At 40.9% G+C, this 135,933-nt stretch overlaps 6 protein-coding genes across 21 annotated transcripts; 2 read left to right on the forward strand and 4 right to left on the reverse strand.

Annotated features, from left to right (window-relative positions):
- The first annotated feature begins 14,746 nt into the window (after positions 1–14,746).
- On the forward strand, positions 14,747–62,351 carry LOC308088179 (H-2 class II histocompatibility antigen, E-S beta chain-like). Of its 14 annotated transcripts, none has more exons than XM_080432567.1 (11): positions 15,163–15,331; positions 46,826–46,873; positions 48,345–48,427; positions 50,538–50,621; positions 51,441–51,695; positions 54,068–54,340; positions 56,235–56,454; positions 56,960–57,027; positions 59,678–59,791; positions 59,951–60,007; positions 60,535–62,351. In XM_080432567.1, the coding sequence occupies exons 4-10, from the start codon at positions 50,555–50,557 to the stop codon at positions 59,986–59,988; spliced, it is 1,035 nt and encodes a 344-aa protein (XP_080288693.1). In that variant the 5' UTR covers positions 15,163–15,331; positions 46,826–46,873; positions 48,345–48,427; positions 50,538–50,554; the 3' UTR covers positions 59,989–60,007; positions 60,535–62,351. The 14 variants fall into 14 exon arrangements, 12 of the variants coding, with proteins under 12 accessions (XP_080288700.1, XP_080288699.1, XP_080288698.1 ...); XM_080432568.1 differs by lacking the exon at positions 15,163–15,331 and adding an exon at positions 17,500–17,583; XM_080432573.1 differs by lacking the exons at positions 46,826–46,873; positions 48,345–48,427; positions 50,538–50,621; ... (5 more) ...; positions 59,951–60,007; positions 60,535–62,351 and adding exons at positions 17,324–17,422; positions 17,500–17,583; positions 18,482–18,739; ... (4 more) ...; positions 27,852–27,908; positions 28,443–29,382 and having other exon boundaries at positions 15,160–15,331.
- On the reverse strand, positions 34,175–44,376 carry LOC308088233 (endosomal/lysosomal proton channel TMEM175-like; the record flags this gene model as incomplete). The annotated part of the gene is made up of 10 exons (XM_080432639.1): positions 34,175–34,973; positions 35,200–35,335; positions 35,898–35,976; positions 39,689–39,853; positions 41,066–41,149; positions 41,534–41,569; positions 42,734–42,785; positions 42,905–43,002; positions 43,106–43,144; positions 44,170–44,376. The coding sequence occupies 10 exons, from the start codon at positions 44,374–44,376 to the stop codon at positions 34,295–34,297; spliced, it is 1,575 nt and encodes a 524-aa protein (XP_080288765.1). The 3' UTR covers positions 34,175–34,294.
- Positions 62,352–72,219: 9,868 nt separating the features above from the next.
- On the reverse strand, positions 72,220–91,483 carry LOC308089470 (uncharacterized protein). Its single transcript, XM_080434198.1, has 18 exons — positions 91,326–91,483; positions 89,555–89,733; positions 87,010–87,190; positions 86,837–86,912; positions 86,214–86,434; positions 85,490–85,580; positions 84,842–84,969; positions 83,749–83,889; positions 82,930–83,007; positions 82,544–82,648; positions 82,121–82,253; positions 80,851–81,020; positions 79,779–79,911; positions 78,849–79,092; positions 77,778–77,998; positions 76,501–76,655; positions 75,283–75,442; positions 72,220–73,849 (listed from the first exon to the last, which is right to left on the reverse strand). Exons 1-18 carry the CDS (start codon positions 91,332–91,334, stop codon positions 73,722–73,724), a joined length of 2,553 nt encoding a protein of 850 aa, XP_080290324.1. The 5' UTR covers positions 91,335–91,483; the 3' UTR covers positions 72,220–73,721.
- Positions 91,484–92,063: 580 nt separating this feature from the next.
- mfsd10 (major facilitator superfamily domain containing 10) lies at positions 92,064–105,914 on the reverse strand. Of its 2 annotated transcripts, none has more exons than XM_080433178.1 (13): positions 105,715–105,914; positions 105,000–105,168; positions 103,576–103,672; positions 103,263–103,366; positions 102,501–102,659; positions 101,866–102,060; positions 98,798–98,897; positions 98,558–98,669; positions 98,239–98,347; positions 97,177–97,267; positions 96,424–96,471; positions 96,211–96,300; positions 92,064–94,125 (listed from the first exon to the last, which is right to left on the reverse strand). In XM_080433178.1, exons 2-13 carry the CDS (start codon positions 105,147–105,149, stop codon positions 94,022–94,024), a joined length of 1,359 nt encoding a protein of 452 aa, XP_080289304.1. In that variant the 5' UTR covers positions 105,150–105,168; positions 105,715–105,914; the 3' UTR covers positions 92,064–94,021. The 2 variants fall into 2 exon arrangements, with proteins under 2 accessions (XP_080289304.1, XP_080289305.1); XM_080433179.1 differs by having other exon boundaries at positions 105,000–105,171.
- Positions 105,915–108,075: 2,161 nt separating this feature from the next.
- On the reverse strand, positions 108,076–117,687 carry LOC308088188 (zinc finger protein 462-like). The gene is made up of 10 exons (XM_080432586.1): positions 117,681–117,687; positions 115,531–117,023; positions 114,749–115,050; positions 113,564–113,682; positions 113,281–113,427; positions 111,936–112,185; positions 111,108–111,250; positions 110,311–110,534; positions 108,831–109,626; positions 108,076–108,604 (listed from the first exon to the last, which is right to left on the reverse strand). Exons 2-10 carry the CDS (start codon positions 116,920–116,922, stop codon positions 108,471–108,473), a joined length of 3,507 nt encoding a protein of 1,168 aa, XP_080288712.1. The 5' UTR covers positions 116,923–117,023; positions 117,681–117,687; the 3' UTR covers positions 108,076–108,470.
- Positions 117,688–126,535: 8,848 nt separating this feature from the next.
- On the forward strand, positions 126,536–133,418 carry LOC308088782 (4-hydroxybenzoate polyprenyltransferase, mitochondrial-like). 2 transcript variants are annotated; one of them, XM_080433361.1, is made up of 9 exons: positions 126,536–126,729; positions 127,390–127,574; positions 128,160–128,539; positions 128,674–128,840; positions 129,391–129,512; positions 130,555–130,640; positions 130,736–130,869; positions 131,505–131,693; positions 132,249–133,418. In XM_080433361.1, the coding sequence occupies exons 2-9, from the start codon at positions 127,564–127,566 to the stop codon at positions 132,396–132,398; spliced, it is 1,239 nt and encodes a 412-aa protein (XP_080289487.1). In that variant the 5' UTR covers positions 126,536–126,729; positions 127,390–127,563; the 3' UTR covers positions 132,399–133,418. The 2 variants fall into 2 exon arrangements, with proteins under 2 accessions (XP_080289487.1, XP_080289488.1); XM_080433362.1 differs by having other exon boundaries at positions 127,390–127,530.
- Positions 133,419–135,933: the final 2,515 nt, after the last annotated feature.

Below are 135,933 nucleotides of genomic sequence, written 5' to 3' on the forward strand. Positions count from 1 at the left end.
CTTCCCCCACCAGTCCCTAGAGAAGCCAATGAGGCAGAGGAGTCTGTATGTCTGCTATCAATTCGGAGAACCAGGACATGACGTGGTACATCACTGCCTAAACACGATGCCCTTGAATACACAGACTCAGGGGCATGTTTCAAGGGAATGTTTCCCATTCTCACTCTGGGGAAATATTGACTAATCCATGCTGAAGAGCTATACCTGGACTGAGAGCTGAATAACTCAAAGTGCAAGGCCCTTTATTGACATGGGTATACTTCTCTTTTCTTGGTCTGCCTAGGAACCCTGCTTGACGCTCTGTGTGACAGGGATGTCGGGCCCTTTCACAGGGCTTGAAAGTCATATGACAGGGCCTGACATCCCTGTAACAGGGCTGGTAACATGGTACCTTGGTAACATGAAAAGGCCTGTGACGGGGACATGACAGCCCTGTCATTCAGTGTTGTAACAGGCTTTTTTTCTCTCCCCGTGAAGTTGGCTAATGATTTATTATAATGATAATACCTTGAATTTATATAGCGCTTTTCTAAGTACCCAAAGTCAATTTACATGTGTGTGGGTGGGGGGAGGGTTAGATAAAAGCTTGTAATTTTCACTTTGAAGAGATGGTAATGTGTTTAAAAGGGCTCAAATTATGGTTGAAATCAAATCAACTGCTCACATGAATAGTTTGACTGGTTATTGGAATGATTATATCTATATAATACATTAACCTTGTTTCACAGGTTAATGTATTGGGTCTGATTGATTAATTATTACTATTATGATTGGGTTTTAGATTAGTTATTCTACTTAGAAAAGCCTCCTGTGGACAGGTGTTATCACTCGTGCTATAACACTAGTTCATCCAATGTGATTGTGATGTCCATGTCAAATCCAATAAACATACCGTAACATAATGATTGCTATGGGAATACATAGCTATTTAACACTTATTTAACCAAGAAAATATCACACTGATTTAAACTTTAAAATATAATTTGGTACAACCGGTTATACAATCATGACATTCCATTTCCTGATTCAACTCCAGACTGAATTGACCTGGATTGTAACTAGGGTCCAAGTGCCTGCCTTGTGTTCAACATAGAAAAGGCTAGCCTCACTCAGGCGCCACACAGGGCTCAAGCCCACTACTGGTAGTCTGTGTTGTATACAGATTGGACTGAATACTTGATTGAATACTTTATTAACACAATTATTAACAGTACAGGTAGTATAGTGAAAGGTTATGCTAAAAGGATAAGTAAAAGCCACAGGAGCTTGTTTACATTGTACTCAATTCATCAGAAATACATACTTTATTAAAAGTGCATGAGCAAACACAGCTTAACATAAGTTTCATGCTGTAATATTTATAGAAACGGTCAAATGTTTGTATGCTACCAATAGTGTAGGCTAGGCTTAATATACAGCAATTTTGTTGTTGGGACAGATCAGATGTCTCCTGTCAGAATTGAATGGAGACAATGATAGGTCTTTATTCCTGAGATGGGAAAACATGTTTTCTGGGAAGTTCAAAGTGTTTTAAGTGGTGCAATATCTAATAGGTTGCTTTATTTAACAAATAAATAACATATTGCACCCATCTTATGGAATGACCTGATTATATGGATACTGAAGTATTAACCTCCAGTCAGTGCCTTGGAATCAATGCAATTTGCCCAACACCATTAGGCGTAATGTGTGCAACACCGCCACCTCCTGTCCATAATAATTTACTACAATAATTAACTACCTGACTCTTGTGCACGAATTTCCAACATTAACACTATCCTAAAAGGTCAAGGGCGGGTGCCTCGACCCCGAAGGTTTAACAGTTTGCAAAAAGGTACAGTTATACTGTAGTTATACTGTACTTATTTAGACCTTCAGGAGGCTGCAATTCGAAAATGGCTCCTGTCTAAGTCTTAACCTACCGGAGACGCGCTGACTCAGCAGAGCTTGAGGCCGAGGAGGCGCGAGTGCCCGCGCTGACCGGCCGATGCTCTGATAGTCGACACAGCGCCGTCCGAGTTGTAAACCGATAGGGACAGAATAGTTCTTTTCATGGATCACTGTGTGTCTGTGTGTGTGTGTGTGTGTGTGTGTGTGTGTGTGTGTGTGTGTCTCAGGGAGAAACTAAAACAATGCGTGTGTGCGCGGGTGCGTGCATGCGCGCGCGCATGTGTGTGCATGCGTGCGCATGTGTGTGCATGCGTGCGCATGTGTGTGCATGCGTGCGCATGTGTGTGCATGCGTGTGCACGTGCGCACAAACGCGCACACGCACACACACACACACACACACACACACACACACACACACACACACACACACACACACACCCTCCCTCTAGTCTGGCTTGCATTGCCCTCTAGCGTTGGTTTTACAGAATTGCCTGAAAACAAGCGCTCCTTCTTCAATCGTCCTGGTTATTCAATCGTCCTGTAACATATATATATTTTTTTCTCTCTTCATACCAGTAACCTGAAAGCTGATTGTATGACATTCTGTATAGTAGTGTGTATATCTGTCTGTCTCTTATATGTCATCATGATTTGTGTGCATGGGGTTTGTAGGAGCCATTTCATTTGATTTCATATTTTTTGACTAAATGGTGCCCCCACTGGTCGCCTTGGAAAATGGCACCATGGTTCCCTATTAATCAGGCCACAGCTGTGTGTAGCAGGACGCCAGAGGAGAAACAGATTTTCAACCGCTCGCTCGTCACACACACACACAGCGTAGATTATGAATGAAAGACTTTGAACCGAATTATTTTGAGTTTATTTGAAACCTTATGCTGCGCCTGTTTGTTTTGAAACCATCTTAGTTTAGTCTGGAGCCTGTTCTTGTTTTCGTTGTTTGCCCCCCCCCCCCGCCCCCCTTATCATTTGAAACTTTTACACGACTCATTTCATACATCGACCTGTTCGAAATCAACCTGTTCAATCCACCAAGATGCAACAATCAACAAACATCAAACAGTGAGTAACAAGACGCCCAAGTCCAAGTGTGTGAGCGCGTTGAAAAGACGTATCCTGGCGTCGATAGGCATATTGGCCCTACAATCAAGTTGAAAATCTCTCTGATACGGACACAATGAATGGAATTGGATGGATCAAAAGGATCTAATGGATGTGTCACGCTATTGAAGTTAATGGAATGTGCGACGTCACATGGATAAATGAACGCGAAAATCGCGCATTTAATGAGGATTTGGATGAATATATGTCGCCATTAAATAAACCCTGTGCATTGATATAAGTTTGGCTTTGGACAATAAATGCTGCTTAACGATGTCTGCACATGATAAGGAGGAGTTAGGCCAACCTGAAGCTGTTAGTGAAGTGATAGTGACTGAAGTTACCACCGTTCACACTTCTGATAAAAGTGGTCAATTGCCTGTGGTTGAGGGAAAAAGACAAGTGAAGCCCACTCAAAGGGCACTTGAAGCTAATTATGCAAAGCAATGTAATGCAAGAAAAGCTAAACTTGGACAACTCACAAGCAAAATAAATGTGTTACAAGCACTTATGGTTGATTACAGAAATGTTGAAATTGTTAAACAAGAATACAATGAATTTAATTCTAAAACAAATGACTTCAAATTACTTCACAAATCAGTACAGCAGCTATTATCAGAAGAGGAAGCTTCAGAAGACCAGGATCAGTGGTACAGGCCTAAGTTCAAAACCATATGTGAATTTCATGACAAAGTTATAGAATGGATAAATAATGCCCCTGCAGCCATGGCACAAAAGCCAGCAGAAGTGGCACCAGAAATGACACAAGTGACACAAGCACTTAGTGTCAAATCATTTGGCAATGTTTCAGTTGGCATGATAAGTAGAAAGCAAATGAAAACCACTACAAGCACCGCAGCATTAAGACAGGCAGAGGCCGAAAGGGCAGCCCTACTTGCACGTGCTGCTGCTCTTAAGCAAAGGCAAGCATTTGAATTGGAGGAGGCACAGCTTAAAGCAAAAAGGGAAGCATTTGAATTGGAAGTGGAAATTGCAGCTGCTGATGCCAAGTTAAAAGTATTGGATGTCACTAAACATCTAGACACTAAGTCTGATATTAACCCCTTGCTCCACATCAATGAATATTTTGCCTCAATGCAATCCTTACCAGTGGACAGCCAGAAGGTTGATAATTATGGATTGGATGATGAAGAGGAGGATGATGAATATGAAGAGGATGAGGATGAAAGGGATGATGAGGATTATGATGATGATGACGGTGATGAAGATGATGAAGTTGAAGGAGCTGCTTCACGTCCACCACTGAGACAAAGGTCTCAGCATGCCCCTAGTGGCCAATTACGGCAGCCACAGAAACAAATGGCTCAGCAGCCTACAAGGTCACGAATGCCTGTTGCTCACCAACAACCCCAACAGCCTAACCCAAACCTGAGCTTGCAAGATGGTGCTCAGGTTAATGTTCAAACAGGCGGAGCCATGTTAGACATTTTGAGAAAACAAAATGAAATCACAGAAATGTTAATTCAAGAACAGAGGTTCTCACTCTTGCCTTCTAGAGAGATTCCTGTTTTTAAAGGTGATCCATTAAGTTATGTCTCTTTCATTAGTACATTTGAACATTGTGTAGAAAGTAAGACAAGTAACAGCAGAGATCGACTGCTCTTTCTAGAACAGTTTACAGATGGACAACCAAAGACACTTGTGAGAAGCTGCCTTCACATGGATTCCCAAAAAGGCTATGTGAAAGCAAAAAGGCTGCTACGCAAACATTTTGGAAATGAGGTTCTTATTGCTGCTACCTATCAGGAAAAAATTCTGAATTGGGATGCAATCCGATCAGAAGATGGCAAAGCCCTACATAAATACTCACTCTTCTTGAGAACATGCTGCAATGCTATGAGCAATAATGAAATTCTGCAAGACATGAACAATCCTACACACTTGAAATCTGTCTTATCAAAACTGCCTTTCAAGCACAGAGAGAGGTGGAGGACTGTATCGTATGATTATTATGAGCGTACACACAGAAGAGCTAAGTTCCCACAACTTGTAAATTTCATTGAAAGGCAAGCAAACATTGCTGTGGATCCCCTCTTTGGAGAAATACAAGACACAAAACCGAAAGACAAGAGGACAATCCCTTCTCCCCGAAATAGTAATTTGAAATCAGTACCAGTTTCATCATACACTAAAAGCAACTATAAAAGCAGTTTTGCCACAGTAACAGAATGTGTACCTGTGCAAGGAATTGGAAAGGAAAATGCACAAAGACAAAGTTGAGTTCTTTAAAGTAAATGGTTTATGTTTCGGTTGTGTGACTCTGGGTCACATGAGTAAGGACTGTAAAAGACGTATGACTTGTAAAATATGTACAAAGAAGCATCCTACTGTTTTGCACATTGAATTTAAAGATGCAAGTCAAACGACTCCAAACACCGACAGCATGTCAGTAGGCAGTGCATTAGTCACCATGAAAGGGCCTATCCATACTGGGGCCGGTGACCAACAAAAACTGTCAATTGTTCCTGTGCAAGTTAAATTGTCAAATTCCAATGAAGTACTTCAAACGTACGCTTTCCTTGATCCAGGAAGCACTGGAACCTTCTGTACTGAAGCTTTAAGGAAGCAACTGAATGCCAAAGCGACACCAACTCGAATCCTACTTCGTACTCTAGGACAAGAAAAGGTCATAAGTATTAACAGAATCAATGGGCTGGAAGTGTCAAGTCTTGAAGAAGATAATTTTCTAAAACTGCCACCACTCTATACTCAAACAGAAATTCCTGTAACCAAGGAGCAAATTCCCACTCAGGTTGATGTGCAAGAATGGAGCTACCTAAAAGAGGTTAAGTTGCCATATATTGATGCAGATATTGGACTCCTGATTGGTAATGATGCAGCTAAGTTTATGGAACCTTGGGCAGTAATTAATAGCAAGGGTAATGGGCCCTACGCTGTAAAGACGAGACTTGGATGGGTGGTTAATGGGCTTCTACACGAACCCACAATAAGCCATAAGCAGCCAACCCATATATTCGGCAATCGCATATCAATAATCAATTTGAATGACCTCATGATCCAACAATTCAATTATGATTTCCCAGAAAAGGGTTATGAGGAGAAGGCAGAAATGTCTATGGAAGACAAGAGATTCATGCAAATCATGTCTGACTCTACTGAAATGAAAGATGGTCACTACCAAATAAACCTTCCATTCAAGCAGACTGCTATAGCAATGCCTAACAACCGCCATCTGGCAGAGCAGCGTGTAATGTCACTTAAAAGGAAATTCAAGAAGGATCCGGAGTTTCACAAAGAGTACACTGACTTTCTTGAAAGTGTCATTCAAAAGGGACACGCTGAAGCTGTACCACGAGAGCAGTTAAATCCAGAGGAAGGAAGGACCTGGTACTTACCTCACCATGGAGTACGCCACCCAAAGAAACGCAAACTGCGTGTAGTCTTTGACTGTTCTGCATCATTCCAAGGAACTTCATTAAATGATGAGCTTATTCAAGGCCCAAACTTAACCAACACACTGCTGGGCGTCTTGATCCGGTTTAGACAAGAACCAGTAGCAATGATGGCAGACGTAGAAGGCATGTTCCATCAAGTGAAAGTCACACCAGCTGACAAAAACTTTCTTAGATTCTTGTGGTGGCCAAATGGTGACATCAGTCACAGCCTAGTAGAGTACAGAATGACAGTGCATTTATTTGGAGCGACATCTTCATCCAGTGTTGCTAGTTACGCCGTGAGAAGGACTGCTGAAGATAATAAGGATAAGTTCTCAGCAGTGGCAGTTAACACTGTTAAAGAAAACTTCTATGTTGATGATTGTCTTAAGTCTGTGCCAAGTGAGAAGGACTGCATAGCACTATCTAAAGAATTAAGAACCCTGTGTGCTCAAGGAGGTTTCCGCCTAACCAAATGGGTAAGCAACAGCCGCACAGTGCTGGCCTCTATTCCAGAGGAAGAGCGAGCCACAGAGGTAAAAGATATTGACTTAGATCAGAAGCACCTACCGGTAGAACGGGCCCTTGGAGTGCAGTGGAACGTGGAAGAGGATACATTCAGAATCCAAGTGAACATGAAAAATCAACCTTACACAAGAAGAGGAATCCTTTCCACTGTAAGTTCAGTGTACGACCCTCTGGGGTTCTTAGCTCCTTTCATATTCTCTGCAAAGCACATCTTGCAACAGTTATGTCAACAGAATTATGGATGGGACGACAGGATTCCAGAGGCTTTCTGTCGATCATGGCATAAATGGCTCACTGGACTACAGCAAATGGAAAACTTCAACATTCCAAGATGTATTAGATCTAAAGAATTTGGCAAGATCAAGTCAGCCCAACTTCATCACTTCTGTGATGCAAGTGAGACAGGATATGGTACTGTGACCTACCTTAAAATGACCAATACTGAAAACCAAATTCACACCTCTTTAATCATGGCAAAAGCAAGAGTCGCCCCCTTGAAACAGGTTACGATACCTAGAATGGAACTTACTGCCGCAGTACTAGCAGTGAAAGTAAACCGGATGCTGGAGACTGAGCTACACCTTCCACTCAGAAAAGCGGTATTTTGGACAGACAGTACATCAGTCTTGAAATACATTAGGAACAACACCAAGAGGTTTCAGACTTTCGTGGCTAATAGAGTCAGCACTATCAGAGAACACTCTTCTATTGAGCAGTGGAGATACTTGAACACCAAGATCAACCCTGCAGACCATGTGTCCCGAGGTCTTACAGCTGATGCATTTTTAAAGTGTGAAAACTGGAAGAAGGGACCGGACTTCCTACAGGAAAAGGAAGAGACATGGCCTAACTTACCTGCTGATCTCACCCCCATAACAGCCGACGATCCTGAAGTCAAAAGAGAGAAGGTTACAGTCAATACCATCCAGATGACAGATCAAGATCCCACTAGCACACTCATACACCACTACTCAAGTTTCTACAGATTGAAAAGAGCTGTGGCATGGATGCTGTATTTGAGAACTCACCTTTTACAGTTGAGTAGAAAAAGGAAAGATCTGATGCGAATTCAAGAATCAGACACAGACAAACAAGGACAGTCAATTGAAGTAGAGATGACAAAATTCAAAAACACTGTAAAGGTACACAACCTCTCTCTGGATGAACTGGACATAGCAGAGATGGCCGTTGTACAATTCTGTCAAAAACAAGGATTTCAAGAGGAAGTTGAAACATTACAGAAAGGAAGTTTGAACGTGCAGAAACACAGTTCAATCTACAAACTTGATCCCAAACTTGAAAACAAGGTATTAAGAGTGGGTGGGAGATTAAGCAGAGCAGCCATGCCGGAAGATGCAAAGCACCCTGCCATTCTCCCAAAAGACCATCATGTGTCAAAGCTCGTTCTTAGAAAGATCCATTAGGAAGTAGGACACAGTGGGAGAAACCACATGCTCTCCTTACTGAGACAAAAATATTGGATTCCATGTGCCAACTCATTGGCAAGAAAGATTATTTCTGAATGTGTGACATGTCGACGTCTCAATGTATCTGTTGGAGAACAGAAGATGGCAGACCTGCCAAGAGATAGAATAACACCTGACCTACCACCTTTCACTCAAGTAGGAGTAGACTATTTCGGACCTATTGAGGTGAAAAGAGGCCGTACCACAGTCAAAAGATATGGAGTAATTTTCACCTGCTTAATCAGTAGAGCAGTACACCTAGAAGTGGCCCATTCTTTAGATACAGACTCGTGCATTAATGCGCTCAGGCGTTTTATTGCTCGAAGAGGCCAAGTGATGGAAATACGGTCAGACAATGGGACTAACTTCATATCCACTGAAAGGGAACTGAAAGAATCTTTGAAGGAATGGAATTTGGACAAAATAGAAAGAACTCTACAGCAGAAAAGAGTCAAATGGATATTTAATCCACCCGCTGGTGCCCATCATGGTGGAGTATGGGAACGATTAATCCGTTTGCTCAAAAAGATCTTGCCATCAGTCACCAGGCAACAAACGCTGGACGATGAAAGTCTCCATACAGTTATGTGTGAAGTGGAAGCCATGCTCAACAGCCGCCCACTCACTACAGTTTCAAGTGACCCCAACGACCTGGAAGCATTAACACCGAATCACCTGTTATTACTTAAAAAGCAGCCGATCCTTCCACCAGGAGTGTTCCAGGCCGCTGATGTATATGCAAAGCGCCGTTGGAGACAAGTACAGTACCTGTCAGATCTATTTTGGACTAGATGGATAAAAGAATACCTACCTCTTATGAATGTACGTCAAAAATGGAACCGCATCCGCAGGAACTTTGAAAAGGAAGACATCGTGATCATAGCTGACACGAATGCACCAAGAGGATCCTGGATGCTGGCTAGAGTCCTGGAAACGATGCCAGACTCAAGAGGACTTGTGAGAAGTGTGCGTCTTCAGACAAAAACCAGCGTACTTGAAAGGCCCATCAGCAAGATTTGCCTGCTGGTGCCAAACTCAAATTAAGCACTGAAGATTCAGACAGGCCTATATACACCATGCCTGTTTCCCACCTCACAAGTGTTTATTTGATTTTGTTTTGAACAATTTTGTATGGCTCCAGTTTTGATTTTGTATTGTTATTACTAGAGCATGCCCATAACAATAGGGGCCGGTTATGTAGGAGCCATTTCATTTGATTTCATATTTTTTGACTAAATGGTGCCCCCACTGGTCGCCTTGGAAAATGGCACCATGGTTCCCTATTAATCAGGCCACAGCTGTGTGTAGCAGGACGCCAGAGGAGAAACAGATTTTCAACCGCTCGCTCGTCACACACACACACAGCGCAGATTATGAATGAAAGACTTTGAACCGAATTATTTTGAGTTTATTTGAAACCTTATGCTGCGCCTGTTTGTTTTGAAACCATCTTAGTTTAGTCTGGAGCCTGTTCTTGTTTTCGTTGTTTGCCCCCCCCCCCCGCCCCCCTTATCATTTGAAACTTTTACACGACTCATTTCATACATCGACCTGTTCGAAATCAACCTGTTCAATCCACCAAGATGCAACAATCAACAAACATCAAACAGTGAGTAACAAGACGCCCAAGTCCAAGTGTGTGAGCGCGTTGAAAAGACGTATCCTGGCGTCGATAGGCATATTGGCCCTACAGGGTTCTCATCTTAAACAAGCTGCGTGCTTAATGAGAGTTCCAGTTTAGTAGACCTTGTATTGTGAATTTGTACTTCCGTGTACTGTTATGTACTGTCATGTACTGTTCTCATGTCTTACTAAATAAACTACATCAATCAATCAATCAATACAATAAGCCCTGAGGGCTTGTTTCCATTGTGGTCCTATGTATTCAATTAATGAAGACATACAATGTCTGAGTTGTATACGGATTGGAATGATGCTTCTTTAAAAGTGCATGAGAAGATATTAAAACACGGTTTGAATTGCTTCAATATTACAACGACTATTTAGGCATTTAGCAGACGCTGTCGTCCAGAGCAACTTACAATAGGCAAGGTAAACACATACAAATGCAGAGACAGTAGTGCCTCAGTAAACTAGGATCACAGGTAAACCAAGATCCTAGCACCAGTCTAAAGTAGACAATAGTAACAAAAGCAATATCTGTACAATGAAACTATCCGATACTAGTTAAACAATGAACCTAGCATCTGTTTAAATAATCTGCTATCTAAATTACATTCAATACATTGTCAAAAAAACAAGCCTAAGTAACAAAAACATGAGAACATGAGAGAGTAAAGTGCTAGGGACCCCCTAGCCTAGAGTCTGAAGACTCCACCTCACTCCCATCTTTGGGAGCAACTTACAATAGGCAAGGTAAACACAAACAAATGTCATCTTTACTACATAACCACAGGTTCAAATACACTCCATCTACAGCAGGGGTTCCCAAAGTTGGGGTCGCGACCCCACTTGGGGTTGCGGGACACTGACGGTGAGGTAAATAGAAATTCAACAGAATGGATGAAATACAATCTAAAAATGATTACACATGGTACATTTGACCATTTTAATACATTACAAATGCGCACCGAACGTGCACGTTTATGTGCATAAATTACCTCCAGGGTTAGGTGGGGTCGCGAGTCAGTGGCCGCATTATTTTGGGGTCGCGGGCTGAAAAGTTTGGGAACCCATGATCTACAGTACACTCAATTGCTCCTCCAAAGTCATTGCACTTTCCCCACTGTTCTAACCCTCAATGTCCAGTGGGGGGGTTTGACTCTACACCAGACTGTGGCCAGGGGTCGATCACTCCCTGCTAATCTATGTCAAAGCCAAAAATGGAAGAATCCATCTCTAACTGCATTATCATTTCTCTACTGTTGAACTTTACCCTTCTACATCCAATTGGCACTTAAAAGTATTATGGCCATCCACAAGCAGCAAACTAATGGGGTCTGTAGCAACTCATAATGTAATAACGGCTCATAATGTAATAACGGTTCATAATGTAATAATTTAAATGTAATAAAAACTCATAATGTAATAATCAGCTCAAAATGTAATAAAAAAATGAGCGCATAACGTAATAACATATTTTTCTATCTACTTATATAAAGGGCGAATTGCTACTTCCGCCACTGACGCCCACAGCCATTCCATTCATTTGAACCTCTCGCCTGCTGAGGCCATACCCACAGCATTGATTTCGACTAAACACAACAACTACATCTGACATCTCACCACAACACCAGCCACAACGTGCACGCTGAATTTACGGGTGGCGTAGGGTACTTCTCATTGCTCACTACACATTTTCCACCTCGCGACATAATTAATTCTACTCACCACATTACGACCACACCGGACGGGGAAACACTTTCGCACCGTTTACCGTCAGCACAACTGAACGCCGACGGCCACAGCCGACACAACACGAAGCGGCGGCCATTGAAATCAGCGGTCTTCACTCGCAACATAATGTCATGATACTGACCATGATATTGATATGATACTGACCATAATTAACCATGATACTGGCCATGATACTGGCCATGATACCGACCATGATACTGACCATGATACTGACATTAAACTGACCATGATACTGACCATGATACTGACCATGATACTGACATTAAACTGACCATGATACTGACATGATACCAACCATGATACTTATATGATACTGACATTATATTGACATGATACTGACCATGATACTGACCATGATACTGACATTAAACTGGCCATGATACTAACCATGATACTGACCATGATACTGACATTAAACTGACCATGATACTGACCATGATACTGACCATGATACTGACCATGATGCTGACCATGATACTGACATGATACTGACCATGATACTGACATGATACTGACATGATACTGACCATGATACTGACCATGATACTGACCATGATACTGACCATGATGCTGACCATGATACTGACATGATACTGACCATGATACTGTCATGATACTGACCATGATACTGACCATGATGCTGACCATGATACTGACATGATACTGACCATGATACTGACATGATACTGACATGATACTGACCATGATACTGACCATGATACTGACCATGATACTGACCATGATACTGACATGATACTGACATGATACTGACCATGATACTGACATTCTACAGACCATGATACTGACCATGATACGTACATGATACTGACATTATACCGACCATGATACTGACCATCATACTTGCCAGGAAACAACAATTTGAGCCGTTATTGTCTCCGCCAGGCCGAAAGGCATGGCGAGAGAGTATGTTTTACACCTGTCCGTCCGTCCGTCCGTCCTCTATTTTTGTGCACGCACATGCACGCGCGCTGCATGTACGTGGGCCTCACGTGAAACTCCCGCGGGGAGGCCCCGCGATTCTGCGTTACGCCACTGCTATTATGACATGATAATGTCAGGCTGCCAGCCCTACCTCCTGGTCCACAACAACCACATTAATCTTATGATATTATCATATTATCTAATAATGTGTCATGATAATGGTAGTGCCAGGCTGACAGCCCCACCTCCTGGTCCACAACAACCACGTTAATCTAGCCTTAAGGTCCTTACACACCGGCGAATATGCGAATATACGCAAAATTCGGACTCGTTCCGAATAATTAAAAGACGCTTTTTCGCTTCGCGAAACTGATGTGGACGCTTGCATTGACTTTATAAGGTTTTAAAAAAAACCGTATATATTCGCATGAAGAATTCGCCCCGGTGTGTAAGGACCTTTAGGCTTTAAGCCTTGGATCAAGACTATCATAGATGTATTGTATCGATGTCTGTCTTTTACTTTCGTGTCTAGTTTGGCCTGCACCCCCCAGCCAGTGCGTCCTGCACTTTCACCAGTAAAGCCCGTACTTCTCCATACATGTACAAAACAAATATATAAGGTTCTTACCCGGTTGTTCCAAATGTTAAGTCACGCTTCGGAGTCTTTGCGCAATGTATTAGTACGTATTTCTCAATAAAGAAGTGTTTTAATCCCGTCTGTGGCCGAACGCCATTCCCCCCCCCCTGGTTTACTTCCTATTTACAGTGAGTGTAATTCCGCCTTTCACCGGATGCGTCCCGTCACTACTACTATACCACCCCTTGAGGGGTGCACCCCCCCATTTCTAAACCCCCCCACTCATACACACCCCCATTCCGAAACCTCCCCCCCCTGGGGGGGTTTAGGAATGGGGGGGTGCACCCTTTCAGTTTTAATCACAGGTTAAGGATGTTATCGCAGATTTGTTAAGCAATGCTTAAAATGAACAACACAACTCTAATTAAAATAAATCCTAGATCAACAAGTCCTTGATTGGTCCTAAACTAAGCTTTATTTAACCCTTGTTGGTGCTCATTTCACTGTGAAATGGAATAGATTAGATTCAAAGTGTCCCTATTGTCATGATATGTTTACATTGTCAAAGCGAGTCAAATAAAACAATAAATAAATAAATGTACAGTCAGTCTGTCAGGTTGTTCACATCAACATGTCTCTTTCTCTATTAACTGCTGATGTTTAATAAAATAATAATCTTGATTGGCTGTTGAGTGAATCAGGAAGTGAAATACAAGTTTGGGGAGTTTCCAGTGAGAAGCTTCAAACAACCGCACGCACGCACGCACGCATGCACGCACGCACGCACGCACGCACGCACGCACACACACACACGCGATTTTAGCCTCTGTCAGTAGGGGGGGGGCAAGATAGGAGGAGGAGGGGAGGGGGGGGGAGACAAAAGCTATGGAACTCTAGACTGGTATTATTTTAAACTATGGAATTGGAAATAAAAGACCATATTCACATGGTGGCCATTTTAGCATTTTGCATTGAAGAAACAGGGTGGCATTTCATTAACTTAATAGCAAAATGGCCACCGTGTGAATATGGTCTTCAGAGACCACACCCCCTTGTCACCCTGCATAATAATACATAGTGCAAATGTAGTGCAGTGCAGTGAGCTGGGATTGAACCCGAGGCTCCCACTCGCCAGTCCGACGTGTTACCAGTCATGCCAATAGCGCTGAGCCCAATTGGTAGGTATTTTGCACGCCCCTTCTCGCTACTATGACTGTGGGGGCTACACAGAGTAGACCAGTGGAGTGCTCCAGCATTTTATTTGGGTTTTCTCTTCTGAAGTGACCAGATATTTTACTTTCTGATTCAAGTTGTCCCCCTTTCTTTCTTTCTTTCTTTCTTTCTTTCTTTCTTTCTTTCTTTCTTTCTTTCTTTCTTTCTTGTGTTTCTCTTCAACAGAATCAGAATCATCTTTATTGTCACATCAAAGGTTAAAGGTGTAAAGAAGTGGGTGAAATTATTTTTAGTGCAGCTCCATCGTTTTAGTTATTTTCAGAAAGAGAAAGAAAAGAAGACGGGGAGAGGGCAAGGAGAGAATAAAAGATGAATTAAACAAAGATATTTACAGACAGTATGTACATGAGGTTAGACATAAGGTGCATAAGGTACGGTATGTACATGAGGTTAGACATAAGGTGCATAAGGTACAGTATGTACATGAGGAGACATAAGGTGCATCAGCAGCAGCTATACTGTTCATGATATGTGCAATAATCCAGACTGTCCTCTTTCCAGAAACAGATGATGTAACATCATATCTTTAATCTGATTGGCTGATTCTTCTGAACTAAAGAACGAGTCCTCCTTCATTCTCTTTCAGACTCCAGAACTTCTCTTTCAGTAAACATCTGTTTATTCTCATCTTTGTATTCTCATCTGTTTATTCTCATCTGTTTATTCTCATCTGTTTATTCTCATCTATTAAATTCAGTTCAGTTTTGATCAGTGATGATAAAGATTACAGCCACCCTCCTCATCCTGTCCTCTGTACTTCATGTCAAAGCATCCCAAGAAGTAAGTAAATTATATTTATGTTATTATATAATATATACATGTATATCTACGTTTATAAACCAAATATGAACGATGCACAATACAAACAAATGACACGCACGCACGCACGCACGCGCACACACACACACACACACACACACACACACACACACACACACACACACACACACACACACACACACACACACACACACACACACACACACACACACACACACACACACACACACACACACACACACACACACACACACACACACACACACACACACACACTTTGATCACATGACCAGTGTGTTTTTAAAGACATTTGATGGTTTCAGCAGTGAGATGTAATGAGGCTTGGATTGATGTTTAATGAACATGAACAGCATTTTACCAGTGACGCTGAACACACACACACACACATGCACGCACGCACGCAGACAAGCGATTTTAGCCTCTGTCAGTAGGGGGGGCAAGATTTTGTCGGAGGGGGGGGGTGGGGAGGAGGGGGGGGGGACAAAAGCTATGGAACTCTGACTGGTATTATTTTACACTATGGAATTGGAAATAATAGACCATATTCACATGGCAGACATTTTTGCATTTTGCATTGAATAAACAGGGTGGCATTTCATTAACTTAATAGCAAAATGGCCGCCGTTTGAATATGGTCTTCAGAGACTGCACCCCCTTGTCACCCTACATAATAATACATATGTGCAGAGTAGACCAGTGGAGTGCTCCAGCATTTTATTTGGATATTCACTTCTGAAGTGACCAGATATTTTACTTTCTGATTCAAGTTTTCCCCCTTTCTTTCTTTCTTTCTTGTGTTTCTCTTCAACATAATCAGAATCATCTTTATTGTCACATCACAGGTTAAATGTGTAAAGAAGTGGGTGAATTATTTTTAGCGCAGCTCCATCGTTTGTTATTTTCAGAAAGAGAAAAAAAAGAAGACGGGGGGAGGGGCAAGGAGAGAATGAAAGATGAACTAGAAAAAGTGCTCCTCGGAGCACAGGTCTCCGCCAGGTCAGGTACGTTATTGTGGCCTCCTGTTGGCGCTATAATAGGCCAATGTGAAAAGGGTGCCATTTATTCTTAGGTCGTTCACGGCAATCGGACACTGCATTCATGATTTGAGGCATTTTGTTCCAAAAATTTGTTTTGCTAAATTAGACCTGCTGGTGGCGCTATAATAGGCCAATGTGAAAAAGGTTGGCATTTCTGTCTTGGCCTAGTGGGAATGTGTTTGTGAAATTTCACGGAAATCGCAAGCTGCGTTCATGATTTGAGGCATTTTGTTCAAAACGGACCAATCCTGCAAATTTTGGAAGCAAACCTTAGCCAATGAGGATGGAATATGTGAAATCGGACAGATCCGTGTTGATCACATGACTATAGAGATACTGTGTACCGATTTGCATGACGTTTGGATAAAATCTGTAGGAGTAATGTAAAAAAATGGGCTTTGCACAAATCGGCCTCCAGGTGGCGCTATAACAGGCCCATGTGAAGATTTTGAGGCAGAGGTACTGAATTGGCATCCAGGGAGTGTGTGTGCACAGTTTCGCAGCGACCGGGCCAACGGTGCCAGAGATTAGCTGCTAACACACGGACAGGACACACAGACACACACACGGACACACACACGGACACACGGACGGACGGACGGGGGGTAAAACATACTCTCTCGCCATGCCTTTCGGCCTGGCGGAGACAATTAAACAAAGATATTTACATACAGTATGTACATGAGGTTAGACATAAGGTGCATAAGGTACAGTATGTACATTAGGAGACATGAGGTGCATAGACATAAGGTGCATAAGGTACAGCATGTACTTGAGGTTAGACATAAGGTGCATAAGGTACAGTATGTTCATGAGGAGACATAAGGTGCATAAGGTACAGCATGTACATGAGGAGAAATAAGGTGCATAAGCAGCAGCTATATACTGTTCATGATATGTGCAATAATCCACACTGTCGTCTTCTTGGAAACAGATGATGTAACATCATATCTTTAATCTGATTGGCTGATTCTTCTGAACTAGAGAACGAGTCCTCCTTCATTCTCTTTCAGACTCCAGAACTTCTCTTTCAGTAAACACCTGTTTATTCTGATCTGTTTATTCTGATCTGTTTATTCTCATCTGTTTATTCTCATCTGTTAAATTCAGTTCAGTTTTGACCAGTGATGATGAAGATTACAGCCACCCTCCTCATCCTCTCCTCTGTACTTCATGTCAAAGCGATCCCAGGAAGTAAGTACATTATATTTATGTTATTATATAATATATACATGTATATCTACTGTTATTATATAAAACCAAATATGAATAATGCACAATATAAGCACATGACACACACACACACACACACACACACACACACACACACACACACACACACACACACACACACACACACACACACACACACACACACACACACACACACACACACACACACACACACACACACACACACACACACACACACTTTTACTACCTGTATATACAGTATTGGATCTTGAATGTTGGTCCAAATACAAACATTAAAAAAGATGTTAGGAACTGTTGTTGTGACATCATGAAATAAATCATTCTGTATGAATTACTTTCATAATAAACGTTTGACAGGAAGCTACTTTTAATATCCAACCTTTCACTTCATATAAGAACAAAACATGCAGTGGTGTAAAGTAACTAATTACATTTACTAAAGTACTGTACTCAAGTACAATTTTGAGGTACTTATACTTTATCTTTACTGGAGTATTTCCAATTTCCAGTACTTTTACTTCTTCTCCACTACATCTCACAGGCAAATATTGTACTTTTACTCCACTACAATTATTTGAAAACTTTAGTTACGAGTTACTTTAGATCTGCTATTTTCAAACATTTTCGTACTTTTACTTTGGGTATTTTAAGTACATTTTGATACCTATACCTTTGTACCTATACCTTTGTATTTTTTAAAATTCCAGACAGTAACAGAGTACTTCTAAATTGCAGTATTGATACTTTTACTTAAGTAAAATATTTGAGTACTTTTTCCACCACTGCAAACATGATTGTTTAACATGATGATTATGTGTTATTGTCACTGTGAAGAAGTTTGTTGTTGAATTTAATTTCATCTTTGTTTTATTTCCAGTGTTCCATGAGGACATTTATGTCTGTGGCTGTTCAGACACAGTTAAAGACCCATATAAAGAGGACATGTATGCACTGGATGGTGAAGTGTTGGCGTACGCAGACTTCAACAAAGGGAAGGTGGTGGAGCCTCAGCCTCCGTTTGTAGATCATATGACCTACCCTGCAGGAACTTATGGAGAAGCTTTGAATCAGCAGGGGGTCTGCAAAGCCAGCCTGGACATCGTTCGCACTGCCTTGAAGAAACCACCAGTGAAAGGTACATGAATACTATGAACACAATAGTTATTAACTAAAACGGTTGAATATATTTAACATGAATGAAAATGTTTAAACATGTATATTAAGCATTTATGGTGAAATATTTTCTAAATAATATGTATTTCTAGTAAACATGAATATGTGCTCAAGGAGTACAGCCTGAGCTGTAGGTGAGGTGTAGATGGTACAACTATGTAGATGCAGTGGTGTGTTCTACCGTGTTACACTATATACGTAGTATACTGTAAAGATTTTCTTTTTGAAGCGTATAGCATCAAAAAAGCGTCTGAGGAAGCGTATCCAGTGTTGATTTGGTGAATCTATCTCTGGTGGGACACTATTTTAAAGAGGTCACGCACACGTGGCTTAACACCTACACTACAGTTCACACAATGGACAATTGATATGCATCTAGGCTCATTCCTATGTTAATTCACCTGGTGTGACACCCGGCAGTCGGCAGCCTTTGTTGAGGTGTGAACTTAAGGGTTGTTTTAATCGATGCATGTGCGTGTGCGTGCTCCTGCTCAAAAGACTGGTGGGACGGCGTGTTACCGCGGCCCATGACCAATGACCACTGAGCGTATCTGATACACTTTCATTTCTTTATTTGGATTTTAAATTAAAAGACATATGAATCATGTCAAAATCCAAGATAATACGATTATACAACAGTTACCATCAAAATGTTCCTGTGATTCATGAATTAAATTACAGAGGTGAGTAACTAAGTACATGTACTCAAGTACTGTACTTATTTACAATTTTGAGGCATTTGTACTTTACTTGAGTATTTCCAATTTCCAATACTTTTACTTCTACTCCACTACATCTCAAAGGCAAATATTGTACTTTACTCCACTACAAGTATTTGAAAACTTTAGTTACTAGTTACTTTGTTTATTTTGATTATTATTACAAAACATACAGTAATCACTTCAGCCATATAGGCCATTTGAAAATAGCCGATCTACAAGCTCACAATGCGTCACTGATCACGATTTGATGCATTGTGAGCTTGTAGATCTGCTATTTTCAAAAGATTTGTATACATTTCAAAACTTGAAATGGGACATTTGGTATAATAAGTACTTTTACTTTTGGTACTTTAAGTACATTTTGATGCAAATACTTTTGTGCTTTTTACTCAAGTACATTTTGAATTACGGACTTTTAATTGTAACAGAGTATTACTCTATATTGTAGATCTGCTATCGGCTGGGGGTGGGCGTGGCTTATCACCTTGGGGGGTTGGTTTGAAGCTCTGGGCATGGCGTTTAGGGTTAGTTCAGATTTTTTGAGTATTTTCTGTAGGAAATACTTACCATTAATGTAGTGGTTGCAAAGGTATTAATTGATTGCCCGAGTCCCATGGTCAGAGTTATGGTCCGGTTCTGATGAATATGAAGTAGTTCCGGTAGATTAATAGATTTGGTGGGGGCCACTCATTAAAAATAAATTAATAAAAAAACTAGCATCATTTGTATTGTTGACCTATTTCTACCATATATTGCAGGTTTCGTTCAACTCCGACCCCTCTGTCACATGGTACTATTTTTTGTGTCCAGAATCACTGCGCCGCGGCAGCCTACTCACTCACAAAATATATGACAAAAAAAATAGTACCACGTGACAGAGGGGTCGAAATTGAACGAAACCTGCACTATATGGTAGAAATAGGTCAACAATACAAATAACGCAATTTTTTTTTATGAATTTATTTTTAATGAGCGGCCCCCACCAAATCTACCAGAACTACTTCATATTCATCAGAACCGGACCAGAACCGGACCAGAACTCGGACCGGGTCTCGGGAAATCAATTAATACCTTTGCAACCACTACATTAATGGTAAGTATTTCCTACAGAAAATACTCAAAAAATCTGAACTAACCCTTTAACACCTTGGGGGGTTGGTTTGAATCTCTGGGTATGGCCTATCACCTTGTGTAATCATATTTGAACTCGGGACCTCCCAAAATAATCATATTTTTGTGTGCTTGTAGATCGGTTATTGTCACAACGTTTGCCTCTCTCTTATTCATTTGACAATTTGGCCAATTTGCTATTAAAAAGGTCTTAAGTCATTAAATTGTCACTTTATAAATGTGCAGATACCCTGTATCCATTTATACTGCAAGTTGGTTTGTTTACTGTTGAGTGAGAAAACAATGTTACCTATTAAGCTAATCATCTGGGGACCCCAAAAAAAGTTATCTGAGGACCCCCCAGAAGTCAATGCACTCATTCAATTATTTGAATTGAATGATGATTTATTTGATACATTTGGGGGTTATATAAAATATTGCAATTTAAATTCAAAAGCAACAGTCTAGTGTTTTCGTTTAGGATTGCAATGCAGGCTTTAATTACAGTATAAATAATGACTTTTATTTGTTTAATATAACTCAGCTGATAGTTATAATGATTGACCTGGTATCCTATAGTTTCTTTGAGGCTCTACATTGTTCTCTCTACTCTCTACTTATGTGACTATTTACCTTGTTTGCTGACTAGAGTCAGTGGTGGGAAAAGTACTCAAATGTTTTACTTAAGTAAAAGTATCAATACTGCAATCTAGAAGTACTCTGTTACAAGTAAAAGTCCGGAATTCAAAATGTACTTGAGTAAAAGTGCAAAAGTATTGGCATCAAAATTGACTTAAAGTACCAAAAGTAAAAGTACTAAAATGTTTGAAAATAGCAGATCTACAAGCTCGTAGCGCGGCACTCGGTGCCGCGCTATGAGCTTGTTGACAGACAGACAGACAGACAGACAGACAGAAAGATAGAAAGACAGACAGACAGACAGACAGACAGACAGACAGACAGACAGACAGACAGACAGACAGACAGACAGACAGACAGACAGACAGACAGACAGACAGACAGAGTCCTTGTTTACTCAGCCGCCCTAGACAACTGGACACATAGAGAAACAAAACTTAACTGGTAGCTCTATCACATTGTATTTAAGATATTCAATATACATTAAAAACATTTTAATGCCAGATTTCACATCCTGAACCTATTTTAGACTTTCTGTAGTGACATATTTGGCCGATAGGGGGCAGTTAGCCTAGTGTTGATATTATATAGATGATAATAAAACTGAACATTAATGACATTTTTAATTGTCTATTTCCAGATGGATATGTGTTCTATGAGACTCACCGCTGTGTGTTTAACTCCAGTGAGCTGAAGGACATACAGTACATATACTCATGGAATTTCGATGGTGATGAGCTGCTCAGGTGGGACAGTAGAGTAGATCAGTGGGTTGGATACATTGAGCTTGGTGTGAAGAACGCAGAGCGCCTCAATAAAGATCCTGGAGCACTGGCTTATAGGAGATCACTACGAGAGGCAGGCTGCAAACACAACGCTGAGATCGACTACTCCTCTGTTCTGAACAAGAGAGGTGAGCTGATCTCAGAGCAGCACTCAACACTCATCACCTCATAAACTATAACATGAAATCACATGATTCTATTCAGAGATGATTAATGGTGTTAATATTGATCTGATACTAAATCTGTACTTAATCTGCTGACAAACATTTCAGATCCTCTTAAACACTTAAAGGAGTAGTTCACCCCAAAAATGACTTATTTTCTATCAATTACACCCCATGAAGCCTTGAATTCATGGAGATTTTTTTAGTTTTTGTCTCATTCCCAGGGTTGAGCTGAAGGGGGTGCTACGGGGGGTCGTCGACCCCTTAGTTCCCAGGCTGGGGGCTCGCGCGTGCTCCACATGCACGAGCTCCACATGCACGCGCGAGCACTCGCCGTCAGCCGCCCGCGAGCCTTCAATCATTAACACAACAACGCACCGTCAGGGGCGAGCTATATTATACCTCTATGGGGGCGAGCCGTCTTTAACACCTTTAACAATGGCCTCAACCTGGCTGCTTTGCATAACATTAAAGACATGGAGTGTGAAAGGGTTAATCGCTTAGCAGAGGACAAGAGCTAGTAGCCTGCCAGACACTCACAAACTTATCCCTGTCTAGCTCTGGTCCATAGCGTTAGAAGGAGTTCTCCTTAACGTTATGGTACTTTCGATTCTTTCCCCTCGCACCGCGGTAGCGCAGCCTCTCGTCTGTAGTAAAAATAAAAAATACACTTTTGGTACTCACCAAAACAAAGACGGTTTAATGGAGTTGAAAGCCTATTCTACTAAGTGGGAACACTGTGAGCCCCCACCTCACGTCTAAAATACACTCTTTGGCCAGAAAAGAAAATATTTCACCGGAAGGAAGAATCTGGTCAATAGGAAAATTCCATTGACCAGATCTGTAGAGGGCACTGTGGAGTAACGAAGTATTTTAGACGTGAGGTGGGGACTCACAGTGTTCCCATTTAGTAAAGTAGGCTTTCAACTCCATGAAACCGTCTTTGTTTTGGTGAGTAGCAAAAGGGTATTTTTTACTTGTTTTAAAAAACACTGTTTTAAAAGCAATGTAAGTCTTAAAAAAAAATGAAAATATAGCCCCCTTAGTTAAAAAATCCACAGCTCACCACTGCTCATTCCTGAGACAATAATTTGATTACCGGTGGAAAGATGCTGATGTATCCGGTAGGAGACTCAAAGGAGACTCTTTGAGTCTCCTACCGGAGAGACCGTCGGTCTATCCTAACACGCTGTCACGCAGTGGAAATAGCAGATCTACAAGCTCACAACATGTGGTGTCACCATCGTACACCGAGTATAAATGAAACATATAGATCTATTTCTGAGTGTTTTCACCCTCATATAATGACCTGCCTAAAACAGAGACGCCAGGATTAATGTTTTTAAATGAACTTTAAAAAGAACCATGCAGGCTAAAACACACCTCTATACACTTCATTTCACCACCTGATTTTATATTTTAATTATTGTCTTTACTAGTTTGTTTTGTATGTTTTTAATCACTTTAGTAATATTTTACAGGATTATGTTTATTTATATATTGTTTTGTTTGTTTCTACTCTAGTTCATTTGAACTATTTTCATTAAATGATATTTAATGGTTTATTGTTGTTTATATAAAGCACTGTGTAACTGTGAATTATTCAATATGTTTAAATTAAATTATATAAATGAATTCTACTTTGTAGAAAACTGTACAGTAGGGCTACTCTATGAAATGTTATTCTTTGGTGCCATCTGGTGGCCAAACACTGACACTTACTTTGATATGCTACAGTACCGTGCCTATATAAATCACCAACATAGACCCTGAAATTGATTATTGATAAGGCCATGTTATTGCCTAATGTGTCCAGTTCCACATATAAAACATTTTACCATTCAATTAATCTTTGAAAAGTTAAAAAATAAATGACAACACACCAGGGTATAAATTGTTGTGATTCAGTCACTCCAGTAGCAACACATGTTCCCCATAGATTTTGCATAAGCCTGCAAGGTCATCAAGGCTAGGTCTAGTGCTACAGTCTTCAGATTATGGTGGTAGATTGGGAGTGAGTCTGCAGCTCTAACTGCAATGGGGAGTTTGTTCCACCGTTTGGGAGCCAGAAGGGAGAAGAGTTTAAGACTTGTGGAGCGTTGTCCAGGGTGTTTTAGAGAAGTAAAGGGAGTAGAGTCTAGGACGTGTGGAGTGTTGTACAGGGTGTTTTAGAGAAGAGAGTAGAGTCTAGGACGCGTGGAGTGTTGTACAGGGTGTTTTAGAGAAGGGAGAAGAGTCTAGGATGTGTGGAGCGTTGACCAGGGTGTTTTAGAGAAGGGAGTAGAGTCCAGGATGTGTGGAGTGTTGTCCAGGGTGTTTTAAAGAAGGAAGAAGAGTCTAGGATGTGTGGGGCGTTGACCAGGGTCTTTTAGAGAAGATTCAGAGTGAGCGGGAAGGGGTTGTAGGGTTGGATCAGGCTTGAAGATATGGGGGTGTCATACCTTTGGTTGCTTTGTAGACCAACATCAGTGTTTTGTACTCTGTGAGGGCAGCACGTGGGAGCCAATGGAGGGAGAGGAGAACAGGGGAGAGCCGGGAAACGTTAACATTTTGGCTGTTTGAAGACCAAGTGTGTTGCGGCTTTCTGGATCATTTGGATCTTATTTGGATGATATACAATTATTAATGATAATGACATGTTCCTATGACTGGTATTTAATAATAATAATAATAATAATAATAATAATAATAATAATAATAATAATAATAATAATAATAATAATAATCATATTTTTTTAGGAGTGGAGCCCAAAGTGAGACTGAAGTCAGAGACTCCCCCTCGTCGTGGTGAACACACTCACATGCTGAGGTGCAGCAGCTACGACTTCTATCCTAAAGTGATCCTGGTGACCTGGTGGAGAGGTCAAGAACCTTTGACCTCCGGTCTCTCCTCTACCGATGAGCTGTCTGATGGAGACTGGTACTACCAGTACCACTCCTACCTGGAGTACACACCCAGGTACACACCTAACAGACACCTATACATAGAAATACACACCTAATAGACACCTATACATATATTCTTAAAAATAAAACAAATGGCCCATTAATTGGTAGGCTAATATTAAGTGTCACACACACACACACACACACACACACACACACACACACACACACACACACACACACACACACACACACACACACACACACACACACACACACACACACACACACACACACACACACACACACACACACACACACACACACACACACACACACACACACACACACACACACACACATCCCTCACGAGTTTATCACCAGTCCACTCCAGACACAACCACGCAGCAAGCTCGTCGTCGTGCACGCATGACGAACGCACACAGAGACCGGTGCGCAAGTCTGCTATACATGAATACACACACAGGAATACGCTATAACGTATCCCGTTACTAAGTAAAGCGGAGGAGAGCCCAGCGGGGCATTCACGCTCCTACACAAAAATAGTCAAACAAAATATTAACAAAGATCAACGGATCAATGTGTCGAATCGCGGCACATTTCAGCGTGTAGATCGGCTACTACTACTGTGTGTGTGTGTGTGTGTGTGTGTGTGTGTGCGTGTGCGTGTGCGTGTGTGTGTTTGTGACACTATTAGCCTACCAATTAATGGGCCATTTGTTTTACAGATCAGGAGAGAAGATCACATGCATGGTGGAACATCCCAGCCTGACCGCGCCTATCAAGATGGACTGGGGTCAGTTACTATAAACTAGTGTAATCTACTGTCTAAATAGCAGATATAAGCCTTGGGATGTGCATGAGCATGGCATTGTTAAAGAACTTTACCACTTTTTTTGTAGATATGAAGTCATTGCTGATGGTCAGTTGAAAGAAATATAGTTCATTCATTCATTCCACAACCAGATACAGTTGAAACTCCACAGACTACGTCACTGGGTGGTGGATTAGACTAGGCTTCTAAAAAGAGAGCAATAGGCCTCATGCAGGAAACAATTTAAGAACACATTTCTTCTTGTTCTTATCCTTGATTTTCTTCTTATTTTGTTATTGTGGGGGATTCAGTAATATTTTCTTACTTTGCTCTTCTCTTAGGTAAGAGCATATTTTAAGAGTGGTCAAGAGCGCTCTTATACTGACTGAGATAAGAGTCCACATATTGTTTGTCCAATGCTAGAAAGCAGGCATTTTACATTTGAGAAATATATAAAATGCATGAATATCAAGCTCCTAGTCTGAGCTTGTATATCTGCTATTTTTTTTAAATTGTGAACATTTGTGCAATTTTTTTGCACAAATGTTCACGAATATTTGTATATATTTTTAAAGTGAACATTTTTAACTGTCAAATACTCTCAACATACTGTATGTCATAATTTATCTGAAAAAAACTAGACTTTTCAAAAATAGCAGATCTACAAGCTCATAGCGCGGCACCGAGTGCCTCGCTATGAGCTTGTGCCGCGCTTTTATGAGCTTGTATATGCTATGTTCTTTTTTTATCGTGAACATTAAGTGCAAATCTTTGAATACATATATTTTTTAAAGCGAACATTTGTAATTGTCAAACGTCTCTCAACAGTCTTAATTTTTCGGAAAGAAACTATTATTGCTATATCGGTGGTGCTCAAACTTTTTCTTGTCAAGGACCCCCAAAATGTTATGTTTTTGGCCGCTGATCCCCATCAAAATATGGTGTTCCAGGGACCCCCCAGAAGCAAATATTTGAGTTAAAAATTGTTTAAAATGTTTTTATAAATTATATTCAAAGATTTGCACAAAAGTTCAAGATTAAATTAATAGCAGATCTACAAGCTCGTAGCCTATGAGATTATTGATTTGATAAAAACAGATAAAAGACCAGATTGATTTGATAAAGCAGATCAAAGAGTCATCATGTTTTTTTCAATGTGAAAACAAGACAATTTTCTTAGACAGAACAAGCGCTGATGTTCTTTTTTACAAACTGCCTCACAGTTCTGAGTCTATGACTCTGTCCCAAGATACTTTCTGCACATTCCACAGCCTGGTTTATAATCATCATAGTAAAAGGTTGATTCATGTCTTCTAAAATCTATCATCATATCCTTTGTTTTGGATGTATTTAGCTCTAAGAAGGACATGTCACATCAGGTGACAAACTCCTCAAGGACTGGACCAATAGGGTTGGACTCATTATTACTGAACAGACTCACAATGACTGTGTCGTCTGTTTATTGTTTATTGTGTTTGGTTGTTGTAGCTTATTGTCAGATGACTCCATGTCAGAGTCTGTGAAGAACAAGGTGTTTTAATCTACTGATATGATGATGATATTTGTATTGTCAGATGACTCCATGTCAGAGTCTGTGAAGAACAAGGTGTTTTAATCTACTGATATGATATGATATGATATGATATGATATTTGTATTGTCAGATGACTCCATGCCAGAGTCAGTGAAGAACAAGGTGGCCATGGGAGCATCAGGTCTGGTTCTGGGTCTGGTCTTGTTCCTGTCTGGATTCATCTACTACCAGTGGAAGAAACGAGGTGATTAGCATGTTTAATTAACATGTTTAATTACAACCCTAATGTTGCTGTGTTGTTGTGTTATTGTGTTCACATGTATGCATTTTATGGAGAAATACACACAATACAGTACATATGATGTGTCTGGTTTAACTGTCTCTCTTCTTCTTCTATCAGGTCGTATTCTGGTGCCGACAACCAATGAGAATCTCTAGACTCCTCCCACACACCCAGGTTCACTTCCTCTTTCTTTTTACTAAACTTTTTTGTTTGTTTTATCAATGTATAAAAGTGTATAAAACTAGAAAACATACACAAAACAACATGCTTGTGTAATAAGTGAAACAGCTAGCCTGGTAAACCATCACTAGCAGATCATTCCATCACTAGCAGGATCAAAGACAGAACATTGTGGTCCAAAAGTGAGTGTTCTACCAACTGAGCTGGGCTTCCTACTAAGATACACTATTGACAAAGTTTTGGTCAAATGTTGTTTCTACTTTGATGGTTACTGTAGTTGCAGGGAGGGTGCTGGGAGGTTAGCTTTTTTAAGTAGTTTACTAATAACTTGTTCATGATCTATTATCCATTTATAGCATAGTTTTAAATCGTTAAATCATTAACAAACATTTAACAAGTTATGAATGACATATTAATAATAATTTGGGAATGATTAATTTACTGTTATAAGGGTTATTATTTTAAAGTGTTAATATGTTCACACAGTTGATAAATTCTGATTCTTATTGTTTTTTTGTCTTTTCACAGAACACCTGGGTGTGTTTTCAGAGAAGCAGAGAGTCATCGCTGCTCCACGGTGGAGGGAGGACGAAATACATGTGTGTCCATTCAGCTTTTAAATAGTCATAACAGCAGCACAATGATCATCAACTTTTTTCACTAATGTGTCCTTTAAACAATTCAAAATGCTAAATGGCTAGCCAAGGCTAACGATAATTACTGTCCTTTCCCGGTGTTTCGCAAAGGTTGAAGTGGTTTTGAGGTGAGATTAAGGTTAGGGTTAAGGTTAGGTTTATAGACATAGTGTTTGTGAGGTTAAAGGTCAGGGTTTAGGGTTAAGGTTAGGTTTATAGACATAGTGTTTGTGAGGTTAAAGGTCAGGGTTTAGGCGCCACCTGGGCAACACACCAGAGGAAGAGGGAGTCCCAATTAGTGTGGGCGGTTCATCAAACTACTTTGTATAGTTTATGTCGTCAGAAAACACAAACATAATATTTCAGTTCTACACTATATTGAAACATTAAATAAATGATCACACACAATCACAGTTCTTCAGAACATTAATATTAATATCCATCTGAATGGAAGTCAGTCAACCAAGTTTGTGGAAAGGGTTTTATTATTTTATAATTGACCATAAGTCATTTATTATGTAATCATTTATAATGTGTGATAATTAATGTGTTACGATCATTATGACATCACTGTTTCCCTGAGGGTCAGCTCTAGGGTGGTCTGAGGTGATGGGTGGACCTAAACCCTCTAGGGTGGTCTGAGGTGATGGGTGGACCTAGACACCTCTAGGGTGGTCTGAGGTGATGTGTGGACCTAAACCCTCTAGGGTGGTCTGAGGTGATGGGTGGACCTAGACACCTCTAGGGTGGTCTGAGGTGATGTGTGGACCTAAACCCTCTAGGGTGGTCTGAGGTGATGGGTGGACCTATACACCTATAGGGTGGTCTGAGGTGATGGGTGGACCTAGACACCTATAGGGTGGTCTGAGGTGATGGGTGGACCTAGACCTTCTAGGGTGGACTGCGGTGGTGGACTTTTTAAAAAAAATATTATTTGTAGGTCAGGCCATTAATCTGCGAGTTACCGCGACCACGAGTCAGAATTTTCTTTGTATTCACGCTATGCATGTGGACTGACTCTGTGTGTGTGTGTGCCTGTGTGTGGGTGTGGGTGACTGCGCAAGCAATCAGTGCTGATTGGCTGTTAGCTGGGGTCACGAGAGTTCAGCAGCACAGCAGTGAGTTTGTATGCTCGTACCAGCACTTTGCTAGCTGCCTGTTACCAACAGAAAAAGACTACATTACAAAGACAACATACAGTAGCAACGGAGTGCTCACTCAGAGTGCGTTTTGGGTAAGCACAAGAAGCCTTTCTCTGATGCAGAAATAATTAATAATGCTTGATGGACACCATGTTTGAAGCCAAAGAAAAAGAGGAAATGACAGCTAAAATCCCACTCTCAGATTCCACAGCAACCAGACCTACTGAAATACTGGCTGGTGAGACGTTCTGAGCTTGTAGATCTGCTCACAATATTTATCTGTGGAACCGAGTCAAACTAAATGTAATGCCTACAACTCAAATATGATTGTTTTGGGTGGGGGGTCCCCGGTTCAAATATGATTATTTTGGGTGGGGTCCCCAGTTAAAATATTATTATTTTGGGGGGGTCACCAGTTCAAATATGATTATTTTGGGTGGGGTTTCCCAGTTCAAATATGATTATTTTGGGTGGGGTCCCCAGTTAAAATATGATTATTTTGGGGGGGTCACCAGTTCAAATATGATTATTTTGGGTGGGGTTTCCCAGTTCAAATATGATTATTTTGGGTGGGGGGTCCCCAGTTAAAATATGATTCTTTTGGGGGGGTCACCAGTTCAAATATGATTATTTTGGGGGGGTCCCCAGTTTAAATATGATTATTTTGTGGGGGTCACCAGTTCAAATATGATTAATTTTGGGTTGGGTCCCCAGTTCAAATATGATTATTTTGGGTGGGGGTCCCCAGTTCAAATATGATTGTTTTGGGTGGGGGGTCCCCAGTTAAAATATGACTAATTTTGGGGGTGGTCCCCAGTTCAAATATGATTACGCGCCGGTGAAGCGTCATTTTCTCCGCGCACCCCTCCCCCCCTCCCCCCCCCCCTTGACAAAATGCTCCCGGGGGGCACCGCACCGGGCACCACGAAGGGTTAATCCGCCCCTGGTTGGGAGGGGATCCGATTTGATAAGCTTGGCTTGATTGACCGACTTTAATGACCGGACCTTTGGCTTATTCAAATAATTATTTGTGGACCTTCAACATTTGTAGTTGAGGACCCCTGGTCTATGACATTAATGGGAAACACTGATTGCAATCATTTATATTAAGTAATGATATGTAATCATTCATATGTATAATGAGCAGGGGAGCAGATCTCAGGGGGGGGGGCACAAACAAGGATCATTCTCATCAATAATATCACCAACACAGAGTTCAGTTCTTATTTTTGGATCCTGATTTGACTAATGATCAATACATCCAGTAATCAATACCTTCCGTTTATTATCAATATCTACTGTAAATTATTGATATCTAAAATGCTTAAAAACTGGGCATGGCTTCCTGTCAGTTCATAAATAATAATTCATTACTCAGCACTAATTGAAGGACACATGGTGAAGTGTCCTAAAAATGTCCTATATGTATAAACTTCAATTTATAACATGATCCATACATTCAGTTTATCCTGTCCCATCGTCCTTATTAATTTTAAGTATGTTAATTAGGAGAATGAGCGCTCACGGTGTGACAGTGGGTACCCCATTCGGATGCTTACTAAAACAAAGAACAAAATATGTGTCTAATTCTGACAGTTTAGATATTCCTTGATCAGTATTATTTATCTTGCCGTTTTTCAGCTCCACTGTTGTTTCTATCCGTTCATATTGACTGAACTTCACTCATTAAACTAGTTAACAGCTCTGTGGACAAGTGATGATGATGATGATGATGATGATGATTAAGCTTGTGGATTCATTTATTTGGCAGTTGTTGATGATCAGAACACACGGGTGGCAAAAGCTAATCCTTCAAAAGGTATTGTGTTTACTGAATGGGAGAATGATTTCAAAAGTGGAATCACTTTATATATTTCAAATTGTATCATTTATTTCTAAATATTTTATTGGAGGAACATGTCAGACATGTCCCCTCCTTCTCCCCTGGGATCTGGGCCCCTGATCATGAATGGTCTGAAGTTCAGATGTTAGATTTTGGCTTTAATTTGCTTGGTTTGAATGGAATGTCACAATATCAATAAAGGAATGAGAAAACATAATTGTGCCTCATGTTCTCTTATATTTCACTGCATGTTGTCTGCCAATTTCAGCCAATCAAGAGAGAGTGCCCACGCATCAGCTGTTTAATGTGTAAGTGCATTTGTTTAGTTAAGAGCTGGAGACACAATTGGAGACTCCTGTTACTGAACAAACACTCTGTAGCTATGATTACTATCACAATATAGAGCTATTTAACACTGTTACTGAACAAACACTCTATAGTAATGATTACTATCACAATATAGAGCTGAAAAAACACTCTATAGCTATGATTACTATCACAATATAGAGCTATTTAACACTGTTACTGAACAAACACTCTATAGCTATGATTACTATCACAATATAGAGCTATTTAACACTGTTACTGAACAAACACTATAGTAATGATTACTATCACAATATAGAGCTATTTAACACTGTTACTGAACAAACACTCTATAGCTATGATTACTATCACAATATAGAGCTATTTAACACTGTTACTGAACAAACACTCTATAGTAATGATTACTATCACTGTTTATTAACAGTTAAACCTAGTATACTCTGTTGATAAACGAAGTCAACAAGATGGTCACATATTTCAGCAGGTCACCAATCTAACACTATCACAGCCATGCTGGAGGATGGAGGAGGCAGCAAGTTGAGCATTGGGATCTGGCTTTTGACCGGACCCTCACAGCGCCATCTACTGGACCATGTACGTACGTTACATATGCCATAGTAGGCCTACTTTCTACATACAAAAATAGTTATCATTCAAAGGAAATCACATAGATTTCAGTTCAAAATGAAACAATTTCCAAGTTTAATATCCCAAGTCTCTTTCAAAACTGAGTAGATATACAAATATTAAAGGAACATTACAGTCATTTAGCAGAACTACATACAAACAACCTACCTACAAAAATAAATAAAGGTTTAAAAGGGGTGGCATTACACACAAACATTTTTGAATCACACACTGACTCCAATATTTAAATTGCTTTTTAAAAGAAAAGGCGCAACGAACACAACACATTGATTAGATATGGCCTGCACATCTGACATTTGAACCTGTAACTAAACAAAGTTCACTCTTCTATCATCATGTCATAATCAAACATAACAGTAACTGGACGGAGTGTCTATGCATCTTCAGTTTGTGTTCAATATCAAAGTTATTCCTCCAAATCACACACATTTTAAGAGATTCTCCCGCGACCCCAATTGGGGTTGCGGGACACTGACGGTGGGTTCGCGAATTTATTTTGGGTCATTAAAAATTAATGAAATTGAAATTCAACAGAATGGATGAAATACAATCTAAAAATTATTACACATGGTACATTTTACCATTTTAATACATCGCAAATGCGCACCGAACGTGCGAGTCAATGGCCGCATTATTTTGGGGTCGCGGGCTGAAAAGTTTGGGAACCCATGATCTACAGTACACTCAATTCCACCTCCTGCTCCTCCAAAGTCATTGCACTTTCCCCACTGTATTAATCCCTCAATGTCCAGTGGGGGGGGGTTTGACTCTACATCAGACTGTGGCCAGGGGTCGATCACTCCCTGCTATGTCAAAGCCAAAAATGGAAGAATCCATCTCCAACTGCATTATCATTTCTCTACTGTTGAACTTTACCCTTCTACATCCAATTGGCACTTTAAAATATTATGGCCATCCACAAGCAGCAAACTAATGGGGTCCAAGCACAGAATAGAAGATGGTAAAGAGGAAGGTGATGAATTAGATAAAGATGAAGTTTCCAACACCTGTATTAAAGACAGCTTCCAACTATTACAATTGTACAGACATTAATTTAAGGCCAAATATTCCAACAGCTTCATTAAAAATACCTGGTTGGGTGATGTTTGGACAAACTGACATTGATTTCAAGCCAAATGTTCACAGAGCCCATGGTCCATGTATTTGGAACCGAAATTGCTATTGTGTGATTTCAAAGTAATTTTACACAGGGTATGTTTCAGGTACTTACAGTTTTGTGATGATTGGCCCAATTTATGTACTGATCCACGCCCTCAAAACTAAAGATATCAACACGTTGTATGTCAGTTTTTATAAGCTTGATCCAATAATACTGTTCAGGAGGAGTCTGTCTCTCTCCTTTCGCCTCACCTCAGTGTTACCTACTGTACACACCTGTCTCCACTCCCTCATCAGTCCTGCAGTATCTACTCACCTGCTGTCACTTCCCTCGTTTGTTTGCCCCAACGGTACAAGACGGGACTCCTTCGGCTCATTCTCTACAAGTTCTTAAAGCATGTCACAATGTTTCAGTTTTGCCTCCCTTGCCATTTCTTTTTTTGTGTGCTTTTCCTTAAACGGCACAGTACTTAAGATTTTAAATTGAAACTTATCGTGTTCGATTATTTTGTAATGAGTCCTCACATCAGATTTAAGGTACCGCTCACCTGAATCTAAATAAATAGGATCAATCTAACCCCACATTCCCCCTTAAGGCCATGCATATTTGCAATGCCCATTTCCAGTAACAAACATTTCACTTTCCAATGGCCACTTCCTTCAAAGCTAAGTGACTAGTGCATTAAAGGGCAATCTAGGGTCTTCCTCCTCCTCCTCCTCCTCTAAAACCGACTGAACATCTGGTCTATCAGGACAGAACATTAACCGCAAAAGGGCCAAGGCAACACGTACCAACAACCTTAACACCAGAAAGGCAAATGGCACCGTGATCTCCATCAGGTGAAAGATAGATGTGCTAAATCTACTCAAAATACACGTTAGAAAAAACGTCCCGAACGCTATACTCGGATACAACGCTAGCTTCGCTAGCATAAAGGCATGCTCTGATCCACCGTATCTCACTTTTGGGTGCAGAGTGTTCCGTTCATCAAACAGTGCGACGATCCAAATGGCGAGCTGGAATATGCCCGCGAAGAAAATGATGACACAGCTGATCTGAATGGCCTCCAGCTCGTTGCGGGAGTTGCGCGGGAACTCGTGGGTTAGCTGGTAGGCTAGAGGCAAACCTCCGACGAAGGCGAGGGAGAAGGTGTTGAGAAGGCCCATGAAACGTGTGGCTCTGGTGACGTGGAGGAAGAGGGAGTGGTGGACGAACCAGAGGAGACCGACGGTGGCGAAGGAGCCGAAGTAAGCCAGGAATTCCGGGCCGTAGGCCTGCAGAGCTGCGACCAGACTGCCGCCGTACTGCTTCTGTACCGTGTCTGCATCGGGAATGTTGTCCTCGCTGAAGGCCCCACAGGACATGGAAACGGTGATTAGTTCAGATTTTCTTTGACACATCGATATAAAACACAAAAGAACCGCTCAAGTCGACGGACTTGATGATCCCTTGGCACATGTGGCCTGCTGTACTGAAATGTTTCAGTGAAAATAATTTATTTAAAAAAAAGGTATTTACCTTCCATTAATCCTACTGTATTATGACAACAAAATAAAGGGATTCAACAAACCAAATGTCCAGGATGAGGAGTGTGGCTACGATGGCGTAAACTCCGTCACTGAAAGCCTCCACGTGCTCTTTGCTGAGGGGTTCATTGGGGTGGTACAAAAACATCTGCATGGACTCTGGAGTCTCCTCCCTTTGACCTGAAACAAACATACATTCATATTCTGTAACAAAAAAATGATCTAAGCAGAAAAACAAACTGGAGCCTGTTCTAATGGACCCAATGTAGTTATTATTTAGTTATAAGCTCTTTAATACTTTTCATTGGTTAAATATGTATAAATCCACAGATAGACCACTTAAAGGGATACTTCACTTTCACATAAAATAAACATTTAAAAAAAATATTTAAAAAAAATGAAAGAAGTTATGGCAAAATAAAGGCCCCCTCACACATTAGTAGGACACTCTAATGCGTGAGGGGGCCATGAATTTTCCATTACTTTTTTCATTTATTTTTAATATATTTTTTAAATGTTTCCCCCCGCCGAAAGTGAAGTATCCCTTTAACTTTAACTTTCAAAATCTTTAAAAAAAAATAGCTGAGCTAGAAGAACATGCACAGGAGCTCTTAACCAGAGTGGAGTTACATGCTCCAGCTTTAGGTGACCACCTACCCACCTTCACGGAGGTCACTTATCCAGCTAAAGATCCTTATTGATCAGACACCAACTTGCTCTACTGCCCAACACTGCTTAAGATGAATGGCTTTGCTGCGACACCACTTTAACGACTGGGTGATGTATGGCAAGAAGATCACAATGGCTAAGAGCACGTAGGCCTGTGAGACAAAATGAAAACAAAGTTAATAATAATAACTTTATTTATATAGCGCCTTTCAAAAACAAGTTACAAAGTGCTTTACAATAACAACAGTTAAAAAGTACAAATCAGACATTAAATTGCATGTTGTTATGACCCTATAGGGTCATTTTATGTATTTTTCTGTGTTTTCCCCCTCATGTGTGTGTGTGTGTGTGTGTGTGTGTGTGTGTGTGTGTGTGTGTGTGTGTGTGTGTGTGTGTGTGTGTGGTGAGGAGTGAGTGATTTGGGTACCAGCTGGTGTGAATGGTGGCTGAGTGTGATTGGCTAACTAGTATGTAGATTCTCGCAGGTGATTGGCTCCTATCTTCTTGGGCGTCACTATAAAGCTTCCTGCTTCCAGAAGTTCAGAGGTCTTTCTCCTAGCCAGCCTCCAACACCAGTGTGCTGTAATCTGTTAATGTGTTAAAATATTTGTGTGTAGGGGTGAGGAATCTCTTATGTAGTTGTTTTGTAGATCCCACCCTGAGGTAATATGTATATATTGTCATGACCTTTATCTTAAATTAGTCAATAAATCCTCAGTGTTTGGTATTTTGAACCTGTGTTGTCTGGCTGTTTGGGGACTGGGAAGGAGGGAGTCCACTTTTGTGTTGCGACCATAGGCTCCCCTAGGCCGGGTCGTAACAGATTGGGGGCTCGTCTAAGCTATCCTCCCCTGTGTTTGGTAAGTTCACAATTTTGTATTTCTGGTTGGCATTAGTGTTTTCTATAGTGAAATAGATTGTTGATTTGGATTTTTCTTTTAATATGCAAGTGGCATTGAGTGTTAAAAGTAAGGGTGCTCATGATCAAGAAGCTGGGGGAGAGGGGTTTGTGGTATTTCCTCACAACCGAGGAGGTGGGGGGGTGCAAAAGCTGAGGTGGAGCGCATTGCCTGCCCTGCTTATAGTGCCTGGTGCATCCACTCCCAAAATGTCCTCAATACACCAAGGGATGTGTGCTGACCGTCATGGTCAGGGAAATGGAGGTGGGCGATGGGGGGCCTTGCACTTTAGAATGACAGCTTGAGGGCTGTATTGTCCCCCCAGTGTTGCTCTGCAGTCATAGCAGGTAACACAAAAACCCAGCATGATCCCCAGGAGGGCTTCAGTGTGAGCAAGCAAATTTTATAGTTAAGACTACTGTTATGTGTATGAGTGTGCCAACCAGAAATATGGAGATTGTGAAATTATGTAATAGGCTTAGATTTTTTTTTTGTGTAAATTAAGAACGTTCATAGTAGTTGTGTGTTACTATTTCTTTTGTAGACATTCAGTGATTTCATGTGTTGGTTATGGTTATTCTGTGAAGTTGTGATTTTAGTTTTTTTGAGAAGATTCAGTAATTCTGTGGTGTGTTTAATGTTAATTCAGCTATAGGAAGAAGTCTCTGTGGAGACATTAGGAATGAGTGCAATTTGAGTGAGGTCTCGTAGAGACATTAGGAGGGAAGGAGTCTCTGGAGATACGAAACGGAGGTCTCAGTAGAGATAATAGTAGGGCAGAGGGAGTCTCAGTGGAGACAGGAAACGGAGGTCTCAGTAGAGACAGCAGTAGGGAAGAGGGAGTCTCTGGAGCTATGGGAAAGGGGTCTCGGTGAGACATTAGGAGAGAAGGTCTTGGTGGGGAGATAGGAAGGAGTGAATTGAACATGTATTTTGTTTATTTATTTTATTTGAGCTAGGAATTAAGTTGGGAATCAAACATTTACTTAGTTTTAAGTGAAATGTTTGATCTTAGGGGGGAGGTGTTATAGCCTGGGATCCAGCCTGCTTCGCTACGTTCGGCGGACTTTATTTTCTCTCTTCGCTTCTCAGTCTGGAAAGCCTCCTATCTCCAAGGGAGGCGGGACATGCCAAAAGATTCGAATCGAACCTGGGGCTTCTGATTGGTCTGTGGTGCGGGGCGGGACCAAATAAACAGTGTGATCGTTGTGATTCGTCATTTGTTTGAACAACATCCAATCAGCAACGACGTTGCCCAATGTAACAGTAGTTCCAGTGTAGTTCTGCAAAACCTCCCAATGGGAGGCTTTCCAGACTGAGAAGCGAAGAGAGAAAAAAAAGTCCGCCGAACGTAGCGAAGCAGGCTGGATACCAGGCTAGAGGTGTTATGACCCTAGGGTCATAGTGTGTGTGTGTGTGTGTGTGAGGAGTGAGTGAGTGAGTGATTTGGGTACCAGCTGGTGTGAATGGTGGCTGAGTGTGATTGGCTAACTAGTATGTAGATTCTCGCAGGTGATTGGCTCCTATCTTCTTGGGCGTCACTATAAAGCTTCCTGCTTCCAGAAGTTCAGAGGTCTTTCTCCTAGCCAGCCTCCAAACACCAGTGTGCTGTAATCTGTTAATGTTTATGTGTTAAAAGATTTGTGTGTAGGGGTGAGGAATCTCTTATGTATTAGTAGTTGTTTTGTAGATCCCACCCTGAGGTAATATGTATATATTGTCATGACTTTTATCTTAAATTAGTCAATAAATCCTCAGTGTTTGGTATTTTGAACCTGTGTTGTCTGGCTGTTTGGGGACTGGGAAGGAGGGAGTCCACTTTTGTGTTGCGACCATAGGCTCCCCTAGGCCGGGTCGTAACACATATATAGTACAACAATTCATAGTCTAAGAAAAAGCTGTGCGAGTTACTAGTAGACACAACAGTTCAGGTGCTCACTGGATGCAGGAACATTAATATGTTTATGACAAGATTTTAAGAGGATATTTAATACTTCTGCCCTTATGTTATATTTAGGGCTGGCCCTACAATCCAAAAGCTGCAATTCATTATAGATCCAGTGGGGGGCAACATTGCAGAGCCTAGCAGTGGATAAAAGTGTTTGAGTTTCATATGCCCATATAAAACAACATTTTAAATGAAAAGTAAGCCTAGTAGCTTGGAAAACGATAAATCCACAAATTTGCAAATTAACTCTTAACAGGTTGTGTGCCAAGAAGTCTAATCTGTCCACATTGTCAGGTAGAAGGGAATTCCTTCTCTTATTGACAATATAATATCCAGCCTTCGGAAATATGCATTCCAACAGAAGTTGCAGGGATGCAAAGACAGTGTTACACTGCCAGTGGCAGTTACGGGTACCGTACTGTTTGCCTTCCACCATGCAAGCTGGCTGAACTACTAACTACCTTGCTTAGTAGTAGTAAAAAGCCAGTCCAATTTAGGTAAGATACTGTATGCTTGACAATTGAAATTGATTTCACAATTGATTTCTTTATGCTATTCAAAAATGGCAGATCTACAAGCTCATATGAGCTTGTAGATCTGCTATTTTCTGAAAAATCTAAATGTTTTGCATATCTTTGAATATATACGCTTTAAAGCGAACATTTACTCCGATCTGTTCTTCTGGGGGTCCCTAGAACAACATATTTTGAGATGGGGGTCCGCGGCCAAATACATGGTATGGGGGTGCTTGACATGGAAAAGTTGGAGCACCACTGATATAGCAACATAAACGTTTTTTTATACAGCCAAAGAAATCTTAAAATGACACATATGTGTTCCTGGTCTTAAAAGGTTAATAAAATATATAATGGGTCAACTTGACTTCTCTTAAACAAAAGCCAGTCAGACTGTTCTCTCAACTCGATCTATGACGAGCACGCCAGAGAACCCAGCTTGACCCGTTTCTTGTTGCAAATGAATAGACAGAAAGAGAGAAGATTTTAAAGCACCACCGACCACTTGGAAGAATATGAACGCGAAGATACTGGCGAAGAAGCACATGATGGGAACCCTCATGATGACCTTGAGGATGTGGTGCTTGTAGAAGGTCTGGTTCTCTGAGATCTGGATCTGCTCGTTCAGAAGGAACGGACGGCTGAACGCATAGACCACAATCACAGCCTGGAGACACATGAGAGAGAGAGAGAGGATAAAGCTGCACTACGTAAGATTTATGTCCTTCCCGTGATTCGAACATGCAGGTCTCCAGCACGGAAAACACAATTCCTGTCACACAGAATGCCTGCTTGGGCAGGGGGGATGTTGCGCTTCATGCTTCAGGCAATACTACTTTTCAACTAGTAGTGGTCCTCTGCGACCATAGGGTTTAAATTTCATTGTGTCTAAATCTCCACCCTCCTCATCGTGTACCTGATGAAGACCTGATGGGCGAAACTTAGTACCTCCAATACAATTTGCTCTGAGGGAGCATTTAGAGTGGTGTGTGGGTAATTATTTATTTTCTTCATCCTTAGTATTCTTCATCCTGCACCCGTGTTTGTTTTGGATGTGCGTGCATTGCTCTGGAGTGTATCTGTTAGTACTTGAGCTCAAGTAGCAGAGGCAGGGTGAGCTCAAGTGTTCCTTTATTTTGATTAGAAATAAAGGAGAATCATGGCAAACAAATGGAATGGAAATCTTGTATGTCCAAAATGTTACTTTTCAGGAAATGGAATAAAGAACCCGTGTTTCAATGAATCCTTTACTTTGCATTGGTTAAATAATTATAAAACCCACATACAGACTTAACCACTTTCACAAATGTTCTAAAATATTTTGAGGGACACTCTTATACAACGAAGTAGGGCATTAATTTACAAAGCAAAAACAAACCTAAAAAAGTTTAAATATGGAGATACAAGCTTTCTGCCCGGCATCAACAATATGTTAGTGAATACACACATTTTAAATTAGATTTAATTAGAGAAATCTAAGTAGGCCTTCTCTGCTACACATGACACATACTAACTGTAGGAAAAAGATCATCAATGGGTCATCAATGCTGAGTGTGTAGAGAGGCTGTCTGGGAATTGGAAGATCGGTTTGACCCTCGGCTCGCCCAATGTACCGTATGTGTCAAAGTGTCAAACCCCCATGCGCTCATGAAAGTCACCTGAGCAGCTATCTGCTGGGTGAAACTGTAAAAGCAATTTATCCTCCCTCAGGGCCCAGAAAATACTCCCCTTTCCCTATTTAATCAGAGGAAATATAGGAACTAGGGGAAATAGGCAAAACAACTGCAATACAAGTATTAAAACTAAATCACAATTACAGGCATTTCCTCATGGTTTTGATTCCTCTCTGTTCATTTTGCACAGCAGACTCCTTCCTTACCTGAATTAAACCTATCACCATGACACACGCACAGAACAACAGAATCCCCAAGATGTTGTTAGGGAAGGTTGCCATGAGGCTGAACTGCAGAGGAAAGAAAAATACAACCGTGTTACGAGTGTGGAAAAAACAACACCAGAGTCCACGCTTTCTGTTCTGTTGTGAACAGGAGAATCAACTGGCTTTATGTTTCATTCTGAACCCTGTTTAAACAATATGAGCCAGATGAGGAAACTGTGTAAAAAGCAAGTGTGAAGGAGGCATGGTCATGGACATTCAATGTTTAGTCACATGCAACTACAACTACTAAAGCTATTTAACCAAACAGGTTGACTGAGTGAGAACACACTCTTGCAGCAGTGTATAATGATGTAAAAGAACAGAGACTCATACCCCTTTCACAGACCCACAACTGCCTAACATTATTACAATGCCTGTGAGCAGCACTCCCAGTCCACTTATACTCACTGTGTAAGGTAGAAACATTATTAACATCATGCAGGCCTGAAACAGAACCGAGAGCAGAACTTAAAATTAGAACAGAGGGAACCTTTTCACCAGAGAAAAACAGACATTACTATTTTATCCACCCTCTACTACCATTCAAGGCATGACATAACTCTAACGTACATTTGGCCCATATTAGTTACTAGAGGTTCGGCCCTCATACCTACGTCGCACCGCCGATCCGAAACATATGTCTGAGTCATATGCCGGGAGTTTGTCAGAGTACCCATTGTAACGGCCTGTCTGTGTCCCCTTTATACCCATATGGAGATATGCCCATACCCTGTATATTGACATGCCCATATATGGACATATCGGTCGGATCGGCGGTTCTGGACAACCGCATATCCGGTAGGCACCACACTCCCTCGAGTCCTTGCCGATGTGCGAGCCGAGTTTGAAGTTGGTCGGTCCCATATTATGTGCACATGACCATATTGTGTGCATAGCAGTCGGATCTGTGGCTCTGGACAACTGGATCTCCATATATGTCTATATATGGGCATATCGGGTTTCTTTATGGTCATGTCTGAGTCAGAGTGACGTGGCTGTGGTGCGCTGACCGGCCGGCCAGCCAGCCAGCCAGCCAGCCGATCCTCCCTTAAGCCAATTTTAATATATAGGATATGAACTATTTGTAAATAATACAAATTTGAGGTGCAGCCAGTAAGTGATATTTTTTGTTAAAATAAGTGTTAAAGAGCTCTATATTGTGATAGTAATCATTGCTAGTGTTTGTTCAGTAACAGGGTCTAGCCATCTCTCCAGCTCTTTAGTAAAAAATAAAAATACATTTTCATGTCGGGATAACACTTTTATCCAATCAGGATAGAGAACTTATACTGGATACAAGATGAACAAGTGAAATTGGATGTGATTACACAAAGACATTAGCAGACAAAATTGGAACTGGAACACTAAAGTGAAGCTGATGAATGGGCACGCTCTCCTGATTGGATGATATTGGCAACCAACCTGAACATTAACTTTCTGTTTATTGAAGAGCTGGAGAGACCCCCTGTTACTGAACAAACACTCTATATAGCAATGCTTACTATAAAAAAATATAATTATAGCTTCAAATTTATAATGAAAAACATTTTGTTTCAACCAAAACATATAACTAACACCACCTTAAAGTCACGGCTGTTTGAAACTTACGAGGTTCAGAAGTGCAAGACTATCGTCAATTCGTTCAATGACTTGAAACAATCTGTGAAAACATAAAACAGGAATGAATGAATGAATGACAAACATGTTAGAAACAAAAACACTGTTACATAAAAGATCATGTGAAACAAAACTGAAAAACTATAAAGTTATAGCATATACCTAACATGAGCAGCCCATGCCATAGTGACAATCATGAATGTCATCAAGTATACAGCAATCTTTGTTGACAGCATCAGTTGAATGCTTTCCCTTAGCTCCTAACAGACAAACACACATGGATTTAGTATGTCATAGAACCTTATTATTTACAGCAATTTGTTTGTTGTGCATCAAGAGTGTGTTATACTAACTCATTATTACCTCGTTATCTTCAATCTTGGTATGTGCAACAGGTAATATCTATAAATAAAAGAAAATAGCAGTTATGTAAGTGTAACAGTTGGAAAACGTGTGTTGTGCAACTGTTACATGGGGAGAGGGGTTCACAAAATGGGATGCATCATCCAAATGCATATCATTATCATTATAGTATACCTTTAAATAGCAATTTGTGTACATGCAAAATATGACACATCACTCTTTTTTTATTATATATATTTTTTAAATCATCTAACATATCTATTGTTCGTGAGAATGTCAAATTATAATATATAGGTACTATTTCACATTAGTCTTTAATGTTTGTATTAATAAATCAGTGTTTATGTCCTTATTGTCCTGACATATAATAAATGTAACGTTAACGTTTGTAATGTCTTTCCTACCATGACAGTAGCTATAATAGATCATATTAATGTGTTGTAATGCAGTCCTACCATAACAGTAGTTATAATAGATATAATGTGTTTTAATGCAGTCCTACCATAACAGTAGCTATAATAGATCATATTAATGTGTTGTAATGCAGTCCTACCATAACAGTAGCTATAATAGATCATAATAATGTGTTGTAATGCAGTCCTACAGTACCATGACAGTAGCTATAATAGATATAATATGAGTTGTAATGCAGTCCTACCATGACAGTAGCTATAATAGATATAATATGAGTTGTAATGCAGTCCTACCATGACTGTAGCTATAATAGATCATAATAATGTGTTGTAATGCAGTCCTACCATGACAGTAGCTATAATAGATCATATTAATGTGTTGTTGTAATGCAGTCCTACCATGACAGTACCTATAATAGATATAATATGAGTTGTAATGCAGTCCTACCATGACAGTAGCTATAATAGATCATAATAATGTGTTGTAATGCAGTCCTACCATGACAGTAGCTATAATAGATCATAATAATGTGTTGTAATGCAGTCCTACCATGACAGTAGCTATAATAGATCATAATAATGTGTTGTAATGAAGTCCTACCATGACTGTAACTATAATAGATCATAATAATGACTTGTATGCAGTCCTACCATGACAGTAGCTATAATAGAGATGAGTGCGTTGCTGTAGGCCAGCAGTCTGTGAGAGGACTGTGTGCTGCTGTGTCCAGCAGGCGCTGCATGATGATCATAGATGTATTGTATCGAAGTCTGTCTTTCACTTTCGTGTCTAGTCTTGGCCTGCACCCCCCAGCCAGTGCGTCCTGCACTTTCACCAGTAGAGCCGTACTTCTCCATCTACCTTACAATCCGATTGTGTCGCTGAAAGGGAAAAGGTAAAAAAAAAACGCTGTTGCCAGATCGTGCGCGAGCAACAAGCAACCAGCTTCATGAAAAAACACAAAGCTGCGCACTGCGCATGCGTCGCCGCACTTTCTCTAACCAATTCACACCCACTTCACGCTTACAAAACCTGGACATGGCAACGTCGCTCATCGTTCTGTGATTGACAGCAAAAGTTGGCCAATCAGGTGGCGAGTTCGCAGCCTGAAAAAATACGAACGGCAGCCATTGTTGGTTGTCCGAGTGCCTTCACTTCTTATTTTCGCTTATTAAACGCTCTCAAACTACTGCTTTGAGGCACGGAATTCACTTATAACATATCGTTTGGATAGAATTCTGTTGTTTCACTTCATATGTGTGGTCAATTAATCATGACAGAGCCTATTTAAAAATAAAACTAGAATTCTGCCCGCGTAGCGGGCAGAACTTCTAGCACATGTACAAAACAAATATATAAGGTGCTTACCCGGTTGTTCCAAATGTTAAGTCACGCTTCGGAGACTTTGCGCAATGTATTAGTCCGTATTTCTCAATAAAGAAGTGTTTTAATCCCGTCTGTGGCCGAACGCCATTCCCCCCCCCTGGTTTACTTCCTGTTTACAGTGAGTGTAATTCCGCCTTTCACCGGATGCGTCCCGTCACTACCGCCCCTTGAGGGGTGCACCCTCCAAACCCCCCCTCCCCCCCCCCCCCCGGGGGGGTTTCGGAATGGGGGGGTGCACCCTTTCAGTTTTAATCACAGGTTAAGGATGTTATCGCAGATTTGTTAAGCAATGCTTAAAATGAACAACACAACTCTAATTAAAATAAATCCTAGATTAACAAGCCCTTGATTGGTCCTAAACTAAGCTTTATTCAACCCTTGTTGGTGCTCATTTCACTGTGAAATGGAATAGAATAGATTCAAAGTGTCCCTATTGTCATGATTGCGAACGCAGCGGAAGGCGCAGTGGAGCTTACTATGAAACCGTGCTTGGGTTGTGTGTGTGTCTGTCTGTCTGTCTGTGTGTCTGTGTTCACCTCTCATTGGCTGCATGCACCCATGTGACTCACGCTCTCATTGCCTGCCTGCCCCTGGGTGACATGACTCACATGCGTGCACTGCCTGTAAGCAGCCACCCGAGTGCGCCAGAGTGCAGGAATTTGGACAATGCTCTGACACACACACACACACACACACACACACACACACACACACACACACACACACACACACACACACACACACACACACACTGTCAATGTTCTCTCTCCATCACGGTGAAATAACAAGGATTACAAGACAATATTTTCGAGCTGCGTTCGCTTCCAGCGTTCGCGCGTCTTACTTGTATGTTTACATTGTCAAAGCGAGTCAAATAAAACAATAAATAAATAAATGTACAGTCAGTCTGTCAGGTTCTTCACATCAACATGTCTCTTTCTCTAGTAACTGCTGATGTTTAATAAAACAAGACCAGGAGACCTGGTTCTGCCAGACCCAGACTTCACATGACGTGTCAGCCTGTGTCTATGCCCATGTATGGACGAAAGGGGGACAGACTTTTATGAATGGGGCCTAAGGACAAAGTGACCAAAACCTGTTTTTTGCCCATGTATGGAGAAAACAGGTACAAAACATGCCCATGTATGGACGAAAGGGGGACAGACTTTTATGGCTGGGGCCTAAGGACAAAGTGACCATGCCCATGTATGGAGAAAACAGGTACAAAGCCTCATGTAAGCCAGACCCCCTGGGTCCGGAAATAATAATCCTGATTGGCTGTTGAGTGAATCAGGAAGTGAAATTCAAGTTTGGGGAGTTTCCAGTGAGAAGCTTCAACCAACCACACGCACGCGCGCGCACGCACGCGCGCGCACGCACGCGCGCGCACGCACGCACGCACGCACGCACGCACGCACGCACGCACGCACACACACACACACACACACACACACACACACACACGATTTTAGCCTCTGTCAGTAGGTGGGGGGGGGGGGGCAAGATAGGAGGAGGAGGGGAGGGGGGGGAGACAGGGGGGCCGAGACAAAAGCTATGGAACTCTGACTGGTATTATTTTAAACTTTGGAATTGGAAATAAAAGACCATATTCACATGGTGGCCATTTTAGCATTTTGCATTGAAGAAACAGGGTGGCATTTCATTAACTGCAAAATGGCCGCCGTGTGAATATGGTTCTTCATGCAGAGACCACCCCCCCTTGTCACCCTGCATAATAATACATATGTGCAGAGTAGACCAGTGGAGTGATCCAGCATTTTATTTGGGTTTTCTCTTCTGAAGTGACCAGATATTTTACTTTCTGATTCAAGTTGTCCCCCTTTCTTTCTTTCTTTCTTTCTTTCTTTCTTTCTTTCTTTCTTTCTTTCTTTCTTTCTTTCTTGTGTTTCTCTTCAACAGAATCAGAATCATCTTTATTGTCACATCACAGGTTAAAGGTGTAAAGAAGTGGGTGAAATTATTTTTAGTGCAGCTCCATCGTTTTAGTTATTTTCAGAAAGAGAAAGACAAGAAGACGGGGGAGGGGCAAGGAGAGAAAAAAAGATGAACTAGAAAATGTGCTCCTCGGAGCACAAGTCTCCGCCAGCAGACTATAGCAATTATATTATCATAGCAATAACTAATGAGATACAGTAGAGTAAAAGATATATACTGTAGTTAAATAAAAAGGTGTATGTTAAAGAAATATTTATTAAAAAAAAAATGATTTAAAAATCATATTTTGTCTTCTAATGTTTAAGAAAATGTTTAAAAAAATGTTTAAAAAAATGTTTAAAAAGAGATAGGATGAAAAAAAGAGATCCAAAAAATTATTTATTTATGTATTTCTTACAAAAATGTATATACTATGACGCATCTGATATATATCAATTATATTATAATAGCAATAACTAATAACTAATAACTAAGCAATGTATAACTAAGATACAGTAGGGTAAAATATATATCTTTTAGTTAAACAAAAAGTTCTAATACTTGTCTTCCAATGTTAAAATTGTTAAAAAGAAGATACTGTTCCAATCAAGACTGATTGATCCTGTCTTACCTCGCTTCAAAAACGTAAACGGCTTTTTGAAGTGACACACCTTTCTATTATAGGATTGTATTTCGTCATGCGTCCCTCTAGCCAATCAGAGACATTGATGTCAACATATTGACACGTATTAAGAGTTCGGCTTTGTTGTGGGATCATTTCAACTCTAGTCCTCTTCTACGTTACAATTGTAGATGAGTATGCTTTCTTAGCTTTGGCCTTCTGCGCCTTTGCTTGACCAATGTTAGGTGTTCTCAGAGGGAAACACACACGCACAGACGGGTGACTTGGACTTACTGAAGGTACTGTTCCAATCAAGTCTGATTGATCCTGTTTTACCTCACTTCAAAAAGTAGAGGCTTTTTGAAGTGACACACCTATTTATAGAATTTTATTTCGTCACGCGTCCCTCTAGCCAATCAGAGGCATTGGTGTCAACAAATTGACACGTGTCACGTGGAGCTTGCCCAATGTTAGCTTGGCTAACAATGTTTGCTCACACAAAGCGAAAACATATTCTCCACCTTCGGCGGAGACAATTAAACAAAGATATTTACAGACAGTATGTACATGAGGTTAGACATAAGGTGCATAAGGTACGGTATGTACATGAGGTTAGACATAAGGTGCATCAGCAGCAGCTATACTGTTCATGATATGTGTAATAATCCAGACTGTCCTCTTTCCAGAAACAGATGATGTAACATCATATCTTTAATCTGATTGGCTGATTCTTCTGAACTAAAGAACGAGTCCTCCTTCATTCTCTTTCAGACTCCAGAACTTCTCTTTCAGTAAACATCTGTTTATTCTCCTCTGTTTATTCTCCTCTGTTTATTCTCATCTGTTTATTCTCATCTGTTTATTCTCATCTATTAAATTCAGTTCAGTTTTGATCAGTGATGATAAAGATTACAGCCACCCTCCTCATCCTGTCCTCTGCACTTCATGTCAAAGCATCTCAGGAAGTAAGTAAATTATATCTATGTTATTATATAATATATACATGTATATCTACGTTTATAAACCAAATATGAACGATGCACAATACAAATGACAAATGACACACACACACACACGCACACACACACACACACACACACACACGCGCACACACACACACACACACACACACACACACACACACACACACACACACACACACACACACACACACACACACACACACACACACACACACACACACACACACACACACACTTTGATCACATGACCAGTGTGTTTTTAAAGACATTTGATGGTTTCAGCAGTGAGATGTAATGAGGCTTGGATTGATGTTTAATGAACATCAACAGCATTTTACCAGTGACGCTGAACACACACACACACACACACACATGCACGCACGCACGCACACACGCACGCAGACAAGCGATTTTAGCCTCTGTCAGTAGGGGGGGCAAGATTTTGTCGGAGAGGGGGGGGGGGGGGGACAAAAGCTATGGAACTCTGACTGGTATTATTTTACTATTCTATGGAATTGGAAATAATAGACCATATTCACATGGCAGACATTTTTGCATTTTGCATTGAATAAACAGGGTGGCATTTCATTAACTTAATAGCAAAATGGCCGCCGTGTGAATATGGTCTTCAGAGACTGCACCCCCTTGTCACCCTACATAATAATACATATGTGCAGAGTAGACCAGTGGAGTGCTCCAGCATTTTATTTGGATATTCTCTTCTGAAGTGACCAGATATTTTACTTTCTGATTCAAGTTTTCCCCCTTTCTTTCTTTCTTTCTTGTGTTTCTCTTCAACAGAATAATCTTTATTGTCACATCACAGGTTAAATGTGTAAAGAAGTGGGTGAATTATTTTTAGCGCAGCTCCATCGTTTTAGTTATTTTCAGAAAGAGAAAGAAAAGAAGACGGGGGGAGGGGCAAGGAGAGAATGAAAGATGAACTAGAAAAAGTGCTCCTCGGAGCACAGGTCTCCGCCAGGTCAGGTACGTTATTGTGGCCTCCTGGTGGCGCTATAATAGGCCAATGTGAAAAGGGTGCCATTTATTCTTAGGTCGTTCACGGCAATCGGACACTGCATTCATGATTTGAGAAATTTTGTTCCAAAAATTTGTTTTGCTAAATTAGACCTGCTGGTGGCGCTATAATAGGCCAATGTGAAGAATTTTGGCATTTCTGTCTTGGCCTAGTGGGAATGTGTTTGTGAAATTTCACGGAAATCGCAAGCTGCGTTCATGATTTGAGGCATTTTGTTCAAAACAAATTTTGGAAGCGAACCTTAGCCAATGATGATGGAATATGTGAAATCGGACAGATCCGTGTTGATCACATGACTATAGAGATACTGTGTACCGATTTGCATGACGTTTGGATAAAATCTGTAGGAGTAATGTAAAAAAAAGGGCTTTGCACAAATCGGCCTCCAGGTGGCGCTATAACAGGCCCATGTGAAGATTTTGAGGCAGAGGTTCTGAATTGGCATCCAGGGAGTGTGTGTGCACAGTTTCGCAGCAACCGAGCCAACGGTGCCAGAGATTAGCTGCTAACACACGGACAGGACACACAGACACACACACGGACACACACACGGACACACGGACGGACGGACGGAGGGTAAAACATACTCTCTCGCCATGCCTTTCGGCCTGGCGGAGACAATTAAACAAAGATATTTACATACAGTATGTACATGAGGTTAGACATAAGGTGCATAAGGTACAGTATGTACATTAGGAGACATGAGGTGCATAGACATAAGGTGCATAAGGTACAGCATGTACTTGAGGTTAGACATAAGGTGCATAAGGTACAGTATGTTCATGAGGAGACATAAGGTGCATAAGGTACAGCATGTACATGAGGAGAAATAAGGTGCATAAGCAGCAGCTATATACTGTTCATGATATGTGCAATAATCCACACTGTCGTCTTCTTGGAAACAGATGATGTAACATCATATCTTTAATCTGATTGGCTGATTCTTCTGAACTAGAGAACGAGTCCTCCTTCATTCTCTTTTAGACTCCAGAACTTCTCTTTCAGTAAACATCTGTTTATTCTGATCTGTTTATTCTCATCTGTTAAATTCAGTTCAGTTTTGATCAGTGATGATAAAGATTACAGCCACCCTCCTCATCCTCTCCTCTGTACTTCATGTCAAAGCGATCCCAGGAAGTAAGTACATTATATTTATGTTATTATATAATATATACATGTATATCTACTGTTATTATATAAAACCAAATATGAATAATGCACAATATAAGCACATGACACACACACACACACACACACACACACACACACACACACACACACACACACACACACACACACACACACACACACACACTTTTAGTACCTGTATATACAGTATTGGATCTTGAATGTTGGTCCAAATACAAACATTAAAACAGATGTTAGGAACTGTTGTTGTGACATCATGAAATAAATCATTCTGTATGAATTACTTTCATAATAAACGTTTGACAGGAAGCTACTTTTAATATCCAACCTTTCACTTCAGTGGTGTAAAGTAACTAAATACATTTACTAAAGTACTGTACTCAAGTACAATTTTGAGGTACTTATACTTTATCTTTACTGGAGTATTTCCAATTTCCAGTACTTTTACTTCTTCTCCACTACATCTCACAGGCAAATATTGTACTTTTACTCCACTACAATTATTTGAAAACTTTAGTTACTAGTTACTTTAGATCTGCTATTTTCAAACATTTTTGTACTTTTACTTTTGGCATTTTAAGTACATTTTGATACCTATACCTTTGTACCTATACCTTTGTATTTTTTTAAATTCCAGACAGTAACAGAGTACTTCTAAATTGCAGTATTGTTACTTTTACTTAAGTAAAATATTTGAGTACTTTTTCCACCACTGCAAACATGATTGTTTAACATGATGATTATGTGTTATTGTCACTGTGAAGAAGTTTGTTGTTGAATTTAATTTCATCTTTGTTTTATATCCAGTGTTCCATGAGGACATTAGTGTCCTTGGCTGTTCAGACAGAGTTAAAGACCCATATAAAGAGGACATGTATGCACTGGATGGTGAAGTGATGGTGTACGCAGACTTCAACAAAGGGAAGGTGGTGGAGCCTCAGCCTCCGTTTGTAGATCATATGACCTACGCAGGAACTTATGGAGAAGCTTTGAATCAGCAGGCGCTCTGCAAACACAACCTGGACATCATTCGCACTGCCTTGAAGAAACCACCAGTGAAAGGTACATGAATACTATGAACACAATAGTTATTAACTAAAACGGTTGAATATATTTAACATGAATGAACATTTTTAAACATGTATATTAAGCATTTATGGTGAAATATTTTCTAAATAATATGTATTTCTAGTAAACATGAATATGTGCTCAAGGAGTACAGCCTGAGCTGTAGGTGAGGTGTAGATGGTACAACTATGTAGATGCAGTGGTGTGTTCTACCGTGTTACACTATATACGTAGTACTGTATACTGTAAAGATTTTCTTTTTGAAGTGTATACCATCCAAAAAACGTCTGAGGAAGCGTATCCAGTGTTGATTTGGTGAATCTATCTCTGGTGGGACACTATTTTAAAGAGGTCACGCGCACGTGGCTTAACACCTACACTACAGGTCACACAATGGACACTTGATATGCATCTAGGCTCATTCCTATGTTAATTCACCTGGTGTGACACCCGGCAGTCGGCAGCCTTTGTTGAGGTGTGAACTTAAGGGTTGTTTTAATCGATGCATGTGCGTGTGCGTGCTCCTGCTCAAAAGACTGGTGGGACGGCGTGTTACCGCGGCCCATGACCAATGACCACTGAGCGTATCTGATACACTTTACTTTCTTTATTTGGATTTTCAATTAAAAGACATATGAATCATGTCAAAATCCAAGATAATACGATTATACAACAGTTACCATCAAAATGTTCCTGTGATTCATGAATTAAATTACAGAAGTGAGTAACTAAGTACGTACTCAAGTACTGTACTTATTTACAATTTTGAGGCATTTGTACTTTACTTGAGTATTTCCAATTTCCAATACTTTTACTTCTACTCCACTACATCTCAGAGGCAAATATTGTACTTTACTCCACTACAAGTATTTGAAAACTTTAGTTACTAGTTACTTTGTAGATTTTGATTATTATTACAAAACATACAGTAACCACTTCAGCCATAGGCCATTTGAAAATAGCCGATCTACAAGCTCACAAGCGTCACTGATCACGATTTGATACATTGTGAGCTTGTAGATCTGCTATTTTCAAAAGATTTGTATACATTTCAAAACTTGAAATGGGACATTTTGTATAATGAGTACTTTTACTTTTGGTACTTTAAGTACATTTTGATGCAAATACTTTTGTGCTTTTACTCAAGTACATTTTGAATTACGGACTTTTAATTGTAACAGAGTATTTCTCTATATTGTAGATCTGCTATCGGCTGGGGGTGGGCGTGGCTTATCACCTTGGGGGGTTGGTTTGAATCTCTGGGTATGGCCTATCACCTTGTGTAATCATATTTGAACTCGGGACCTCCCAAAATAATCATATTTTTGTGTGCTTGTAGATCGGTTATTGTCACAACGTTTGCCTCTCTCTTATTCATTTGACAATTTGGCCAATTTGCTATTAAAAAAAAAAGTCATTAAATTGTCACTTTATAAATGTGCAGATACCCTGTATCCATTTATACTGCAAGTTGGTTTGTTTACTGTTGAGTGAGAAAACAATGTTACCTATTAAGCTAATCATCTGGGGACCCCAAAAAAAGTTATCTGAGGACCCCCCAGAAGTCAATGCACTCATTCAATTATTTGAATTGAATGATGATTTATTTGATACATTTGGGGGTTATATAAAATATTGCAATTTAAATTCAAAAGCAACAGTTTAGTGTTTTCGTTTAGGATTGCAATGCAGGCTTTAATTACAATATAAATAATGACTTTTATTTGTTTAATATAACTCAGCTGATTGTTATAATGATTGACCTGGTATCCTATAGTTTCTTTGAGGCTCTACATTGTTCTGTCTACTCTCTACTTATGTGACTATTTACCTTGTTTGCTGACTAGAGTCAGTGGTGGGAAAAGTACTCAAATGTTTTACTTAAGTAAAAGTATCAATACTGCAATCTAGAAGTACTCTGTTACAAGTAAAAGTCCGGAATTCAAAATGTACTTGAGTAAAAGTGCAAAAGTATTGGCATCAAAATTGACTTAAAGTACCAAAAGTAAAAGTACTAAAATGTTTGAAAATAGCAGATCAACAAGCCCATAGCGCGGCACTGGGCTTGTTGACAGACAGACAGACAGACAGAAAGATAGAAAGACAGACAGAGTCCTTGTTTACTCAGCCGCCCTAGACAACTGGACACATAGAGAGAAAAACTTAACTGGTAGCTCTATCACATTGTATTTAAGATATTCAATATACATTCAAAACATTTTAATGCCAGATTTCACATCCTGAACCTATTTTAGACTTTATGTAGTGACACATTTGGCCGATGGGGTGCAGTTAGCCTAGTGTTGATATCATACAGATGATAATAAAACTGAACATTAATGACATTTTTAATTGTCTATTTCCAGATGGATATGTGTTCTATGACACTCACCGCTGTGTGTTTAACTCCAGTGAGCTGAAGGACATACAGTACATATACTCATGGAATTTCGATGGTGATGAGCTGCTCAGGTGGGACAGTAGAGTAGATCAGTATGTTGGATACACTGAGTTTGGTGTGAAGAACGCAGAGCGCCTCAATAAAGATCCTGGAATACTGGCTTATAGGAGAGCAGGACGAGAGGCATACTGCAAACCCAACATTGAGATGGACTACTCCTCTGTTCTGAACAAGAGAGGTGAGCTGATCTCAGAGCAGCACTCAACACTCATCACCTCATAAACCATAACATGAAATCACATGATTCTATTCAGAGATGATTAATGGTGTTAATATTGATCTGATAATGATTATAAAACATTACTTAATCTGCTGACAAACATTTCAGATCCTCTTAAACACTTAAAGGAGTAGTTCACCCCCAAAAATGACATATTTTCTATCAATTACACCCCATGAAGCCTTGAATTCATGGAGATTTTTTTAGTTTTTGTCTCATTCCTGAGACAATAATTTGATGACCGGTGGAAAGATGCTAATGTATCCGGTAGGAGACTCAAAGTCTCCTACCGGAGAGACCGTCGGTCTATCCTAACACGCTGTCACGCAGTGGAAATAGCAGATCTACAAGCTCACAACATGTGGTGTCACCATCGTACACTGAGTATAAATGAAACATATAGATCTATTTCTGAGTGTTTTCACCCTCATATAATGACCTGCCTAAAACAGAGACGCCAGGATTAATGTTTTTAAATGAACTTTAAAAAGAACCATGCAGGCTTTTAATTATTGTCTTTACTAGTTTGTTTTGTATGTTTTTAATCACTTTAGTAATATTTTACAGGATTATGTTTATTTATATATTGTTTTGTTTGTTTCTACTCTAGTTCATTTGAACTATTTTCATTAAATGATATTTAATGGTTTATTGTTGTTTATATAAAGCACTGTGTAACTGTGAATTATTCAATATGTTTAAATTCAATTATATAAATGAATTCTACTTTGTAGAAAACTGTAGACTATTGTAGAATCTACAGTAGGGCTACTCTATGAAATGTTATTCTTTGGTGCCATCTGGTGGCCAAACACTGACACTTACTTTGATATGCTACAGTACCGTGCCTATATAAATCACCAACATAGACCCTGAAATTGATTATTGATAAGGCCATGTTATTGCCTAATGTGTCCAGTTCCACATATAAAACATTTTACCATTCAATTAATCTTTGAAAAGTTAAAAAATAAATGACAACACACCAGGGTATAAATTGTTGTGATTCAGTCACTCCAGTAGCAACACATGTTCCCCATAGATTTTGCATAAGCCTGCAAGGTCATCAAGGCTAGGTCTAGTGCTACAGTCTTCAGATTATGGTGGTAGATTGGGAGTGAGTCTGCAGCTCTAACTGCAATGGGGAGTTTGTTCCACCGTTTGGGAGCCAGAAGGGAGAAGAGTTTAAGACTTGTGGAGCGTTGTCCAGGGTGTTTTAGAGAAGGGAGTAGAGTCTAGGACGCGTGGAGTGTTGTACAGGGTGTTTTAGAGAAGGGAGAAGAGTCTAGGATGTGTGGAGCGTTGACCAGGGTGTTTTAGAGAAGGGAGTAGAGTCCAGGATGTGTGGAGTGTTGTCCAGGGTGTTTTAAAGAAGGAAGAAGAGTCTAGGACGTGTGGAGCATTTTCCAGGGTCTTTTAGAGAAGATTCAGAGTGAGTGGGAAGGGGTTGTAGGGCTGGATCAGGCTTGAAGATATGGGGGTGTCATACCTTTGGTTGCTTTGTAGACCAACATCAGTGTTTTGTACTCTGTGAGGGCAGCACGTGGGAGCCAATGGAGGGAGAGGAGAACAGGGGAGAGCCGGGAAACGTTAACATTTTGGCTGTTTGAAGACCAAGTGTGTTGCGGCTTTCTGGATCATTTGGATCTTATTTGGATGATATACAATTATTAATGATAATGACATGTTCCTATGACTGGTATATTATAATAATAATAATAATAATAATAATAATAATAATAATAACAATAATAATAATAATAATAATAATAATAATAATAATAATAATAATAATAATAATGTAATAAGGGTAATAATAATAATATTAATAATAAAAATCATATTTTTTTAGGAGTGGAGCCCAAAGTGAGACTGAAGTCAGAGACTCCCCCTCGTCGTGGTGAACACACTCACATGCTGAGGTGCAGCAGCTACGACTTCTATCCTAAAGTGATCCTGGTGACCTGGTGGAGAGGTCAAGAACCTTTGACCTCCGGTCTCTCCTCTACCGATGAGCTGTCTGATGGAGACTGGTACTACCAGTACCACTCCTACCTGGAGTACACACCCAGGTACACACCTATACATAGAAATACACACCTATACATATATTCTTAAAAATAAAACAAATGGCCCATTAATTGGTAGGCTAATATTAAGTGACACACACACACACACACACACACACACACACACACACACACACACACACACACACACACACACACACACACACACACACACACACACACACACACACACACACACACACACACACACACACACACACACACACACACACACACACACACACACACACACACACGTGTGCTATACATGAATACACACACAGGAATACGCTATAACGTATCCCGTTACTAAGTTTCTTCTGCCTCTTGCCTTCCTATTTTTTTCTGCAATGGGGAGGGAATAGTGGAATACACAATAAACACTAAAGCGGAGGAGAGCCCAGCGGGGCATTCACGCTCCTACACAAAAAAAAGTGTGTGTGTGTGTGTGTGTGTGTTTGTGACACTTAATATTAGCCTACCAATTAATGGGCCATTTGTTTTACAGATCAGGAGAGAAGATCACATGCATGGTGGAACATCCCAGCCTGACCGCGCCTATCAAGATGGACTGGGGTCAGTTACTATAAACTAGTGTAATCTACTGTCTAAATAGCACATATAAGCCTTGGGATGTGCATGAGCATGGCATTGTTAAAGAACTTTACCACTTTTTTTGTGGATATGAGGTCATTGCTGATGGTCAGTTGAAAGAAATATAGTTCATTCATTCATTCCACAACCAGATACAGTTGAAACTACAGAGACTACGTCACTGGGTGGTGGATTAGACTAGGCTTCTAAAAAGAGAGCAATAGGCCTCATGCAGGAAACAATTTAAGAACACATTTCTTCTTGTTCTTATCCTTGATTTTCTTCTTATTTTGTTATTGTGGGGGATTCAGTAATATTTTCTTACTTTGCTCTTCTCTTAGGTAAGAGCATATTTTAAGAGTGGTCAAGAGCGCTCTTATACTGACTGAGATAAGAGTCCACATATTGTTTGTCCAATGCTAGAAAGCAGGCATTTTACATTTGAGAAATATATAAAATGCATGAATATCAAGCTCCTAGTGCGGCACTGAGTGCCGCACTCTGAGCTTGTATATCTGCTATTTTTGAAAAATCGTGAACATTTGTGCAAATATTTGCACAAATGTTCACGAATATTTGTATATATTTTTAAAGTGAACATTTTTAACTGTCAAATATCTCTCAACATACTGTATGTCTTAATTTATCTGAAAAAAACGAGTGCAAATCTTTGAATACATATATTTTTTAAAGCGAACATTTGTAATTGTCAAACGTCTCTCAACAGTCTTAATTTTTCGGAAAGAAACTATTATTGCTATATCGGTGGTGCTCAAACTTTTTCTTGTCAAGGACCCCCAAAATTGTATGTTTTTGGCCGCTGATCCCCATCAAAATATGTTGTTCCAGGGACCCCCCAGAAGCAAATATTTGAGTTAAAAATGTTGTTTAAAATGTTTTTATAAATTATATTCAAAGATTTGCAAAAAAGTTCAAGATTAAAAAAAAAAAATGCAGATCTACAAGCGCCGCGCTATGAGCTTATTGATTTGATAAAAGCAGATAAAAGACCAGATTGATTTGATAAAGCAGATCAAAGAGTCATCATGTTTTTTTCAATGTGAAAACAAGACAGTTTTTCTTAGACAGAACAAGCGCTGATGTTCTTTTTTACAAACTGCCTCACAGTTCTGAGTCTATGACTCTGTCCCAAGATACTTTCTGCACATTCCACAGCCTGGTTTATAATCGTCATAGTAAAAGGTTGATTCATGTCTTCTAAAATCTATCATCATATCCTTTGTTTTGGATGTATTTAGCTCTAAGAAGGACATGTCACATCAGGTGGCAAACTCCTCAAGGATTGGACCAATAGGGTTGGACTCATTATTACTGAACAGACTCACAATGACTGTGTCGTCTGTTTGTCTCCGCCAGGCCGAAAGGCATGGCGAGAGTATGTTTTCGCCCCTGTCCGTCCGTCCGTCCGTCCGTCCGTGTGTGTGTCCGTGTGTCCGTCATTCTGTCATTTTGTGTACAGCTAATCTCTGGCACCGTTGGCTTGATCGCAGAGAAACTGTGCACACACACTCCCTGGATGCCAGAGCAGAACCTCTGCCCCAAATTTTTCACATGGGCCTGTTATAGCGCCACCAGGAGGCCGCTTTTTGCAAAACACATTTTTGGACAGTACTCCTACAGATTTTGGCCAAAAATCCCCCAAATCGGTACACAGTATCTCTCTAGTCATTAAAAGAAACGGCTAATTTCAGATTTTTCATATTCCATCCTGATTGGCAAAAATTGGCTTTCAAAGTTTGCAGGAGTACTCCGTTTAGAACAAAATGCCTCAAATCATGAACACAGCATGCAATTTCCGTGAAATTTTGCTCACACATTCCCATTAGGCAGAGGAAGAAATGCCATTTGAAAATGTTCAAATCAGCCTCATGGTGGCGCTGTAACAGGCCGATTCGTGTTTTTACTATAACTGCACCAATCAGTGTAAAACTTTGTATGCACACTCTCTAGAGGCCAAGGAAAAACCTTTGCCCTGCATTTTTCACATTTGCCTTTTATAGCGCCACCAGGAGGCAGACAATTTTTTTTATATTAAGCCTTCAGATTTGATCCAAATTTCACGCAAATAGGTACACATGATCTCTATAGTCATGTGATCAAGACGGATCTGTTTGATTTTTCATATTCCATCCTGATTGGCTAACATTGACATTCATGTTTGCAGGAGTGGCCCGTTTTGAACAAAATGCCGCAAATCATGAACGCAGCGTCCGATTGTGGTGAAACTTTGAATGCACATTTGCACTACGTTGAGGAACAAATGCCACCCTTTTAACATTGGAATGTTATAGCGCCACCAGCAGGTCAAAATTTGCAAAACACATTTTTAGAACAAAATGCCTCAAATCATGCATGCAGTGTCCGATTGCCGTGCACAGCCTAGGAATAAATGGCACCCTTTTCACATTGGCCTATTACAGCGCCACCAGGAGGCCATAATAACCTACCTGACCTGGCGGAGACTTGTGCTCCGAGGAGCACTTTTTCTAGTTGTTTATTGTGTTTGGTTGTTGTAACTTATTGTCAGATGACTCCATGTCAGAGTCTGTGAAGAACAAGGTGTTTTAATCTACTGATATGATATGATATGATATGATATTTGTATTGTCAGATGACTCCATGCCAGAGTCAGTGAAGAACAAGGTGGCCATGGGAGCATCAGGTCTGGTTCTGGGTCTGGTCTTGTTCCTGTCTGGATTCATCTACTACCAGTGGAAGAAACGAGGTGATTAGCATGTTTAATTAACATGTTTAATTACAACCCTAATGTTGCTGTGTTGTTGTGTTATTGTGTTCACATTTATGCATTTTATGGAGAAATACACACAATACAGTACATATGATGATGTGTCTGGTTTAACTGTCTCTCTTCTTCTTCTATCAGGTCGTATTCTGGTGCCGACAACCAATGAGAATCTCTAGACTCCTCCCACACACCCAGGTTCACTTCCTCTTTCTTTTTACTAAACATTGTTTTTGTTTTTTCAATGTATAAAAGTGTATAAAACTAGAAAACATACACAAAACAACATGCTTGTGTAATAAGTGAAACAGCTAGCCTGGTAAACCATCACTAGCAGATCATTCCATCACTATTAGGATCAAAGACAGAACATTGTGGTCCAAAAGTGAGTGTTCTACCAACTGAGCTGGGCTTCCTACTAAGATACACTATTGACAAAGTTTTGGTCAAATGTTGTTTCTACTTTGATGGTTACTGTAGTTGCAGGGAGGGTGCTGGGAGGTTAGGTTTTTTAAGTAGTTTATTAATAACTTGTTCATGATCTATTATCCATTTATAGCATAGTTTTAAATTGTTAAATCATTAACAAACATTTAACAAGTTATGAATGACATATTAATAATAATTTGGGAATGATTAATTTACTATTATAATTATTTTAAAGTGTTAATATGTTCACACAGTTGATAAATTCTGATTCTTATAGTTTTTTTGTCTTTTCACAGAACACCTGGGTGGGTTTTCAGAGAAGCAGAGAGTCATCGCTGCTCCACGGTGGAGGGAGGACGAAATACATGCGTGTCCATTCAGCTTTTAAATAATCATAACAGCAGCACCGTGATCATCAACTTTTTCCTTGTCCTTTAAACAATTCAAAATGCTAAATGGCTAGCCAAGGCTAACGATAATTACTGTCTTTTCCCGGTGTTTCGCAAAGGTTTAAGTGGTTTTGAGGTGAGATTAAGGTTAGGGTTAAGGTTAGGTTTATAGACATAGTGTTTGTGAGGTTAAAGGTCAGGGTTTAGGGTTAAGGTTAGGTTTATAGACATAGTGTTTGTGAGGTTAAAGGTCAGGGTTTAGGCGCCACCTGGGCGACACACCAAAGGAAGAGGGAGTCCCAATTAGTGTGGGCGGTTCATCAAATTACTTTGTATAGTTTATGTCGTCAGAAAACACAAACATAATATTTCAGTTCTACACTATATTGAAACATTAAATAAATGATCACACACAGTTCTTCAGAACATTAATATTAATATCCATCTGAATGGAAGTCAGTCAACCAAGTTTGTGAAAAGGGTTTTATTATTTTATAATTGACCATAAGTCATTTATTATGTAATCATTTATAATGTGTGATAATTAATGTGTTCATTATGACATCACTGTTTCCCTGAGGGTCAGCTCTAGGGTGGTCTGAGGTGATGGGTGGACCTAAACCCTCTAGGGTGGTCTGAGGTGATGGGTGGACCTAAACCCTCTAGGGTGGTCTGAGGTGATGGGTGGACCTAAACCCTCTAGGGTGGTCTGAGGTGATGGGTGGACCTAGACACCTCTAGGGTGGTCTGAGGTGATGGGTGGACCTATACACCTCTAGGGTGGTCTGAGGTGATGGGTGGACCTATACACCTCTAGGGTGGTCTGAGGTGATGGGTGGACCTATACACCTCTAGGGTAGTCTGAGGTGATGGGTGGACCTATACACCTCTAGGGTGGTCTGAGGTGATGGGTGGACCTACAGTATACTGCTGTGCATGTTGGTTTGTTTACTGTTGAGTGAGAAAACAATGTTGCAAATTAAGCTAATCATCTAGGGACCCCCCAAAATAAGACCCCCAGTTTGGAAACCACTGCTATAATCGATGGTCGTCATCAAGGGACAACTCCATGTTTGTAGAAGAAATGAACTGTAATAGGGCCTTGCTGTTCCATTCCAAGATCAAGCTTTTAGGCCCAGAGGACAGAAAGAATTGCTGTAGTGTTCATAACATACTGCAACTCCTACTAATCTTTAGGATCATTTAACACTGGTTGACTGCCCCTTACTCGACCCTGTCAGTTAAATCTACGGTATGAAAAGCGATGGGCGGCTGCACACTCCTCACCTGGTCAGCGGTGCTGTAGGCTGTAGCTTCTCCTGGGTGGAGGTCAGCTCAGAGCAGACTAACTGCTCCTCGTGAGATGTTTCATCTTGTCTTCTCCAGGGCCTTGTTGGTCTCCTCTAGCCTGTAGTGTGAACAGAAAACCAGGACATTTACTCACTTAGTTTACAATGCAAGTCCTGCATTGTCCCTTCCACCACCAGTGGAGTAAAAAGTACAACATTTGCCTCTGAGATGCAGTGGAGTAGAAGTAAAAGTACAGAAATTGTGAAATACCCCAGAAAAGTCAAAATACCTCAAAATTGTACTTAGTACAGTACTTGAGTAAACGTACTTAGTGATAATTCAATATGTTTATTGTACTTTTGTATTTTATTGGTTGCACTAAGGAGCTTTTTTACGTACCTGATTTTTGCATTTAATGCTGAACCCTGCTGTAAAAAACCCAATAAACAAAGTTAAAATAAATAAATAATAATAAACGTACTTAGTTACTTTACACCACTGCCCACCACCCCTCTGGTTTAATCATTATTATTATTATCTTTTCCTTTTGGACTGTAAGGTGGTGCAGAAACTAAACCATGACAACTCAAGCAAAGACTCTGCCTTAAGGGTTCCCTAAGCCTGTCAAATTGTGGTCCGGGGACCCCCAGGGATCCTTGAAGGGGTTCCGGGGGGATCCCCAGCTAAATTAGTTAATATAGCGTCACAAGCATTGGCTATTTGCAAATAAGCGATCTACAAGCTCACAAGGCATCGCGACACGTTGCGAGCTTCTAGATCGGCTTGCTCTGATTTTTGACACGTAAATCTTATATGGGGGCGTTTCAGCTATATAGCTTTTCAGATGGGGGTCTGCTGCCAAATATATCAATTTGGGTGTCATAACAAGGTTAATGAAGTATTATAAGTGCTGGTCATAATTCATTATAAGTTGTTATGCATAGTTATAAATATTTATAACAAGTGTTATGAAGCCTTATAAGTGCATTAAGAATGCATTATAGACCCAGCCTTTAAGTAAAGTGTTACCCCAGTTTGATTCACAGCAGAGCTCTGTTCTGAACACATCATAAACAATACTAAAGGAATATTGGCATAATGAGTCATATAACAGTTTATATAATAGTTCTCACATACCAGGCTCCATCACTGATTGTTTCTTTTGGGTCCAGGAGATTCCATTTCATGCCCAAACCTACACAGGAGGGGCTTCTACCTTGCATAGGTGTTGTTGTGGATGGCAACTCCTTGGACGTCTGGCTGGAATGCTTTGGTTTCGTGCCGTGATTTCTGTAACAGGTTTGTTTGAACTATGGATTGTCCTTAGTCTGATCCCTTACCCTTTGAGCTGCCCGGCATGGTGGCACCTGCCAGGGGCACAGCTCTCTGGGTCACTGGGATAACGCAAGCTCCTCCACCACGTCGAGGTGTCAATCCATGAGAGGAGATCCCAATTTAGTCATCGCCAATTCCCAATTGTCCCCAAGTGTCCTTAAGTCCCTGTTGCTGGCACCACAACCACCTCCACAGCTGGAGGTATAAACTAAAGTGTGCATCCTCCCATATACACACTTGCCAGTAGCTTCTGCAGTGCAGCAAAAAGGACGGTCACTTGATCCAACGCCAGGTTAAGTTCCCACCCGTAAACACGGCCAATTGTGTTTGATGGAGCGCCTGGCCAAGCTGGAGGCACCGCCGTTACTGCTGGGTGTTGAACCCAGCTTTCTACTGCGGTGGTGGGTGAGTGCTTTAACTCTACCACACCCAGACGCCCCATAGATAGACAGACAAACATACAGACACTAAACGCTCAGGCGCAAGACGCTACCTAGAGCCTGACCGGCCAGGGCTAGAGACCATCACATAGACAGACAAACTTTTTTTTTTGGGGGGGGGGGGGTTGCATTTCCTTCACAATAAACAAATATTTCTAATACGACTATTACTACTTGATGTTAAAAGTCAAAACCCTAGAAAGTTGTCAATCAACAGAAAAACGTTCATTAAATAATGAGACAGTAAAAAGCCTCTCTGGGAGGGCTCATGCATGCGGAGGAACATGCAAGCCCTCCCAGATTCACTTCCTACTGATCAGGCACCCAGCCAACCTGTACCAGTTTCTATTGCAGCAACAGATATGACACACTCCCTTACTTAACTCTACCACGCTCAGATGTCCCATAATGAATTAGATTGATAGATATACGTTTTTCCTTAACAACCATTTCTAATACGACTATTACTACTTGATATCAAAAGTCAGAACCCTATCAAGTAGTCAGCCAACAGAATAAAAAGTCAAATACCACCCCTTAATTTAACCTTAAACGACCTATCAATATCACAACATTATAACAAACGACATACAATGGGAGCAACAGTGTGCCCCAGAGGCAAGGACACGCCCTGGCATCAGCCAACCTGATCCTCCTCAAAGTGGGGTCCAGGGACCCCCAGGGGTACTTGGGGGGGGCGGTTCTAGGGGGTCCCCAGCTAAAGTAGTTAATGTAGCATCACGATCCAAACCACTTTAACCTTTTATACTATGGCTATTCAAAAATAGCAGATCTACAAGCTCATAAGAGCTTGTAGATCTGTTATTTCAAAAATCTTGAACATTAGTGAACATTTAGTTAGTGAACACAAATCTTTGCTTCTGGGGGTCCCTGGCACAACATATTTATCAATTTGGGGGTCCTTGACATGAAAAAGTTTGAGAACCAATGCTCTAAACATGCAGATTTCACAGATTACTCACCTTGTGAAGAATATACTCACCTTGTGAAGAATAACATTGACACCAAATCTACTCACAAACTGCGCCTCCCCTTCAAGTGGTGCCTCCCCCACATCTACTCACAACCTGTGCCTCTCCTTCAAGTGGTGCCTCACTGCCTCCCCCACAGGCCTGTCCCACCAGCATCTACTCCAGTCCCGGCACCTCCTGTCCCTCCGCTCCTTCAGGCTAGTGCCAGCATTGCCTGGCATTGGCCAGACTGATAACGTGGATTCACTCTCACGTTCCTCCCTGATACCGGGGAGGAAGGCGAGAGTGAATCCACGTTATCAGTCTGGCCAATGCCAGGCTAGTGCCAGCAACCCCTTTACAGGTGCCCCTGCGCCTCCACTTCTAAGTGGTTTTCCCTCCATCTTTGATTGGGTGTTTCAACACGTCTGTCTGCGTTACAGTCTTAGACGTGGCTTGCTTCGAGGGGGGCTTCTGTCAATGGTCTCACAGACATCAGCCTCCCTCTTCCCCTGCGTAGAAGGGGAAGGCGCCCCGTCGCTGAAGACGAAACGCCTCCGTAGCTTATCGCCGGGGAAGCTACAGAACACAGACAGCATCATCTGTCCGTCTGTCCTGTACACGGACACCCTCCACTGGCGATGGAGCACCCGTCCCCCCTCCTCCCATGTGGTCTCCACACAGGAGATGACTCTGGGCAGCTGCTGACCAGAGACCTCCACGAGGTCGTACTGGTTGCGGGCGTGCCTCCACCCATTGAAGGGTGATGTTAGGGTGGTGGGGTGGGGCGGAGTCACCAGGGACCCGGAGAAGACCTGGTAGAGAGCAGTATCCTCAGTGGGCATCACCCCCGGTGGCTTCACCGGGGGTGGGGATGGAGAGGGCCATCCCCAGGCTTTGCTGAAGCCACGGTATGTGTAGATGTGACGAGGCACCGCTGTGAAGTCCTTTGGAGGTCTGAGCAGCTCCTTGCGGACCAGTGTGAGTGAGGAAAGGTCCCTTGCCTGATCGATGCGACGGTACAGCTCAGGGATGCACTCTGTGATGACCTCCATGTCGTCATTGGACAGGGGACGGTTCCTCAGGTTGTCCACGTGAACGTTGATCAACCAGGTCCTCCTTCTAGAACGCTCTGCAATGGAAAACACAACGTTAGTTTACTATTATCGTTCTGAGCTGAAATGTTTGTTAAATTCCAAATCAAATTGCATTAAAAAGAATTGTAGCTCTAGTGAGGTGAATGAGCTAAACATCAAACAGCAGAAATTGATTACAGTAATTCATTATTGGTAAAATAATAAGAGTAACTTACTTGCACGTCCAGAGGAAGGCGACTTGTTGATCATCTGGATGAGATACAGCTCCATTCTGCTCTGTGGAGAGAGAGAGGGGGGGAGAGAGGAAAAGAGAGGGAGCGAGCGAGGCTGAGTGCTGAGAGAGAGAGAGAGAGAGTTGAGAAAGAAAGAGAGCTGAGACAGCTGTGAAAGGGAGAGAGAAACAGAAAGATATGTCAGTTATTATGTTAGTAGTGGAAAGTAACTAAACATTTACACAGATACTAACTGACTGTAGCCTAATTAAGTACAATTTTGAGGTTGGCTACTATAGTAATATGAAAGTAGAAATGGAAATACTCTACATATATTATTCCATATTATTTCCCTATTCACATCTCATTACAAAACATTACAAGTTACAGTGTAGATTTAGATTACTACAAAACATACATTAAACAATTAAGCCCTATTTGTTACTACAAATACAAATCTACAAGCTCGCAATGTGATATGCGATACCACGATGCAACAGGTTGTTAGCTTGGAGATCTGTTCTTTTTCCACGCGACAGCGGCCGTTGTTTCATTCAAACGTACACAAGCCACAACGAGACGTTTTAACAGATGTTACACGGTGTTATCCACAGTCACAGTGACTGACTGTAGCTTCTAAACTTTAGACACAACTCCATGTACTACATACATATATCAATAAACAGCCATTTTAAATGGCTTAAAGGAGAATTTTGGACTAAAGTTTTCTTACCTTTTCTATGACGTTATGATATCTTAGGATGAATGGTACAGTAGAAAAATTTCATAACTCCACCCCTGAGCCGCCACAGCTTAAAAGGTGCGCGGATAGGCCTTAGGTTAGATCACATATTTTAATAGCTTTTTTTAAATATTTTTTTGGTGAGATCTGACGTGATAGTGACAGAACACTGTCCCAAAAAAAAAAAAAAAAAAAAAAAAAACAGAAGTCTCACTAGACGAGATTGAAATCTCGAGATTTCAATCTCGTCTAGCGAGACTTCTGTTTTTTTTTTTTTTTTGGTTGCATAGTGTTCTGTCACAGATCTCACAAAAAAAATAAAAAAAAAAAGCTATTAAAATATGTGATCTAACCTAAGGCCTATCCGCGCACCTTTTAAGCTGTGGCGGCTCAGGGGTGGAGTTATGAAATTTTTCTACTGTACCATTCATCCTAAGATATCATAACGTCATAGAAAAGGTAAGAAAACTTTAGTCCAAAATTCTCCTTTAAATAGCATTAAAAATGACAGTTCCCCCCAAACCCCAAGGCCCGAGCCTCAACTCACCGGTTAGTTGACAGTTGCAGTCTATTTGAAAAAAACAACAAACAGACTACAACTTGTAGACGAAAAAATTGGTTGAAAAGCAACAAATATTAGCAAAAGCAAAAAGTTGATCAAAAAGCCTTGGCTCTACAAATCTACAATAGCAGATCTACAAGCTCACAACGCGTCGCGATGTGAGCTTGTAGATCGGCTATTTTCAAATAGCCTATGTATAAAATAGGGCTAAAGTGGTTAATATATGTTTCTTAATGTCATAATTTTGATCTGAAAAGTAACTAGTAACTAAAGTTTTCAAGTAAATGTAGTGGAGTAAAAGTATAATATTTGCCTCTGAGATGTAGTGGAGTAGAAGTAAAAGTATTGGAAATTGGAAATACTCAAGTAAAGTACAAATACCTCAAAATGTTACTTAAGTACAGTACTTAAGTAAATGTACTTTGTTACTTTCCACCACTGTAAGCAGGTTCAATCGCTGTAAAGCAGGTGAATGCGTCTGGTTCCGTGACAGTCTCTCAGGGCATTCTGACGTTCGACCCGCTGCAGAGCCTCTTTATACCATAGAGTTAAAAATAAGCTTTATACCCGACGCAGCTGGGTGCTCCTCTTTATACCTGCAGTGCAGTGTCCTTCACGCGAGAGCTGTGGAAGTTCTGTTCGTTGGTTGGTCAGCTGGCCGCTGTCCCTGGACGCTGATTGGATGCTGGTCAAAACAACTTTGAGTTCAAAGTGCAGGTATTTTTTACTGGAGTATAAACTATAAAAGTTTTCAGTACTTTTACTTCTACTCCACTACATTTCAGAGGAAAATATTATACTTTTACTCCACTACAAATTAATTATTTGAAAACTGAGTATTTCTACATTGCAGTATTGATACTTTTACTTAAGTAAAACATTTGAGTACTTTTTCCACCACTGTCGTCGGACTTGTTGCATAATGTAACAAATTGGTTTCATGTATTTATTTTTTAATTGCAATTATTATTTTTGTTTTAATTTTCAGTGTGCGCAAAAGACTTGCTTTGTTTTAGTTAAGTGACACATATCAAAATATACTTAAAGTAGGCTACCAAAAGTAAAAGTACTCATTATGCAGAATGGCCGGTTTCACAAGGGGCGCGTTCGAAAATACAGCACTGAGCGCACTGGCCAATACAAACTAATAGGCGAGTGTGCTCCGGTGCGTAATTTTCGAACGCACCCAAGGTATCATTAAAATCTTCTTGCCATGCGAGGCATCGTGATTTTGTAGATCTGCTATTTTCAAATAGCCAGAGTTTAAATAGGCCTGAAGTGGCTAATGTATTTTTTGTAATAATAATCAAAATCTACAAAGTAACTAGTAACTAAAGCTTTCAAATAATTGTAGTGGAGTAAAAGTAAAAGTACAATATTTGTCGAAGTCGGAGTAGAACTGAAATGTACTGAAAATTTGAAATGCACCAGTAAAGTAAAAAATACCTCAATTGTACAGAACAATACTGGAGTAAATGTACTTAATTACTTTAGCTGTGAGCTTGTAGATCTGCTATTTTCAAAAGATTTTTATACATTTTAGACACACATTTAAACATTCTGTATATTGAGTACTTTTACTTTTGGTCCTTTAAGTATATTTTGATGCCAATACTTTTGTACTTTTACTCAAGAACATTTTGAATACTGGCCTTTCAGTTGTAACCTTCATTTTATACAGTCTATGGGTGTAACAGAGTATTTCTACTCTACTTTTACTAATCTTTATGACGAAGTCCGGGGGAGGTCGTTCTGCATTCTCTTCAGCAGTGGAGGCAGTCGTGTATGTGTGTGTGTGTGTGTGTGTGTGTGTGTGTGTGTGTGTGTGTGTGTGTGTGTGTGTGTGTGTGTGTGTGTGTGTGTGTGTGTGTGTGTGTGTGTGTGTGTGTGTGTGCGTGCGTGCGTGCGTGCGTGCGTGCGTGCGTGCGTGCGAGCATGTGTCATCATTAGATCACACATAAGAAACAGGAAATGAAGACAGACGAGATTCGATAGAGACACAATTTTGGGTGTGACCACTGTTAAAGTTGAGACCTTTGCTACTTGCATCTGGAAAACACTTTGAACTTCACAGAAAACATGTTTTACCACCTCAGGAATAAAAGCCTTATTAATATTACCAATCATATTTTGTTCCAGCCCCTGAACACTGATGAGCACTGAAATAGACAAAGCCAAACGTTCACAAGTTTATTCTGTAAAGCTACAAACAATTGAACATTCTTATTCTCCTCCATAGCATTCTGTGTGTAGCCTGCTACTTGACATTCTTAATTAGGGACCACCACCTGTTGCAAAAGCTCTGATAGTGCGCAGGATTTTTAAGAGGATGGCTGCATTAGTGTTCACTTTATGAACTACTTGCAGTGGTGGAAAAAGTACTGACATGTTTTACGTAACTTTTAAATGTAAAAGTATACCACAATCTAGAAATACAAAGTCAGATATTTAAAATGTACTTGAGTAGAAGTGCAAAAGTATTAAGTACCAAAAGTAAAAGTGGTCATTATGCGGAATGTCCCATTTCACAAGTTCAATATGTATGCAAATCTTGTGAAAATAGCAGATCTACAAGCTAGGTCTATTTCATGATTATACAGTGGTGGATGAATGCATTTAAGGTCAAGTCATTTGCTGTCAGACAAACATAGTACTGCCTTGAAAAGCCATCGAGAGATTTTGCCTGCCACCTGATGCAGAAGTTACATACAAGGATGCAACAGGGACAGATGTTGATGCTGAGATATTCAGTGACCTTGTTGGACAGGGCAATGTGGTGCTGACAGTTTTCTCAAATGATGGTGAAGTCTAAATACAGGTATAAGAAGCACTCTACATCCAACAGAAGAACATTATTTAGCCTACTTTTTTCTTTTCCTTTAGAATTTTCTGATTGCTCCACCTCTGCTTCTGAGATGTCTGACTCAAGCTTCAGCTCAAGTGCATCAACTGTAATCCTAGATGTGGTCCCTAGCAAGTTCTTGCAACTCTGTCCCCAGCCTACGACCCAGAAATGGCCTCCCTGTTGTTGCATCTCCTTCCACCACCACCTGGGGGGCCGAAGTGTCCAGAAGTCAGTGCCTGTGATGCAGTTGAGAGTCGTTCATAAGGTAATATTAAGGTGATAAAAAAATGTCACATATTCTTCAGGGATGTGATTTTCCTTAATGAAACACTAATACCTGCTCTTCTGAAAAATCCTCCTTTTCCTAGACTTCACTGCTGTTTTATTCTTGTTTTATAACAGCCCTGTTATGCTCTATCATCAGTGGGATATAGCCTACTTAATTGTCACAAGAGCTTCAGTGTTCCTGTACAGTAATGGTAGATGTACACCTGACCATCACTGTAGCACTCCATCCAGTCCAGAGCCATTCTCACTCCAACGATGCAATGTTTCATATACCACTCTGGTCTGTTTTTTGAAATATTAAGTCTTCCCATCTTGCACTAGCCAGTGAGGCACTGTTTGAATGATCACTCACCCATTACTATACTCCGCCAAGGGATCTAGCTCTCTTGGCACAGTTGGTAGCACGTTAATTTGCATTGTGTGATGTACTGTGGAGAGCATGGTAAGCCCTTCACAGCTGCACATTATTCTTGTCTAATGTTTCCTTATCTCAACCCTAGTCAGGCTGCAGTTTGGAAGAGCATCTAGTCTACGCACCCAGAAGAATCCGCAGCCCTACCTGTTTGCTGTTGGGTGTCAGAAGAGCAAGACCGACAGCTTCTACATAGTCATGGATCAGCATCTCATCCCATGCCAGGCAAACCGCTCGCTCAGGGCATTTGATGAACTTTTCAAAACACATTTTCTGTTTAATGTGTTTTACGATGCTGCACTTGTGAGCTTCTACACATTCCTGCAGACAACAGTGTATAACATTGATGTCGGGGAAATGAAGGTCTAGACTGAACTAGACCATAACTGCATTCTTTGAGTAAGTGGCTAAAGCAATGCTGAGCTGTTTCATGTGTCAGAAAGGCTATCCCAACAGTTGATTGATTTCACATTTAAGAGTCGAACATGGTTACAATCCTAGACCCGAGTTCAAATTACTTTGTTCTTAGAAACGCTGTAGGCATCACTTCCTAAGATATGCGGGTTTTCGGAAGCACCTTAACAATGTTCATTTTTGTTGATCAATTGAGAAAATTGGCCAGTTATTACGTGTGTGGTGTATGAGGTATACAAAAATAAATACATCTTTAAACATCTTTAGCACACAAAATGTTTAAAGATAATTAGAAAAACGACTTTTTAATTTCAAAAACACAGATGACCATTGCTCATCACTGGGAAACCTTCAACCTCAAACGCTAGGAGTATGGGACAATTAAATCAGATCTTGTCAAAAGGTTTTCTCAACCACTTGGGTTAAAGTTGATGAGTATAAAGCTGGACTTGTTATTTGCAGTACAATGGAAGAAGACATACCAGTCTTTTGTAAATAAGTGACATACTTTTCGTTGTCAAGCAAGCTATTTACAGATAATTGTGATGGTGTATAATTAAACTGTCTGAGTTTAGATTTTATACACCATGTTCAGAGCTCATACAGAGTTATAAGTTTGTCTGTTAAAACTTATTTCACAATGTTGGAATGAATGACTGGACTGGGGGGTTATATAGCCAAAATAAATGTTTTAAACTCAGCAGTGTTATTTGTCTAATTCCTTAGTCTTACTTTGTGCTCTGGAGTTAGTGTTATTTGTCTAACTCTGGTAAAGTGTAAAACATTTAACTCAGCAGTGTTGTTTGTCTAATTTGGCTTAGTATTACTTTAACTCTGGTGAAGAGTTAAAGAAGGAACTCTTGGCGTAGTGTTAGGTGTTAAATGTTGCACTATTTTCAAAGTGTTAATTTAACTCTAGAACGTGTGGAGCTATAAACCCTGAAAAAGCCTCTGTGAGTCAATTCAACACCAGACTTTCTGCTGTGAGTTTTCATGACAAATGTTTATTCATTCAGAAGCATAGTATTTGTAGTCTGTTGTAAATGTGTTCCAAATTCAAAAGTACACGATGCACATAAATTCACAGTCAAATATTTGACAAGTCAAACAAAAATTTAATGTGGAAGTGTAGCAGAAAAAAAACTAAACATTGGCTCTACTTTGCTACACTAATACAATCAGAATGTCTAGATAATATCCTATTTCCAGTGCAAAACACAATTTGTATATGGGTTCCTTTAAACTCCGTAACATTTTAAGATGATTGACAATAAAAGGAGAAAATAAGCATAAATTACAGACTGTACATACATTGGGGTCTCATCTACCATTATTGCCATTATTATTTCCATATCAGAGAGAAACCACACATACTGGAGCTCTGGGGATGAAGTCGAAAGCCCACCATATTTCTCAATCTCAAAATCATCTCCCATAATCATGCATTCTTTATATGATTGTAGCTAATATTCTAGGCACATCTGGTGGTGCATCCCCCTCCCTCCATCACACAGGCATACTCGCAGATATCAGGGCCAACGAGGGATGTAACGATTCACTCAACTCACAATTCGATACACAATACTGGGTCAATGAGAACATCTTTATTTACATTTCTTCTCACAAATCATCACTGAAAAACATGATTTCAATTTCTTTGTCCCCAATCAAAAACTAGAAAATCTTATCTTTTCTATATCAAATTAAAGAATGGTTCAGGATATCCTTAATGTAGACTCCCATCGTGCATTTCATGGTGCATCGTTACATCCCTAGGGTTAACTCACATTAACCACTCATGCCCTATTTTCAAATATTTTTGAAAAATTATAAAAAACAACAAATTATAGGCGAACATGTTCGCATGTAAAGACATGCCCAACATAGGGACGCCATGGTTAAGAGATCACACTTCTTCATGTGATTGTATTGGTCCCAGTAGAACTCAGATCTCTCCATCTCCACAGGCAATTTGTATTAGTGCGTGTTTATAGTGTGCTGTCAGGTCAAGCAGGGTTCGATTTGCTGGGTGGGGTGGGAGGTGAGGGCAATCCCCCCGTCCCACGTCATCATTATCGTGGCTGTGGTATGTTTTATCCCTGATTCTGGCCAGAATTTATTAAATACATGCATTTTCTTTTGGGAAATGTAGACTGTGTGACATGTTTGATATTTCTGTTTGAAAATATCACAATTTAATTACAAAATATATGTTAACCACATTAACCCTGGTATCCTTATTTTAGGCAAATTTGTCTACGATTATTTTACCCAAAAATAGCGGATCTACAAGCTCACAACAGCTCTCAACAATAGATCGGCTATTTGTCATACGAAGAAGTACAGGGCTTAAGTGGTTTAGACAATGTCCCCCAGCCTAATTTAGTTTTCTTACAAATCGAACCCTGGCTATCATGTCAAGTATTTCATTCAGGGGCTGGTGATGGCCGTGAGTCAGTTCATTTAAGCACAGGCGTCGTCCACTGTCAACTCTGCTCACATTCGTCACTCTGTTCTGTGCCGTCGCTCGCCAAGCGCATTGAGCTCAACTGCTCCTCAAAGTTCAAAAACTTGTGGTTGCATTCCTTCTCCAGCACTGTCTTCCAAAGTTTTACTAGAAGAGGAATAAAATATTTAAATTATGTTGTTTAAAAAAAACAAAACAACTTCAGATGCCGGCAGAAGGTCTATGTGACTGAAACGTTGCTTATGTAAAAGTGTTCCTATTGTGCAAGTGCAGACGGTGTGCGGGTCATTTTATTGTAAAACATGACATTCTTTTTTTATTTGACAATTCCAAGTATTTGATGTTAAGGGTACCAACAGTGAAAACTAAGCATTCTTCCAAAAAACTAACAATTTTGCTGTTATTTTGAATTCAACCGACTGTAAATCAAAGGTTTACTTTAATATGACTTGTCGAGGCACTCTTATTTTAAAGGTCGACCAGACGTCAAACTCTTACTGTCCAACTGAACTTTCTAAGCTTTCCAATGGCCACTGGAAAGCATTGACCGTTTAACACATTAACTGCCAGAATTATTTTCATATTTTTTTAGCCAGTGCCAGAGTTTTTCATTGGAAAAAAAAAAGTACTCAGGAGCCGAAATACAGACTTTTTAAGTTTTAAGTTAACAAGGAAGTGGATAGGAGTCTAGATCTTCAACTAATCATATCTCCTTGGTCTTTGGGTGAAATTGGAAAAAAAAAACATTAAAAAAAATTTCACTTCACGTACTGCTGTTTTGAATACAGAACCGACCTAAACCGTAATGCTTTTCATAGGGACTTTGGTTTGGTAAGCTGCTTGCTGCGTTACAGTCTTACAGACGGTGCCTAGTAATTCATTATAAATGAGAGGTGAGCGAGTAGGACCCGTGAAACTGCACCCGTGCCAGAGTCATTTACTTTTAGTTCAAACTTTAGGGAGAATAGGAATTGAATGAGCTGAACTTGAAAACAAGCTAATAAACTCACTCAGAGCGTGATGTTTTTTTTCGTGAGTGGCTGGCTTTATCTGTACATGCAGGGCAAGCATGATCTTGTATGTTTATATGTAGATAACGATATGATAATGATCATTCAGGCTGTGTGAAGGCTGGGTTGGTGTCACTTAAATGATGGAAAAGACTACTGCATTATGAAATTAGTCTCTCGGTCTGAGAGAAACACAGCACATTATCGCGGAATTCATCATTGCCTTCGTTAACCAACCTCGGGAAATGAGGAATGCCCAGGTAGATAATCTATACCTAGGTGTTTATTAGCGGTTTATGACAGAGAGGGAAACAAATAACAAAACAGCCCTTATGACTCAATACTGGAGTGCCAGCAGATGACCGGATAATTGAGACGCCCCAGGTTTGATTCAGACCTGTGTTAAATGTCTTTCTCCCCATTGCACCCAAAGCTTTATGTCATCTCATCTACACTCCTATCCAAATAAAGGCCTAAAAAATATCCAAATTAATAAAAGGATGAAATACTGAGGGTGTTTTTACATCCATGTTCAGACCAACAAAGGGGCTGACGTGAGCAGTGACTTACTGTACGCTGGTTCTTCAGACGGGTCAGGATCAGTGGCTGCTGTGTCATGAGGTTCTCCGGGGTTCTGTTCCTCCTGGCCTGCCAGCTCCAGGTTCTCCACCATCACCTCATAGGCCCTCCTGGCCTCTGACGACAGCTCGATCATCTTGTGGTAAAAGTCCTGTTCAGACGGTTCGGACAGTTGACGTTTGTGTGGTCACTTAATGCAAGCATCGTAGATCAACGTTTAACCAATGTAATTAAGACTAGAGCAGGGGCATATGACTGGAACAAAGATTTTCTAAAAGCGGACGGTCATTTGCTTAACGTTTTTGAACATGTTCAAATTCTTTTGACATTTTAGCCTATAATGGCATGACCACAATTGGGAGGGACACAAAGTTAAAGGGCAAGACCACTTTGGTAGAGGTTTGGGTTGTGTAGTTACCTTGCCATGATGTAACTCCAAAGGTGGGCAAGAAATCAAAAATAATTGCTCCATTGATTAGAAATTGATAATTCAAAATATGCTCCTCATTGACTTACATTGTACGGTGAAACAGCTCTCAAAGTCACTCTTTTAGCACAAAAACGAACCTGAACAAAGTTGATTCAGACAATACAGAACATCATCAAACCCAGTACTGTTTTTTTTTAAATAAAAATGTCAACTTCCTGTTGATTTTGCCATTTTTAATAAGTAGAAAACCCGGACTGGATTCGCGGATCCGGATCCAGATCTTCAAATAGTAAAATCAACAGGAAGTTGACATTTTTATTAAAAAAACAAACAGTACTGGGTTTGGTGATGTTCTATATCGTCTGAATCAACTTTGTTTGGGTTCATTTACGTGCTAAAAGAGTGACTTTGAGAGCTGTTTTACCATACAATGTAAGTCAAAGGGGGGCATATTTTGAATTATCAATTTCTAATCAATGGAGCAATTATTTTTGATTTCTTGTCCACCTTTGGAGTTACATCATGGCAAGGTAACTACACAACCCACACCTCTACCAAAGTGGTCTTACCCTTTAAATGTGTCATCATGTTTTGAAAACTCTTGTTTGTCGTAAAAATGAAAAAAGAGAAAATAATTATGTTAAAAAACTTGCTTCTCGATGATTCGCTTATTGGTTCTAAATGGTTCCAATTCTGAACAGATTGGTTGAAATATCGTTTATAAGTTAAGGATTGCAGCTTTAACACACATTTCACAAAAAAGACGACATGGCCCTGACCTGTGCGCCATCGTAGTTGAAGATGCCCACCAGGCTGACGGGCACAGCCTTGTTGACGCAGCGGCCCAGGGCCTTTCTGGACAGAGCAAAGACGAACGGCACGCCCTGCTCCCGACACGTGTTAATGATGTTGTGGAGGGCCTCGTCCAGACCGCCTGCAACAAACAACAAACATGCTCGTGTCATGTAGAACATCAATATCGTCGCTATTTCAAACTTTTTTAAGAAATAGCGAAAATAGCCGACCTACGTTGCTCTGTAAATGTACTGTATACCATTTGATGTTCAGTTATGCCTGCTGTGGTTAGATCAGTGGTTCTCAAACTTTTTCATGTCAAGGACCCCCAAATCGACACTTATTAGCCGGCGGACCCCCATTTCAAAAGATATGCCAGGGACCCCCATAAGAGAAGATTTTTTTACGGCTCTAGTAGCGACTCTCAACCATTTTAATTTCAAGGACCCCCAGTTTGACATGCTTTAGCCTACAGACCCCCATTTAATGGCATTTCTATCACTTGGACCGCAATTTATATTGTAAAATCTATGTCAATTTAACTCTGAGAGTGTACAAATGGAACCAAATGGACCCGTTAGGGTCCATTTGGTTCCATTTGTACACTCTCAGAGTTACAGACCCATAAGGGTCCATTTGGTGTCTAATCTATCATTTAGCTGGGGACCCCCTGGAACCCCCTCAAGTACCCCTGGGGGTCCCCGGACCCCACTTTGAGAACCAATGCTGTATACCATTTGATGTTCAGTTATGCCTGCTGATCCTAGATGACTGAGGTCAATATCAGTTAGCTTGCGAATCATTTAGGCAAACACAAACTTAATTCAACTTTCCACATCTCCCCCTCCCAATCCGTTTACATGGCAGACCATGTCTCTCTCCTGCCAATAGATAAAGTGTCCTTGCGGAAGTGGCCAATCGGGTCTATCCGTCTGTTGACAATTATTGTTTGGTTAATTTGAACGCCAGTATTTTCGGGTCAAAACATTCCAGCATTGCCTCCATCTCAGGTACTCCTAATATACGTTTGTACTAGTAACAGTAAATACAGTTCAGTTAGCGCTTAAAAGAATAATCATAAAATACGTTTTTGCTATCCAAGCATTTGACCTTTTATTTATTTTGACCATTTTGGAACCGAAAAGGGGAATCGATAAGAAGATAAAATCCCAACAATAGTTATCCCTACTTGGCACCCAGTAAAGAATCTACGGAGACGTACTACTGACAGCATGACGACCACAGCTTGTGAGGGGCGTACCTTTGGACTGACTGCGTTCGCAGTTTGGCGAGATGACGACGCACTTGACCTTCCTGAGTTTGAGGTGTTTGAGGACCTCTCGGAGGCCCATCACCAGCCGCCTCTTCATGCGGGCCTTCATGGGGTCCTTCTGGTACAGCCGGTCCTGGAACCGAACCAGCTCCTTCAGCAGGGTCGTCACACACTCGTCCACGTCTTTGCTTAGCACCTGGCTACAGTAACTGAAAAATAAAAAAAAAGGGAGAAAAAAAGGACAGGGTCTAATAAAAGCTGTGGCTTCATTTGGATCTCCGCCAGTTTATGACACCAATACTACGATGTCAGTACCATCACGTCTGGTGTCTCCATATTCGGGCAAATTTCAGCCCGATCCGACCTCAAAAAAATATAAAATATGATCTAGAATGCAACTATTGTTTTGTTGTAAATTAGGATATGTCCATTAAACCATATTTAACACATTGAGTGCCAAAAACGGTCCGGACCGTTTTTCATAATCCAAACGAGGTGTGCCAAAAACGGTTATAACCGCTTCACAGCACCAGGAGATATCATTTTTCGAAGATTTAGACTTTAATCCACTTCCTGGTTAACTTATGACTTCAAAAGCCTGTATCTCGGCTCCTGTGTACTTTCTTTTTTGACTATGTATTTTTGACTATTTTTGACTATTTTCAACTGGCTGCAACTATGGAACGATTACCGAATGTTTTTATTTTTTTCCCCCCGATTGTACGAGACCTCTATGTGTGTAATGAGGGGATCACCGTGAGGACGGTCATCACTGAAAATATTTTGTGACTACTTGAAAAAGGTTAAAAAATTGTTAGAAATCCAGGCACTGACTGTACCCTGTTTAAAAAAAAAACTGGCACTCAATGTGTTAACTTCTAATACACAGTGATGAAACAAGAATATTTACGTGTAGTACTTCTGCTTCCACTTTCCTAACATTCTGTGTGGTTCAATACCATGTGATTGGCATGTCTGAAATGAAACATACTATTGTGTATGCACTCAATGTTGAACAACAGTAAACAAACTAGCATGTGATTTTGGATGCAGCCTTACTCTCTGAACTTCCTGCTGTGGATTTTGGGTGCATTTTGGAGGACAGGCGGGGGTGGTGCCTGGGTCTGAGTGTTTGTTTGCTCTCCTCCACCCTCCTCCTCCTCCTCCACCTCCACCACCTCCACCACCTCCTCCTCTTCCTCCTCCTCCTCCTCCTCTCCCTCTATCGGTTCCTCTGTTTGATTGCTCTCAGGATGACCCTCTGGCTCATCTTCTGGCCCCATAGGAGGACTGCTGATCTCATCTGAATTTGCACAGGCAAACACAAACAAACACTTATCAAAGGTCTGTCGTAATCTGTAAATGGCAAAACAACAGCTGGTTACTGTGTATGCATCAGTGTCTTGCTCAAGATCACTTGGACACGCAAACCATTAGGAACCGGGGATCAAACTGGGAACCTTTCGATTCCTAACCTCGCATCACCAGTCTTTCCCCCTCGGAGGAAAGTCTGGTATTCGTTATTAAATGGCCTGTGTGATCCGGTCAAAAAAAAAAAGAGAAAAGAAATAGCTTCCGGCTTCCGTTTTTTTGCTGCTTCCAGTTCTGCGGAGCCGCTTTGTATTGGTTCCCCAATTTAAATGCTGAATCGATTACAAAGGTAGACTAGTCTAAATAGTCTCCGGAAAGTACACTTACATTTAGTTTGTATTTGAAAAATAAGCTAAACAACGCCGCATCAAGGATTTTATTAGGTAGGCCCTAAAATGACAATGCCCTTGATCGCGGCCGGGGTTATTTGAGGTGAGGCATAGGGTTGCTTCCGCTCCCGCCCCGGATCACACACCCGAAAAAAGGGTATTGATCCCAGGCTATTCGATTCCCAGACAGCCGCTCTATTTAAAGTCTTTTGTAAATGTTTGCCTGTAAATGACATGCCCAAAATAGGGACGTCAGGGTTGAAAGTGGTTAAGTGTTGCTAGGGCTGACCAGTGTCACTGGGGTCACATTGCTCCTCTGTTGCAGTATGGTCGGCAGGTCTGGGTTCCTCTTGTCCAGGAAGCAGTCCTCTTTCCTCCAGCAAGCGGTTCTGTTTCCTCTCCTCTCTCTCTTTCAGAATGACCTGACAAACATGAAGCCATAAACAGCCAACATCAGGGTGCGGATTCAGGACTGATTGGCACATGCTGCGTCTATTGATATAGCAATTCGTTGCTGTCGGGCAGAAAGCAGCCAACTCCAAAATGTTCATTTTTCAAGAAATGAAAAAAACTAAACAAAAAGTGGAGTTAGGAGGTTTTGTTCATCACTGATAAGAACAACTGAATGGACCTCCAAGCTCACAATGAGGTTGGAGGTCAAAAGGGGGTGGAGCCTTGAGTCAGCAAAACCAGCTAACTCCACCCCCCTTTGGTGGAGTTAGCTGGAGTTCGCTGGTTTAGCAGAAAGTTTGAGGATTTAATACTTTTCATAGGCTCCATATTTCTTTTACCAACTCACAGACGTAAAGGGTGTTCAATAGCACAGATTTATGGAAAAAAAATGCAAAAGCGTAAAAATGGAGTTAGCTGGTTTCTACCCGGCAGCAACGATTTATTAAGTGACAGTAGTGCCATAATAACCAATTAAACCCTATATCATTTGTTGACCAGGGTCCCCCAGCAGTCTGCTCTCCCCACCCCCCTTTTTTACCCTCTACATAAAATCTCTTTGCCAAAACCAGCCGATCTACAAGCTTGCAACCTTAATTATTACTGGTATTGGAGAAGCAGCGATCAGTTTTACACACATTTAGAACAAACTCCCAGAAAACTGCAGGCCTGCTACAAATCTCAGACCTTTCTGTTTGTTAATCATTTCTTCTGCACTGTGATTTTATTCTTGCGTTTTATTCTTACAAAAAATTGTATTGTCCTTTATGATATGTTTACTTCGCACTCTCTTAATACCTTTGCCTATTTTCGCAGAATGTTTGCCTATTATTCTTATTACACCCAGAATGGAGACGCTCTACACTCTTCTCCCCAGAATAAGGATGCTAGGGTTAAGTGAATGGACTCACCCTTTTAAGGGGGGTGGGTTTCTTGGCTTTGGGCACCTCTCTCTGCTTGCCCTTCTTCACCATGGGGCTGGTGGAGTCCAGAGGGTTGTGGGCGATCTTATCCTGCTGCCAGGGAAGCTTCTTCTGCATGGCCGCTGGCTTGTGGCACACAGCAGGCATGGCACCACCCACTGCAAAGACAACGGGAAGTCACGGCGTGCTCTGAGCTTCGTATTAGGGCTTTAACTATCCATTACATTTCTTATCGATTACTTTTTCTATTAATCAAATATTGGGAAGTCACGGCGTGCTCTGAGCTTCGGATTAGGGCTTTAACTATCCATTAAATTTCTTATCGATTACTTTTTCTATTAATCAATATAATTGCTCTGCAGCTCTAGAAACCTGTACTGAAAACAAATGACTGTAAACCTGGCATTAGGATGAAAAAACAGGGTTAGGAGGTAGGAGGACATGTGTGACAGAGAGAGTTGGACAATATATTGATATAGTGATGTGGGACTAGATATCACTGGAGATTTGGGATATTGTGATATGGCTTAAATGTTGTCTCTTCCTGGTTTTAATCACAATAATTTTAGACTTTAACACATTGAGTGCCAAAAACGGTCCGGACCGTTTTTCATAATCCAAACGAGGAGTGCCAAAAATGGTCCGGACCGTTTTTTTAAAAAAAAAATGAAAAAAAGATTTTTTTTCCTTCACAGCACCAGGAGATATAATTTTTCAAAGATTTAGACTCCAATCCACTTCCTGGTTAACTTAAGACTTCAAAAGCCTGTATCTCGGCTCCTGTGTACTTTTTTTTTTTACTATGCATTTTTGACCATTTTCGACTATTTTCAACTGGCTGCAACTATGGAACGGATTACCTAATGTTTTTATTTTTTTTCCCCCGATTGTACGAGACCCCTGTGTGTGTAATGAGGGGATCACCGTGAGGACGGTGATCACTGAAAAGATTTTGTGAATACTTGAAAAAGGTTAAAAAATTGCTAAAAATCCAGGCACTGACTGTACCCTGTTTTAAAAAAAACCTAGCACTTAATGTGTTAAAAAATTAGTCAACATCTTTTTAAAATAGCAAAAAAATAGCTCACAATGAGCTTGTAGATCTGTAGTTATTTTAGCTATCTTTGAAAAACGGTGAAAAAAATAAAATGTATAGTATCGCCACAATATCGATATAGAGTTATTTGGTCAAAAAAAAAATCTTGATATTTGATTATGCTCATATTGCCCAGCCCTAGAGGGAGTGGGGTCTTCTTACCTGAGAGAGTGACTGGCTTGGCCTCCTGCTTGGTTTTGTGAGACTGCTGTTTCTTCTCTAGGACCGTCAACATGTTGCCAATGTCCAGCTGGACAGGAGCCTTGCTCTTCTTCCCACTGACCTTCTCAGCTTTCTGGAGATCACAGGTCAGCACCAACATGGTTAAAACCTCGATTCTTAGTTGCAACCGCACTTGGGACGTTTCTTTCCATCTACACCAATGTGTGATGAGCTTGTAGATCTAATATTTATTGTTTTATAATTATTATAAAAAAATATTTTAAAAATGTATTTTTTTGTTCCCCCAAAATCGATTATTTATATTAAACTCAATTAACTGTTGCACCCCTAAAGCCTAGTTACAAACCACAGATTTGTCTACAAACGTGACAGGTGGGAATCAAGAGAAAAACAAAAACAAACCTGTGCTTTCTTTGTGGCATCTGTGGGCAGAGTTATTCCTACGGTGGCTTTGTCTCTGTGTTGGTGGTCACCCAGCTGAGGTTGAACACCTTCTCTTTGGCTTGGCTGTACAAAAACACGTCATTTTAAAGACAGCGGATACGTCGACGGATCTGTCGATAGGGCTGTCGCGATCGTGAAATGATCAAATATGACATTTATGTCAATTTCATCCAGCCGTTTTTTATAAAGACAAAAGTAAACTAATTCTAACGATTATCCAAAAAATAATTGCGATTAGTTGAAATGATCGCGATCAGACAATATGTACGATATGTAAATAATTATGACAGGCCTATCATTAAAGCATAAGGTTTGTGTGTGTGAAGTGAATGGCTGCTCCATACCTCATTGCATAGCTTTGTTGTATTGCTGCTGGCTAAGCATCTTTTGGCAACAGCCAAACCTGGAAACTCCTCTTCATCCTGGGAACAGAAGGCCTCGATTCAAAACTGACCGGCACTTAAACCCCCATACTTAGTTGACCGAGTCCCCCAGGGCTACAGAATGGACTAGATCCCTCTAGTATTTCCCTCTACACCAAATCTCTTAGCTGATCTACAAGATCAAAAGGCATCACATTGTGAGCTTGTAGATCGGCCCCAGAATATGGGTTCAAGTGGTTAAAGGTATAAAGTATCTAAGTGATACTTTATGGTTAAAACAAACCCTGCTATAGAGTGTTTGTTCATCAACAGGGGTCTCCCCCGTCTCTCCAGACACTAAATACATTTTCAGGTGGGTTGCCAATTTCATCCAATCAGGAGAAAGTACCCATTTATCAGCTTCAATTTCATAGTGTTCCAGTTCTAATTTGGTCTGCTAATTTCTTTGTGTCATCTCTTCCCATTTCACTTGTTCTGCATCATGTATGAGTTCTCTCTCTCTCTTTGATTGGATAAAATTGGTATCACAACCTTTAACCACTTGAACCCCAGCATCCATATTCTGTAGGGGAACATTAGCCAAAAAAATAGCAGATCTACAAGACGCATTGTGAGCTTGTGGATCGGCTATTTTTTGGCGAAGAAATGTGGTGTAGAGAGAAAAAACGGACCAAGTACAGTTGCAACTTAGATCCGTTTCACAAAGAATAGAGGGTTTTAAGTGGTTAAAATGTACTCTCATGTGAAACACTACCATAGTAAAAGGTGCATTAAAGTGACCTCAAACTTGGGAGGCTCCTGCTGAGCCACGGCCTCCTCTGGATCCACCGCTCCGTCTTCCCCTCCGCTCTTGCCTTTCTTCTTCTTCTTCCTCCGCTGCTTCTTCTTCTCCGAAACGCCTTCTTCCTGCGTCGCGTCCTTCTGACGAGTGAAGAGTGTGAAGAGTCTTTTCAAGTCATTTGAAATCTACAGAGTGACTATAGAACAGTGATTCTCAACCGCTTTATGAGTGCACTAAAAGGGAACCAAAAAGGCCCCGTAAGGGTGACATCATTGGTAGGCAGGTTTGAATATTTCAAACAATATTTTGTATTCATGCAAGAACAATGGCTTCCGGGAGGAGAAAGGCTGTAGTTTCTATTAGCTTGGAATCCCCCATAGATGTCATTAGAGTCAGGTTTCTGAACTGCCCACAACCCTCCTCTGAGACACAGAGCAAGTAGACGCTTTTTGGGGGGGAAATAAAATAATTGACGTGTACATTAGTTGAACAGGACTTAACCCATTAAGACCGGGAACGCATCTGTGTAATTTTCTTTGGCTATTCCAAAAATAGCATACCTATATAAAAGCCCATAGCGTAGCACTATGAGCTTGTAGATCTGCTATTTTCTTTTAAATCTGAACATTTTGCAAATCTTTGAATACATATTCTGTAAATGTCCTCTAAATCCTAACCTTAAAAAAAAATATATATATATGTTGCTACATCAGTGGTTCTCAAACTTTTTCATGTCAAGGACCCCCAAAATAATATGTATTTGGCCGTGGACCCCCATCTCAAAATATGTTGTTCCAGGGACCCCCAGAAGCAAAGATTTGAGTAAAAATGTTTGCTTTAAAAATAAAATATATTCAAAGATTTTCACAAATTGCCATGATTTTTCAAAATAAAAATAGCAGATCTACAGGCTCATAGCACGGCACTCGGCGGTGCCGCACTATGAGCTTGTATATCTGCTATTTTTTGAATAGCCGAAGTATAAAATAATGTTTTAAGTGGTTACACACAGACCCGTTCCCGGTCTGGATGGGTTAAATCACACCATGGGACATGTGGACGGGGACTTTATAAGAACTTAAAGGTAAGCACCTTGGTGGTGCTGCCGCTGACAGTCCTCTCTTTAGGCGCAGGTGCTTTCGGGGGCTGAGAGGCGACGTTGGCCCAGGAGGTAACTACTGGCCCCGAGCCATCGGTGGGACTCTGAGCTCCGGTCTGACCTGTTCACATCAACCCCAAAGGTTAGTTTCAGGAATTCATCTAAAATCTGCCAGTCACAATATATCTAACACAGGTCTACTGAAAGGAATACAGTATATCGAAATGGAGAGAGGCAATATATATTTTTTCTCCCCAGTTATTGAAAAGGCAGCTTTGTAACACTGATAATTGTTGCAGTGTTTTGCGTTGCTTAGACTCCAAGACAAAAATTAAAGCTAGATAGATAAATTCTTAATAGCTAACTGACATGCCAAAAATAATGTTAATCATTTCATAAAAAAATACTATAGTCACAAGTCCTAAACCCTTTGCCTTATTTGGTCGATGACTGGATATTTTTCTTTTCAGCAACTGTTTTGCTTTTAACGACAGTTAGTGAAATGTGCAACATTTGTATCAAATTTGTGGAGGTTGATTTAATTCTCTACAGAATGTGACTGTGAATACTAAATGGAGAATGATAATGACATTATCCAACAGTCAATAAATAGCACAGAGATGGCAGAAGTTGGATCCTACCTGCAGGGACAGCAGATGAAGCAGGCTTAGCATCACTGGCACTTTGATGGGGTTCATGCTTTGCTGGCGGTCCAGTTCTAGTGAGCAGTGTCTATGCATGGGGAAAGTGCAAAGTGTTATGAGTCGCACACTACACTCTACCAGAGTCCAACTGATATACAACGGTCTGGCCAACATATCGGCAATTATTTTACTTTTTTGACGGCATCAATATCATCAATTATGCGGCCGATATGACCCGATTTTTAAGCACTTTAAATCTGCTCTCCCTATTTTGGGCACGTCATAAGGTGAACATTTTAAAAGAAAACGTATAAAATACCAGATCTCACAACACGTTGCGATGCAATGTGTTGTAAGATTGTAGGTCGCCAATTTGAATATGTTTTTGAATAGGACTTCAGCCTCACTATGTAACTTTAATTGTTCATTGTATAATTAAAGTTAAATGTTATTTTCAAATATAAAAGTTTAATATATGCATCTTTTAATCTGGCAAAAAATATATTGTTTTTTATTTGTTTATACGTTCTATATTCTCAAATAGAAACTTTAATTAAATCTAAGTTTCAAATTGATTAGAAAATGGTGCAGTTTTTGACAAAATATAGATCAAAACGTCGGTAATCTGTGGTCTAGGACTCTCCAAAAATCTAGCATTGGTCACGTCAGGCTCTATGCTTTACCTCACTTCAACAGCAAATGCATGCCCAGAAAAACCTACCTTGTTCGTGGATACTGGCTTTCGAATTTCAGGGCTCGGGGACTGAGGAGTTTGGCCCCAGCACTCTTTCTGTTGAACAGGAACAACGAATGGACTGCCAGGTCCTGCCCTCATATTCAACTCAGGGAAATCAGCCATCCTCACCTCAAATGCCGCCGATTCCGTCTGCGCCGATTTGGGTCGGTCGACAGAGTTTGGGGCAGATCTGGTGTCTCTCAAACCTTTACAGAAATAGTAACATTTATGGCCAATGGCATCATCTTATGGGATGCCAATGAGAATGCAAATGAGGGCGTCCCTATTTTGGATATGTCATTATATTGTTTTCATTAGAGAATTTTGAAAATGTTTTGAAAATAGATCTACAAGCTCAAGAAGCTTGCACAAACAAGATGTCCAATGCGTACATGGTCAAATTTGTGACAATCATACAGTATCATCCTGTGTAAGGCATATGGATAAATAAAGAACTGATATAGATGTGTGTGTGTGTGTGTGTGTGTGTGTGTGTGTGTGTGTGTGTGTGTGTGTGTGTGTGTGTGTGTGTGTGTGTGTGTGTGTGTGTGTGTGTGTGTATATATATATACTGTATACATTTTTTGGGTGTGTTATGTAATATGTACCTCTTCTCGACACATCCAGTGCTTTCTTGCCATGCCTTCTCTCCTGAGAGGAAGAGTCGCTGTTGTATTTTGCGGTCTGTGGACAAAGATGAAATTCTACCTTATTAATCTGATTACTACGGTCTGGCGTCAACACTGTTCTTTCCACTAAAACAGGCAAAAAATGTGCTCACCTTTGACTGTGGCTCTCGTATGGACCTGTTCTCTTTGGATGGGTAAGCACTGGCATCTGCCGTCCCTCTAACACGGCGGCTGTTGCTATAGCCATGTTTGCTTGGGTGGTCTCCTCCGCTACCCTGCTGCACCCCATCAGTGGCTGATGACCTCTGCCTTGGGTTAGCAAACGCCTCATTGCTAGACATAGGAGAGGCCAGATGTTTGCACTAGGACTGTAACTAGCCATTATTTTCTTATTTTTATTAAATGATGGATTGTTTATAATCAATTAAATCGATTAGTTTGATTAACTGCTGCACCCCTAGATGTTTACAACAAGAACCGTGAGTGTGACCAACGTGGATTCAAACCCGGGTCGTCCGTATGAGCAACCAAACATCTACCACTCTGCCCATCTTGGTAAAGGAGATATTGGGCTTCTGGGCATGAGGCAGGGCTACTCTATTACATGAGGTAAAAGCACTGGTTTTTTATCGTTCATTACGGATCCCCATTAGTCCTCCCCGCAATCAAATTAAAAACATAATACAATGGAATTCCACCATTAGATTGTGGCGCATGGGGTAAAGCTCCTGCCCACCACTGTGGAGACTAGGGTTTCGAATCGTCTATGGTGCCTCCGGCTTGGCCAGGCAGCTCCAATGAACGCAATGGACCCTTCGCTAAACCCCACCCCAAAAGCGATTGTCCAATGCCAGCTTAGCAACCGTTGTTAGCCTGGCATAGGTCTGGCAAGCTTTCGTCACCTGCCATAGCTGTCAATGTTATTTCGCCTGCACACACACAATCATTTGCAACATAATAGCAAGAATAGGAATACCACGATAACGCAATGGTGACTATGAACCACGTACCCAAACCCGTTGGAGGCTGCTTTTCCCAAGCTGAAATCTGCATTTAAACTGCAAGGCTGAATATGGCTGTGTTGTTGAACACATACACAGCTTAACGTCAGAAAGTTACACGACACGACTCACTCGCCCAGGTGGTGTCAATAATAGGCTAATACTCACCGTGATCGTAACAAAATTCAGAATCACAGCGCTGCCTGTTTCGGATTCCGCACGTTAAAGTATATTCATTCATTTGTTCGTCTATTTATTAACTGCTACTGTAGTCTTACCCTGCGGTACATGAAAACTCCTGTTACAGTCATGGATCAACTTCAACCTGGTGTTTGCACTTTCTCCATTTACGGTCCATACATATATATACGTTCAGATTTCAAATATAAATTGCTTACCCTATGGCCACGGATGTTAAAATGATGCACGGGACTCTCAAAAGTACCCGTATATTCTGTATTGTTCAATAAAAAGCATTTTAATCCGATCGGTGGCCATTTTCTCATAGAGTTATAATGTATCAGAGTGCAATACACCTACCAACCGATAGGGTCGTTTTTTTGAAAGCATGTGGAGAAAATGGCCACCGATCACATTAAAATGCTTTTTATTGAACAATACGGATGACACGGGTACTTTTGAGAGCCCGTACATAAATGTAACATCCGTGGCCATGGGATAAGCACTTTATATTTGAAATATGAACGTTTCTGTAGATGTACGGGCTATAAATGGAGAAAGTGCAAACACCAGGTTGAAATTCATCCATGACGGTCGAGACAGATGACCGTCGTGTATCCATGGATATTACTCCCTCTAACATTTCCCGTGTTTTTAGTTTATTGAAATAATGTCATGCACATTTGTCCAGTGCATAGCCTACTGCAGGCCTTGTTGACTAGATTTAGAAGAGATTTTGAAGCTATTGCTGCTGAAATGATCGATTATTTTTAAGGGGAAAAGCCGTCATTTAACATGCAAGTCAATGGGTGAGAAGCAGAGATTGCCAGGCGCTGCCAGGCCTGGGTGTGACTAACTTCGCACCACCAGTCACAGAGTGGAGTGGGTGGGGCTTAGCGAAGGGTCCATTGGCTGTGTTTGAGTGTGGGAAGACGGGCAGGGAGTCCGATCTCTCTGCTGCTGTGCTAGTGACTCCTACAGGTTGGAGTGGGCGCCTGTTTAGCAGGGGGAGGAAGAGGGTTTCATAATGTGTACACGTTACGTCCTCTCGTGAGACTGTACAGTGTGACCGATGCTCGTCAGCACCCTCCCACATGACCGACTGTAGGGATCAGCCGTGACAAGGGCCTACACATGTCACATGATGGCGGGAAAACACTGGGAATTGTCATTAAAAAAAAGGGGAAAAGGGAAAAGTACGCAGGTCTGCAAAACGAAGATGAATTACGAGCAGGTTAGGATTAGGAGCAGCCATTGCTGAATGGGTAGAGTAACAGAAGATGCCAGGTTTGCGTCCCGGCCCTGGCCGTGTGTCCCTGAGCAAGACACTTAACCCCTAACTGCTCCCCCTCCACGAGCGCTCATCATAACCATCTGAGTGGATTTTAACTGGGTGAAGCCGAGAGTCCCGAGACTGAATTTCCCCTGCAGGACCAACAAAGGTCTCCCTCTTCTCTGAATATAATGTGAGTGTGACTGTGCACTACAGACAGTTTGAGTATATTTTCCTACATACCGTCTTGAACACTGCTCAGAGAGATAGGGGTTTGGCAGTCTCATGAGGGGCGGTGACGATGGCGACGACGATGATGAAGCAGCTGTGGCCAGCTCCCCCCTTATAGCTGGTCCCATTACATCATCTGACCTGTGGAATCTAGGGAAGAAGGGCTGGACAGCGGGTGACAGCTTGCTCTCCTGAAAAGGACAGCGATGAATTGTCATGGTTCACAATAGGCTCTATGTACAGCAGCCATGTTATCACTTCCTTCACAGGTGTTACCAATCAAAATATAATCAAAATATGTTTAAAACTTAAAATGCCACTTTTGTTAGCCAGCATCCCTATTTTGAACCCCCAGCATCCCTATTCCGGGGAGAACGTTCGCCAAAAATAGCCGATCTACAAGCTCTGCGAGCTTATAGATCTGCTATTTTTGGTGAATCGATTTGTGCTGTGTAGAGTGAAATAAGAGCGTACCAAATGCGCCTTTTACAGGTCTGTTTTATCTAGTACAGAGGGTTTAAGTGGAAGTACTGAATTCGCAGTTCGACAAAAGCTAATTCATCTTAGTGGATGACGGACAATTTCACAATACATTTAAATCTACACGGTACGATTATTGTGAGCGTTTTTTTTACTTGAAAAACGATCATAACGATTATCGTCTCATCCCTAGCACATACACATACCCAGGGAAATCTGTGTTTATTTATGCATTTGTAACTCTGAGAGAGTACAAATGTGGTAAAAAACAAAAGGTGGTAATGTTTGTACCCTCTCTCAGAGTTAAATCAACACTCAGGATTCCATTGTGTAGGGCAGTGGTTCTCAAACTTTTTCATGTCAAGGACCCCCCAAATTTACACTTATTAGCCCGCGGACCCCCATTTGAAAAGATATGCCAGGGACCCCCATAAGAGAAGATTTTTACTGCTCTAGCAGTGATTCTCAACCATTTTAATTTCAAGGACATGCATTAGGCTACGGACCCCCATTTAATGGCATTTCTATCTCTGGGACCCCAATTTATATTGTACAATCAATGTTAATTTAACTCTGAGAGTACATTTGTACACTCTCAGAGTTACAGACCCATAAGGGTCCACTTGTGTTTCCTAAAGTAACTATCCATCATTTAGCTGGGGACCGCCCGCCTGGAACTCCCTCAAGGACCCCTGGGGTCCCCAGACCCCACTTTGAGAACCAACGGTGTAGGGCAGGGGTCTTCAACCAGAGAGAGATGAAGCAGGGACCCCCAACTACATTGTATCCAATTGTGTTGCAGATTAAACTTTTTCATCATTTTTTTTTGTTTATTTCAGACATTTAACCACTTTTAAACCCTCAACACTATGTAAACATGACCGTTGGCCCCTGTACTTGGTCTGCTCCTTTTTCCTTCTACACCAAAACCTCTGCTGAAAACAGCAGATCTACAAGCTCACATCACCTCGCAGGGCAGGGCGTTGTGAGCTTGTAGATCTGCTATGTCTGGCTAAAGTTCTCCTCAGAATAGGGATGCTAGGGTTCAACTGGTTAATGTAAAAAAGAAAAAAAGGACCCCCTAGGGTTCACGGACCCCCTGTTGAGGACCCCTGGTGTAGGGGAAAAGTACTTCTACATTGCAGTATTGATACTTTTACTTAAGTAAAACATTTGAGTACTTTTTCCACCACTGAATATAGGTTTATAGGCAACTAGGCTAGCATGTTAACGTTTAGAATGTGGCTAATTAACAGGCTACAACAAAACTAACACTCCAGTTAGCGTGCTAGCATTAGCTCACCTTGTCCATCTGTAGGCTTTGGATCATACAGTCATAATAACCAGTTGCTTCTTTACTTGTGTCATTGTTTTTAAAAATTGCTAACAATAGCTTGTATCTGTGTCAGTTCATTTGCTAACCATGCTAAGCTACCTGTAGATAGATAAGCTTAAGCTAAACTCGCGTCACCAGGAGGAGGAGGGTTAGTGCAGTAGTATATGTGGAAAGTGTCTGGTTTCTATGTACTGTTCGGGGCTCATATCCGGTCTTGAGCCCGCCTACCGTATCCGGTCATTTTCACTAGCGAGCGCACGGGCCGTTTTCGTATCCGCTCCAGACCGGATGTGTAAACTACAACGCGACTAGATCCCGCTCAGTAACGTGAACCTTATCAAACGCTTCTGCTAGGGCAGAGTCCAGTTCCCATAGCCCGGATGAACCGTCGCTCTGTCATTGGCTGGTCAAGACGACTGCTCACGCGCTACGAGTTGGATCAAAAATCGACTTCTAAAAAAAACATGTTAACAAGCGATATAAACCAAAGAGTTAGATATAAACTTATGAGCTAATTTACAGTTCATGGTGGATTATATTATGATTTATATATCTCCAAAGACCTTCAGATCGTCTGTTCAGGCTATGGGATCTTAACTAGCTGTATTATGTACGCGGCTTGTTGCCATGTATTGACAGCGCCACTGTGTGGTGTAACAGCGCAACTACCTGTAAACCAAAACTCTAGAAACTGATGTTACAAAAACTTGTTTATGAATGCTTGATACATATTTACAGTTGTGAATAATAACCGATTCATTTACATTCATTCGACATATTTCATCTAGCTTTTTTTGATTGTTTTTTACAAAGCTTTTAAAAAAGAAAATGGGTTTATCAACATTTGTGTTAAAATATTTTTTTTATAGAAATACATGTACTTTTATATCTATAATATATCTATAATACTTTACAGTAAAATATGATATGCATAGCATACATTGGTGATAACAACATTGCATAATGAAATTACCTACCAACCAAGCATAGTAAGTTTTTTCTCCCATCACTTATCATGTGACATCAGTGATCAAGAAGAGAGAATAAACATAATCTCCCTTGTCTTTGTAAGCATCAAAGAACCACTTCAGTGCTTTTCAGGCAGCTGTAAACATAACTACTTTTTAACAAAGCAATAGCAAAACTATGGTGTATCTACAATCAGTGTTTTAAGAACTTCTAACCTGGCGTCCCTATTTTGGTCATGTCATTATAGGCATTTCTTCTTTTCTTTTTAATGTAAAAAATGTGATGCGCTGTGAGCTTTTAGATCAGCTATGTTTGCTATTTGTCGCATGGTAAAGTATATTATAGGACTTCAGTGATTAAAAACAATCTATCCCAAAATCTCCATCTGGATGTCTTTGTTCACAGACACAAAGAAGAATCACGACGGTTTTGTTTTAAAACTAGGATTGTTTTCACTACATTTTGTGGTTCATTTCTGGTGAATTTGAAGTTCCCGACCCCATCTTCTTCCTAATTCAAATAGTAAAATCAACATGACATTTTTAAAAGAAAATTCACATTAAAAAAAAGAAAGCTGTCGGGTTATACAGTCAGAATCTCCTTTGTTTGCCTTTGTTTATCTGCTAAAGAAGTGACTTTGAGACCTTCTCTCACCATGTAATGTAAATCCTTTTCTAATCAATGAGGCTATCGAAGATATACCACTAATATTTGGAGTTACTGTACATCATGGCAAGGTAACTACACACAACCCAAAACTCTACCAAAGGGTCATTTTGCTTTAAACCATTTACCCTACACGACGTATAGTGAAAAAAAGCTGATCTACAAGCTGACAACGCATCGCATCATACATTTGGAAAAAACAAAACATAGAAAATGTCCACCTAAAATCCCCAAAAGGAACACCCGGGTTAAAGTGGATAAAAGGCCAATACACTAAGTGTGCTCCTTCCGACAGACGACAGTGGGGTTCGGACAGGCTTTCAGAACTAGAGTTCGGAGAGTCAGGACGTCTGGGGGTGCATGAGATCTGAGAAGTTCGGAATGACGTCAAAGTGTAGTTATATTGTATCTCCCTTTTCCGAAGAACAGTTCGGACGTCGGAAGGAAGCGTGGCGTACTGGGCTTAACCCCTTCAATCCGGGGACACGTCTCTGTCATTTTAGATTTCTTTGGCTATTCAAAAATAGCAGATCTACAAGCTCATAGCGCGACACAGAGTGCCGCGCTATGAGCTCGTAGATCTGCTATTTTTTTTTTTATCGTGAAAATGTGTGCAAATCTTTGAATATAATATTTTTTAAAGCGAACATTTTTAACTCAAATCTTTGCTTCTGGGGGGGATCCCTGGAACAAAACATTTTGAGATGGGGGTCCGCGGCCAAATACATATCTTGTATAAAGTTTGGGAACCACAGATATTATAACAACATACGTTTTTTTCAAAAAACTGTTTTAGAAGACATTTGTAGAATCCCCAGAAGCAAAGATTTGAGTTTAAAATGTTAAATATATATATATATATATATATATTCAAAGATTTGAAAACATTTTCAAAAAATGGCTTGTATATGAGCTTGTATATCTGCTTGTATATCTGCTATTTTTGAATAGCCAAAGAAATCTTAAAATGACACACAGATGTGTTCTCGGTCTTAAAGGGTTAACAGCTCTTGGTTAGTTTGCGCCCCTCAGTCCTCCTTGAGTGTCCTGGCGGCGCTCAGTAACGTTAGGGGTATAACGAACGAGGCCGCGCTCAGGATGAAACACGCCTCGGCTCCAGCTATCCAGTACACTGTCAAAACAAAATGCAGTGGTTACACAGAGGGCATCGCATAACTAAAGCTGCGGTCTGTAAGTTCTATGTCCTACGTACCTGGGACTTGCAGAAGAATTATTCATTATACTATATTGTTATTATGGTTGCTTACAGAGGCGTATGCTCATTGGGGCCAACGAGGCCATGGCCCGGTCTGTAAAACCCTGCTCCCCCAGGGGAAAGTCGCCTTTAAGTCGCCTTTGTTTTCAAACGAGGTCCATTTGCATTCGGCCAAATGAGTGACCATTAGAAAACCAGTTTCACCGTCAAACCGGTTCTCCATTGTGCAGAGACGAGCACCTCTCCATTCAGAAATGTAATAGACGAAGAACCGTCGTCCTGAAACACCCTGCCCCGCATCTAAACTGGCGGGCTCGGTCCGCGAAAAAAAAAATGGGGCAGTGTGTTTTGGGACGAGCGTTCCGTTTTCCACCCGGAATGGCTCGGTAATTCTCAATAGACTTATCAGCCGTTGTTGTTGCCCCCCCCCCCCTCGGGGGGAGGGGGGTTTAAGAATCTGGCCCGGTCAACGTTAGAACCCACCATACGCCAGTGGTTGCTTATATCTAACCTTTATATCTTTACCATCACATATGCAATACATTATGATATTTGGTACCTCGTAAGAGCCTAGATGTCTTCACTCACTGGGCCTGATAGCTATTGTTTTGGTTACAGCCTAGCTGTCTTGTTATGGTTCAGCTTGTCCTTGAAGCAGCTAGTAGAACTACTGTCTGATCCCTGTGCTCCTTAGCCCAGTGGTTCTCAAACTTTTTCATGTCAAGGACCCCCAAATTGACACTTATTAGCCCGCGGACCCCCATTTCAAAAGATATGCCAGGGACCCCCATAAGAGAAGATTTTTTACGGCTCTAGCAGTGATTCTCAACCATTTTAATTTCAAGGACCCCCAGTTTGACATACATTAGGGCTTACAGACCCCCATTTAATGGCATTTCTATCACTTGGACTGCAATTTATATTGTAAGATCTATGTCAATGTAACTCTGAGAGTGTACAAACACTCTCAGAGTTACAGACCCATAAGGGTCCATTTGGTGCCTAATCTATCATTTAGCTGGGGACCCCCTGGAACTCCCTCAAGGACCCCTGGGGGTCCCCGGACGCCACTTTGAGAACCAATGCCTTAGCCTGAGTGTTATTGTACTCCCCATGATATCATGTACATTAAAGCATAACCATCACCACACCTAGAATATTGTCTCGACTCCCATTGCCTCATCAATTACTGATTCATCCAGAATTCCACGACAGACTGGAGCACTTTTAAAAAGAAATCCCACGCGTGAGAACCCAAACACCTACCTACCACTGAGCAAGCCCCATTGCAGTTAGCACTGGTGTATGGTGGGTTCTAACGTTGACCGGGCCAGATTCTTCGCACAACAACGGCTGATAAGTCTATTGAGAATTACCGAGCCATTCCGGGTGGAAAACGGAACGCTCGTCCCAAAACACACTGCCCCATTTTTTTTCCCGCGGACGAGGCTGCCGGTTTAGACGCGGGGCAGGGTGTTTCAGGACGACGGTTCTTCTTCTATTACATTTCTGAATGGAGAGGTGCTCGTCTCTGCGCAATGGAGAACCGGTTTGACGGTGAAACTGGTTTTCTAATGGCCACTCATTAACAATTCGGCCGAATGCAAATGAGCCCCATTTGAAAACAAAGGCGACTTAAAGGGTGAGGCCCGCTAATGTTGTTATGTTGATTTTTTTCCCCTGGGGGAGCAGGGTTTTACAGACCGGGCCATGGCCTCGTTGGCCCCAATGAGCATACGCCTCTGGTAGTTAGAACTGCAGACTCACAGGTCTCGCCCCGCGTGCCCAACAACAGGGTCTACATTTCTCAATGGAAGAGTAAGGAGACCACCTCCAACTACTACAGATATTTAAATTATATTGTATTAACATACTTTATCATACAGATTGCTTACACTAACATTCTATTGATTAAAAGAAGTATTGCAGCTTTAATTGAACTCTCAGAGTTACAAATGGATAAACGAACAATCAGGATTTTCCTATGTAGGCAGTACTTACCAGAGGATGCCAGGATTGGACCCAGTGCTCTGGCCAAAGCGCCCAAGCTCCGTAAGATTCCCATGACTGTGCCTTTTTGATTGGCCGAGCCTGGATTAATAGGCATCCAGAGATACATAATTAGTGATAGCATGCATAAAAATTGATGGCTTACACTGTACGTTACACTGTATGTGTCTATTTGTACACAATTAACATTCATAAGCTGCTTACCGTGGTCGGCAACGAGTGTTGACAGACATGGAACGACAATTGCTGCAGCTAGAACAAGGCAGAAACAAACATTAGACACTTAAGCCCTATCAGCGTAATTGTACGACAAATAGCAAAACAGACCATCTACAAGCTCACAAGCTTGTAGATCGGGCTGTTTTTGCTACTTTTGATAATTCTTGACAATATGACAATTGCCCAAAATAGGGTGGGACGCCAGTGGTTAAGCAACACACAAATATTAACACTTCTCAGCTTTTAGATCTGCTATTTTTTAACTTTGCCCAAAATAGAGATGCCAGGTTGAAAGTGGTTCAAAGAGAAGATTGTGTGCACATCCCACGCCTGCATTTAGGCCAGGTGCTGGACATCAAGGGAAGAATCAAGGAAAAGAAGGAGGAAGTCCGCACACTGTTCTCAAGCTCCAAGAAACTCACTTTTTATTTTTGCAATGTTTCAACCTTCTAGGTCTTCATCAGGCAAATAATATAGATATTTGCCTGATGAAGACCTAGAAGGTGAGTTTCTTGGAGCTTGAGAACAGTGTGCGGACTTCCTTCTTCTTTTCCTTTCAGGTTGAAAGTGGTTAACATTTGAATGCGACTATGTACTGTATACAGTAGGAACATTCTCCCTCTGTCACAACTTTCATTACGGTAATCCTTCTGACAGATATATTACGCTATTGTTTGTCAAATATGTTCCAAACCTGACTACAAACCACATTTGCTTGGATAATAAAGACTGACTTACCGAAAGAGTATAACGCCAAGCCCATGTAAAGCATCTTCAAATTCCATGCTAGGCCGATAAGAAGAAATGCTGGAATCAGTGCTACGATTGCCTAAAAATCAAGAGACAAGGTCCATTAAAGCAAGCATTTCCACTGTATGTGTGTGTGGCTTCAGACTTTCTGTATTCAAAAGGGGTTTATTTGTCACTCACTCATACAAGTAGCGAAATGTTGCTAAAATAGCCATCTACAAGCTCACAACGCGTTGCAATGCAACATGTTGTGAGCTTGTAGATGAGCTATTTTAGATGAATCAGGCATCTATCGAAGATGCTTGATGAATGGTCAGTTGAATGAAACCTCACATTAATAATAATTGTTTAGTGTGCGGCACTATTCTCTTTTAAATGACAGCACTGGCGTATGGTGGGTTCTAACGTTGACAGGGCCAGATTCTTAAGGGTTCGCACAACAACGGCTGATAAGTCTATTGAGAATTACAGAGCCATTCCGGGTGGAAAACGGAACGCTCGTCCCAAAACACACTGCCCCATTTTTTTTCACGGACCGAGGCCTTAGACGCGGTTTAGACGCGGGGCAGGGTGTTTCAGGACGACGGTTCTTCTTCTATTACATTTCTGAATGGAGAGGGGCTCGTCTCTGCGCAATGGAGAACCGGTTTGACGGTTTGAAACTGGTTTTCTAATGGTCACTCATTAACAATTCGGCCGAATGCAAATGAGCCCCATTTGAAAAGAGGTGCTCGTCTCTGCGCAAATGAGCCCCATTTGAAAAGAGGTGCTCGTCTCTGCGCAAATGAGCCCCATTTGAAAAGAGGTGCTCGTCTCTGCGCAAATGAGCCCCATTTGAAAAGAGGTGCTCGTCTCTGCGCAATGGAGAACCGGTTTGACGGTTTGAAACTGGTTTTCTAATGGTCACAGAAAACAAAGGCGACATAAAGGGTGAGGGGCTGCTAATGTTGTTATGTTGATTTTTTTCCCCCTGGGGGAGCAGGGTTTTACAGACCGGGCCATGGCCTCGTTGGCCCCAATGAGCGTACGCCTCTGAATGACAGCACCTACCATTCGAACAGTCTTAATGTGTTGTCCTGGTTTGATTCTGCGAGCATATCCCCCTTGGATTAAAGCCATGCTGATGCCAATGAAGAAAAACATCTTTCCTTGCTGCATGCTGAGGGAAGAAAGCGGGGGGGAAAATGTCATTCCACTTCCAAAATGCACTGTGCATTCTGCATGGTATTAGTGTACTGTGCAAACTGTAGCTTAACCACGGAAGAATTGTCCATTTCTGACCACTTTTGACAATCTTCACCTATAATGACAAAATAGTGGAGGCCAGGCCAGGCTTAACAAGGTAAAAAAGTGTCTAAAGGTACTGTACCTTGTGAACTGGAAGCGTTGATGGGTGAGGAAACTGAGCGTGAACTCCAGCCCAGAGAACAGGAACAGGTAGGTGAAGTAGACCAGACCCAGTGTTTTCAGCTTCTGCATTCCTGAAAATCCAAAGACACATCACTCCCTGTTGGTGCCATATCCGACCAGGCCAAACGTGAATCCATTCCCATCAGTTGAATGGACAGCTAGCTGACTAACAAACCTGTACTAGTACTACTATACTCACGTTCTTTGGAAGGTGGGTCTTCCGTCCTGGCTACAGCTGAGAATTGGAACAAAGCCAAGGGGTTCAGGAAGTGCTCAGCACTCTGGAAGCCTTCGGAGACCTGCGATGGAGCAGCTACAGTCATATATAGGACAGTGGTTTTGAAACGTTCTGTGCCTTGGGCACAAAAGAGGATCATAATAGGCGGCAAACATTCAGCGAAAATAGCCGATCTACAAGCTCATTGTAGATCTGCTATTTTCGGCAAAGCGCTTTGGGTGTAGCGGGACAAAACGCGGGGACCAAGTATATACCCCTGGGGGATCCCGGACAATTAAGTATATAGGGTTGTCACCAGGGCAGGAATATCAGGGAGGCCATGAAGGCCATGGCCGCCGTTGCCCCACAGTTTGGCCTTCTGCCCTTCAAGAAATTATCTGCCCTGAGGCTACGGTGGCCTTGATGCCCCATCCACACTGCCCCAGCTGTATTTAACCCATTAAGGGACCAGTCAAAATTTACAGTGCAATTTTCAATGCAATTTTGAATTGATAAAATAGTCCGTTTTTTATATACATTTTTAGTACAGCAGAACATTGGTCAATGGCCCCTCTCTATTTCAAATGATATGAAGGATTCAAATCCAGTAATACCTTGGTCTATTTAGAATCAATGACGGTCGTTAACAAGCCATCAACGCACAGCAAGTGTGAACGACCCAGTCAAATCTATTCAGCGTCTTAACGATGGTGGTTGAACAATTAAGCAACACTTCAACAGGTGTTAGGCATATTAGAGAGATGCATTATCCCAATTTATGTTAAGTGTTTTTGTTGCTCATAGAATTACATACACCAGGTAGGTTACAATGACCAATTTATAACTGGATATTCATAATCATTTGAAGTAATTCTGTGCATGTGATTAATTTGGATCTATATGGACAGTTGTGCATAGATGCCAGCCTAGCTCCACAAGTAAAACCAGAATCATCAGGCCATAATTGATAGCCTAATTGTTAAGACTTAGACAGGGGCCATTTTTTAATTGCACAAGGTAAATACAGGCTTTTATTTGATGTATGATGACGCATCAATGTTGTCAGTTACTTGGAAGTCGGTTGTCTGACTCGGAGTCGGATGTCCGACTTCCAAGTAACTGACAACATTGATGCGTCATCATACATCAAATAAAAGCCTGTATTTACCTTGATGTACTAAAACCTCCCTTAAATACACACTATGCTGTGTGCGTGTGTAAAACTGTCATCCTTGAGTTGAATTTCCTTTCTGTTGTCACGCACATTAACAGTATCCACCATCGATAAAATAAAATATAATACAAATCTTCACTTTCCTACATTACTAAATGCATGATCAGGGACCACATGCAATACCTCCACGGACCACCAGTTGAAAACCCATGATGTAGGCGACAGTGTAGTCACCGTAGTTAATAATTATGGGATTCAATGGGTTTCCCACATGTACGTTTAGAACACTGTCCATTCTGCTACCACTACAGACACTACACTGTGCATTTAGCAAGACTGACTACAGTAATGTTCTAATCAATGTGGAAAGCAAAACATCGGACATATTATCAGTTTTAAATGTCATGTTGTTGTATTTGATGGGGAGGGTTAGGGGTGTCAAGATAACACTAATTTCACGAAAAAAATACATGTGTTCTAATGGATACGATGTAGTTATTATTTAGTTACAAGCTCTATTTAATACCTTTCATTTGTTGTCAAGTGTAAAATCCACAGACATACATAACCCTTTTCACTTTACCTTTCAAATTATTATTATATAGCTAAATTAGCCGATCTACAAGCTCAAACCATGCCACAATGCAATGCATTGTGGCATGCATTGTAGCTTGTAGATCTGCTATTTTTTGCTACTTTTGCGTGGTGCTATTGTATGACAAATAAGGGCATGAATTTTTGGGGAAAAAACATAAATAGCTGAAATATGGAGATACGAGGTTCCTGCCCGACAGCGACAATACATTAAATAGGCAAAATATTGAGAATATACATTATTAATCAATATGAAAATATATAAGGACAGACAGACACACACAATAACAAACGCAATTACACACACACACACACACACACACACACACACACACACACACACACACACACACACACACACACACACACACACACACACACACACACACACACACACACACACACACACACACACACACACACACACACACACACACACACACACACACACGACACAGATACTTTCTGGGTCTAAATGGGTTAACAGTTTCTTCCTCTGTCTCTTTCCTGTGGTCTTCACAGACATGAACCGTTCAGGACATGAACCGTTTGTGGTCAGAGAAGGACATATGCAACTGAACCCTTGCAAGAGTGTAGACTGCCAAAAATGGGTGACTGAGAGTATGTGACAAACAGAACATAAACTCACATGCAGTAATAATACAACCGCTGTTTACAGGACAGTTACAGGACACAAGGTCATCAGACAGAGTACAGAATTGCCGTTTCTATTTCACTGTCAAGATTCTGAATTCTTAACTCCTCTTCATCTCATCCCCATCTTCAAACCAGTCCAGTGACTCCGAGTATGAACTTCTGAACTCCTTTTCAGGAGTTTGTACAAACATTTATTTATTTAACTGATAGTTATACTTCATATTTAATTCATACAAATTCTTTCTTAACCCTTAAATTGAATGTATTATTTCAGTGGACTTCATATCAGTGTTTTATTTGATTGCCTTGCTGTCCTTGTATTTGGCCTTTGTGCCCTCAAAACATTTACAAGGCCAAAGGCCAAGTGGCCGTGCCCCTAAAAAGATGAAATTCCAGGCCTGGTTGTCACAGTTTCTCAATGAGTCTGGGGACCACCAGGGGTCCAAATGGAGGCTTACGGGTCTGTAACTCTGTGAGTGTAAGAATCCATTTGTACACTCACAGAGTTAAATCAACACTGAGGATTTACAGTGTAGATTTGATCAAATGGGGGTGCTTGATATGCAAAGGGTCGAGAATCACTGGTTATATTGTGCACTGGGATTTGATCACTTTGTATTTTTACCTTGTAGTCCTTGGTGAGGGTGAGGGTCTCTGGGAGTGCGAGCCAGATGAAGAGCAGGTCAGCCACACTGAAGGCCAGCGCCAGTAGAGCTGGAGCCTGATAGAACACCTCCCCTTTGGCAGAGTTGGCCGCGAAGTAGGCGCCCATCAGCGGTCCCACTGTAAACCCCAAGGAGAAGGCCACGCCGATCATGGCCTGGGGACATAATCGTGTAATACACATTAGAATCCTCAGTGTTCATTTAAAAAGAAAAGAAAAAAAGAAAACGTTTTAAATAGCTCTCAGTGCTTTAGATTGTTTGTTCAGTCCCCGTCTCTCCACCTCTTTAGTAAACAGAAAATACAGCATACCTATTTTATCCCATCAGGAGAGAGAAATTAATCAGGATACAGAATAAAATGAGTGAAATTGAAAGTGTTGAGACAAAAATGAGCCGATACAATCAGATGATGATAAATGTGGGGTTCTCTCTCCTGACTGATTCAAATTGGTATCCTGGCCTGAAAATATGTTTTCTGTTTGCTAAAGAGCTGGAAACCTGGGGAGTCCGAATGTACAAATGTTACACAGATACATTAACAGAGAGTTTTACTGTGTAATAGCGTCTTTACAGCAGGAAAATAGTGAGTGCCTACCATTCCACGGTTCCGTGCTTTGGGGCAGGGCAAGTCAGCAACAATAGCGGTGCAGAGGCTGACGTTCCCCTTACAAATGCCACCAATTACTCGGGACAAAAGGAACATGCTGAAACTCCGCGAAATGGCCCAGACCGCGTAGGAGGACATGAGCCCCAACTGGAACACAGGAAGGTACTCAATTAGAACCAAACAAATTAGGGAGCAAGACCAATAGACTGTTCCAGTTTATGCTTATATAACACACTAGTCACTGTGTTCAATTCCATGATTTACAAAATAACTCCATTATAGTATGCACTATGCAGTGCTACTATATTTAGTCAAACTAAGACTAAAAGGGAAAAATTATTGTTGACTGAAACTAAAATAAAGAAAATAAACACAAATTTAAGGACAAAAATTTAATTAAAAACTAAGCAAACAAAGCAAAACTAACTAATACTGATGAAAAGGAAATAGAATTGCATGAGAAATCATCTTCATTTTACATCATGCAGTATCTGATGTTAGACATTCTTTCATCCTACCCTTTTTCAGTGTCTATAAATCAAAGCTTTCCTCATAATACCCGAAAACCAAAAACCTAATAAAAACTAAACTTAAAGTAGTCAATTCCTAAAACTTCTTATGCACTGGTAAAACGAATGGATATTACGTTTATAATAACTCTGATGCATTTTATCCTGACGAAGGCACAGATTCACATTTGAAGCAAAAGTGGTGTGTTGAATCATTTTGATGAGGCCCAGCAGCACTCACAGTGGTCAGGATGAGCAGTGGCCTTCTGCCATGGCGGTCTGAGGCAGCCCCTGTCAAAGGTGATGACAGGAACTGCAGCAGAGAGAAGAGAGATCCAATCAGACCTGAAAAGTAGATTGAGAAGTGCGGACATCCAACTTGAAAGCTCGGAAAGAATCACTTGCATTCTTGCAATTCATTCAATAGTTTTGTCATCCTATGAGGCACTGGGAAATACTACGTTTGAATGGTTCCCTTGATCCCCTCCATTCACTTGCCACAGAGACAATGAAAACGAAAACTTTGAATCACATTTTGATTTAGGAGTTCATACCTCCAAAAAGGACACTGTTGTATTTTCTTTCCATAGGAACGCCGACGATCTCTCTGAACCAGTCCACGACGCTTTGAAGGGACTGATACACGTTGTCCTGTACAAGAGGAAAACAACAAAGAAAGCATTTTACATTGGCCAATATGAACAGCAGCAAAAGACAGTAACATCATCATGACTCAGCATTTGGACCGAGCTGATGCTAGAAGATAGATGCTGTATGCATTTGTATGTTGGTTAGGTAGACATAATTATACTGTTCGCTTGACCACACATGCCAAGAATTTTATTTAGATAGCATGACAGATGCTAGGTTTGAGGTTTACCTGGTATCCTACAATAGTTACTTTGTAGCACTTATGTGTTCTTTACACTCTACTTACATGACCATTTACCTTGTGGTTTAACTAGGGTTTGTGTCATTTACTCTGATCTTGCACTTTGTAAGTTGCTCTGGAAAAGAGTGCCTGCGAAATCGGTGTGATAAGGAAAAAAGATAATCTACACAGAGCAACCTACTCTGAAATGTCAAGATGTGATGAAATGTCAAGCTCTGCTCAAGTAAAATGAGGAACAGTTTAAACACTTAAGCCTCATTAACATGTTCAGCTATTTTTGGAAAATTGACATGTCTTCTCTTGTTGGACAGAATATATGGACAGCTAAATGACTGATAGTTAGGAACCAAATCGACACTTACACGGGTCTGTAACTCTGAGAGTGTACAAATGGAACCATTTGAAGTCCACTTGTACACTCTCAGAGCTAAATTAATACATAGATAGGGGTCCCATCCTATATTAAAATTGGCTTAAGGGAGGACCAGTGGACCACGTCGTCACGCTCATGTCACCATGACTCAGCCGTAACCGTATAAGGAGTTCCAATGCAGCTACGCCCAAATATGGTGTGTTGTCTGACCTCAATGTGTCGTCATGGCATCAGGCACAAACAAATCAGTCAGCTCCATGTATGGGCACAAAAAGGGGGCATGCCCATATATGGGCATACACTGATGACATCAGGGATCTCCATAAATGGGCATAAAAGGGACAAGGACTGACAGATACAGAGATCTCCATATATGGGCATATGAGTCTGATCGGTGGTGCATGTAGGTGTGAGGGCCGCATAGCGGCCTGCAGCTCCAGTACAGTGGTTCTCAAAGTGGATTTCAGGGACTTTCTGGGTTCCTTTAGGAGCTGGAGGGTTTAAATTGACCCCTACAAGTATGTAACTCTGACAGTATGCAAATGGAACGGGTCCATTTGGTTCCATTTGTATACTGTCAGAGTTAAGGGGAGACCTTTAAATGTAAAAGTTTGATAAACATAGCTCTAGTAGATAAAAAGCATGTGAAATGGGGGATCCATGCAGGGCTCATGTGTTTGAAATGAAAAAAGTATGACAATCAGTGCTCAAACCTGTGTTTGTCCATAGTGGTCCAGTATGGATGGCAGCAGAGGCAGGATGAGGGTGAACCCCAGCAGGTCAAGCAGAAGGCAGACAAACACCACCCTGATCACTCTGGAGGAGTAGGAGACCTCATCCTCTGGGGATTTCTCATTGGACATACCTTCCTCTGAATACTGGCTTCTGTCCAAAATACAATTAAATTATAAGAAAAGAATAAAGTCAACACTGATTGACTGATTGACTGATTTTACATAAAATGCTCAATCTGACATATTTATATCCTTGTCAGTCGCAACAAGCTAACTCTGTATTCACACTTGTAAATGACCAAAAGGTGTAAAGAAAACGTCCTTGTACCTTTTTTTTCTAACTTCCTTAAAGTCATAACAATGACTAGGTATTGCTCAATGGAGCATGAGGAAATATTCCAGTAAACCCTGAGACAGACTCTTAACTTCTCAATGTTACACAAACTTTACTTTTTCTGTCACATTTAATACTTTGCTTCAGTTAACAAGTAATCATAGGGATGCATTCATTTATTTTTTTATATATATATTTTTAAAGATAGAAAAAATAAGTGACTAATAGTGTACTTTAACAGAACATGAATAAAGCTCAATTGATCGATATACACTGTAGCAGAGATGGTTACACATACATAGAAGAACAAAACATAAACATAAAGAGAATGATTAAAGAGTGATCATTCCTTATACTCACACAGATCTAGAGGTTTGTAGTGTTATGAGGAGGTTGTAGACTCATCTGATCACATCCCCAGCAGCTCTCTCTCTCTCTCTCTCTTTATGTCTCTCTCTCAGCAGGAGTAAAGAGGGTGTCACTCGCCCAAAAAAATAAGGCAGATCTACAAGCTTACAACGCGTCACGGTGCAACAACGTTGTTAGCTTGTAGATCTGCGCTTTTGGGGCAAGCGATTTATTGGACCAGGAAGCGGTGTCCTGTTTCATTAAAGACAAGAATGTGACGTATGCGTAAAGAACCGCCCCCTTTTGAGAGGGAACGCCCCTTGGGGTGGCCCCCCGTCCAGTGGTGTAAAGTATCGAAGTACATTTACTCAAGTACTGTGCAATGTTGAGGTATTTTTTTTTACTTTACTGGAGTATTTCCAATGTTCAATAATTTTACTTGTACTCCACTACATCTCAGAGGCAAATATTCAACTTAATACTCCACTACAATTATTTGAAAACTTTAGTTACTAATTACTTTGTAGATTTTTATTACAAAACATGCATTACCCACTTCCGCCCTTTCGGCCATTTGAAAATAGCTGATCTACAAACTCACAATGCGTCGCGATACAACACATTGTGAGCTTGTAGATCTGCTGACATTTCAAAAGATTTTTATACATTTGAAAATGGGACATTCTGCATAACGAGTACTTTCAATTTTGGTACTTTAAGTACATTTTGATACCAATATCTTTGTACTTTTACTCAAGTATATTTTGAATTCTGGACTTTTACTTGAAACAAAGAATTTCTACATTGCAGTATTGATACTTTTACTCAAGTAAAACATTTGAGTACTTTTTCCACCACTGGAAAAAGTGTATCTTGTGTGATATATAAATAAACTGTTCAAAAAGGCTTTACATTTTTACAGAAGTTACACATATTAACCACACTGCATTCAATATATAAACCCCTCTTTTTGGATGTTCTTACTGTACTTGCACTAATGTTTATAATATATATGTCTATATCCTGCTTTTATTGCACATTCTATATCCATCTTTGTCCCCAACATTAAGCACACTCCCCATTATGCCCTTACCTGCATGTCTTTCTTAATCTGTACCAGTGGTGGAAAAAGACAAGTACTCACATTTTGTACCTAAAAGTATCAATACGGCATTGTAGAAACACTCTGTTACAAGTAAAAGTCCGGTAATCAAAATGTACTTGAGTAAGAGTACAAAAGACATCATCGCTCTAAAATGTTTAACAATCTTTTGAAAATAGCAGATCTACCAGCTCACAAGACTTTTTTGTGAGCTTGTAGATCGTCTATTTTCAAATAATAGTGGAGTAAAAGTACAATATTTGTCTCTGAGATGTAGAAGTAAAAGTATTTTTAAAGAAAATTGGAAATACTCCAGTTAATTTAAAGTATCCCAACATCTTTTGGCTTTTGTTTTTTAATTTCTGCCACCCATGTAATCTAATCAATAGAAAAATAGGCACTCAATAAAATGATAATTATTATTTACATTTATTACACATTTAAAACAGACAATAGTTGATTCATTTGCACTATAGGCACCATTGGCAGTCTTTGGATGAACTTTGCATCGGCAAAACATTGTAGTGATCAGCGGTAAGATTTGAGATTGAGACCTACGGTACTACCCAGCTGTGTTTTTACCCTAAAACCATTTGAAAGATTACTACAAATGCTACTTTAGTTGCATTATAGTGACGTGCATGTATATTATAGTAAAGGGGGCTGATTCATTCAACTATCATTTTAAATCTGAAAATGTTGTATGGATATATTTGAAGTAAATGAAATTAATCTTTTTTTATTTTGAGTAGCCAATTATTTGTATGCCATTGTTTCTCCCAATTAATAATACCTCCCCAGAAAATGTCTGTGCTGCCACTGGTTTTGTACCCTACTGCTGGCTCATCTGCCAGTGAGAAGACCCAAGGATGTAGTACCTCCGTTCCACTTCTCCCGTTCCACAGTGCCGAATGTCAGGCGTCTCCACAGCCAGTAGTATCTGCCCATATGAGTATGGGTATCTGCAGTGACAAAGATCACCCGCCCCGCCCGGTTTCCCTCCCCTGAAAATTACCATTTGTTTTCAGATCAACGCTCGGCCAAACACACTGCATCTCTATGATGACAAACGGCAAAAAGCCCATGTAATTTGAAAGTTAAAGGGACATGTGTACAAAATGTCACCTCTGTCAGTATACATCTGCTAACCACTTTCAACTCGTCTTAAATTGCTAAAATAGCCAATATAGAAGTTTGCATTGTGACACGCTGTGAGCTTGTAGTTCATCTATTTAAATGGTTAATATTAATAAAGGCTGCTTGTAGTGAAGTAGTTTGTGACACTTTTATTCAAGTATTTCTGACATGAACGTGTAAAATGCACCTGCATTGTATAAAGTGTGATACTTTGTACATGTAAAATGTATCACATAGCACCACATGTTTAACATGTACAATGTATCACACAGGTTATAGCTTTTCATTTAACTGGTGAAACGGTTCATTATAAAAGATTTCAAATGTAAAAAAAGAGAACGATAATTTCAAATGTAAAACAAAAATTAATCTCCACTTGACCAGTCCATTAACAGAAAAACACACACACACAAAAAAAAACAATCAAGAGGTAAGCAGCACAAAGGTCAAACTCTACATCAAGAAAATGTAGGAATGTGTATGATCAGACAGCAAGACACAGACAGAGATGCAGAGACTTGTCAACAAACTACAGTCCATGTTGCACGACATGACGCTCCAGTTCAGCTCCGCTGTTGAGGTACCGCCCACACAGCGTGCACACAAACACCTCCTCCATGACCACACCACACACAACATCACCAGCGGCAGTGGAGTCATCTCCTAGAAAAGGGTAAGTATAGTTTAGTGGGACATCCGAGACAGCATCTTTACGAACGAGAAATCATTTGATCATTTTATTCAATTTGAGTAAAAAAAAAAAGCCTGATTTATGCTTAGTAGCACGCCCGTGTCGCAAGCCAATAATACAGCTTGTGGATTGACTGTTTTTGACGTGCGACACTGCCACGCAGCTAAGCATAAATACTGTGCCGTCAGTGTTTCTCACCATCGAGTTCAGGAGCGCTGCAAAGATCCTCATCTTTCTCTTCTCCCTCTTGTTCTGGCAACGCGTAACTGTGTTCTCCATGGATTGACTCATTCAACCGTTCCTGCTGGGCACCCACAGGAGAACCAGTCGACTTGTCCTTTTGGAACACCCGTCCCTGGCTCCCATGTTGGTACACTTCATCCTTTTGACATTTGCTATCAAGTATGGGCAACTCCTCATAAGCGTCAACGAGCTCTTCGTCAGTCTCGCCTTGCTCATCCTCCTCACAGCTCAGGAATGGGCCGTCCGGGCTCTTGTCGTCGAACTCCTCATCATTGCATGTCTCATCTTCTTCACCTGTGCCCCCTTTCTGGGGGGCACAAGTATTTAGGTCCATGTGTTCCGCGCCTACGCCGTTCGTGGTGTCCTCATCCTGTTCGTGCCTCTGATTAACAGCACTGTCGAGCTCCGGTTTCCTAACGATCGTGATGATCACGGTTCTGCTGCTCGGCACCGTTCCCAAGAAACTGCCCTTCACTGGAACGTTACTGTGCACTGTGCCATCCTCCTTGCATTCTTCTGAAGGCCCATCCTCCCTGTTGCATTGTTCTGAAGGGCTGTCCTCCCTGTTGCATTGTTCTGAAGGGCTGTCCTCCCTGTTGCACTGGTCTGAAGGACTGTCCTCCGGGTGGTGTTCATGTAAGATGCTGATCTGTTTTGTTGCGCCCTCCACCGCCTTTTTCTTCTGCACTTCCTTCCTGGCCTCCAGGAGGTCGACATTGATCTGTCCCACCAGCTCATGGTTCCTCACAACCTGCGAGAACAGAAAACAACAAATAAGACGATTCACAATCAGTCACTGAAGAGAGAGGGCAATGAAGTCTTAGCATTTCTATTGCTAAAGTTCAAAGAGCTTGAACTTTAGTATGTTAACTTCAAGTCCTCCATAAGGAGCTGGCTGAACAGCAGCTGGACCTAACCATCAATTGGTTGAGTTACTTTTACAGTACCCATGTTGTCCCCCAAACACAGGGCACTCCGTGTACACACACACACTTAAAGGATCAAAATGGAAATGCGCTCTCAAGCTTTTGTGTGTTTTTGTTTTTCTTTTGACAGATATGGTCATGTATATGCATTTTTGTCAATAAAAAAAAACTATAAATCAATCAATAATAGAGTTGCAGGTTGTAGAGCTACCTGGGCACGCTTTAATATTCTCCATCATTTAAAAAAGGTCTAAGTGTGATTTTGAGACCCATTCCTCAATACAATGACACACGACAGTGAAAGGAATTGCTACTTCCGGTACCTCGACCACAGAGCACTGAAGCAACGGACCATATTTGGACTTACAGTATATCATCGTCTGGTAGCTATACAACCTAAGGTTCAAACCGAAGCTCCAAATCACTGCGTAAATCACAGCAGCTTCGGTGCGACGCCCTGAACATTCTTTTCCACAACAACAGGAATCCTTGTAGGGCCAAATCCTCACCTGATGCTTATCACACAGGTGTGCCTCCAAGTCGCTGAGCAGAGTGCAGTCAAAGTAGCACAGCCGGCACTTATAAGGCTTGAGGTCGTCGTGCTTCAGTGCGTGCAGACGTAAGTTCTCGTCACTGGAGCTGGTGAAAGTGCACTTGTGGCAACGGAAGACGATGCCTTCGAGGTAGCGCGACAGCTTCGGTCGACGCACCTCTATCGGTATGACACGTTCCTCTGTGGACGAAAAAAAAACAGAAACAGCAGGTGATAATGTGTGCGCACGTTGGCAAAAGGTGTCATACATGATGAGAGAATGCTGAACAGATTTACATTTTAGAGATGTACTGAAACCATTGTTTTCTTCCCGATACTCACAACTTGTGTATCGGTCAATACAGAGTACCAATCCAATACCAGTGTCTACTTTAAAAACAACCTAGGGCAGTGGTTCTCAAACTGGAGCCAGGGACCCTCAGGGTTACTCAACAGGGTTCCAAATGGACCCTCAAAGGTCTGTAACTCTGAGAGTGTACAAAATGGGGTTCCATATGTACACTCTGAGAGTTATGGGGGTCCTTGAAATTAAAAGGTTTGAGAACCACTGATATAGGAATAAATGAAAATTCCATTCATAATTGTTAAAGTGCAGCTAGAAGTTAGTCAAATAATAATGTAAATAGTACAGTAAGAGTATAGAACAGTAGTGCAACATCAACTGAAGCATTCAAAAATATTACTGTAAATGAAATATCAAATATCAGCTTTTCCGATAATGGCATTGGTATTGAATTCCAGGGATCAACTTACCCCGATGGAGCATGACGTGATCGATCATGTTGTTTTTGTTCTTGGACTGGTAAAGGCACAAGGGGCAGCGCAGGTCCTTCTGATGGGTCGGCTCTGAAGGGCAGTTAGAATGTCCCAACTCTATGTGCTTTTCCAGGGTTTTCCTGATGAAAATGGAAGCGAGAAATACGTGATGGAATAGTACATGTTGTGTAAATGCATGTCTTGACAGTTTAACAGACATTAATGTCATACGGCTGACATTCTCCCATGCCACGTTCACAGCATGGCCATTTTCTGGTTTCTTGTTAAATTATAAAGTCAATTATATGAGGGTTACGACCACCAACTACAATGCATCTTTCTTTTACATTATTGATGTAAAGCATTTTTACTATACTACACCAAGACATTTGCTTTCTTGGAAAGGTAGGGGTTCAAATAAAACGGCTGTGTATGTGTGAGTTAAACAGCTCTATATACCAATAGTAATTTCTATAGAGTGTTCAATAACAGGTGTCTTCCCGTCTCTCCAGCTTCACTAAACAGAAAATACATTTTCAGGTCAGGATACCAATTTTATCCAATTAGGGGAGAGAACTTATTCAGAATGTAAGATAGAAAAGTTCAACTGGGAGTGATTAAACAAAGACAAAACTGGAACTGATAAAATTATTTTGAGGTTCTCTCTCGACAAGATAAAATTGGTACACAGACCTGAAAATTTATTTACAGTTTACTAAAGAGTTGGGAGGGATGGGGAGATCCCCATTACTGAACACTAGCAATGATTACTGGAATATAGATAGAGCAGTAACTTTTTTAACAAAACGTATGATGAATTCTTACCTGGAAACTGTGAAAAAGGAGCAGTCCTTGCATCTGAGCAGCCTTTTGCCATTGTGGCGGTTTAAATAGTGTCGTCGAATGCTAGACATGTGTCCGGAGGAGAAGTTGCAGAACTCGCAGCGAAGGAGGCCATCTTCAGGTGGGCTAGTCTCCTGAGGTACAGGGTCTGGAGCTGATACACTGGCCTGCCTCTTTAACTTGTAGTGGCCCAACTGCCGCTGTACATCTGGGGGCTCCGAGTACACTGGTTCTGTAATTCAATGGCAAAGCACAGCCTCCAATTACAATGACATTACAGTGTATAGTTTCTCTTAAAGGAGCACCTTACCCATTTTCAATCTTATCTTCAAATAATCTACTCGCTGTGTCTCAGAGGTAAGCCATGGACAGTTCATAAAACGTACTCCCAATTTTCATAGCTGGGGATTCCAAGCTAACAGAAACTACAGTACAGTCCTTTCCTTCCTGGAAAGTTGGTACACTGAAATAGAAGCCCCTAGGGGGTCCTCAGAGTTACTACAGGGGGTCCGCCAAATCTTTGTGTGATAGGATTTTCTTTTTTTACCTTAACCACTTGAACCCTAGCATCCCTTTTCTGAGGAGAACTTAGGCCAAAAATAGCAGATCTACAAGCTCACAACGCCTCGTGCTGCGAGGCGTTGTGAGCTTGTAGATCGGCTATTTTTGGCAAAGAGGTATAGGTGTAGAGGGAAAAAAGAGCAGACCATGTACAGTAAACATTGAATTTGAAAACCTCTATACAATATAGAGGGGGGTCCCTGCTTCATCGCTCTCTCAGCTAGGGGGTCCTTGGGCTGAAAACGTTGAAGACCCCCTGGTCTAGTGCATTGTAACGGGGATAGATTCCCGTGTTCTCGGCTAATACTGCCAACAAGCCTCTCCGACCTACTTACTTAATTATATGAAGATAAGGTTGAAAATGGTGAAGTTGATCCTTTTATGTCAAAATGGGCAAGAAGTTAAATTCAAGCCCATGACTTATTAAGTGTGCAATCCCGTTTAGTCATCATTGACTCAATTAAATTTGGTAACGTTTTAATGACTGAAGAAAATGTAAGCATACGTACGCACAATAAAATAAAATAAAATGGTTGTGTAAGATATAAGGCCAAAGCTGTGAGTATGGTCCTTTCACCACTGAAACCACAGTGTATACTATACTTTGTCGCACAACGAACTGCGAATTTAGTCGATCTACAAACTCACAACACGCCGCGATGTGACACATTGTTACCATGCGGATCAGCTATTTCCGCTATGTTTGAAACTTTTTGACAAGTTGAAAATAAGGTCGCCAGGGTTTAAGTGGTTAAGCATAACTTGCTTTCTGTAAATTCGGGTTCATCAGGTGGTTCACTCCAGCAGTTGTCTTCCTGGAGGTCTACTGAAGGACGAGGCTCCTCTGCCGCAGGTTTCGTCTCAGCTTGGTTGACAGTCACATCAACGCCACTGCTGATGTCTTGGAATTCAGCTACATGGAATACATGAGAAGAGACATTTTGAGTGACAAAAATAAATAAATGTTATAGGGTGTATAGTATACACTCTATAACATTTTTTAACGTTCATATTTAACTGCAATATAATAAATGAGAGGGTTTGCTAACCTCCGTGTTTCTTGACTAAATGGCTCCTCGCCAGACCCAAGTGATCAGTCCGATAAGGGCAGAGGTCACAGTGGAAAGGTTTCCTGGGCCCTTGTCGATAGCTGATGTATGTGTCAAAGCTGTTAAAACAATGAAGGAAACAAATCCAATCAGGTCAAGATTCTGTTCCAAATATAAACCGAAGTACTCCTCAAAAACCACATATAGTGCACGTTGAATGTCCTGTGTAATCATAACTTAACATCTCCCATAATACCTTGCTACAGTAGCCTCTGTACATGAATCAAGTTTAGTGTTAAGATTAAGAATACATTGGTGTTTAAGCCCAAAAAAGGTTGACAAACTGAAAGGTATCAAGGAAAAAGGAAAATATGTTTTTATGGGCATTTCTTTAATGAGATCAGGTGTAGTGCTAAAACCCAATTCAGTTACGGACAGTATTTCCAGCAAGCATTGTGGTCTAGGTAAACCACAGAATTTCTAAATGTGTGCCATTATAATTATTCTTAACACATTGGGTGCCAGAGGTCTATTAAAATATTATACTTTGAGTGCCAGCATTTTTTTTTAATTTTGAACCTTTTTCAAGTAGTCACAAAATATTTTCAGTGATCACCGTCCTCACGGTGATCCCCTCATTACACACATACAGGTCTCGTACATTCGGGGGATTTTTTTTTAAAACATTCGGTAATCCGTTCCATAGTTGCAGCCAGTTCAAAATAGTTAAATTAACATTGTAAAAAAAAAAAGTACACAGGAGCCGAGATACAGGTTTTTGAAGTCATAAGTTAACCAGGAGGTGGATTGGAGTCTAAATCTTGTAGGAGTGATATCTCATGTTGCTGTGAAGGAAAAAAAACAACTAATTTTTTTTTCCTTTTTTTCAAAAAACGTATATATACGGTTTTGGCACTCAACGTTAGTATGGGCAAAACCGTATATATACGGTTTTGGCACCCAATGTGTTAAGTACTTTTACCCCCATTTTCTATTTTTTATTTTGATTGGCTGTTCACAGACGGACGAACACACACACACGGACGGACGGACGGACAGGGTGCAAAACATAGTCTCGGCCATGCCTTTGGCCTGGCGGAGACAATTATTACAGTATATTAACATAAATGATAAATAATTATAATATAATGATGTTGCTTGAAAGGATTTCGTATCAACACGTACCTCTCTGAGTTATGAAGAGTGTCCACTCGTTGGAGATCAGACATGGTTGCATGGCTGTTCTCATGCACTTTCAAACCCCCCAATGACATAAACGTCCGTCCACACTCTTTACAGTTGTGAGGCTCTGTGCCTCTGGTGCGCGTCTGTTGTTCTTCCGTCTTTGAGGCGTTGGAAGTTGATGATGTTGGAGATGACAGTGGTGGAGGACTTGCTGCCAGGGTAACCGTCTCTACCTTTGTCATGTTCCATTTCGCCAGGTCCTCAATGGTTTCAAACTCCTGCAATTCCTCTTGCCTTTTAACCTGAAAAATTAAATACAGCAGGTCAGATAGTTTTCAAACGGACCATTCTCAGACGTGTCATGACGGGGTAAAGACACCCGACCTGTAGTTAATAAAAATAGAGACCATTTATTTTTATTTTAGGTGCACCAGTTAGCAAGCATTGACAGTAATATCGAGTCTTGCTGGCATACCTAAATCACACACACAAACACATTCAAGCAGACTGAAGAACAGTTTCCTTCACCAGGCTATGGACTGCTAGATAAGAAAAAAAAACAATGAACATCTTCTGTGGTATTACAGCCTTGTATGCCGATCTTTTTTTCTTTTTTTTACAGTTTTTAGAACAATTTAGTATTGTTATTTATGTACCGTTTTTATTTCTGTGTATTATGGAGCACAAGTTTTTCACAGTGCATGTTGTATATCCTTGACTCCTTGTGCAATAAAACATCTTGTTGAGAGTTAAATAACTTTAATAATCATATGGCTACTTACTTTGAGAGGCTGGGTCGGTGGTTGTTTCCTGCTGTCAACTGGTGTTGTCATCCTCACAGCATTTGCCTTCTCCATGCACAGACGTCTGTGGTCATCCAGATGGGAGCAGAGCTTTTTTGTGCCTCTGATTTTAAGTCTACAGAGGCCACATTGGTACCACTTGCCCTCTTGGTTCGTGTAGTTCTTTGAATTAAGCATAGTAAAGTCCGCTCTGAAATCGTCTCTGTGAAAATGGGTGAAGTGAAGAGCAAGGAACTCGGACAACCTAAACGTGCGGTTGCACTTCTTGCATTGAACGGGCGCGTTTGCCTCGGACTGAGCTTCAGGAGCTTTGCCGTCCTCTGCCTCTCTGAGTTGGGTAGCCTGCCGTTTCTTATTTAAAGGAGGTAAATATGCGTGTAATGCAGCATGGCCATGCACATTCACGTAGTGGCTCCGAAGGTAACGGAGATGCAGTCCTGTATAGGCACAGAGTTGGCACTTGTATTTTTTTCCGTCGTCCATTGCAGGTGTGCTGGATCCACGTGTCAATATTTTGGGGTTTCTTCTATACGTTCTAACGTTATATACTTTTGCATAGTATGTGAGGAAGGCAGCAATTCCATGGATTCGCTTATAGTGCTTTCCAAGATACTCTTGCACTTGAGTTGAATAGGGACACAGGGTGCATGTATAGTTAACTGTATTCCCTGCTTCAGATTCTTTTTTGTGGTGTCTGTTTAGATGGCGACTGAGGCCAATTTTGGTAACGGCAACGTGTTTGCAGAGATTACACTTCAATCCACCAGGCATTTTGTTTTTGAAAGAGGTAGCCTGCAACGCTGAGCTCTGCATACTGCGGTACTTGGACAACAGCTGATTTTTTATCACAGTCGACTGTTTTGGAGCTGGTTTGAGCAAGTTTGGGGCAGTCTGATTATGGTCCAGGTCGTAGTGGATTTTCAGTTTCTCTATCGATCCTCGCGTCACTGGGCAGATTCTACACCTGTAGCCACCGAGTTGCAGGCTTTTGAAGGTTTTCTTTTGTCTTCTTTGCCCACAACACTCCTTCAGATTGGGAAACTGTACTTTTGTCATTTGGATAATGTCCGCCCTGCATTTAAACGTAGGGTGCTTCATTTGGCAGTGAGTGAGAATGCTGCGAAGTCCTGTGTTAACATAAGCACATCGCGGACACTTGTAGACATTGAAGCCATCGGTGCACTTTTTGCTATCCAGTTCATCTTCCTTTTCGTATTCCTTTTCGTCTTCCTTTTCGTCTTCTGAAAGCGGAGTTTGGTACTCCGGGTGTTTCTTCCCCAAGTGAGTATTCAGACCATGTCTTTTATAGAAAACTGCAGGACAAAAAGGGCACTGGAATGACTTTTCTTGAGAAGAGAGTCCTGTGGGCATGTCAAATTCATGTACACTTACATTAACAACTGAGGCATCTTCCTTGATGGGCCAGGGGTGAACCTCACGGTAGTGGCTCGAGATGCTCTCCAATGAGCTACCTTTGAAGGAACAAGATCGACACGGATATATTTTCGTTTCATTCTTCCCAGATTGTTGCGACGGTTTCTTCTTTTCGAAGGAAGATTTTGTTTCTAAGGAGGACACCGTGGGGCCAGCATACAACCGCATGGCTATGTGCTTTAAGCTTATGTTTTTAATTGTGTGTTTTTTCTGGCAATGCCGGTAGACGTTTGCTGCACTCTTGTGGGAAAAAACGCACCATTCACAGTGATAGCCTGCTGGCAAAGAGCCGTCTTTAAAAGCTTTGCTTAAAATTTGGGGGACAGTGAACTTAAGATTATGTTTCTTAGACAGATGTCTTTTCAAAAGATAGATGTGTGAAAAACAGTATGTGCATTTATGGCACCTAAGTGACCTAGTCAGAGCAGCGGTTTTTGAGGCCGAAGACGGAAATGATGCAGTGTGTGCCTCCTCATTCCCACCATGCACAATGGGGGTGCATTTCCCCACTTGTTCCGCAGGCATTCCCATTTGTGAAATCCGTTCCATTCGTTCATGAACCCTGAGGGAATAAGAGACGACTTCCTCGTCAGTTGTTATAACTTCAGGGTGCGCCTTTTTAAAATGGTAAATTATATGCGTCAGTAACTTATGTGAAAAATTGCACACGTGGCAAAATAACATTTCCTCATCACCTTCCTCAATGATGGGAAGGGGGAGACCGGTTGAGGTTACGGCCAAGTTCTTTGTTGGAGATTTCAATTCTTTAATCATTGTAGTGTATCTTAAAATCTCATCAATTGATGACTTTAGTGTGCGGTGTCTTTTGGTTTGATGTGACAACACACTCTTTGCTATTGGGTGTCCATAGTTGCATTTTTGACAGAAAAACAGGCCTGGTGTCATCGGGTATATGACATCATTTTCATGTTTGCCTACTGGGATACCTGCCTCACCCCAATTAGATGCCTTCGAATAAGAAGAACTTGCTGAAATCCGTTCATGAACCCCGAGGGAATATGAGACGATTTCCTCGTGAGTAGTAATAACTTTAGGATGTACAATTTTATAATGCTCCTTCATCCTCGACATAGTATGTCTGAAGTTGCACAAGTGGCAAAATAACACTTCCTCCTCACCTTCCTCAATGATGGGAAGGGGGAGGCCAGTTGAGGTCAAGGACAAGTTCTTTGTTGGAGATTTCAATTCTTTAATCATTGTAGTGTATCTTAAAATCTCATCAATTGATGACTTTAGTGTGCGGTGTCTTTTGGTCTGATGTTGCAACACACTCTTTGCCATTAGGTGTCCATAGTTGCATTTTTGACAGAAAAACAGGCCTGGTGTCATCGGGTATGAGACATCATTTTCATGTTTGCCTACTGGGATACCTGCCTCAGCCCAATTAGATGCCTTCGAATAAGAAGAACTTGCTGAAATCCGTTCATGAACCCCGAGGGAATAGGAGACGATTTCCTCGTGAGTAGTAATAACTTTAGGATGTGAAATTTTATAATGCTCCTTCATCCTCGACATAGTATGTCTAAAGTTGCACAAGTGGCAAAATAACGTTTCCTCCTCACCTTCCTCAATGATGGGAAGGGGGAGGCCAGTTGAGGTCAAGGCCAAGTTCTTTGTTTGAGATGCCGAAGATTCTTGAATTTTCCTACGTATCATTGAAGTACATCTTAAAATCTGATCAGCAGACCTCTCTAGTCCGCCGTGTTTCTGAGCTTGATGAGTCAGAATTGCCCTTAAAGTTAGGGAGCCATAGTGACATTGTTGACAGAATATCAGGTCCGCTCCCGGTGTACTAAGATTAGTCGGGCATGTGGCATCATTTTCATGTTTGCCTGATGGGTTATCTGCCTCAGGCCAATTTGGTGCATTCAAATCAGAAGAACTTGCTGAAGCCATAGCTTTACGTTGCGGTCTCTCTTTGTTTACCTTAGCCGAATACATTAGAATTTCTACAGTAGTGACTGCATGTCGTACATGTTGCGCGTTCAGATGGCCGATGATGCCTCTCATGGTGGGATTGTAATAATCACAAAGATGGCAGTAGAACATTTCAGGTTGTGGTGAACTGAACGAAGAAGGTATTTCTGCAAATGTGTCAGCAATCTTTTGAGGAGGACAAGTTGTCACTGCAGAGGTTTTACATCTACTCCGGATTGCAGCAGTATGGAGATGTATTTCCTCAGAGTTTCTCTGTGTGATGCCATGTCTGGCCCTTTGATGGCTCCATATCCCCCTAACTGTTGGGTCACTGTAGTTGCAGACCTGACAGAAGAACAGTTTATCTACCTCTTTTGGATCAACGTCTGATAAATTGACACACTTTCCAGGAGATTCCCCGCACTTGCTCTGGAAAGGCCCAGAAACCTTGGGAGGAGAAATTGCAGGCGTGTCTTCTGGTTTCACTTGAGTGTCAGGAATAGCCTTTTGATGAGATAATTCGGTTTTGTCTTTAGCTTCCTTTAAAGAGTCTGAGAATCTTGTTTGAGGGGAGACCAGTGATATGTTCGTTGAACTCACGGAGGCGGAAGACTCGGAATTCCTTTCAGGGGACAATGGTGCCTGGATCTGTGATTTGACACGGGCCATTTTAATTTGATCAATACTCATCCCCCTTTCTGGGTGATTCCTCTGGTAGTGAACAAGCATAGCAACTGCTGACAGATGAGTGAATGCGCAGTTTTTGCACTGATGTAGCTGCCTATCCACTCCTTGTGAACCGGTTTCTTTTTCTGGGGGTGAAGCCTCAGAGTTTTTGTGCAGTGTAGCAGCGCTGTTAAAAGAACCTTGATCAGCAGTCTTTGGACTGGGTGTTTTTTCACATGTGTTGACTTGAGACATCTCCACTGGTGCCATTTCTTTGTCTAGTGTACTGGCACTCTTGAGAGAACCTTGATCAGGAGTCTTTAGAATGATTTTTTTCTCACATACGTCGGCTTGAGACATCTCCACTGGTGCCATTTCTTTGTCTGGTGTAGTGGCACTCTTGAGAGAACCTTGATCAGGAGTCTTTAGAATTATTTCTTTCTCACACGCGTCGGCTTGAGACATCTCCACTGGTGCCATTTCTTTGTCTGGTGTAGTGGCACTCTTGAGAGAACCTTGATCAGGAGTCTTTAGAATTATTTCTTTCTCACATGCGTCGGCTTGAGACATCTCCACTGGTGCCATTTCTTTGTCTGGTGTAGTGGCACTCTTGAGAGAACCTTGATCAGGAGTCTTTAGAATTATTTTTTTCTCACATGCATCGGCTTGAGACATCTCCACTGGTGCCATTTCTTTGTCTGGTGTAGTGGCACTCTTGAGAGAACCTTGATCAGGAGTCTTTGGGGTGGATTTTTTCTCACATGTGTTGGCTTGAGAAATCTCCTTTTCACGTATGCTTGCATTAAATTTGCAGTAGATCAATGGATTTATCACTATGTGTGATGGGTGCTGTTTCTGGTAATGATCTTTCAAGGACTCGGACAATAAAGTTGTAAATGGACAGACAAAGCATTTGAAACAAAGCGTGTGAGACTGCATTTGGAACACATCTGGGGCCCCTGGGTGGCCGACCCTGTAATGCAGCCTGAGGTCAGCAACATAAGGATACTCAACTGGACACTCCAGGCACCGGAACCTAGCGGTCCGATCGTGTGGGTCCTTCATGTATGCAGAGCTACACCTGATGTAAGGGTGGACCTTCTCGTAATGGGTTGACACGTCGTCAGCGACCATGTCTCCGTGACGGCAGTGCTTGCAAGAGTACATCAGAGAGTGGTCTACATGTACCACATCAACTTTCCCAACTTTCCCATCCAATTCATGTATCAGATTATCCCCCTCGTCTTCATCGTCACTGACTTCAAATGCAATGTTTGAGCTGCGTGACAACTTTGCTTCAACTGCTGAGCTCTCTCGACTTTTCTTTACTCCCACATCGGTTTTAAGCCTTTTCTTTACTCCCACATCGGTTTTAAGCCTTTTCTTAGGAGGACTTCCCACTCCTAATCTTTTCTTAGGAGGACTTACTGAAATGTCTTCGTGTGCTCTCTTGCCAATTTCAGCTGAAACAGATCCTTCCACTAAACTACCAACCATCAACCGTTCACGAACGAATAGGTCATTAACTACACGGGCATTCTCCGAAATGTAACGCAAAGATGTAACGCAAAGATCATTTTGCGAAGTCGCAGCAACCTTAAGCACGCCGGTACTGTTCTGGGCAGTGCTTAGGTGGGGGTTGTGCAAAATCAGAGTTTCCTTGGATATACCTGACAGTTTTGGGGGGTCAGGTAACTTGACACTTGTTGGGGAATATTTCACCATTGATACAGATGATGACGGTACCAAGAATTTGGTAATAGGTCCCGATGGCCTTTTGTACGTTTTCAGGTCCGTTGATGAATTGGAGATGCATTTTGCTTTTGAGGTAGAGGAATTCACTTTTGCCCCAGTTTCATCGTCATGCTGGGGTCTTGACATTTTGTTCACAGCATTTTTCTTCGTCTTATTTGAGGCGGCCACTACTTTGATTCCTGGCCTTCTGATAATGTGTAGCTTTCCTTTGAGATATCTCTTTTGTATTTGCAGTGGCTCGACTTTTTTTATTGACTTTTGGTGAAACTTTTTCTCATGTTTGTCAACGACGTCCCAGTTAGAAGCTGTGAAAGTGCAGTGGCGACATGCTAAGCTTCCCCCTGAATCATCACTGTTAGTGTTGTGTTTGAGGTTCGATGATGGCGTGTTAGTCTTCAGTGATGGTAACTCAGTGTCCACACTGAGGCCATGCACGTTGCTGAGGTGTTCCCAGAGGAAAAACTTAGATTTGAAGACAAGTACACAGTGGCTACACTGGAATGACTGGCTTGGCAAAGTGGACTGTTGGGGTGAAAACAAAAACATTCACAAACAGGTTAATACATACAAAATAATAATACAAATTATGGAATTTAACAGACATGAACAATGTAATCAAAATCCTCATACCATATTGCATCTTCATTGGCTGTAGAGGTTCAGGCATTAAAGGGTACAAAGGACAGCTGAGAGATACCTAGCAGAAAGCGTCCCTTGCCTAAAAATGACAAAAAGATTATTCATGTTTAACAACTTTTACACTACAGGGTAAAAGTAAAAAAATACGCATTTTTTCAGGGGGGGGGTATTAAAATGTAAGCAATTAAAGTCCAGCAAAGGACCTGAACGGCCAGGTTCAAAGGTCAGTGGTATAATGAGGAGGTAAAAGCCATAAGTTTAATTAAACGTAGGTTCCCAAAATGTTTTAACTGACAGATTATGTGAATTTCAGAGTTGTAGAAAAAGTAATGTGACATAGCTTTGTTCACACAAAGCTGTAGGCTACCCCCTCCAACTGTATAGCCTATACTTTCCCCTGTTTTTCTTAAATTGTTTAATTATATTTTTGACACTTGCTTTGGCAATGTAAACATATGTTTTCTCATGCCAATAACGCTCCTTTAAATTGAATAGAATAATGGGTTAACTGACTTAACACTGTTCAGGGTTAACAACTTACAACTGTTCAGCAGGAATGGAAAATGAAAGTTGACGCAAACAATTTTTGTCCCAACTTTTGTTGATTACTTACAAAGAAGTAGAATACTGCTATCATAAGGTGTGGAAAAGGCAAAAAGGATGACAGACAAATCATTATGACCATTAAAACGGTGGGTCTTTTCCTTCCTCAGAGAAATTTCAAAGCAAGCCATGCCAAGGTGTCAGAGAATAGTTTCCTACACCATCAAAAGGAACTTGGAAACAGGAGGAAACTGACAGACTGGCAGACCCAAAGCCATAACAGAATCAGTGCACCTACATTTCTACTATTGAGTGCAATAGTAGACATTTAAGTAATATAAGTAATACTGCAGCAAAAAGCAACAACCAGTAGTGGTCCTTCTACCCGACAACAATAAGATATGAATTTCTAAATAGAAGGGCAGGTAGACTAACCACAACCAGTAGTGTTAGTTTTATACTATATACTGCCCCCCCCCCCCCCCTCGAACTGTTTACTGTACATTTGTTTTTGTTCAAACTGTTTAGGACTATATGATGTTTTGCACAGTAGTGTATATTTGTCTGTCATTAATGTCATTCGATGAATTGAGTACAAAGGACCCCAATGGAAACAATCCATAGGCTTTCTTGGGTTTTAGATCCTCTCAGTAGACCTTGTATTGAACTGTACTTTCCTGTGCTTTTTGCTGATAAAGTATTTCAATCAATCAACCTCTCTAAACTACTCAGCTTGGTTAAAACAACGTTTTATTAATTAAATGCTTTGAGAGACTTGGAGGCACTGTAACGAAATCGCGGATTGTCCCTTTAATTTAACTTTAGGGGAAGAACCATCAACAATAACGCTCTAGTCCTGACCTGGGTCTCACACTCACACACACACACACACACACACACACAGACACAGACACAGTATAATAAGCTTTCACAAATCCATTTTCCGACTAAAACCTCATTCCAGAGGCAACCAGGACACGTTTAGTTTAATACGTGTATGTTTATCAGTAAAACAGAAAGGGGGAAGCAGAGTGAAACCATATTGTGAACACAAAGGGAGAGAGCCAGTGTTGCCATGTCGGCTTATTATAAGCGATTTTTGGGCTTCTTTTTCTGTAAAGTTGCTTGTATAAATTGGTGGTTGCAGTGCTCTAAAGTGTATTTGCTTATTTAGGCTTGCTTCAAAAGGTTTTCATTATCATTTAAACCAGAGGTTCTCAAACATTTTTATGAAAATGTTTTGTGCCAGGGAGCAATTGTGTAGAATGTTTCAAAAAATATTTCAAATATTTCACATTTCATTGCAAGAGTTTTCGAAAATAGCAGACCTACAAGCTTGCAGATCGGCTATTTTCAAATAGCCGATGCATATACGGTAGGTTTAACGTGATCATGTGGCCCAAGTTGCTTCTTTTGGCCTTGTGTTCCTAGACCTGGTTGCTTATTTCTCTCACAACCTATGGCAACAGTGGAGAGACCCCTTCTCCACCGCTGGACCGAGCACCACACAATCAACAACAAATCGTTAAGCGAAAAAGTACGGAATAGCTCTCTAAAAAAAACGTCTTAGGAACAGATATGTACTCACGGTATCAGCACGAGCCACAGAAATGTCTTAAACGACGCCCTGGGGGGTCAATGTTTTGCACATCATCATCATCATAAGCAGCCTGGACACGCAGATCTTCGCCATTTTTCCCGCGAACCCCCTCGCTCTGGGATTTATTTATTTCCGACTTCCTTCCGCTCAGGAAAAATAAAAGAGAACTTGTAGTTAAGATGTAGTTTCCGGGTTTGCGTTTAGTTTTCAGAATAAAATGTCCAGCTGTAAGCCACGGTGACGACTGTAAAATAATGTAGGCCTACTGTACCAACTTGTTGAGTAGCCTACAGCCTACATAGAGATAAAAAAATAAGGGTAGCCCAACAAGCTGCAGTTGGTTATTAATTAACACGCACAGCTGCATTGGATTAAGATCTATATAATCATTCTCATCAGCCAAGTCACAATCAAAATTCTTAACAGGTTGTCAGTGGTGTAAACTAAGTACATTTATTTACTCAAGTAGGCTACTGTACTACAATTTTGAAGTATTTTTAGTTTACTGGAGTATTTCCAATCTTTTGTACTTCTACTCCACTACATCTTAGAGGCAAATATTATATTATACTTTTACTCCACTACAATTATTTGAAACTTTAGTTACTGGTTGCTTTGTAGATATTGATTATTACAAAACCTACATTAACCACTATTTTCAAAAGATTTCTATACATTTGAAAAGTTGTGAAATTGGACATTCTGCATATGAGTACTTTATACTTTAATACTTTAAGTACATGTTGATACCAATAGATTTGTACTTTTACTCAAGTAAATTTTGAATTCCGGACTTTTACTTGTAACAGAGTATTTCGACATTGCAGTATTGATACTTTTACTTAAGTAGAAAATGTGAGTACTTCTTACACCACTGGTTTTAGAATCCCTGAAATCAATATGCTGATTTTTCAGAAATGCATTTTGTGTTAAGTTTTTTTTTTTTTACAGGGGGACAGTGGAAAGATGGGAACAAAAAAATGTAATTACCCACTGGGCCAAAAGTACAGAAAGTAGCTGACCTACAAGGCAAACTCTCAATGTGTTGCATTGTAGATCTATTTTTGCAATTTAAAAAAAAAGGGACACCAGGCCCAGTACAGGTTGTCAGTGGTTTAAAAAGTGGTCTATCATCTGTCCATAATAAAAAAAATAAAAGTATGCACACTACAAAGCTCCCTTTTACAGATGTATTGAAGATGTGTTGAGCCTGTAAGACCTGTGTAAGACCTGTACATCCAGTATCGCAACATATCAGTGTGGTTTTTAGGAATGTCTTTTGTTGGATCATACACTGTTCTTATGTTATTTTTGTTATTTGTCAGTGCAGATCACACTGGAAATATTAGTGTTAAAAATAATACTATTTTTTACATATTATACCATATCAATTATCTGTTGCATAACAAAGTATAAATTAGGGTTTAGTTTGTATTTCTATATTTTCTTACCCAGGAGGATTCAAAACAACACCATGCAGTCTGATGTGAGAGCTCTGACAGATCCACATGGAGTAGGATGCTGCCATTGTTCACCCATGGGCCATGCATAAAGCACAGCTCTTTAACACATCTGATTTTGCTCTCAGAATTGGTGTTGACGCAACATTTTCTCTGCTCTTGGATTTGTTTCAGAAACAAGACAACTTTGACCTGGTCTTGTCTTGGTCACTGCTAATCTTATTCTTAACACCTTTAACTTTTGATTGTGTTAACATGAAATGGCTTTTAGGCCTACATATGGGTATTAAAACCTCACCTCAAAATATGTGTGTAATATGGTATACCCATGAATACCCAGCATAATCTGTTAATATCAAGACACCTCTCAGGCTCTCACTCATCAGATTTCAGCAAGACCTCTCAATTAAACTATGCATTTGTTTATAAAGTATATCAAGGACATTACATTACAGTCATTTAGCAGACGCAAATATCCAAGGACTGTATAGTTATAATTTTACTTAATTTAACGATAGACTGTAAGTGTAAAGGAACACATGTGCTGATATGTAGCCTATCCTACTATATAATTGGAGTAACCTCTGTCTGTCCGTCTTGGTGTCTTGGTGTCTTGGGCCGACCGGGTATGGGCTAGTAATAATAATAATAATAATAATAATAATAATAATAATAATAATAATAATAATAATAATAATAATAATAATAATAATAATAATAATAATAATAATAATAATAATGGTGATGATGATGATGATGATGATGGTGGTGATACTGATGATAATAATAATAATAAGTTCACACTTTTATTGTGAAATCCCGAAACAGCTCTGACCAGAAGTTCTAACATTCTAACATTTCCATTCCGAAATCCTTAAGAAATTCCATGCATGGAATGGGTAGACAAGCATCAGATTACTCCGACACTGACTTCACTTAAGTTAACTCATGTTGACACAATTCATACAGTGTGTTTAGATTAGCTGCTGTTCTTAGCAAAACATAATTTCACCATAATAGTGAAAGACTTTCGCTATTACGATTCACTGAAAGTGTTGTTGTTGATATTCCACGTGGAGTTGGTTCCACCATCCCATGCCCACCATTGCCACAGCTGTGGATCGGACCACAGGAACAATAATGGTATGTTGAGCGTGCACGGTTAGAAAAAATGGCTTATTATACATTTTATTAAGGCAGTCATATTTAAGCGATGATTGTGGGCTCTGTGCCTCTATCAAAGTAGTAAGCTTGCATGGAAGGCGGCACTGCGCCATCTAGTGGGGAAGAATAAACACTGTTTCTTCTTATACACAACTTTTAACAGCCACCTGAGTTGTGTGCAGTGGTGTAAAGTAACTAAATTCATGTACTAAGTACAAATTTGAGATTTTTTTTACTTTACTGGACTATAATTATTTTTAATACTTTTACTTCTACTCTACGTCTCAGAGGCAAATATTGTACGTTTTACTCCACTACTTGAAAACTTTAGTTATTCGTTTTTTATTATTATTACAAAACATGCATTAACCACTTGTCTTTGTCCCTACATACTAAGGCTATTTTCAAAAGATTTCTTTATACTTTGTGAACACTTGCAAAACGGGACAATCTGCATAATGAGTACTTTTACTTTTGGTACTTTAAGTATAGGCTACTTTGATGCCATATTTTTATACTTTTACTGAAATAAATTTCTGGACTTTTACTTGTAACAGAGTATTTCTGCATTGCAGTATTGATACTTTTACTTAAGTAAAACATTTCAGTACTTTTCCCACTGCTGTCTGTTTGATTTAGGTTTGTACTCTGGTCCCAAGTTCCGGATGCTGTTCGTTTCCACCCGGACGCATCACATTGCTGCACCGATAGTGAGCGTGCGATCATCATCCTTCTGCAGCATTATGGAAGCTCTGTCTCTGTCATCCACGTTTATACTCAGTACGTTATGGTTATGGAAGCTCTGTCAACCACATGTATTCACTGTACGTTTTTGTTTCAACTCATTCTATACAAAGGAACTATCATGCGCAATATTTGAATAGGATCGCCGATTTTAATAACTGAGACTGATAGTGATAATGAATGACCTTACTCGCATGTATCATTCGCTTTCAACACCCCTATTTTGGGCATGTGATTATAGGCAAAATATAAAAATAAATAATAATAATAATAATCGAGAAATGTTCAAAAATTGTATTTCTTTTAAACAATTGTAAAAAAAAAAATAGGTCAATAGTGAAAATAGGTTTGCAAGCTCACAACGCATCATATTGTGAGGCTTTGTTTGCAGATCGGCTATTCATCATAGCCTATACAGGTGACAAAGTAGCCTACACAGGTTACAACACTGTGTTGGATACACACCTGGCTAAACACACATTCACACACAAAACACAGCTTGCACACACACCAACACCTCTCTTTTTGTGCAGCTGTTCAGCTCAGCTGGCAGCACAAAAGAATTGCATATTGTAGGCAAAACATTCATGGTGAGTGGGACAGGCCTTTCTCTTGAAGAGCATTGGATGTGATTCGGGGAATTGTTCCTATCTTTTTTCTTTCAGATGTGTAAAGGTTGTGAAAAAATTGGACCTGATATCGGAGAGAGAGAGAGACGCCATCATGCTTCCTGCTAGGTTGACCTGGCAGTTGAAGTTCACTTTGAATTCCTGCAGAGGAGCACACCATGGCACCTGCTACACTCACCTGTCCGCTCTCTCCGGCTGCACACTCCAGAAGGACAGAAGGACCGGCCGGGGTCTTGACTTGTCTCCAAGCTCGCTGCCCAGAGGTTTTAGCAGCCTCTTGGCAGGCTCTCGCCCATCTTTTAACTGGCGAACGCAGTTTAAAAGACCGTTCAGTCTGTCAGCTCCAGGGATCGTGAATTTGGCACCAGCAGCTGTCCGGCCGTACCTCCGGCTAATGAGACTCGATAAACCAATAGGTTTGTACATCCATACTTTCATATTCACCTACTTTCTATTCTATTTGGAGACAGTTTTAAAAGAAAGGATTTTTTTGACTCAGTGGCGTCACTCTGAAATGTGTTCTTGTGTGGTCTGTGTCTATGGGGGGTAGGGACATGGCTGTTGTACCTGCCATGCACATGGAGCATCGGTCTGGCTGCAGACCCTGGATGCCTGCCCCACCTGGGGATGCTAACCTTGTTTGGCACGGGGGCTCTGCTGATGAGAGGGGCAGGCTGCACTATCAACGACATGTGGGACAAAGACATTGATAAGAAGGTATTGTAAGGCATTATGTGCTAATTCACAGAAAACTAAGTCGCTTCTGCCAGGGTTAAAGTGATTAAGAACTTCTTAATCACTTTAACCCTGGCGTCCATATTTTGGGCATGTTATTATAGGCAAAAAAATCTTTGAAATAGTAGATCTACAAGCTCACCAAAGCGTCACGATGTCACGGCTATTGTTGAAAATGTTAAATTTGTATGGCATGGCCCTGCAGGTGTTAAGCTGTCTAGAAGAGAGGGTATGTGTGTCTGCGTTTCTATCTGTGTGTTTGGATTTAATCTCACAAACTTCTAGACCAATCAGCACCAAATCTCTTGAGCACAAACTATAGTTTACAGTTTGATGTTTACGCTTTTCAAATATTTAACTTTGAAAACTTGTTTTTGTACTTAAAACTTACGTAGGTAGGTAGGTAGGTAGGTAGGTAGGTACTTTATTCATCCCGAGGGGAAATTAAGGAACCACGTGGTGGTTATTATTATTATTTGTTATATGTTTATCAATGAAGGAAAATGGGACTCTGTTTTTCTCTTCATGGCAGGTGTCCAGGACTGCCACACGTCCCATCGCCTCAGGGGAGATCTCGCAGACACAGGCTCTGGTGTTCCTTGGAGGCCAGCTCTCTCTTGCACTAGGTGTTCTGCTGTCTCTTAATTATTACAGGTACTCAATACCTACATTATTACTACACTATATGTAGTTGTAGGGCTGACCATAAAATTCACACCAATCTTTTTTAAGCATAATACACTTTGAAGCCAGTTGGTTTCAATAAAAGGAAAAAAGCATTGGAAAACCGATAGTTGCAATTTGAAAGGTTCTCTATATAGAATCTACGACTCTGCCTTTTCTGTTGCACTTGCGCTTCTCAAGCCCCCTTGCCCCCTCTCATTATCTTCCCCGAAATGGTGCTGTGAAGAGAGACGCATTTTATCATGCTGAGTTACACAGCAGGTAAAACACTATAGTAACAAACTCAATTTGGGTCACTTGTTTTGGTGACTTCACCATCGTGTGATTCCTTCTTCGTGTTGGTCTTCTGTTGGTGTGTGTCTGTGTTCTGACTGTGATGAAAGAAGCAGTGGCATGTTTTGTCTTGTGCGGGAGGGAGACGGCTATCCAATGAAACGCAGTGTGGTCATGAATGGGAGGGGAAGGATGGACGAGGGGGGCTTGGAAAACGCAAGTACAGTACAACCTGAAGACAGGGTCACATAGGATAAGCAAGAACAGTCTCTCTCACTCCCACACACAGATTGCACCCACACTGGCATTTTCATATGCATTCAGAGGATATTGCTATTTGGGGGTCCTTGGCATGATAAAGTTTTAGGAACCCCTGTAATAAAGGCAGTCTGTTATTACAACGTGGTCTGCTATATAACGGAGTGCAGCATGCCTTTACGAGAATGGAGTATTTAACAATGTACGGAAGGCCTGTGACAGTTAATTATATATATTTTTATATGTACACTGTATGTCATGTTCAGTTCAACTGCCGCCAAAAAATGCCACTTATTTTCACTTCAGCAAATTCTGCAAAACGTGCAGTTTGACCAGGGGTGTTCCAACTTGTCTCATGCAGCCCTGCCCAACTTATTTTCAATTTAATGCAACTGAAAATCTTTTATAAGAGATTACTCTTATTGTAATTTGCTGCTTAATATAGTGTGTGACATATTCCTTTTCATTGTGTTGTTGACAGTATAGCACTTGGTGCTGCTTCGATGTCTCTGGTCGTCACTTATCCATTGATGAAGAGGATCACCCACTGGCCGCAGCTTGTGTTAGGTAACGTTATGGATTTGTGAATGATCATGTGGGATTGCTTTTTTTTTCTTTTTAGTTTTTGGCTCTTAAATGAGTGACACTGTTCTCCTTCTAAGGTCTAACCTTCAACTGGGGAGCACTGTTGGGCTGGTCTGCTGTCCAGGGGTCCTGCGACTGGTCAGTGTGTCTCCCCCTGTATTTCTCTGGAGTGATGTGGACGCTGATATATGACACCATCTACGCTCACCAGGTAGGCAGCAGAAAGGTCTTTCATTCTTACCACACACACAGTAATCTCTCAAGAACAGATTCTGCTCTCCGCTTGAATCTGTCGGGGGGGTTCGTCATATCGCGTACGCACTGGCCTACAAGTGGGCGTGCCTTCAGATCAGGAAGCAGGCCGCGCTTTACCCAATCAAATGTAGTGGGCGGGATTTACGTGTCTGCCGATCCTTCCCCACTAGAAACAAACCGAAACTCATTTAACAATAGCGTCCTCGGAGCAGACAAAACCACGGAAAGATATTCACATTTTAACTCGCTCTTTCATCATAGAAACAAGTGGGCTTATAACCAAAACGATCCATGTTCTCTGGGAGAAGTGCTGTTAGTGTTCCGTGTAGAAATATTGTTAGTGGGAATGAAAACATAGTCGCACCACCGGAAGTGAAAGGCTGAAGGCAGACCAAAACCCCGGTTTCCTTGCGCACGGGTGCTCCATTTTTCTCCCCCCAGAGCTAAGTGAAATAGTAAAAAACAGCAGAGGGCGCTGTTTTTCCTTTTTTATTTGGCGATGGGTTCCCAGATTGCACACACAGTGACCACTCTTTGGCTTTGTAGCACAGTGTCATGCTTCTGAAAATATTCTTCCTTGTTGACCACTAGGACAAAGATGACGATGCCCGGATCGGAGTCAAGTCGACAGCACTGAGGTTTGGGGATCAAACCAAACCCTGGCTGAGCGGCTTTATGGTGGCCATGATGTCAGGACTGGTCATGGCGGGGGTGAATGCAGAGCAGACTCTACCTTACTATGGCATACTTTCCACAGTGACCCTGCACCTAATGCGTCAGGTAGGATGTCTTGATGCCAGACTACCAAAGTGATATTAAAGTGACACTTAAAGGAGTAGTTCAACCCAATTAAAACTTAAAATAAAGCCTCACTGAGTCATACTGAAGAATGGAAAAATATTATCTTCAAATTTAGTTTTTAGGAAAATAAAATGGCAGAATATCTAATAACCGTTGGAGCATTGTGACGACTTTTCTCGGAAAGTCCATTTTCAGACTGTCACTGTGTTTACCAACTATACAGTTCCAATGGTTGGTTGAAAATGTCCTTTAACCACTCTATACTTAGTAACACGGACCTGAGTTTCATCTGTACTTGGTACGCTCTTGTTTCACTCTACACCAAATATCCTAACCAAAAATAGCCAATCTACAAGCTCACAACACATTGACGTGTTGTAAGCATGTAGATGTGCTATTTTTGGTGAACGTTCCACCCAGAATAGGGATGCTGGGGTTCAAGTGGTTAATGACAACAGTATTAAAAGAACTGTTTATTAGTCACAGTGTTTATAGTGAGCTAACTATCATGATATTTTCTTCTTTCTTGGGTAGATTTATACACTGGACATCAACAAGCCAGAGGACTGCTGGAAGAAATTTGTCTCCAACAGAAACCTTGGACTGCTGTTGTTTTTAGGCATCATCACCGGCAATTTATGGAAAGAGAGAAGAGAAACCTTATTACAGGATAAAGAGGTGTAAGAAAAGACATTTAGAGAGGAAGAGTTCAACGGCCTGCAATGAAACAAACAATAGTGTATTCATTTGCTCTTCCTTGCTTGCTTTTGGATTTTTAAGCTGGGACATTGTTGTCTTGTACCCTGGTCCAAAACCTGCAGTTCGAAAGAATGGTTTTGATACCTTAGAGAGGCAGTGCCACAATGTTGGTACTTTTTCTGTTTTTCTTTTTTTGGGGGGTTAAAATGCCTGTGAGACAGTTTTTAACCACTTCACCCCTGTACACTTCATTAACTGGATTGTAGTTCAATTGGCCCCCTCCTTTTCCCCTTCTACACCAAATCTCTAGCAGAAATAGGCCATCTACAAGCTCACAACACATCACGTGTGTGAGCTTGTAGATCGGGTCGAATGTTCGCCTATTATGACTTGCCCAGAATTGTGACGCTATGGTTCATGTGGTTAACTTGTCTAGAGGTAGGGTTGTCCCTGTGACAGAGGTAAAACACTCGCCCAGCACCACAGACACCTGGGTAAAATTCCTGGCTGCAGTACCTCAGGCTTGCTGGGGGCTAAAACATACATTTGTGAAATATGTCTATCCAATCGACCCAATTTTATCATTTTGTAATATTCTAAATCTGTATGGTTACGTACGGTATGAAGCATAACATATTTACACAGTCTCCTCATGTACGAAGATGCTTCTGTTTGGTTATGTAATCCTGCTTCACGCGTCAGGAAACAGTAAATACGTTGAGAAAAGTGCGTAAGAGAATGGATACCTTCCTTGGGAGATCTTTAAAACATTTATTTCATAATATCATGAAATGGAGAATAAGTTTAAACTGTGTGTTAATGAGTGCCTGTGTGCCTGTCAGGCAGAAACCTAGTGTCTCCATATGTTTTATTTAGTTTTTAGTTTAATACCATACTTTGTCATACAAGAGTATCTGGCAAAAATAGCAGATCTACAAACACAATCGGAAAAGTGAAAGTGCTTAAGTGTGTCTGTGGGTTTTATAAATACTGAACCAATGAACAGTATTAACACAAGTAAGACGCGCGAACGCAGCTCGAAAATATTGTGTATTTACGGACTTGTAATCCGTGTTATTTCACTGTGTGTGTGTGTGTGTGTGTGTGTGTGTGTGTGTGTGTGTGTGTGTGTGTGTGTGTGTGTGTGTGTGTGTGTGTGTGTGTGTGTGTGTGTGTGTGTGTGTGTGTGTGTGTGTGTGTGTGTGGTGTTGCATTTAAATCAGAGCATTGTCTAAATTCCTGCACTCTGGCGCCCTCTACATAGGTAGTGCATGCACACAGACAGACACACAGACAGACAGACAGACACACAACCTGAGCAGGGTTACATAGTAAGCTCCACTTGGTCGGAGGCGCCTCCTTCCGCGTTCGCAAAGAGCTTGTGACTACCGTATTTTCCGCAATATAAGGCGCATCTGAGTATAAGGCGCACCTTCAATAAATGTATTATTTTCATATATAGGGCGCACCGCATTATAAGGCGCACTGACGGTGCGGCTTATAGTGCGGAAACCAAGGGAACCAATATTGATAAATATATAAGGCGCATTGGATTATAAGGCGCACTGACGGTGCGCCTTATAGTGCGGAAAATACGGGTAAATAACTTCTTTGTAACACAGGTTCTTTTTTACATTTCCTGAAAAGTAACAGTTTTGGATATACAAGGTTTCCACCTGACAGTGACACTATGCAACTTAAAATCTGTGTGTCAGCAGTACGTTTTCCAGCAGGGATAAAACATACTATCCCCACCGGCCATAACAATGAATGAGAGGGGGATAAAAAAAATAAAAATAAACAGAGACATGGAGCCCCTCCCCCTGTTTTGAACTGTCTCCAGTGAGGCAGAAGTTTAGAGGTGGAGGTTGTTGTGCAATATGTTTTGGTGCTGAACAGGGTGTTGATATTGAACCATTTTAAACGCCACTCTCCCTTTCATGTTGTACAATGTACACTACATTATTTTGTCGAGCATATTAAAACAAAAAAGAAGGATTTGACAGATTGCTATTTCTGCAAACATTAAACCTTTTTGTCATATTTGCTCTGAAAGTGCTCTGTCATAATATTATGCAAATGTATTCCCACACACCCACTTTCCCTGCATGCCTACAATGCTGCCCCTGACAACATTCCAAAATCGGTATTTAGGGCAAGGTGGGTACAAGAAAGCTAAAAGCAAACAAGAGGAATTCACTCTTACTCAACTGTTGTTGTTTACCCCTCAGATTCATTCAATGCCATTTGTGATTTTCTTTCTTTTGATTCCTGTCTCCTAAAACACACAATTATATTTGTCCATGATGTATTACAAAGCTCTACTTTGCAGGTGCTGTCTAGATGCTCTGCTTCTCTCAACATGAGGTTCGAGGACCCCCAGGGGCCCTTGACGGGGTGGTCCCCAGCAAAATAGTTTGGAACCAAATGGACCCTCACAGGTCTGTAACTTTGAGAATTTGTGCAAATTGAACCAAATGGACCCTTATCCATTTGGTTCCATTTGTACACTCTGAGTTAAATTGACACAGAGAATTCGACAGTGCAGATTGGGGTCCCACAGATAAAACATATCAAATGGGGATCGATGGTATTATTATTATTAATTAATGCATATCAAACTGGGGGTCCTTGAAATTAGGAATCACTGCCAGGCTGTCAACAACCGGTGTGTCACTGGTCAGTGTTGAGTGTCAGTGTTAGTTGCTCGACGCATAGCTCATCGCCATGTTGACCTCAGTGCAATCACTCTCATTTCATCCTTCTACCAGGATCCATGATGTTACCACCAGCTCCTTGGTCTTGCCTATGTTAAGCCGAAGGTGATTGTTGTCACTCCACCTCACAAGGCTCTCCACCAGGGAGTTGGTATTCGTCCATATTGTCATCCGTGATGCAGCTGACAATGGATTTGTCATCAGAGAACTTCTGAAGGTGATACACGTTTTAGAGTTGAAGTGGAGGTCGGATGTGTAAAGGGCGAACAGGAAGGGTGACAGCGCTGTGCCCTGGGGGAGTGGGGGCACCTGTGCTGCTCACTAGCACATCTGACAGACAGCCCTGCAGTTTGAAGTATTGCGGTCTGCAGGTGAGGTAGTCTGTGATCCAGGCCACCAAGCCGTGGCCCACCTGCATCACAGGGAGCTTCTCGGCCAGCTGGTGTGGTTGGGGATGGTGTTGAAGGTGTTGGAGAAATCACATCTTCTATCTACCCAATGTTTGCCAATGTACGTCAACCCATGGTTTCAGGCACCCAGTAGCTCAAAGACCTTCATGTATGCGATGTCAGAGCGACATGCCTGTAGTTGTTGTGTGGACCTTGGTATGTCCGTTCTTGGGTACTGGAACAATGCAGGAAGTTAAAGCACCGCTATGTAACTTTCCTCTTCTACCACGGACTTGAACCCGGTTTCCTGCTCAAGTGCTGACATGTTTACCATTGAGCTAATAGAGCCAGTCTGCTTGCTCAGGGGATACATTGAATCTTGACCATCAGGTCAAAATTTATGTCAGATCCTGT

This window comes from Gymnoscopelus braueri (genome assembly GCF_963280865.1).
Source record: "Gymnoscopelus braueri genome assembly, chromosome: 7".
NCBI lineage: Eukaryota > Metazoa > Chordata > Actinopteri > Myctophiformes > Myctophidae > Gymnoscopelus > Gymnoscopelus braueri.

Excerpts from the sequence above, each read along its gene's own strand:
- LOC308088179 (XM_080432574.1), top strand. The coding sequence starts at position 17,517 with ATGATGAAGATTACAGCCACCCTCCTCATCCTCTCCTCTGTACTTCAT. Across the intron at positions 17,584-18,481 it reads TGTCAAAGCGATCCCAGGAA|TGTTCCATGAGGACATTTAT; the intron begins GTAAGTACATTA and ends TTTTATTTCCAG. Across the intron at positions 22,162-24,936 it reads CTCTGTTCTGAACAAGAGAG|GAGTGGAGCCCAAAGTGAGA; the intron begins GTGAGCTGATCT and ends ATATTTTTTTAG.
- LOC308089470 (XM_080434198.1), bottom strand. Across the intron at positions 83,008-83,748 it reads AGGAGCCTCCCAAGTTTGAG|GATGAAGAGGAGTTTCCAGG; the intron begins GTCACTTTAATG and ends TTCTGTTCCCAG. Across the intron at positions 82,254-82,543 it reads ATGCCACAAAGAAAGCACAG|AAAGCTGAGAAGGTCAGTGG; the intron begins GTTTGTTTTTGT and ends TGTGATCTCCAG.
- mfsd10 (XM_080433178.1), bottom strand. The coding sequence starts at position 105,149 with ATGTCCAATGAGAAATCCCCAGAGGATGAGGTCTCCTACTCCTCCAGA. Across the intron at positions 98,670-98,797 it reads AGACCCACCTTCCAAAGAAC|GAATGCAGAAGCTGAAAACA; the intron begins GTGAGTATAGTA and ends TTGGATTTTCAG. Across the intron at positions 97,268-98,238 it reads ACATTAAGACTGTTCGAATG|GCAATCGTAGCACTGATTCC; the intron begins GTAGGTGCTGTC and ends CTTGATTTTTAG.
- LOC308088188 (XM_080432586.1), bottom strand. The coding sequence starts at position 116,922 with ATGCCCACAGGACTCTCTTCTCAAGAAAAGTCATTCCAGTGCCCTTTT. Across the intron at positions 115,051-115,530 it reads CACCGACCCAGCCTCTCAAA|GTTAAAAGGCAAGAGGAATT; the intron begins GTAAGTAGCCAT and ends TTAATTTTTCAG. Across the intron at positions 113,683-114,748 it reads ACTCTTCATAACTCAGAGAG|CTTTGACACATACATCAGCT; the intron begins GTACGTGTTGAT and ends TTGTTTTAACAG.
- LOC308088782 (XM_080433361.1), top strand. Across the intron at positions 128,540-128,673 it reads GAGACTCGATAAACCAATAG|GGACATGGCTGTTGTACCTG; the intron begins GTTTGTACATCC and ends TATGGGGGGTAG. Across the intron at positions 129,513-130,554 it reads CTGTCTCTTAATTATTACAG|TATAGCACTTGGTGCTGCTT; the intron begins GTACTCAATACC and ends TGTTGTTGACAG.